At 43.6% G+C, this 121,896-nt stretch overlaps 1 protein-coding gene and 1 long non-coding RNA gene across 4 annotated transcripts; one reads left to right on the top strand and one right to left on the bottom strand.

The window, feature by feature from the left end:
- Positions 1–4,934: 4,934 nt before the first annotated feature.
- SMARCAD1 (SNF2 related chromatin remodeling ATPase with DExD box 1) lies at positions 4,935–49,562 on the bottom strand. The gene is made up of 24 exons (XM_028743524.2): positions 49,350–49,562; positions 40,680–41,018; positions 37,506–37,674; positions 33,866–34,022; positions 32,886–32,949; positions 31,072–31,163; positions 30,069–30,152; positions 29,050–29,134; positions 23,767–24,161; positions 16,750–16,952; positions 16,135–16,225; positions 14,434–14,533; positions 13,944–14,003; positions 13,694–13,769; positions 11,886–12,021; positions 11,445–11,582; positions 11,047–11,142; positions 10,747–10,864; positions 10,486–10,607; positions 8,929–9,117; positions 7,777–7,895; positions 6,954–7,136; positions 6,474–6,583; positions 4,935–5,481 (listed from the first exon to the last, which is right to left on the bottom strand). Exons 2-24 carry the CDS (start codon positions 40,930–40,932, stop codon positions 5,420–5,422), a joined length of 3,102 nt encoding a protein of 1,033 aa, XP_028599357.2. The 5' UTR covers positions 40,933–41,018; positions 49,350–49,562; the 3' UTR covers positions 4,935–5,419.
- Positions 49,563–49,648: 86 nt separating this feature from the next.
- Positions 49,649–75,514, top strand: LOC114603956 (uncharacterized). 3 transcript variants are annotated; one of them, XR_013394140.1, is made up of 5 exons: positions 49,649–50,069; positions 59,915–59,956; positions 63,447–65,022; positions 67,686–67,790; positions 74,851–75,514. It is a non-coding gene; the product is annotated as an uncharacterized LOC114603956 (long non-coding RNA). The 3 variants fall into 3 exon arrangements; XR_013394139.1 differs by lacking the exon at positions 74,851–75,514 and adding an exon at positions 71,380–74,844 and having other exon boundaries at positions 67,691–67,790; XR_013394138.1 differs by lacking the exon at positions 74,851–75,514 and adding an exon at positions 71,380–74,844.
- Positions 75,515–121,896: the final 46,382 nt, after the last annotated feature.

Here is a 121,896-nt window from a genome sequence, read left to right as displayed (position 1 = left end):
CAGGTGTTCCCGCCCCCCGCCCGGCTTCGCAGTAGCGCTACGAAGCCCGGTGGCTGGGGCAAGTGTTCCCGCCCCCCCCACCCCGCTTCGGAGCAGCGTTCTGAAGCGGGGTGGCTGGGGCAGGTGTTCCCGCCCCCCGCCCGGCTTCGCAGCAGCGCTAAAAAGCCCGGCGGCTGGGGCAGGTGTTCCCGCCCCCCCACCCCGCTTCGGAGCAGCGTTCCGAAGCGGGGTGGCTGGGGCAGGTGTTCCCGCCCCCCGCCCGGCTTCGCAGCAGCGCTAAAAAGCCCGGCGGCTGGGGCAGGTGTTCCCGCCCCCCACCCCGCTTCGGAGCAGCGTTCCGAAGCGGGGTGGCTGGGGCAGGTGTTCCCGCCCCCCGCCCGGCTTCGCAGTAGCGCTACGAAGCCCGGTGGCTGGGGCAAGTGTTCCCGCCCCCCCACCCCGCTTCGGAGCAGCGTTCCGAAGCGGGGTGGCTGGGGCAGGTGTTCCCGCCCCCCGCCCGGCTTCGCAGCAGCGCTACGAAGCCCGGTGGCTGGGGCAAGTGTTCCCGCCCCCCCCCACCCCGCTTCGGAGCAGCGTTCTGAAGCGGGGTGGCTGGGGCAGGTGTTCCCGCCCCCCGCCCGGCTTCGCAGCAGCGCTAAAAAGCCCGGCGGCTGGGGCAGGTGTTCCCGCCCCCCCACCCCGCTTCGGAGCAGCGTTCCGAAGCGGGGTGGCTGGGGCAGGTGTTCCCACCCCCCGCCCGGCTTCGCAGCAGCGCTACGAAGCCCGGTGGCTGGGGCAAGTGTTCCCGCCCCCCCACCCCGCTTCGGAGCAGCGTTCCGAAGCGGGGTGGCTGGGGCAGGTGTTCCCGCCCCCCGCCCGGCTTCGCAGCAGCGCTACGAAGCCCGGTGGCTGGGGCAAGTGTTCCCGCCCCCCACCCCGCTTCGGAGCAGCGTTCCGAAGCGGGGTGGCTGGGGCAGGTGTTCCCGCCCCCCGCCCGGCTTTGCAGTAGCGCTACGAAGCCCGGTGGCTGGGGCAAGTGTTCCCGCCCCCCCACCCCGCTTCGCAGCAGCGCTAAAAAGCCCGGCGGCTGGGGCAGGTGTTCCCGCCCCCCCACCCCGCTTCGGAGCAGCGTTCCGAAGCGGGGTGGCTGGGGCAGGTGTTCCCGCCCCCCGCCCGGCTTCGCAGCAGCGCTACGAAGCCCGGCGGCTGGGGCAGGTGTTCCCGCCCCCCCACCCCGCTTCGGAGCACCGGGAGAAGCGATCTCCCCGCAGCCCCTTGCTTCAAAAGAGGTCCGGGGGCAGACCTCTTTTGAAGCAAGGGGCGGTGGGGAGAAGCGATCTCCCCGCCGCCCCTTGCTTCAAAAGAGAAGACCCGCTGTCCCCGGGGCAAGCTTCGTTTTGCGAAGCAAGCCCATAGGGAAATTCGTCTTGCAAGGCAACTCGAAAACGAAAAAACCTTTCGTTTTGCGAGTTTTTCGTCTCGCGAGGCGTTCGTCTTGCGGGGTACCACTGTAACCTAAAAAGGTAAAGGGACCCCTGGCCATTAGGTCCAGTCGTGACCGACTCTGGGGTTGCGGCTTTATTGGCCGAGGGAGCCGGCGTACAGCTTTTGGGTCATGTGGCCAGCATGACTAAGCCGCTTCTGGCGAACAAGCGCGGCGCACGGAAACGCTGTTTACCTTCCCGCCAGAGCTGTACCTATTTATCTACTTGCAGTTCGTGCTTTTGAACTGCTAGGTTGGCAGGAGCAGGGAATGAGCAACGGGAGCTCACCCCATCGTGGGGATTCGAACCACCAACCTTCTGATCGGCAAGCCCTAGGCTCTGTGGTTTAACCCACAGCGCCACCTGCGACCCTATACATAATCTAGTTGCAAACAAAAATAATACCACCTCCCAACAGTGTCAAAGGCCATAGATTGTTGAATCAGCCCAATGCCTAGTGTCTAAAGTTATGTAATAAAGGCACCAGGTGAGCCTCTGTAGGGAGAGCATTCCACAAACAGGGAGCCACCGCAGAAAAGGCCTGTTCTGGTGTTGTTCCCCCCTCCCCTGGGACTTCCCATGGGGGAGGCACACGAAGAAGGGCCACAGATGATGATCACAGGATCTATGGGAAGGTTCATAAGGGAGATGGGGGTGGAGATGCGCCTCCAGGGCTGAAGACAAACAGCTGCCTTAGCAGCAGTGAAGTGACCTCCTCAAGACAAGCATGGGCCGTGTGTGTGGAGGGCCTGTGCTGCCCAGTTGACAAAACTCCCCCTCTCAGCCTCACCAAGGTGGTCTAAAGGAAAGTAGAGCAATTTGGTTGGCACCAGCTTGGAGTTGCCGGAAGGAGGCATACCAGGCGCCATCGAACCATCTTAGGGACTCCACTCTGAATTTGTGTAGTGTTTACTCCTTTGCCTTTTCTTCTCCTGAAGCGGTCCTGCAAGGCAGCAGAGCGTTAGGATGAGTTTTCCATCCCTTAGTTGGGCTACTTTCCCAGGCTGACGAGCCCCATCTGCCCCTCACTTCCCTCTGCAGCAGATGCAGAAACTGCCTTCTTGACATCTGGACCCACTTTTGGTCTCGCCCGTTCAATCTGCCGTAGCCAGTCTTTGCAAGCAGGGGAAGGTAAAGAGGAGGGCAATGCAGCATTATTTCTGCACACTAGGGAGGTGGAAAACACACACTTAACCTAACAGTCCCCCCCCCTCTATTTTCTACTCTGCTGGGATTGCACCATTAGTGAATGAGGCTTTGGGGCCCACGTGAGTGCTTTAACATGGACGTGACTTCTGCTGGCTTAACCTCTGCCCACCTTATTAAAACGGCTTTAACGCGGACAAAAGGGGAGTGGGGGGCACAGCAACTCACGTCAGGAGGATCAGAACGATGAGCATGCTGAAAGGGAGGGGAAAGCCGGGAAAGTGGGACACTGAAGGGGAAAGATTGCAGCGGTGCTAAAGGAATGGAGGCGGGAAGGTAAAGATTGGGGTGGGGGAGGATATACTAGTAATTGAGTTCTAATATAGGTCAGGCTGGAAGAAGCATTCACAGTGAGAGGTGATCAGAGACAAAAGAATATGTAACGCATATGAGTAGTTCTGGAAAGACTCTACTTCTGGCAGGGCGGCGGCAAATGTGGCCCTCCAGTCTTCTCTGCCTGAGCTACACCTCTTCAGCCACACACCCCTTCCCCAGGCCACACCTCTCAGCAGGTCTGCTTTGTACCCACATGGAGCGTTTTTGCCAATTGATGTTTCGTTGAGCTCTAGCCATCCCTATTGCTTGCCTGGATGGAGAAAGGAGAAGTGTGTGTAAGACTAGCCTAATGTTCAAAGGCAAAACCTGCAGTTGTTGCTCCGCCCCCCGAGGATCAACGTCAGGAGACTAAAGGAAGCTGGTGTCTTCCAGATGGACTACTACAGCATCAATCAGCACCAGCCAGCATGGCCATGGTAGTCAGAGTCCCAAATATCTGGAAGGCACCAGGCTGGTGAAGGTCGGTATAAGTGGTGGCTGCCCTCAGTCATCTTCCTATGATCATGGTCCACACACTGGTACCTCCTAGATGTTTTTGATTACACTCCTGACCATCTCCCTTTCTTTTTGCAAATTAATTCCACTTTTTCCCCATTGACCTCCTTCACTTTACTTCCAATGCTGCCACCTTCTGGGAGAAATCAAGCCAGCCACGTTTTGTAGCATTTTGCAACAAGCATCTTGTAGAATTTTTGAAGTCAGGCCTCTCCTCCCCTGCCCCAGGGTCATTTTACCAATCATTTGTTTGGCAGGGGAATATGTGGAGATATTCCTGCGTGTGTATGGCCATGTGAATCAAGGGCAAGGGTTACACTGCACTGGAGAATTAAGGAGGATCTTCCTTCCTAATCTAGAGCCTGGTTCCTCTCATTCAGTGAGACCAGCATTGGTCAGCCATATACAAGCAAATTCCAGGAAGAAAAAAAAAAAAATTCTGGGCTCAGTTTGTGACCTGAAAGACAATAATTGAACAGCTCAGACATTCATCTATATATTGTGTTTTGGACATTACAGAATTTGCCTCCTCCCACTCCTCCAATATGTTGTTGGATTACAACAAGGGCAGAAAACTTATTGCCTTATTGTACTACAACTCCCATAATTTCTGATCACTGCCATGTTGGCTGGAGCCACAGTCCAATAACATCTGAAGGGCAGCATATTTGCTATCCAAGTTTTGACATGCTGACAAGTTTTGTGAGTTGATTGTGCAACTTATTTTTCTCCTGTTGATGGGTATGTGTCATGGGGAGTTCAGTTAGTTATTGTTCATATTCCTGACACTGTTTTATGTGTAAGCTGCCTTGTGGACTTATGCAGGTCTCATATGGTTCTGAAGGTGCGATAATACATATAATAAATAAATAAAATAAATAAATAGTTACTGAGATATTGGGGCTGTGGAAGGAGGAAGAGACATATCCATGCAATGAAAAGATAGGAGCCTGGTAACAACATATATTTAGATTAGCTTGCAAACCCACTGGGTATAACCTGCCCTTTTTATGTATTTTGTAAAGCAACCTAACATTTTAAGCACTTCACAATTATCATAATCTTGTTTATTCCCAACAAAATTCAAGGAAGTTTTTATCCACAATATAACTATGTATAAACAATAAAATCTGTAAGAAAGTCAGTAAATGTTATATAATCTATAGACAAACTAATCTGTACAAGACATCAAAACAAAATGTGATTCACTAGTTTAAAAGTTTCTGGAGAACAGATCTGTTGACCACTACTTTCTAAAACCAACTGCAATTGGAATTCTTTGCCCAATTCCTTGCCCAGAAAACCTCAGCACAACTCTCCCATAGTTAATAAAAAGTATATTTGAAGAACTTAAACTTATGATGACATTATGTTCCCAGCTGAAATGAAACTCCTTCTGGGTTTCAAAAAATCGTTTACCAAAACACCATCAGCCAAGGTTCAATTTTTATTTTGTGAACAATTTGATACAAAACATTACAGTACTTCAAATAAAAACAAGCAGAGAGACAAACAATATGGGCATTTCAAATAAGGCACATGTAAAAAAACCCCCACACATCCAGTGAAATAGACAGGTTCTATATATATATTTGGAGGTAGAAATAATTACAAAAATATGGAACAATTTTAAGCATTAGCAGTTCAGTTCAAACTAGGATCCCATTTTAAAATTGCCTTGGTAAGATAGCTTATGTGGCATTTTATGCACTACATTTTTGTGGCAACTCTACTTTTTGCTTCGGAGTAGCAGAGTGGGGAGGAAAAGAAACCATACCATGAGTAATACAAGGAAATTACAAAAAGTTATAAATGTCCATACAAATGTTTTTAATAACAAGAAATTCTTGAAGCACCACATTTTAAATTTCCCCCCTCAAATTAAAAAGATATCTACAACACTTTTCTTTATATTATTATTAGAGACCTAATGATGCTTTTAATAGCGTTGCTATATCTGCTGGAATGGCCCCTTCTTCTCCTGCAGAATAAAAAGAATGAATCAGAGGTGTATTTGTGAAGAAGCATTTCATGCAAATAATCAGCGTTCTACACAGCTAAAAAACCTGCAAGCAATAATAATCCATCCCCTTCTGCAACTTTGCTGACGTCTTAAGGTCCAAGTGACCTCAAATCAATTTGGGTGTTACATTATGACTAAGGACTAATGATGTAAAGAGTAGCTTGGATATGTACTTGCAAAACTAGAGACACAAACCATGCAAGTCTCTAGGTTTTGTACTGTTGTGCTGAGCCTGATACTATGCTTGCACAAGCTGTGATCCAAGTATGGTAAGTGGCACAATAAAATATCTGGCTTGCAAGCATCTAGCATCCAGCTAGATGTGAAAAAGTGGTATAATGCTTAAGAAAGACATCAAAGCAGTGGGCTAGTATTCAAAATGCTACACTGAGCACACTACCCAGGCTCCTGCCTTTGCAAAAGCTTCAGATATCCATTAATCAACACGAGATTTCTAATCTGGAAAGAAGGTGCAAGGAATGTGTTGCGTTGGAACTAAATTCACAAGTTTGTCCAAACAGCAATACGCTACTTGTTTTCCCATTAAATTCCTTCCCCATTAAATTCTTGTCCTTTAGCATTCTAATTCCAAAACAGTGTTTTAGAAGTATGTCTGAACAGGAGAAATATAAGAGATCTTTTCCAACATCCATTACATTTAAAGTACTGTGATGAATCTGCCATTGCACCAGCTGTTAGCGCTGCAATGTGTTGACAAATTGGTGAAATTAAATATTGCTTTAACTGCACATTCTGCTTTCTTGCATTACTTTTTAACATCTTAACCCAAAAAGTCACAACTTCAACTGCCCATAAATTATTCATTTCTCTTCCCCATTGGACTCCTGGCACAATGAACCTAAATATTGTATCTCTTTGATCTCTCTCTCAGTTTGGGGCCCAAAGCTGCTTCTACTCAGCATATTCAAAATGGTGCTGCAAGAGCTTACCTGCATCTGCTGCTGTCATGTCTTGTTCTAGCTTTAATTTCTGCTGACTAATTCTCAGCATGGATTCCTCTATAGTCCCTTTACTTATGAGCCGTATCACTTTCACTTCTCTTAAAATAAAATAAAAAGAACATGTTTGTTCATACAATTCTGTAAATCCCGATTTTGTCATGAGTGTTTCATTTCCATTTAAATTTCCAGCAGTTCTACAGAAAACAATGGTGCTTGCACATTAATTATTTTTAATGAAGACTGTAAGTGTCTCATCACATACACCTCTCTGAAAAATAATATTCCAATATAAAATTAATGGGAAATGAATTCAAGTTTTATCCAACACTTTACCAGTTATACCAGCTTGCTTACACCTCTAGACACACAAAAAATCTCTTCTAAAGATTTAGAATACTTGATGCAGTTTATCGTGGATAATTTATTTTGTTTACAACTAAAGCTTCTCCTCATAAACTAAAAACTTACCTAGTTTGTCCTACTCTATGGCATCGGTCTTCCGCCTGCTTGTCATTGTAAGGATTACAGTCAATGTCATGGAGGATGACCACATTGGCTGAGGTCAGATTAATCCCTAGACCACCGGCTTTTGTGGAGAGCAAAAAGATAAATATACCCATATCTGAATTGAACTCGTCTATCAGATGTATCCTACCAAAAAGAGAGAGAAAGCAAAGCAGTCTTCAGTATACAAGCCTATTGTTGTTTTGCCTTCAACTATTTGAGCTGACACACATAGGTATGCTCAAGTCAAGCATGTTCACAAGCAAACCATTTTAGATCATACCCTATGGATATTTCTTTCACGCAATAAGTTTCGATGGAATCAGTTCAGACATTCAGACTGCAATTCCATGTACACTAACCCGAGTGTGAACTCTGCTGGAACACAGTGGGACTTCATTCTGAATAAACATTGCTCTGTCAATTGCTAGTCGGGGTACAGAGAATTCAGCCACGTATAGGCTCCAAGCTTCGGCGCTCATTAGTCATTTATATTATGATTTCCAGACAGCATGTCTACAGTTAGCTCAATCAACTGTGCACTGTGTAATTATTATCTTTGTTTTAGGCTTTATAGCAATTATTTCCAGTTCCTTTCATTCTATGCATTATATGAAGGGAAGAAATTTTAACCATCTTGCTTCAAGAGTTTTTCATTAACTTGAGCTGCTTTATAGATCTCCTCTAATTCCCAGTACCTCCCAGAGTCAAGCTCAAATAGAGGCAGAAATGACTATTAGTTGGACCTGATAATGCTTCCTTGTGTTCTTGTGGAAGTTTCCCCTACCTGTCTGAAATTTGTGTCTTTCCATCCAGCCTCAGGTATCGGTGCTGCTTATGTTTCAGAAGAACCTCTAGGATGTCTAGCATCATAGTAAATTGGCTGAACAGGACAACTCTGTCACCCTAAAGGAAGGAAGAGCAGTATTTAAGAGAAAACCCATGCATGCACCTGAAAGTTTGTTTTATACGTATCCGCAGAGTTCTGGCACTTGAACAAAAGCCACCTTGTGTAAGATTCAAATTCTCTTCAACACTATAGAACAATCATGGCTAAACCGGTGTTCCCAACAAGTCTGGAGAATCTGCAAACTTACAAGTGCTGAGTAATGATTTGAAGCCATAGGCAAGACTATCCTTGGAGCAACCAGTATATTCGCAATGAAACACGGGAATAGAGAGAAAATGCCCCAGGATTCAATTACTTTACCTTGGGCTTACATAGCACAACAATGTGTTGTGATCTGAAGTACCAAGTTTCAGCCGTTCAATGTGTATTTTAGATCTCAAGACGGGAAAGTTCAGGTGTTTTAAAAATAAGCCTTTATGTTTCTTGTTTGACTGAGTACTCAACAGCCAACAAATTCAACAAATATTTGAACAATATCTGAGTCCATTTTTGTTACATAGGTATGCTTCCTACTCTTCAAGGACAATGAGGCGCCAATTTAGGGTGAAGGATGAAAACCTGAGTCCCCGCTGGCTTCCCCCACCTGGGGTCCTCCAGACTTTTTGGCCTACAACCCCCAACAGCTGCAGTCAGCATGGCCAATCATCAGGAAGGATGGGAGTTAAAAATTCCATGACATTTAGTTGGCACCAGGTTGGAGAAGGCCACCCTATGCAGATACTAGCAAGGGGTAAATTGGGGAGCAGGCAAGAACTTTAACCAGGGTTAGTTACAAGCCAAGGTGTTGGTGGGGAGGTGGAGGGGAAGGAATCTGTTGACTTCTGAACTCTGACTAGGGTTATTTCTGGCTCACATCCATCCTCATATTGCTGGGAATTTGAGGTAAGTCTTCTGACATCCAAGCCTAACACTCAAACGGCTTTCTGCAAGATTTAGTGACATTAAAACACAGCCCAACTGATATTAGCACATTTATGTGTAAGATATGTGTATATTCTAGGATGTCCAAAATATACTTTTAGAACAAACCTTTTCTTTGAATTCAGACAAAATGCGCTCTAGTGTTCTAAATTTTCCCGAATCCAAAATTAGATCCATTTCAAGCTTGAAGTCATTAATATTTGCATACTGTTTACAAAGCAAATGCAATTCATAATCTGTCATCACAGACATATCTTCAAATATAAGGTCAGGGTTTGCTTCACAGTGTGTAGGCTCCTAAAACAAATAATCATAAATCAAAATGAAGCAAGCTATTTAGGAACTACCAATATTTCTTCAGGCTTTCTTTTCTAAGTTTACAAATGGATTTTTGAGTGTAAGTGCTGTTAGAAAATTTTAGATACATTCAATAGTCATAACATGTTAGAACAAAAAGAATAAGCCTGACAATAGGCAACAATCACCTCCCTGTCCCACTCATCTCTCAGATAATATAGGGTTTTTTGGGGGGAGGGAACATGTGTGCTGTGCCTATACAGAAGGTAAAAATGTTTATGATTGTCTTTTCAGTAGAAAATCGGGACTAATCCTAGAGCTGGAGAAAATATTGTGACATTTGTATACACAGAATTATATAACTACCTACAGTGTGGTTCATATGAGTACAACTAGCTGTTGAAGAATTATTTCTCAGACCTGGCAGAATAGGGATTGGATTGGAATGTCAACTTCTGTACAAATGTGATGCAACCAAGAAATGGCAAGGCCAAATCCTGCCTTGTTAGCTATGTATACCACAGATGCCTTGAAAACCATGCTTCCCAAGAGCAATCACAATCCAAACAGCAGGATGTGAGTTTACAACAAAGGTCAGAAACAACTGTATTCTACGATGAAGTGGTGGCACAGGAGAAAAAGGGGGACAGTGCACTGCCCCACTCCTCCCTTATCCACCTGCTCAAGTGAAGAATGGTCCTTATGAGATATTTGCTGGGGTGTGAGTGGGAAGAGAAAGGGAGAGAAAATGAACACATACAAAGTGTTATTGTTCTTTGGACTGTTTAGTGTTATACTTACTTCCTTAGTTACACACACACACACACACACACACACACACACACACACACACAGTTTAGAACTTCTTGTATCTGGGGAAGGAGGCTATTGTCCATCGAAGTTTATGCTCAATAAATTTGTCAGTTTTTAAGGTGCTACAAAATTATTTAGTCTTGTAACTTGGGGGAGGGGGAGAGAAAGGGTTTGGCCTTACTGGTTTTTATTTGGTTGCATTTTGCTGAATGACATCTAAATATTACTTGTGCTTTTCATGTTTTTGGTACATATTCAATTTCATTTACAGAGATAAATTATTTTTAAAGTTTCCCATCTGTTTCCTCTAGTGTGGCCAGATCACAGAAAACTGGACCCTTTGTCTTGTTTCATCCCTCAATCTGTGACACGTTTAGAATTCCAGCAATGCTTTCCTAAGGAAGCTTTCTCTATTCTCTATTGATAGTTTGAGACATTAAATGAAATGCAGGACACATAGTTGAACAATAACTATTTGGTGCAAATACCAATTTGTTAATAACCAAATTAAAATGCACCAAGAGCCTACTGGATTATTCAAATCCAACACTTTACCTTGAGCATAAGTTTTGACATCACTTTAAGTTTCTCTGCTGTATAATACTGACGGTGAAGAAGAGGATGATTGGCCATTTTTCTTAGCTGCATCATGACATTGCCCATTTCTGAATTCTTTTCTAGGGTTAGAAAACAAATGATATATATGTATATGTCCAGTGGATATTTCTATTAATATACCCACAACAATAGAATAGTTCATTATTTCTGCTCCATATATGATAAAAGTAACAGAGGAAGATGTAAACACCAACGCACCATGACTGTCAATTGATTTCTTTAAGTAGCTGAACAGATCTTGGTATAGCTTTTCCTGTTTCTCAGACATTTCACACTGTTCAATAATATCTTTTTTGGGAGGCAGCTGTTTGAGGACCTGGTGGGATAAAACAACGTTTTGAATTATTTGGCTACCAAGCATTTGAACTTAGACTTAGAACCAGCACATACTGTGCTGGAGGCTGTTCCTGTTCAAAGAAACCTGTGTTCAGGTGATTTAAGTTAGTCTAAAGCAACCAGTATAGGCTAAAAATAACAAAAACAAACCACCAAACATACCTCATCTTTTACTCTTCTCAGGATGAATGGTTTTATTATCTGCTTGGCATGTGCAATTCTCTCTTTTTCATATATACTGTGTTCCTCGGTTGCTTTCTAGAGAGGAAAAACATATGCTGAATTGCATACAGTGGATGCAATCAAGTTTTATGCTGAGAAAGAGTTTTACCATTTAATAAAAAGGAATGTTCTGAATGTAAATGTTTTGTAGTGAATGGTTGTGATTTATAAAGCATTTATTATAGCTCCACTAGCACAAAACAGGGGTATTATGTGGTGGTATGCATGAAGACTATATAATGACTTTTTAGGTGGTCTGCAAGGATAAGTTATAAAGACAGCGCTCATTGTGAAAAATGTACATGAAAATCAAAAATTTTTTTTTCAAATATACTTACTGCTTTAGAAGAGAACATCCTCCGAATTTCACTAGTGCTACTACTGAACATCCGTGGCATGACAAAATTCAAGAGCGACATGAGTTCTAAAAGGTTATTTTGCACTGGCGTCCCTGTTAACAGCAAACGGTTTTTTGCCTATTTTCATAAATAAATGAAAGCCATTAGCAGATATAAAATGAGATCATCTATTCAAAATGACATTTCAACAGGAGAATGATTTTACTGTTGAGCAATCAAATAGTCTCAAACTAACTGCAGTTTATCATTACCCTTATAAACCCAGGATAGGTGTGCCTAGAGTTACAGCTTAATTTTGTAAATCAAAAAATCAGGATGCTACTCATTTTTACGCAATTTTACTGACACAACACCACTTGAAAACCTAAGGCAACATTTACTAGAAAGTACCAAGAGTAGTAAAGGGCATCAAAATCTTACATTAATTGTCATCAGGTGTTGATAGCGAACAGAACCCATGTTTTTTAACATGTGACCTTCATCAAAGATTGCATAATTAATTTTCATCCGACGAAACAGACTGCGGTCTTCTGGACTGCTAATTGCACAGTTATACCTATCAAGAGAATGAACTATGAGCATATATCTCTAGATATTCTCTCTCTCTCTCTCTCTCTCTCTCACACACACACACACACACACACACCTCATTCAGGTGTTCTACTTCTGTGTAAAAACAACACATGAGGAGAGGGGAAGCAAAGACTAGTGTGTCAAATCTGCCCCCACTGCCCTCCACAAATTTGGGGGGGGGGGGGGACTTCTTCAGCAGGGGACCTTTCCTACTTGTGTATGTGTCCGACAATATGGTAGGCTTCTAAATAATGGAAGAGGCCTTCATTAGTAGTGCAGGAGTCTTGCTTCAGAAATTATTCTACCAATTCATGGAGGGTGGATGGGAACAGAGCTAGCATGATTGTTCCCACCCCTCCCCCAATGCATGTTGATTTAACACAGAAGGGAAAAATTGAACTACAAATACAGTATATTCTGACATCCAGAAAGGCCAGGAGACACTGCTGTGATAACATAGGGTTGCGTTTTTTCACCGTAATGCCCTCCACCGAATCTAGAGGCAACAGCAACTTAACCCTGTGTTAGATGCAAGGAAACGTGAGCAGAAGGAAAGTAACTGCTGGTACTATTCAGCAAACATTTGGGCAAGTGAGTTTGCACAGTGCTACAGCTCTTCTTGTGCTTTCAAGAATATCCTCGGTTTTCGTTTCACTTCTCATGCAATGTGGAGCACAAAACGTAGAACAGTATTTCCATGACATGAACAGAGCTCATTTCCTACACATAGAAGGATACTCCCAAGTGGTAAATTGTGTATTGAGTGCCAGGACTGTTTTATAGTAACACTCAATAGTCTGCACATGACTCTGAAATTAGGATCAAATGAGGAAAGTCTAAACCCAGCAATTAATTGTTGTATATGAATTGTCAACTATTACAGACAACACCTCTGCATGCACTTACTATATACAATGTGGTTAAAAAGACTGATGTTGCCAAAATACCGTTTTCCTGATTTCCCCCAATGCCAAATCCTATAATGACTTTTTTACTCAGTCTTAGAAAATACCCAACATTATGAGCAACAATTTATTGTGTATGGAGAAATATATTTTATATAGCACATACTCCTGGAGGGAAATACGATCTCTGCATGCTCTGTACATAGCCAAGTAACACACAATGTAAGCCCCTTTGGGACCCCTGTGAGTGGGGAGGGGTTGGAGCACAGAGTGCCATGAGAACAGAGGTCTTTTCGCTGTAACAATTTTCCCCAATGTAACGTTTCTTTTTCTTTTCCCCAAAGGAGCGAACAATAAACATTTTGTTATACAGGCACCAACCCACTTGCATGCAATCAGCACCCACCCTTTTTTCGGTGCTGCAAAGGGGCGGAACAGGGTGGACTTACATGTGTCCTGCTGATCTGTGTGGCAGCCAGGAGCACAATCCCTGTGCAAGTGGAAAGCTGCCTGTACAGAAGAAGGGGAAGGGGTGCCTGTGGGGATACCACTGGAGTAAAAAAGCATGTTCCATGTGATCCCAGGCAATGAGAATCCAGCTTACTCCCATCTGTACAGCCCCAGCCTGGTTTCTGCATAGGTATGTTTGGGACTGACTTAGCAGATTTAAATTGAACAGCATGTAGTATAGTCTGAAAGAAGTGCCAGGAAACAGCAAGTGGCTAAATTTCACACAGTCCTTGTACTTACGTTGTCACAATGACATTGAAATCTGCAACTTTATTATGGATATCCATTCTGAGATGCCTCCTGTCTTCTTGCGAGCCTAGACAGAAATAGACTTCATTTTTCCCCAATTCTAGAGAATGGCTTTATAAAGCCTCAAACTTCTCTGCAATTCACAATGTTGTTTAGGGAGTTTTGATACCCACATGTAAAAAGTCGTACTGTCTGCATTTTAGCTACAAATGTTTTATTTTAAAACAATATAATTTCTTACCGTAATAAAATAAAACTTGGAGTTCAGGACACCACAGGTTCACTTCTCTTATCCAGTTATCTGTTTGTTTAAGAAATGAATTAAATAATTACAGACGTATTCTATGTGTACATACAGATTAATTTTAGTCCCACTTTTGTTTTTACTAAACTACAAGTCAAGAAAACTGTGTGGATTACAATCGCTGTTGTACAGCCAAAAGAGTGGACTTCATTGAAGAACACCTCAGTTCAAAACCCCACTAAGCTCTGAAACTCATCCAGTGTCGTTATCTCTCATCCCAACATATCTAATTGAGAGTTTAGTTGGGGAAGCACTATTGTGTGCTGCCCTGAGCTTCCTTGAAGAAAAAGTAATATATACACATAGATATAGTAATGCAATATATAGTATACATGTTTACTTGAAGTAAGCTGCTATTGATTTTTAATTCCGCAAAGCCTGTTTATAATTGGAGCCTTAAAAAAAAGAAAGTAAATTCCTCACTTACCTATTGTTGACGCAGGCACTACAATCAAATGTGGACCTACATCACCCACTTCGTAAAGATATGCCAGAAATGCAATTGCTTGAATGGTTTTTCCTAAACCCTGTGTAAAAGTTGAGATAATTTAAAATAAAATACTATTGCCTTTACAGTACTGATAAAGTTAAACAATGAAATGTTAGCCCATAATATTTATCAAGCTAGTTTTGGGTTTTAAAACTGGAAAACGGAGGTTTGTATTCAAAAAATATTATGTTGTTAAACCCTACTCTTTAAGAACCACGTAACCAGGTTTGGCTGACTGAGGCAGGTCAAAACCTCTGGTCCCCACATTATCCATCACATAGGAGCCAGCAAGTGGTTTGAGTACACAAGGAGGTACAATTAGAGTACACCCCTTGACTTTAGAATAATAGAATTGTAGAGCTGGAAGAGTCCACAAGGGTCATCTAGTCCAAACCCCAGCAACCAACCTTGTCCCTTCACAGGCCTTCCCCTTGGGAATGGAATATCACTAGCCAATGAGGCAGATTGCCCAGTATTCTCCTGGGATCTAACTTGAGGAGTCCTATGGAGACCCCTGTTCCTCCTGGTGAAGCACAAAGTACCATTTGAGCCGTTCCCCCAACGTCTATCTCTGCCACCCAAGGTTCTCTGGCTCAGACCTGGGACTATGCTTCATAGAATCACAGAACTGTAGAGTTGCAAGGGACCCCAAGGGTCATCTAGTCCAACCTCCTGCAATGCAGGAATCTCAGCTAAAGCACCCATGACTTCAAGCTCAAGGGAAGTAGTTGATCATTGGAGGAAGGCTCCACCTGTCACAAGGACTCAAGGAGGGAGGGGAATGGACATAGCCTGTAACCCCTGGCAAGTCTCAGAAACGTTAAAATCACTCACTCCCTTCTTGCTAGCAGCACATAACAGTATTACCACCCACTGAACATCCCCCTGCCCAAGAGACAATGAAAACTTAAAAATTATTTTGGGGCAGCACAGAATTTCTTTCCTCACTTTCCTTCTAGAACAGCACGAGGATCTCTCCCCAATGCCCAACCATGTGCATGTATGATTGCTACTATCAAGGGACGCGGGTGGCGCTGTGGGTAAAAGCCTCAGCGCCTAGAGCTTGCTGATCGAAAGGTCGGCGGTTCGAATCCCCGCGGCGGGGTGCGCTCCCGTTGTTCGGTCCCAGCGCCTGCCAACCTAGCAGTTCGAAAGCACCCCCGGGTGCAAGTAGATAAATAGGGACCGCTTACTGGCGGGAAGGTAAACGGCGTTTCCGTGTGCTGCGCTGGCTCGCCAGATGCAGCTTTGCCACGCTGGCCACGTGACCCGCAAAGTGTCTCCGGACAGCGCTGGCCCCCGGCCTCTTAAGTGAGATGGGCACACAACCCTAGAGTCTGTCAAGACTGGCCCGTACGGGCAGGGGTACCTTTACCTTTACCTTTATCAACACATCCTGATTCATTTGTAATGGCTCAGCTATTAAAACTATTGGAAAACTGTATAACAGGCCACAAGCTAGTCTCTCCTACTAAACACTTCGCTACTGAGCAGCAGAAGCAAACCTTACCATTTCCTATTCTATTAGATCAAAGTCTTCCTAGTTAGCTAAGGCCAGCCTCAGATAATTTGCTAACACTGGCCATGCAGTTGTAAATGTAATGACTAGTTGAAGTGATAATAATGATGTCAACTTACCATTTCGTCAGCTAATATGCCATTTAGCGAATGCTTGTGCAAAAGTGCTAGCCAATTTAAACCAATCTTCTGATAAGGCTTAAGCTCCATGCTGATAATAAAGAAGAAAATGCACCATTAACACTCATGGAAACTCAAACCTAATGACCTGATGTTTACCAGAAATGTAGTACAGTACTTTTTAATATAAGGTATTTGGAGCTTTTATGTTATTTGGGTGGCTTGCCTTTTTTTGTGTGTGTGTCTGTCTTTCATTTGGGATGTGAATGTGTGTTCTGCCCGTTAGGGAGGGGGTTCTAAGCATCACTAGTTTTCTTCTTCTGTGAAATAGCTATTTTGCGGTGCTCATGACAGTTTTGATTTCAAAAGGTACTTGCCAAAAGGTTGGGGACCTCTGGACTAGCTATTCCAAAACATGCAATTTTCACAAGGAGAGAGAATGAGGGTAGTGGTTTTGCTTCATATGGATAGGGCACCATGGATGCTGGCCATTTTTCAAAACCAGTCTCCTCATCTAGATTTCGAGGATTTGGAACCCAAGCTTCTAGCAACTATTACATACACCTTTCTTTTATGGTACTTATGTAACATTCACTTAAGAGCAATCCTACCAACCTTGAATTCAGAATGGAAGGCTGATCAATGTTCCATCCGCTTCCACTATCTCCAGTGATCCTCGTCACTTGTTTGGTCAGTTTATTTGAGATCTCTTCACATTTGTTCATTAGCTGTAACACGACGGCTCTCTCTCTTAGTAATATTTTGCAGTTCCATATAATATCTTCTGACAACCCATTGGTCTTGCACATTTTTGTGAACTGTGAGAGATCATTGGGGTGGGGGAGCGGGGAGTGCAGAGAGCAAGGCATTACTCAATCATAAAGACAGCAAAATCAAACTGAGCCTGTTTGGTGTTGTTGTTTGGTGCCCCAGATTACTCAATTATTCTTCCAAAATACTATGATATTCATTAATTAAAATTGCAATGGTAGGCATACATCTAAAAGCTTATGAAGATTTACTTATCGGTAAACACATTTTTATTACTTCGATATTTTGTTCCAGCAACCCTCCCTACATAGAATGAGTTCCTTCTGAGCAGGCAAAGGCAATGTGAAGATGGAAAACTCAGCTGCCAGCTTAAAAATGCTTGAGATTGAGACAAAGGAAAAACAGGTAACGTTGAGGTTAGAAGGGTGGTGGTTGGGTGATTGTCAGATCGCCTTTGCCTTCATTAAAAAAACCAAAACTGGAATAGCATGTTATCTCCATTTTCTTGCCCACACAAAATATGAATGGGTGGTATTCAACTAAGTTTTACTCAGAGTAGAACCACTTGAATTAGGGGACCTCGTAACTTAATTTCAATGGGTATACTCCAAGTAAAACTTAGTTGAATACCACTCATTGTGTATATAATCAGAAATTTGATCATGCATTTTTAGGGTGAGCTATCTCACATCAAGAAGCACAAGGCCTTCCATATCAGAGTTCCACCCACAGGCCACTTCTATCAGAGGAAGGACTAGGAGTCCTTCTCTTTCTCCATTTCTGCAGCTCCTCAAAAAGCTGTTCTAGGACAGTGTAGCTGTTGAGGGGCTGCAAGAGAAAAAGTTGCCTCCTCCCCCTCTTTCTCTTGCAGGTGTATCCATTGTTTCGGAGTTATCTTCTGTTCATGGAATGGCATATCGGACTCCAACCCACTCAATTTTCCGACACCAATATCATTTTTAGTGATCACGTTTAGAACATTGTAAGAAAACTGAAAATCCATGTTTCAACAGCAGAGGGCAACACAGAGCTAAAGATAAGCTGGACAACATTGAAATTGCTTTACTATACTTTTTTTAAAAAGTGTGTATGGTTTTATTTATTGTGCCTGGCTGAACTCCAAATGAGAGATGAAGGATCTTTATCCACACACAAAAAAGCCTTCAAAACAATTTCTCTTAATTACAAGAAACAGAATGAATGTGCTACTGAAAGTATAACGGGGTATGATTTTTGCACCCACTCATATATTTTTGAAATATAGCATTAGATACTTTAAACAAATCAGCTTCTGTTCTTTCTAGTGTATCTTGATTTCAGTGAGGCTTTTGACAAAATCCTGCTTTTGTGGAGAAGCTGGTAAAATGTGGGCTGGGTGAGGTAACTGTTAGGTGGATTTGTAGCTAGTTGACTGATTGAACCCAAAGAATTCACTTATGGTTCCTCATGATCCTGGAAAAAAGTGACAAGTGGAGTACTACAGAGTTCTGTTGTTCTTCAACGTCCATATAAATGATTTGGCTGAAGGAACTGAGGGGATGATAATTTAATTTGTAGCCGATACCAAACTGGGAGGGGTAGCTAAAGCCACAGAAGACAGAATAAGGATTCAAGATTACTTTAACAGATTGGAAGACTGTGCCCAAACTATCAGAATGAATTTCAATAGGGGGAAAATGTATGGTTCTATACTTAGTCAGGAAGAAGCAGCTGCACAAATATAATATGGGGAACTGGGTTTGCCAGTAGTACATGTGAAAAGGATCTAAGGGTCTTAGTAGATCACAAACTTGATATGAGTCAACAGTGTGATGCAGAAGCAACAAAATGTTAATGCTATTCAAGGCTGCATCCAAGAAGTCTAGTCTTTGAATCAAGTCTTCCAAGTATCTGTAGATGGCCTCTCTGATCTGCTGAAGGCTGTGCCACCAGTTTGCAATGTGGGTTGTTGTGGCATAAGACAGACATGAGTAGTTACGGCCTTCATGTTCCTGCATCTCCCTTGCATGAGGGAGGCCCTTTCAGTGTCAAGATAATCAACATGGACAATACTTGTCACAGATCTGGCTACAGTTCTAAGACTGCCTCTAGCAGCAGAGAACCACCCTCCATACTTGTTTAAACAGGGAAGTAATTTAAGGATATGAGGAACAGAATGAAAAACAAGCTAATATTTTCCTAATCCCAAAGCTATAATAGCCTTTTGTCGGGCTCACTATTGCAAATGAGTACAATACAGCATCTTAATCTCATGCATAATGTGTAAAATGAAAAGGTATTTTTGTTTTATTTTGCTTTGCTAGGATTGCTTCACAACCATGCCTTGCTTATAAAGCCCATTCAAAGCATTCTGAAAAATCACCATGAGCTAAAAAGGAACTCCTCTAATGTTTCCTTTGTACTAAAAAAGCATGGCGTAGTCTATACTTGTGACAGAATGAGGTGGTAGAACACCCAAATCCTTGAATGACCAGCTCTCTCTGCATTAGCCTACAGCAGGCTTCCTCAAACTCGGCCTTCCAGATATTTTTGGCCTACAACTCCCATCATCCCCAGCTAGAAGGACCAGTGGCAAGGGATGATGGGAACTGTAGTCTCAAAAAACATCTGGAGGGCCGAGTTTGAGGAAGCCTGGCCTACAGGTACTCTTCATGCAAGATGCAAGAAGTATGCAAGATGGTGGCACATGCAGACACTGCGGCTGAGAGCTCCATGGAGAGGAGTCAGGGTTTGTTAGGACGAATTATTTATAGCCGACACAAAATGCTGTATTTAATTATGGGGTATCAGAGCTTATAGGGGGTTAACCAGGCTGGGATAGCAGACTTGTTGGTTTTTTAATGTCTGAGGTAGATTTTTTCAATTTCGTTGTTCTGTATGGGACAATGACAATAAAGATTATCGTATTGTATTGTATTGTATCGTATCGTATCATGGGAAGCCCTTCTCATTGCTCCACCATTAGGACAAATACATTTTCTATGTTGGCACCCTGACAGTGGAATATCCTCCTGAAGATGCATAATGGCTGATTCGTTGGGTTGCATCCAAAGAAGTTGCCTCATTTGTACTTCTTCTCTCTCCCTCACTCCCCCTCTCATTTGTTCTGTGGTTTTCTTCAACCACAAGTAGATTTGCAAGGGGAGGTATGGGGACATGTGGGGAGAAACCCCTGTACTAGGAGGATGGCTTTGTTATATAAAACCCAGTATTTTGGTGTTTTTGGAAGCTGTGTTAAATTTGCTTTACTTGTACAGTTGTTATACTGTTTTACTGTACTGTAACCGACCCTAGCATGCATGATGAAGGGTGGCTAAAAGTTTTCTTATAAAAATAAATAAAATGAGATAGATTGAGCCAGATGGGAGAAGAATATTTAAAAAATGATACATATCAAGAACTCCCAGCAAGCAAGCAAATAAACAGTGCAACAGTCTTAAATTTCTGACTAATCTATTTGCCACTAATTTCTATTAGAAAGGAACACCCCGTTTGAAAAGCGCATTTCTGTACATTCAGGGTAGCTTGATTTGGCTGTTGTGGTGAAGTCTTTTTGAAAGTAAGTTTAAACATCAACAGAATACTTTGGAATTTAAACAACACTGAACCACCAGGAGTAGAAAAGCTTGTTTGTTTGTTTGTTAAAAAACAACAACCCACAAAGTTATTTTAAACAGGAGATTAAAAATTCTATTAATTATTCTAGATGCCTAAAGCTCAGGTTGGCATAAAGATAAAACTTATAATCTTTAAATAATGCACCTCAAGTGAAACCATCTGCTATAAAAACCACCCATTTTGTTTCATGTCAGATTGTTAACATCTGTTTCCAAGTTACAACAAGAAGAACCTTCAGCTGTTTTCCAACTTGAGCCTCATGAACAATATGATAAGCAGTTTATGCAAAAGCTGCTCAGGTTTGTCCATTTGATAAGTACAACTGCAATCTGGATACAATTCAGCATTTTAAAGTCCCACTACCAAAGGACCTAGAAAACCTCTGCAGGGGCCTATGGGGCAGTACTGGACAAGATGATCCGACTTGGTTTAGGTCAGTTTCATATGTCTATAGTTAAGTGCAGCGGTTGTCTGAGGCCCAGGACAGCAGTTTAGAGTAATGTTATAAACAAAACAAAAAAGGCAGCCAGTCCCTGGCAGGTCCCCCTGCCAGCTTAGGCCTCTGAGGTCTGGGGCAAATGTACATGGCTGCTTCCCACCCACCCCCTGCACAGATCTGTTGCCCTTTCTGAATGCCACTGGTTCTTCCAAGGTTTCTCTATTATTATTATTCAACTGAAGATGTAAGATAATTCAGCTTGGGGACCTTCTGCATGCAATGCATCTACTGCCAAGCTGCCGCGCCCCAACCTATAGGTAGCTTGAGCTCAATACTTCTCAAAGCTTGTATATGTCTCTGAAGTCTTTGAATCAAGCCCTCAATTTAGCCAAGTTCTATTCTTTCCAATGAGATCTGCAGAACTAAGGTCTCTGTATACACATTTCATTTTAACCTGTGATTGCCGGATTGTTACGGAGAACTGGCTCTTTCATGCATATTGTCTAACAGAAAAAGTTTCACATTTTCCATTAGGTGTTTTTTTTTTTGGGGGGGGAGAGAGAGTTACAATATACACACTAGTTTCACAGACTTCATGCTTTCTCTCCCCCCCCCCCCGGAAGAGTAAAATAAGTTACACATAATTATAAATAGTTCAGATGAGGTCCCCACTACTCTGTAATAAGCACTAATACCCTTTCACAAATTTTAGACACGTCTTCCTTATATAAGAGTATAAGCAGGCAAAATGACCTGCACACAAAGGTGTTCTTCCTCAGGAGACAACCCCTTCTGTTGGAGGAAAGGAAATTTGGATGTAACCCAACATATTTACCGTATTTTTCCATGTATAAGACACCCCCATGTATAAGACACCCTATTTTGAGGGACTAAATTAAGAAAACACCCCTCAGAACTACCCGTGTATAAGACGAGCCCTAATTTTAAACCTAATTTTTTTGGTTAAAAAAACCCCTAGTCTTATACATGGAAAAATACAGTAAATAATGACTTTGCCACTAATTAGGCACATTTCCCACTAATTAAATTCATGATTTTACACACAGATTAAAGAAGCCTAATCTAAATTTACAGTTTCCGTGAATTAAGGTATTTCAGACTATGAAGGAAGCATGCAAATTTCAATGGACTAAATATGGAAACTCTAAAATAAAATTAAATACTTCTAATATGTGCCTTTTGGATGTAGACTAAAACTGTTTGGTTACCTTTTGCATTCAGCAAAATAAAGCTAGAATTAAACATGTTTCAAGATAGCATTACTACTTAGTAGCAAAAACGTTTGGCCTGCTCTGCATAGTTGGCCTTAAGCACATTTAAAAGCTACTCCTTCCAACTTTCAAGATCTCCAATTTGCTGCATTTTATTAAAACTGTGGGCATGTAGTTACAGCAACTATGCAGCTCTCCGGGTGCTGACAAAGAGCTCTTATGAAAGGGATTGTTTAATACAAACAGGCCCACACAGCTTAATTGTATGGAACTATTTCAGAGGATGGCAGCCCTTTAGCAATTACTTTTGCAAAGAATCTGTCTCGGCGAAGCTCGACATGTTTCAGAACAGACAGATGTTCTGTTCAAAGTCAAAGGCTTCAGGCAAAACAGTCTCCGAAGCAGCATTTCAGTAAAGCTGCACTTCTGTGAATTTGCGTACTCTTTAAAATATAAAAAGTTTGAAAACTTGACCAAGTCATCCTAGGAACTAATGATGAAATGCACCATTATTTTAAAAGACCACTATTATATATATTGTGCACAGCATATATAATAGTGGTCTTTTAAAATCAAAACAAAAAAAACTGAACATATACATAAAAATGCAATTCCCATCAACTCCCCCCCTTCACCTGAGAATACTACTTTAAAAAATACAGTCGGTACAACACCTAACTGTCAAAAGGGCCCATTTACTACTATTTCTCTAAAACCACATCAAACAGAAATCACAAAGTTAAAAATACTGCAATTCCACAACTTTTCTTCTGAATTATTAGCATTTTCAAACACAAAATCAGACTGCTCTGGCTAGAGGCTATTCACTTTCTTGGAACATACATAGCTCGAAGCACACAATTATAGCAAACATTTGAAAAATAAACAGTCCAATGACTGGGAAACCGTACCAAGTACTCACCATTAGCTAGGTTTTATTCTTTCCTTTCCTATGTTAAGGTTTTCTGACATTGCTTTTGAAAACTGTAAGCTATAGCACTCCATAAAATGGCCACATTGCTCAGCTAATAAAACCAGTGTTAAAAAGACAGAGCATAAAGATTTAAAAGGAGGAACAACCACCAGAAAAATCATCAAAGGAACCGTTTCTTCAGTGAAGCTTAAAATATCCATCCTGGCATCTTCAACCATGGAGCAACCCTGGAAGTTGGTTGCTGATTCTCTGAAGTAGTTGCAGCAGAAATTCTGCCACATTCTTGCCTTCTGCATGGTTTCTCGGCTGCAGCAGATCAGAACAGGCTAGCAAACAACAGCTTCCCAAATGAAAGCTCTAAATTCTTCTTCTACAGTGAAATGAACCAAGTTTCGGTGCTCAAGAGTGAGTGACAGTGTTGCCAGCCAATCAGCTTGGGTTTTTCAGGAAAATCACCCCTTAATTCATTCAAAATTAGGTCATCTGACACTATTTGAAATGCTATTGGCTTAGAATGAGCATAGTGTTTTAGCCTAATCAGGAAAAGGCCACCCATCTATGTTTTTTTGGATTTAAGGCATCCTTGACTATATTACCTGCTGTATATATATATTTTTAAAGAATGAATGCAGACTTACCAGAGCTTCCCAACTATTAAAGGGACGGAGCTCTATTATCTTCTGAGCCTTTTTCTGAGAGCACTGGGGGATCAAAGTGAGTTCACCCAGTGAAGCATCTTGCAGGAAACTAAGAATTTTAGTTTTGTAACCATCCTCCATCACATCATCACTACCACCATAGTCTTCATCAAGGGAGCTGCCAGCTTCCGAAGCAGACTCGTACTCCAAATCTTGAGAGTCCCTTTTAGTACTCCAGATTTTTTTCTTTTTATCTTTCTTTCTGAAGCCGTTCTCAGTTCGTGTGGAGGATTTCTCTTTCAGCTTCACATTAGTGTCATTCTGGCGATAATGGCTGTTATTAACGGAGACCCCCTTTCCATTTGAAACTTCACTTTTGGAGGGGTATTGGGTATCTGTATATGCATTAAAAAAACAACACAGAGAGAACTTACAAGAAGACAGTAATGATGGGGGGGGGGAGCTGTACAGAACCAGTGCCTACTTTATGGAATAAGCTTCCATTTCCTTACTCAAAAACATTTTATCCAATATTTGGCACTATTCCCATGACTGCATTGTGCTGCTCTGATATCTGACAATCATAACAGAACATTGCACAATCCTATTTAAAAGCTTAAATATTATTGTTAGTATCACATACAGGTGGAGTAACAGACATTTTCTTCTCAAGCTCTAAATAAATATTAACTGGTTAAATCAGGACATTAAACAGCCATTGCTTTTCACTAATGTCTTGCAGAACACCTGTTGATAGTTTTAAGCAAGAAGTGTTATTTTGTAGCCAAATCTGTTTTAATGTAAAGATGACACATTCAGCAACAGTAAAACATGCCTGTATTGCTTATTTAAAACACCTTTTGCAATTCTGTACTTTTAAAGACATCTTAGTCATGAAACGGGACGCGGGTGGCGCTGTGGGTAAAAGCCTCAGCGCCTAGGGCTTGCCGATCGAAAGGTCGGCGGTTCGAATCCCCGTGGCAGGGTGCGCTCCCGTTGTTCGGTCCCAGCGCCTGCCAACCTAGCAGTTCGAAAGCACTCCCGGGTGCAAGTAGATAAATAGGGACCGCTTACTAGCGGGAAGGTAAACGGCGTTTCCGTGTGCGGCTCTGGCTCGCCAGAGCAGCGATGTCACGCTGGCCACGTGACCCGGAAGTGTCTCCGGACAGCGCTGGCCCCCGGCCTCTTGAGTGAGATGGGCGCACAACCCTAGAGTCTGTCAAGACTGGCCCGTACGGGCAGGGGTACCTTTACCTTTTACCTTTAGTCATGAAACATTTTCAGTATCTTAAATTCAGTTCTTCTGGAAATAAGGTAACTTAGGCTGAAATCCTAGCCCCACTGAATTAAATAGGACTTACTTCTGAGCAGACATGGCTTGAGCTGTCATGTAACTAAATATCTTGCTACTTTCTAATATTTCATAGTTGTAAGAAATATTGTTTAAAGGAGAGTTAAATAATTCAATTATATTAGAAGAATTCACTGTAAAACAGTAAATAGCTCCATAATAAAAGGGATTTGTATTTTAGCCTTGTTAGGGAAGTCAGTTTAGCTATTTCACCTATTACAGTATGAGTGTACATTAAAGAAGTAAATGGAATGCAAGTAGCAGTACATTGTTATATTTGACAACAACAGAAGTTGAAAAGGGTATTTTTCCGACAGATCACCACCTCTTACGCTGTCCCTAGAGAGGCTTATCTTTTCATTCTTCTAGACTTTTTAATTACAAAGGCTACTTTTATCTGGTTCTTTTAGACTCTTGAACCAAAGTATCTTTTTGACAGTTTTAAATAGTTTTAGCTGCTATGTCTAAGCTGGTTCTCTAGGTTTCCCCGCTCTAATTTGTATTAAATATGATTGTTTTTACTGTTTAAACTGTGGGCTGCTTTTTTTATTTCCAATAGGTCTATAAACCACCCTAGGGAACTATGTTATATGGATGGCTTACAAATATAACAAGCACATACATTCCTAAATAAAAGTTGGTAATGTGTATTTGTGGAACACCCACTATGGAGTCACAGCAATTAATTCAGTTCACACAAAACTAAAAATAAAAGTTAAAGGAGTCTGCTTGCAGATGCCATAATAGGTAATGAAGTGTGTTCTAATGTAGCAAGGTCAGCATACCAAAAATGATGAGCTATAGGAAGCTTTTCAACTTGTACTTCTCAAAGTGTAGCTCCTCACACATATGGTAAATTGCTTTAAAAAATGACAGGACTTTGTGACATTGTGTGTTTGTGGGGATGATGGAGAGTTAGGTGTGTAAGTATGCTGCTCAAATGAAAAATTCTACTAGGCTGCTACAAGTTCCTGTGTTCACACAAGCAAGTATTTGGATCCTGGCCTCAGGTTTTAAATGTGCTCATCATTTTATAAGGTACCTTAAATATTACGCCTCTATTTAATGAATGTTAGTAATGCAATTTTTAAAAAGAGAAGCAAGCAGAACACCAGCAGTAACATGTGAGAACTTGAGGGGGCATTATACATCACTGTTCAACACAGGACATTCCTAAGTCACCTGCTGCTGGGATAAGCCAGCAGTTTCAAATTGTTCAAGTGCTTAGGAGAAGGGACACCCCACGCCCATAGTACAAAAAATATCTGGTACTACCCATTTCTGGTTGTTATATAGCACACTTCCCATGGTTACTGCAGAAATGCAGCAGCTGAAGCAGCCACAGCAGCTGCGGTAACAATTAGGGTCCAGGATACTGACATTTCACATAATTCAACCAGTGACAAGCAGAAAGGCAGGAAATATTTTAAAATAAACAAATTTGTTCCAGTATTTCTCTTGTTATTTGCAATTATCTTCCAGACACTTATAATCAAGATGCTCAAGCCTAGTCTCTTTCCCAGTTTCTCAGTTGGTACATAAATTTACTATTTTAAGCAAATTACTATAAACCAAAACACTTTACTTATATAAAACGTGATCCGATTTACAAAGGTACTGAGCCATGAGAAAATCACTCTGTTTCCCAAAAGTGTCCTAGGGGAACTTCGGGAACTACCTCTAACACAGAGCAGGGAGGAGAGACATGCATGAAAGCACTTGCGCATGTATATAAGGTCCTTCTGGATATCGGCCTAGGCTTGGAATGCAAACACATTTATTTGGAAGCATCACTTGGGCTTGGATCCCAAGGTCCTCTAGCTAAAGCAGAAGGTACCCTTGGCCACACAAGCCTTCCTGCACAGCTTCCTATGCCCAAAACACATAACACCGGTCCTGAAAGACCTACATTGGCTCCCAGTATGTTTCTGAGCACAATTCAAAGTGTTGGCACCGACCTTTAATGCCCTAAACGGCCTCAGCCCAGTATACCCGAAGGAGTGTCTTCACCCCCATCGTTCAGCCCGGACACTAAGGTCCAGCTCCAAGGGCCTTCTGGCGGTTTCCTCACAACGAGAAGTGATGTTACAGGGAACCAGGCCCTCTCAGTAGTGGCGCCCGCCCTGTGGAATGCCCTCCCATCATATGTCAAGGAAATAAACAACTATCTGACTTGAAGACATCTGAAGGCAGCCCTGTTTTAATGTTTGATGGTTTATTGTATTTTAAATATTTTGTTGGAAGTCACCCAGAGTGGCTGGGGAAACCCAACCAGATGAGCGGGGTATAAATCTATTATTATTATTATTATTATTATTATTATTATTATTATTATTATTATTATTATTATTAGGACTGGAGTCTGACTGGGAGGGAAGGAAAACACCATTGTGTAAATGGAGTAGAAGTCAATAAGCAGAGGTCATCATGAAATCACTGTACTATTTTTGAAGATGCCCCCAAAACTAAAATAATCAGCTTTGAACACAAAATCAGACCAAAAAAACCCCTCTCATTCAACTGGTAACTGCAAAGTATATTCTAGAAAAAACAACGAATTGCAGTCGTTTTTATTGTTGTTGCTTTTCTAGCAATTTGATCTGCTGATGGTGTTGTTTTTTAAAAAAATCAAGCAGAGAATATGTTGGTAGAACCAAAAGGCTGGGAAGAAGCTGGTGGCGGCAGCAGTATATGGCAGCTCTCTAGCAGGGATATGAAAGTCTACTTAAATGGCATCAGCGATTACCAACAAGACTGACTTGAAAGCTCAGGAAACAGTACATTTGAATGTCAGAAGTAGTGCTTAGTAACAATCAAGAAAGGGAGGATGTGGAAAATGTTGCATCCTTCTTGGCAGTGCGGTATGGCAGTCTCTATTAAGTATTCTACAAAGAATTAGACAGGTTCCTTACATCAGTTTACAATCTAAAATATTTTAATTGTAATAGCAGCAGTACAATGACATTAAAGCAGGATTAAGGTGGCTGGTTGAAATATGCAGAATGCTTACACTGCAGCTCCACTCTTAGGGACAAAGGTTGCTGCCTGATAGTAAGTCAGACCACTGGTCCATCTAGCTCAGTACAGTCTACACTGGCTGGCAGCAACCCTCCAGAGTTTCAGACAGGAATCATTTTTTATTCCCTACCTGAAGATGACAGGAATTGAACCTCGGACCTTCTATATGAAAAGCATGTGAGCTGTGACCCTTCCCAATCTTAGATCCCTAGTTGGGGAGGAAAACACGAAGAAAAGGAAAGAAACAGAAAGAATGGCAGGGACAGAGAGCAATGCTGCTAAGTTGCTTCTGCTCATATCATTTTGGGCTCTTCGTTGCATAGAAGAACCTCTGTAACTAAAGCCTCTCTTGAAGTCATTTGTGGGAAGTCAGAGAACATTTCAGAGTGTTGCTTGACATGAGAGACTACAAGCAGGAACAGCAATTTCTGAAGTCTGTCTAGGACAGGCATCCCCAAACTCGGTCCTCCAGATGTTTTGGGACTACAACTCCCATCATCCCTAGCTAACAGGACCAGTGGTCAGGGATGATGGGAATTGTAGTCCCAAAACATCTGGAGGGCCGAGTGTAGGGGTGCCTGGTCTAGGAAGACCTTAGGCATGCATCGACAAGGCTCTCACCAAATGATAAGAGATTGCAGGATTTAAAATACATTGCAATACTTCTGCCCACAATGGCTCCACAGTTGTCACTCAAGCCTTTCATCACTTACGAGTTTCTCAACTTTTAGTCCATCACAGAATCATTGATAGTAAAAGCTATATTCTTATATCAGCATCTGACATGGTCATTTTTTCTATTTAAAAATATTTCACATATTACTTACAACAGGACATGTAACTCCTTGGGATAGATAAAGCCTATATGGTATATGTGTGTGTGTGTGTGTGTATGAAAATGAAATATTCTTTACCCTCATGATCTTCCATGAATACTTTTAAAGATTCGAAAGCTTCCTGAAATATCCAGTTGTGTTCCCGAAGTACATCTCTCAGCTCCTATTTAAGAAAAAGTCAACAGAAATCCTATGTAGTCACAGAATTAACAGCCTATGACTAGACAAACATCTATGCAGATTAAAACAAAGAAGACAATCAAGGAACCTTCTCATTTACAGCAACTATGAGAACATAAAATATACACTGCAGCTACTACTGCCCAGTACAAAACTGCTCCTCACCTTTACATTTTATCCAATAATTACAGCTGAAAGTAGTCCAGATCAAAAATTAGCAAAAGTACACTAGCTTCAAATTCAAGAATGCCTCACGTTATTTCTTTACAACACTATCTTCTACGGTAATATTAACTGTCTATTCTAGCTCATAATGTGGATTGACTACTGAATCTATTCCTAGATTGCTCAATTATTAGACATACTATTATATATATTATATATACTAACAATAAATCCATTCTCCAAGTGTCTACCCTTATGTAGCCAATATGACACCATTCATGTAGAAGAAGAAGGTTTCAGCAGGCTTGGGGTAATCCCAATTTTGGCAGAGGTACGAAAGACTTTAGAAAAGCTTAAAGCAGTGATGGCCAAACTTGGGCCACCAGCTGTTTTGGGACTACAACTCCCATCATCCCTAGCTAAGAGGACCAGTGGTCAGGGATGATGGGAATTGTAGACCCAAAACAGCTGGAGGGCCAAGTTTGGCCATCACGGGCTTAAAGGGAGGTTGATGAGCAGGGAGGGAGGATAATGGAAAACTGGGGATGGGGGAGAATGGAATGGAGTATCCTAAAAAAAAGTACACGGCTGGCTGACTGGCAGGCACTTTGACATGATCAAGTCACTTAATCTCTTTTACGCAATTCCAAATTCCTATGCAAAGGGAAGAGAGCTAATAACAGTAACTAGAACGTGGACTGATTTTTGTATGAGGGTTATATGCAACACATTTTTGGCTGAATGTAACATACCTCTTTATCCAAGCTGGGAAATTCTTTGTGCAGTTTGCTTACTAGATTTTCACGCTTTTCCCATTGATTCTCAGGACTCTGCAACTACAGTTCGGAAAAGATTCATTTATTTTAGACTTATCCTATGCCACTAACTAGACAACACACTTGCCCACTGAATGAAAAAGGCAACTTGAAGGAATCGCAATTGTGTGTGGTCCATGGGTGAGGAACCTCAGGCCTGGGGGCCAAAGGCAGCCCCCTGCAAGCCTTCCTAACTGTCCTTCACAACTCTGCCCCAACCTCACCCCCACACCCCTGACTAGTCCTGCTTCACACCTTCCTTCAAGTGTTTGTGTGGTTGGAAATGTCCTTCAAATCTCATAATGCCTTTTACTTGCCTGGGTAGAGAATAGAGAAGTGTGTGTGTGTGTGTGTGTGTGTGTGTGTGTGTGTGTGTTTGTAGGACATTGCCTACTGTACAAATGTTAAAAATTTACACTTGTTGCACTGCTCACTTTTCCTCAATTACCAGAATGTGGCCCCTGGCAGGCTGCCCATAAAGTAACATGGTCCTCAGACTGAAAAAAGGTTCCTTATCCCTGGCGTAGCAGATACAGCTAAACCTCCAGATTCATCAGCTGCACTTATTGTAGCCAGATATGGATTAATGTCTTCACAAAGATTTTTTTCAGAACACTTAAGGTTTGAAAACTTCATCTGTGTATTTAGAAAGAAAGCGGTCAGAGGCCACACAAAATGGCTTAGAGGAGTTGGAGCTGCCCAAACATCTGTGATTTCCCCCCTGTGAACTAACTCGGACATGTGGCTACCAAGTCATGCATTAAATACAGAAAATTCAGTGTATGAAAGGGATATGATTAGGAGAACATTTAATTTCCAATGCACTCATCTCATAAATAATTAGCTCAGGAACACACATGGAAAATCTTGACAAGGTGTTTACTCAACGAGTGCTAATTTGGGGTTCTATATGTAAAGGAAATTACAACCAGCTACTTACAGGATCAAGCTTTTTCTTTTTCGTATTTTGGTCATCCTCATCTTCAGTATCATCGTTGGCACTTTCCTCAAGTTTCCTTTTGCGAGAGCTGCCTTTTGAAATTAAAAAGGTGATTTTTAAAAAATTGGCAACTTCTTGCAGTCCAGTATCAAAGCACTTTGTTGCTTAGCAATTAATCTAAATGCCCTTTAATCAAAACCAAAACCTGATTTTTACTTCAAATTAACCAAACAGTAAAAAATGTAGAAATTTTATTGTATACTAACATTTTTGTTATGAGTTGGCAGTTCATAAGAAATAAAATAAAATTTTGCCAGTTTCTTTTCTCCCACCCATCCACCAAACGCGCACACACACAATCCCACTGAGACAAAAAAAAGAAGCAGATGTTCAGAAATTCCTCCTTCTTTTAAAACTTGCTCAGAATCAAAGGAACCATGCCCTTATGTTCAGGCATGTTTCTTCATGTCTATTATTTTATACACAGGACGACTAGCCGAAATGTTTTTCACAAAAGTTTGCTGTTAAAAAAGATATACATTTGAGAGGCTATAAAAAGATGTAAAATTTCAGTTTTTTAAAAAAATGAAAATTGGATGGAAGGGGAAGCCAAGGGGCAAAAACAAACAAGGAAAGAAATGCCATTTTGAGACATGCAAGAGATGTACAGTTGAAATAACTTGTAGCCAAAATCCAAGACCATACTATGTAGTTAATTCTTACTTCTGAGTTAATATGTGCAAGAGTATGTTGCAAGTCCCCTTAACTTCAGTAGAACTGACTTCCACAGATGATACCAACTTATCTGTATGATGTCACAAGTGAGATCACCACTGCATTTGCCAATACCTAGCCTTCAAACTGATCCTGATAATTTGAAGCAAATGGAGTACACAAAATGGAACTTAACCAATATTCATGTGAACGTATGCAAAATTAGGCATAGAAATGCTTTGTAGATGGAATTATATCTGAATTTAGGAATCAGCAATGAAGGGCCTTAGACAGTTAGGTCTCCAAAGATGGGTATGGGCAAAGATGGTATGGGCACCAGTGCTTTGCAACTTGATCATAAATAATCTAGGGTTAAGGGTAACTAGTTGGGCGTCCATATTTGTAGATGACATCAAATTATTTAGAGTGGTTAAAACAAAAAGGAATTGCATAGCATTTTCTGTGCCAGCCAATGCTAAAGTGCTAGGTAAAAAACTGCTTGGAAACTATTAACAGGAAGTACCGTATTTTTCGCTCTATAGGACGCACTTTCCCCCCTCAAAAATTAAGGGGAAATGTGAGTGCGTCCTATGGAGTGAATGCAGGCTCCTTGGCTTCAGTGATAGCAACGCAAAGCCTCCGAAGTGCAGAGGCTTCCCGCTGCGCTCTGAAGGCTTGCGGATAGCTGCCTGAAGCCCGAAGCCCCCGGAGCGCAGCGTGAACTCCCGCTGTGCTCCAGGGGCTTCGGGCAGCTATCCGCAAGTCTTCGGAGCGCAGCAGGACTTCCCGCTTCGCTCCGAAGGCTTGCAGATAGCCGTCTGAAGCCTGGAGAGCGAGAGGGGTCAGTGCACACCGATCCCTCTTGCTCTCCAGGCTTCACTTCACTGGAGAGGCGCTGCACAGTTTTCCCTCTCTGCGCAGCGCCCCTTCAGTGAAACTGGAGGAGAAATGGAAGGGGCTCCGTTTCTCCTGCCGCTTCGCTGAAGGGGCGCTGAGCAGAGAGGGGGAGAATATTTTCCCCCCTGTTCTCCCCCTCCTATGGTCCGCTGTGTCCTATGGTCTGGGGCGTCCTATAGAGCGAAAAATACGGTGCTTCTTACCTTCCTCATTCAACTTCAAGCCTTCAGCTATAGCTTCATCCATTGTAGCAGTTGATGATATCAGCTAGAGAGAGAGAGAGAGAGAGAGAGAAAGGACAAAAAAGTCAACAAACATTTCTTTATTAAAATTAGAGGAATTTCAATTATATTCTAAAGAATTTACAGTGAAATCCTATGCATGGTTTTTGAAAGTTCTTCTGTATTCAAATTGTCCACCCCAAAAAATATGAATTCTGAAATCTATACAATTTATGCAAATTGGGAAAACTTGCTACTGATAAAGGGAGAGGAGTTATGCAATACACTGTAGTCCACTGGAAATCTTAATTCATCTGCCTTCTGAGCTGTTAGGAGACATTGCCCACATTATTTCAACTGTATCATCACAGTCACAATGGCTCAAAAACTTGTTTAAGAGGGAAAGCAGAGATTCTCAGGAAGCTGCTACATTCCGCATGCCCACTCTACAATTCTTTCACTGGCACTATTTAGTGATTATATGCTGCTATGAGTTTCAAAGAGCTTTCCATGGACCACCTCAGCAAGCCTTTAAGCTTCTACTTAAATAACATTTACTTAAGCTATTATTTTATGGATTGCATTTCTAATCATTTTTATGTGCCCTTGGGGGGGGGGGGGAATCACACTTTATAGGACAAAATGGCAAGAGTATACATACTAATACGAATGAACTCATGAAAGGTAGATAGTATAAGAGACTAAGTTCTCAGGCTACTATATATAGAAGAGTTGCCTATCGAAGATCACCTACTCTGTTCACAGCAAATGCAAGATTTGAAAACAGAACTCCCTGAGTCACAGTGTGAGAGAGAATGAGTGAGAAGGTGAGAGTAAGTAGCTCACTTCCAAGTGTACACTAACACTGCTTTAAGACTAAATATTGTAATTCATTCTTCACAATATTTTATGACTGGTGCTCCTTTCAAATTAGCTAACAATTCAAAAGTATATTACTGTACTTGTAATAACTCTTCGTCACTTTTTTGTGGAAAGAGTTCCTTTAGTGTTTGGAGTTTGCAATAGTTCAGATCCTCCTCCTCTTCCTCCTCTTCTTCATCTTCCTTAACAGATTTTGATGGCTTGCCTTCATCCTCTTCACTATCTGAAGGCTCTGAGCTGTCGTGTATGGTAAAAATATTTACATCATTTTAGTCAAGCACTTTTTTTAGTATTGCATTTTCTATAAATATATAAACACAGTAGCACTCGTAGGAATAACAGCAAATTTATTATGTCATAGGATTTCATGGACACATCTGATTGAGTGAACTGTAATCTCTGAATGGTTATACCACCTTAAAACTGGTCTTTAAGGTGCACAACACTCTTCAAGACTGATAGGGCTACTCCTTTGGAATGTAGCTTTTAAAACCAACTGCCCTGCCAAGAGCCTTGGGAAAGCAAGCAATTAGCTCTAGCCTTATCATAAAAACTTACCCAACACAGGAGCTGTTTATAGGCTACGTTTCTGTCTAGGGAATTTATCTGCATTCCTCTGTGGAGTATTCTGCTGCAGCAGATGCAACATTTTCTCTGTAAGAAGGTGAAATCTAATTTTCTAAGATTATGCCTTTCTGATGTCAAAGTAGCTTTCAAGAAAATTGCCAGAGTTGCCCCATGCAACATTACCCATCCCTAAACATTCTGAGTTGCATCTAAGAAATCTCAAAAATATTGTCAAAACTAATTTACCTATATTCTACATTGTTCTGTGCCAATGTTTCTGTATTCCAACCCTACTGGCTTTTAAGGTTACATCTATTCAAGAGAGTGTGTGGATAGCTTATAAGATTTCATAGGTACACAGTGAAGCTCTTAAAAATCACCTAAGTTGTACAGCACAGTTGCTACAAGAATTCCTAGACAATATGTATATGCATCTGTCACACACACAAAAGTGGTTGTACAGGAATATCCAACGTGGTATTGACCAGATGTTGTTACAGACTATAATTCCCATCATCCCTGACCAAGTTTGGCCAGGGCTAATGGAAACTGGGAGATCAACAGCATCACACTGGCATCACCTGCATAGACTGAGCAGACTCTGATCAACAAAAGAGATGCTTCTGTGGGCTGACAATAATTATGTGGACTGGAAGCACCTAAGGCTTCCGTAAGTGGCTCCACTTAATGGCCATAAGTGACTGGCTATTTACAAAGATTAGGTTAGTTCCTTTGTTCAACAAAAACAAGTTTCTGAACACGCTAGGAAGGCCTAGGTATTGACTGAGAAGTTCATTTTCTCTATCTCATGAGCACAGCAAATACTTTACAGGAGTCACTAAAGTACACTTGAGCAATAACAGAATTATTAACACAGAGAAATAAGGCCTTATCGAATACCATCTAGCTTACACACTCAGCTAGGAAGTTGATTCTGAACTGCAACACCTGACCACAGTGAAATGAAGAAGCCCTTTTCAAGAGGTGTTAAACACTTGTTAATTTGCCTTAGAGTTGCCTTGGGGAAAGGAATTAAATGCATTAATTACAAGAGATAAAAAGTAGTTTCAAAACTCCGTTCATTTATTTGAAAACTTAACTCATAATACATTATCTTCCAAATCTTTTTATAAAACTGAATGCCTGAGGGCATGCTAAAATGCTCATCTAATTATTAAGTTGTTGTCATTTATAATATCTTTTTCTTGAAGATGCTGTGCAATTAAAGATCATAAAAAATAAGTACATAATTAAACAAAGCTCTATGGAAACATTAAAAAATGCTCCAAGTATCATATAAAAAAGTATTTTTTGAGAATTTATTTAATGATACCAAGAACTATTTCTCATAGTTAAAAACAACGGGTGCATTTAAAATTCAGATTGAAGGAGGCATGCATCTATAATCAGGAGAGATTTTAAAATGAACAATGCTTGTTTCAATAACTGAGATTCACTTCTTTTTAACTCTATGGACTTTACTGAATATATGTTAAATAGTAATGTTGCAGTACTTAAGATCATTATATTACAATCCAACCAACCCTTTTGAGTGGGCAGTTTGTCATTATGCTGGTGTGCGAGGGGGTGATTGTTTTATTTATGTTTTTATTATGTGTTTCGTTTTCTTGTATTTTTATGCTGTGAACTGCCCTGAGATCAATGCTGGCATACCAATTTAATAAGTAAATAATATATGTTCTTGGGCCTACAGTCTTTGGCTAACGAAATGGTAAACTTGGTGAAAATGGAATGAATTTTGGACTTACTATGAACATTCATTTTCTTCAGTGGATAGTTCTAACCTAGGAGTGAGTTACAGGGCAAAAACCTTGATGGATTGATTGATTTACTTATCAATCCATCCTGCCCACTACTGCCTTCCCTCAGGCCTTCAGTTCCAAGGCACCAGAATTCTCAATGTCATAGTAGCCTGCAAGGCCAGCTTATACGTGGTTGCTCCCAAGAGAGGCATGGAGATGTGAGTAGTCATAACACCTGCTACTCCATCTCGTTTAAACAGCTACCTCAGTGCCCTGCCAGCTCCTTTGGCTAGAAGTGTGAAGAATGGCAAAAGACCCTCCCCTCCTCCATCCTCAATCAAGTTCAGCTGTCCAACAGCTTCCCTGCCCCCAGGTCATGGCTTGAAGATCAGCAAAGCAATTAGAAAGAGAGGAGCTGGTGGGGTGGGGAGGGATTAATCATTTTACAAGTTATGTAACCTTGTTACTTAATTCTTTTAAACTCTATTATGGTATTTTTAAGTATTGTAATTTTTATTGATCATAATTTAGTAAGGATTTATTGTTCTTGTTGAGAGTGAATTTCTGTTTAATTATTTGCGGGTATTTTGAGAGTCAATTTTATTGTGCACTATTAGATTCTAATGGATTACTGAATATTGCTTTATTATAGAATAGAATGGAATCACAGAGTCAGAAGGGACCACAAAAAGAAGAGGAGCTTGGATTTGATATCTCACTTTATCACTACCCTAAGGAGTCTCAAAGCGGCTAACATTCTCCTTTCCCTTCCTCCCCCACAACAAACACTCTGTGAGGTGAGTGAGGCTGAGAGACTTCAGAGAAGTGTGGCTAGGTCACCCAGCAGCTGCATGTGGAGGAGCGGGGACGCGAACCCGGTTCACCAGATTACGAGTCCACCACTCTTAACCACTACACCACACTGGGTCTCCAGTGTCATCTGGCTCTCAACGGTCATCTAGTCCAACCCTGTGCAACACAGGACTCTTTGGCCCAATGTGGGGCTCAAACCCATGACCATTGGATTAACAGTTTTATGCTGTTTGATAAAGCTGTTTATTTTAAGCCATATTTCTTATTATGACATATGTATTGGATCAGACAGTCGTAAGATAGATTTTGTATATTTTGTTGCTTCTTTGGCTTGTAAACTGCCTTGTGTATAGCAATATAGAAAGGCAGTATACAAATTAAACATGCAGTGAAATGAAACCTATTCAGGAGCTCTCATGGAGTTAATGATAACAAGCTTTATTGTTTTTTATACCAACCCCCCCCCCATATTTACTTGTAAGAAAGTAGTAATCAGAAATATGGACTTAATATCAATTTATGAGTATCAATAAGGGAATTTTATATGTATAAATAAACAGGCATTACTAAGACTTACATAATAATCACATCCTTCCTGGGAGCAGCAAATTGCTTTATACGGGAGTATTTTGGTGCCACTTCTTCTTCACTTTCTGATGACAATTCAATAACATCTTTCTGACACTTAAAGAAAGATGATTGTGTTGTCCTTTTTGCTTCAGGGGTTTCTGGAACACTGGAATCATCTGTCAAGGCATTTTAAAGGATAAAAAAGACACATGTTACAGAAAAACAAGAGTACAAGTCTTACTATGACTGAGGTATCGTCAGAAGTGGCCATGTTGATTGCACCAAATTAATTAGAAATGTGCTTTGGGGGCACGTTTAGTCTAAGAATTATGTAACTTAAGGTAATGAGTTTTTAAATTACTCTACTGCCTTGAAAATGTGCGTGTTAAAGGTGGTATAGTTGGGTGGTTAATTGAAGATCTGTTTCAAGTTGTGGCATCCTTAAAACTCAGCATGTCTCCAAACTCAATGGCTGCTGAGAAAAGTGTGAACACACATGGGCTAAAATCACAGCCTTATGTAGGCTCAGAACTACAGTGTGGCCTGCGCAGGTCTTCTGGCATCAAATGGGAAGAAGGGGCTTCTGTGTTCTGCTATGCTCTTGCTTGAAACAGCTAACAGCCCTAAAAGCAGGTAGGGGCAAAAGTGAAAAGATTATGGTTCCATCCAGGGCTAAAGCATTCTGACCCTGGAGGCATGAAGGCAAAATGAGAAAGACAGCAGCACACACAGGAGAACAGCAGCTGCAAAATGGGATTGCTGCCTGACAGAAGTTTACTGGAAATAAATTTTAAATAATCTGAAAGTGCTTGAGAGGTGTTTGATGGAAACTTCAATAAATCTTGAGCTTTTATAACCCCGAGCAAGTGACTGACACTGGAAACTACTACACACGGTAAACTTTGAAACTGGGTGCTGTGGCAGCCCCCCACCGCCGTAGTAAAATTGTACTGCCATATGGTAACAGGATCTTAGAACTAGATATATTTATTGGAGTAGGGGGATGACACCCCCCCCCCCGAAAAAATATCAAGAAATAACTTGCAACTTAGCAGTAGATTTTGAATTAGAAAAATGCAGCTCACACACCTGCTCTGTTTAAAAGTAAAACCAGGATACCACAGGAATCAGACGACACCACCACATGCTCCCCCCACACCAATATTTAATGTTTCATATGACCATCACCAAGCCTAATTAGAGACATATTAAAGTCATCAGGGTCAAGCAACAGTCAGATATTGTACTGATTCAGGATAGGGAATAGGGAATAGAGCTGCACAAGACAGCCCAAGGGGTGAAGCAAACATTCTCGCAGCTTGCTCTTAATTCCAAAGCCATAGCTATTTTTGCATGTCCATATATTGTTATTTAGGGATGCGGGTGGTGCTGTGGGTTAAACCACAGAGCCTAGGACTTGCCGATCCCCATTCGAATCCCCGTGACAGGGTGAGCTCCTGTTGCTTGGTCCCTGCTCCTGCCAACCTAGCAGTTCGAAAGCACATCAAAGTGCAAATAGGTACCGCTCCGGCGGGAAGGTAAACGGCATTTCTGTGTTCTGTGTTCTGGTTCACCAGAAGCGGCTTAGTCATGCTGGCCACATGACCCAGAAGCTGTACGCCGGCTCCCTTGGCCAATAAAGCGAGATGAGCGCCGCAACCCCAGAGTCGGTCACGACTGGACCTAATGGTCAGGGGTCCCTTTACCTTTATATTGTTATTTGCTTCACCTTTCTACAGTACAGAGACAAACTTTCCATTGCTCTTATCACCATAGCACAAACTGACATTCTGATTTCTACTTAGCTTGTTTGCTTTAAATTCAGGGATATTATGGCACTTAGACTATAAATGAAATGCCATGGAAGTATTGGTCCATCTAGCCTAAAATAATTGGTTGAGAGTATGGCGTACTCTGTCTGGCAGCAGCTTTCCAAGGACTGAGACAGAAGTATTTCCAGCCCCAAGACCTGCAATCTGAGGTGAAGATGTGGCAACTGGAGCTCAAGACCTTCTACATTCAGAAGAGTTTGCTTTATCACTGAGCTATACTGCTGTATCACTGAGATACAGTCCACAGACTAAATTTAGTGTGAACATTCCAAATTAAGCTGCCCTATTAGATACAGTCAATGATCATTTCGCACTGAGGTTCCATTTCCAGCCCCCATGTTTGTCCTCTGGGTCCCATTCTGGGGGCTGGGGGAGGGGGAAGCTCGGGCTTCCCCCTCCTCCAGCCCCTCAAGCTCCCAGAGCGATGCCTAAGCTGCACGCAGCTTCGGCATCGCTCTCGGTCCTGTTCTGGGGGCTGGCGTCGGGGGAAGCCCTAGCTTCCCCTGGCCCAGCTTCGCGACTGGGGGGGGGATCCCCCCCCTATATTCCCTCCCTCCAAATCTAGGTGCGTCCTATGGGCCGGTGCGTCCTATAGGGTGAAAAATACGGTACTTTACCTATAAACGTGAAAATTGTCTGTTATATGCAACAGCTTATTATTCCATGTTAATATTAACCTCTAGCTAAAGTTTTCTCTCATATTTTGGGGTGGGGTAGAAAAGCTTTTCATCTTGATTAGATTTCTTTCCTTAGCACAGGACTAAGCAAGTATCTATACAACCATACATTGCTCTTAATGTGGTACCCTCTGCTCAGGGAATGGGAGATGGGAGAGACGACATTATCACTGACCAATAAAAATGGTTTTCAAAAGTTATTGTACAGTAGTAATAGCAACAGTGAATGCTTATGTTCACATGTAGAAAATATCAAAGGACTGTCTGCTTTGTTTTCCTACCAAAACAACTTCAATTGATCAGGATGTTGGCAAAGCAGTTTGAATGTTAAGTTATGAGGGTCAAGCCCTATGGGATTTTCTTGCAAGTTCTTAATTAACCCAGATTTCCTAAATGCTTTTGAGAACATGATATTTGATACCAGAGAAATTGAATGTCTAGTCAACCACAGGTATACTCTGCACATAACCAGAGGAATTCAAAGAATGCTCTAGAAATTAGAGCTGTAAAAGATATAACAAGATACAGCCGCCACATTGCTATCAAAACTTCATTCAGCTGTATGAGTGAAGATCAAACACTAAGCTATCAGCACGAGTACTGTAGACTAAATCAAAGCTGGTTCTATATAGACTTTCCCTTCATTTATAAATCACATATATGAGAACTCACCAGTTTTCTCAGACACATCAGATGCTGGGGTGGCTGGTTTACTAATGTGATCAGGAACATTGTCATTTTCTTCACCAACAGATGCAGCACCATCTTTTGAAGGAGGAGAACATGTGGTATCCTTATCTACTGCATCCAAAGAAGTAGAAGAAGCCTCCTCCTGATCTGCAGAAAGGCCAGGGGAAGGGGCACTCTCTTCCTCCACACATGACTTCCTTTCAAAGCGAAAGCGGTTCAGGTTAAGCAGACTCATGATTGGCCTTCCACTTCTGTCACAGATTATGGAGTTCAATTTAAAATCCCTCGGTCTTACGATAGCACCATATAAATCAAGAGTAGCTAGAAATATAAAAACAAAACAAAACCCAAAGGGTTAGGTGGGAAATACATGATAGAGCAAGAAAATACAATGGAAGATCCTTATTTGTAGGTATTCATTCATTCAATAAATTTCTATACTGTCTTGCGTCATGAATAACCTCAGGGTAGTTTACACCTATAAAACTTAAGATTTATTGAAACTATAAAACACACAGTAAAAAGTTAGGCCATGTACAAAAGAGGAGAAAGCAGTCTCCAGTTATAAATGGGCAACATTGATTAACTACTCCCAAATGCCTTAGTGAACAAATGTATCTCCAACTATTGCCAATGTAGACATCAACCACATTTCTGACCAGGTGGAGTTCCATAAGCAGAATGCCAGCACAGAAAAGGAACAACCACAATTACCTCTACTCCCCCTCTCTCTTTAAAGATCAAAGAAAGATTGGGCATAAAAGAAAATGGGAGGGAGATCCAGCTGAAATTGAGGGGAAAGGGATTTTGGCAGACAGGCACTCTGTCCAAAAGGTTTCCCATTGCCGATATAGATGTTAACAAGCATGAGGACAAGATGGAACCTTGCAATACACCATGGTGCAGGTGCCAGGTAGTCAGGCAGTAGTCACCCAATGTCACTTTCTAGAAACAGTCCTGCAGGTAGGAGGGGAACCACAATAACGCCATACCTCTAAGTTCCAACTCACAGAGCCACACCAGGAGGATACCAGTCAATGATACTGAAAGCTGTCAAGAACTAAAGAAGAATAAGCAAGTACATTGTCATTGATCTGGCGTATAAGACAGCTTTTTAAACCCGGAAGAGGTTAAAAAGTCAGGGGTTGTCTTATACGCCGGATACTACCTCCGAGGCAGCAGTGGACGCCGGGCGGCTTCCTCCTGGCACGGAAACCGCCGCCCGCTTGCTGCTTCGGAGGCTGCCGAAGCTGCCGACGACGCAGCAGCAGGCGGCGGGCTCTGCACCGGGTGGCTTCCTCTCACCCAGCGTATAAGACTGGGCTTATAAGACGAAACCCCAAATTGGCACTGCCAATTTGGGGGGTCGTCTTATAGGCCCAGTCGCCTAATACGCCATAATCTACAGTAATACTAGGACTGAAACCAGATTCAAATGGGTTCAGGTGATCAGGATACTCCAAGCATGCCTGAAGACCCACCAGTGATCTACAGCACTTTCATTTTGCAGCAGCGATCTCATTTTGGGGTGGGCAGGGGAAGCAAGGCAAAGTGCACTTGGAATTGGAAGGCAACAGCCAGGGATTTTACTTTGGAGTTGGGCAGGGAGGCATTTCTTCTCCCATGCCCTCAGCACCTGCAGTTTTAACCTTGAATCTCAGTCGCATACATGGCCACAAGACTTCTCAAATTGCTCACAGACAATTCCTGGTCACAAAACAGACCTGGTACATGGCTAATTTTGAACACTATCTCCAGTACCTTGCCTATGATCTCTCATGCACCTTGGTGGATCTCTCACACACCTTCAGAAGGGAAGATTTAACATCTTCTTGGACATCCCCCACTCCACCCCCAAGTCAATCTCTCTGTTTAGCTTTCATAAGTCATAATGGGCAAGGATCAAGAGCACACGAAGCTGGCCAAACACGTTCAAGTGCCTTGTCCACAAGAACTTGAAAGGATCCCATACAACTTGATTAGCTGGTGATCTGGAACCTCCCCCAGAGTTATATTAATTGCCCTATTTCCGTTAAAGTGCCTTACAAATTTATCACAACAAGCCTCTGAGGGTTTTTGATATTTTCACCTTGGAAAAGCTCTGCAGGATGGTTACTGATGATGCAATGGAAGAGGGCATATATATTTTATTTGTCACAATTGCTGCCATATGGCAGGCATTATTATGTGCTCTCACCTGTGCCTTTTTACTATACAATGTGTGCCACATATGCTTCAGTCACCACCCTGGTCAGCTGTGACCAAGGTACGTGAATGGGTTGGCAAGAATGGATGGATTTCGCTTTCTCCACCAGCCTGTTTGGCAGAAGGCAATCCACACCTGTTAAGCAATTAATACCCTGCATTTCCATGCAGGCTGCAGAAGACGATTTCCCTATTCCAGTGTTTCCCAACCTTTTTTGGGCAAAGGCACACTTGTTTCATGAAAAAAATCTCGAGGCACACCACAGCCCCGTGACGTCAGCGCGCAGTGTCACGCCGGGAGGGACGCACGAAAGTGTAAGTTTCAATCCCCCCCCCTTGCCTTCCTTCTGTGCCAACTGCCAAAAAGCCAAGAATCGCGGGACCGCCGGCGGAGGGGGGGAGGGCGAGCAGAGGCAGCGGCGAGCCCCGTTCCTCCCCATCCGCCCCATTCCGTGCAAGGAGCGCGAACAGGTGTGAGAAGGGGGTCAAACCTGCGGGCCGGCGCCGGGGAACCTCCAAGCTTTGGGGGTGGGGGGGGGAGGAGGCAGCAAAGCGAGGCAGGAAGGAGAGCGCGGCTTGGCTGGGTGAGCTTTGGCAGGGGCAGGGAATGAGAGCCGCGAGGCGGGCGCTGCGGACGGAGGCGCTGCCCGCCGAGCTCGCAGGCAGCCAGGCAGGCAGACGGCAAGAGCCCCGCGCTGGGCGGCCTCTCCTGGGAAGTTTCAAAGCTGTAGTTAACTTTTTTAGATTATTATAAAAAAAATTGAATGCTGGAGCACGATTTCTGTTCTCATCCTGAAGCAAAGTTCTTAACCCAAGGTAATATTTCTGGGTTAGTGGAGTCTATAACCTGAAGCCTCAGTTACCCGAGGTACCACTGTCCCATGTAATGTAGTTTTGTGTTTTTGTGTTGTGAGCCTTGGATGTTAAACAGCCACCACCACCGCAGGCCCTTAAAAACAAGGTACTTTCATATTCATCTTTACTTGGAGGCAAGCCTCCCTCTTCCCAAGGGGGCCACTTCCCAATTCACAGTGCTTGGCATCCTAAGGAGGGGAGCAGCGCTGGATTTGGGACGCTGCTGGCGGCAGAGGGGCGCAAATAACAACACTGAACAGATCCGTTGGAAAAAGCAGCTGTACCAAAATGAATTATTGCGAAAATGAGGGATATTTGAGGGAGGGGCCGTCAAATGTTGTCCTCGCCCAGGACGCCACTTGAAGGAAGCAGCGGGGGCGGACGCGGGTTGGAATCCTCTCAGCCCGGCCTCCCTCACAGGGTTGTTGTGGGGGGTAAATGGCGGGGAGCCCCGCCCCCCCCCCACCGGAGCTCCTGGGAGGGAGAAAAAAGAATGCGAAAGCGCTAATAATAAAAGCCAATTTATATATGTGGAGAGAGGGAGGGAACCCTGAGGCCGCGTCAGGCCCACAAAGGCGGGAAGGGGCCCCTCAGCCGCGCAGGAGGCGCCTGTCCCGCAAGAGGCCGGCAAAGGTCACCTCTGACGCCCTTGCGCCTCCCTCCCTCCCTCCATTGCGCGCGCAGCGGGGGGGGGTGTCGCTCACCATCCTCCGTGGCTGCGCGTGGCGGCTGCAGGTCGACGGGCCCCTCTGGCGCGCGTGGACGGCGGCGCCCCTGGCGCAACTCAGGCGCTGGAGGGAGCGGAGCGAGCGGTACATGGCGGAGGCTGAGGAGCGAGGCGCCGCGGGCGGGCGAGGGGGAGGAGGACGGAGTGGGCGGAGTCGCAGCCAATGGGGTGGAAGAAACCCATGTTTCCTTTTTGAAAGAGAAACTTTTAAACGAGCGCGTGGTTGAAGAAGGCGCTTGCCCAGCTCCCCTCTGCGCCTCAGAGGGCGGGTTTGAGCACGCGCAATGCGCCGCCCTCCCGCCCTGCGCCGCCGCCGTTTCGCGCTCCTCCCTTTTGTGCGCGCTGCCCCGCCGCCGCCCCATTGGCCGGGTCCTGTCAGCTGATCCTGTGTTATTTCCTGTGTGTGTGTGTGTGTGTGAGGGGAGAATGGAGAGAGAAACCTCGGCACCATCACCGCGGAGCCGCCCCCGGCTCGACGCGGATCCTCGCCGCCGCCGCCCCGCCTCTCGCCGCCCGACTCGCCCGCCTCCCTCCCACGGCACACCAGGCAACGTCTCACGGCACACTAGTGTGCCGTGGAACACCGGTTGGGAAACACTGCCCTATTCTATGACAAGCATGGAAACACAGGATACTATGATTACCTACCTTTCTAAAATATTTGTAGGCTACCTTTTAAGGTCAACCCCCCCAAGATTATTTCCAACATGTAGATTCACAAGATATAATCAGTAGTAACTTTAAAAACATAAAACACCTGCTGTATACAGCAGATTTTAAAGGTTAATATTCAATTGAAGCCATAACTTTTTCTTTTAGGGTTAATTAATAGGATGCACAACTGAAAAGGGACTATAGAAAACTATTCTAATATATGATTACAGAAGTAAGATTGTTATATGCACAAAGATGGAAAGATACAGACCTACCTACTATAGAGAAATGGTTGGTAAAATTATTGGACATAGCTGAGATAGCAAAGTTAACATGTTTAATTGGAGAAAAATCATTATTGACATTTATTAAGGATTGGAAATTTCTTATGGCCATTTTGCATGAATGAGAAAATGAACTTGTAATATCTGGATTTGAAGATTGACAAAATATTGGCTTACAGAAAATAGCATAGTTGGATGTTAATGAATGAATACTATATTTAGATGAAGGACAGAGCACTGGAAGTATTTTAATCTTTTCTTCGGACACACACCCCACTCTCTCCTTTCCCCCTACTTTCTTCTCCTTTTTGATTCTGTTTCCTTTTAGATTAGATTTTTAAAGTATTTCTTTTATTCTGGTATATTATAAAAAATATACTTTGTACTGGGTATGAACATTCATATATCTTTGGATAAGTATCAATAAAAATAGATACTTAAAAAACCCCACCATAACACACAGTAAAAATAACTTTACTAAACATAGAGAACTAGCATTATCACTAACTGCGAACAACATTCGCCCCAGTATGAATGAAATCAGATAACTAAAACTAATGCAGTTGGGATATTGTTTATGGGTTTTTGCTGGGGAATTTTGTTGCTGTTATTGATTATTATTTTTTGTATCCTTATTTTTAGATCTTATTATCATTCATGATTTATGTAGCAATTGTTCAGTTTGGCTGTCTATATTTGATGTGTTTTATTTATTGTTTATTACTACTTTTGTAAGGTTTGTAATTATGTAAATCCTTTAAAGTTGTAAGCCACCTTGAGCATGGTTTTAACTATGGAAAGGTGGCATACAAATAAAATGATGATTTTCTGCAAACTGACGCTTCTGAACCATCTTTAAAGACAGGCCCATACAGCATGCTTTACAATAGTCCAGCTTGGTTATCACTTGTGAATGGTTGACTAAGACAAGGTCTCTCCTGTCTAAATAGGGTCGAAGTTGGCACACTAGACTAAATTGGTAAAAAGCAGTTGGCCACTCCTGCCACCTGAACTTCCCCATTTAGTGCTGAGTCCAAAACTCCCCCACTCTATACTTCGTCATTCAGGGGAGTGCAAGCCTATCTAACAAAGGCAAACTTCCATCCAGAGAACTCTGTTTACCACCCCACAGTATTTCCTTGTCTGCATTAAGCCCCAGCCTGTTCACTCTTATCCAGCTCTAAACCACTTCCAGACAGTGAGGCAAGAGTTCCATAACCTCCATGGAATGAATAGATGGAAATGATATGGAGGTAGAGTGTCTACAGCATAGTGATGACACTTTAGCCCAGTGTTTCCCAACCTTGGGCCTCCAGCTGTTTTTGAACTACAATTCCCATCATCCCTGACCACTAGTCTTGCTAGCTAGGGAAGATGGAAGTTGTAGTCCAAAAACAGCTGGAGGCCCAATGTTGGGAAACACTGCTTTAGCCCAAACCTCCAGGAAACTTCCCCCGGTGGTTTCATGCAGATGTTAAATGTGTGAGAGTCAAGATGCTCCACTAGACATATTCATTATAAGGTGCCACATAAGTTAACAGATACAGTGGTACCTTGGTTTACTAACTTAATCCGTTCCGGATGTCCGTTCTTAAACCAAAGCATTCTTAAACCAAGGCATGCTTTCCCATAGCAGCGGGGGACTCAAATTTACAAATGGAACACACTCAATGGGCAGCGAAACATGTTCTTATTCCAAGGCAAAATTCACAAATCAAAACACCTACTTCCGGGTTTGCAGCGTTCTTAATCCAAGTTGTTCATACACTAAGCTGTTCTTAAACCAAGGTTCAACTGTATAAAGCAGAGTGGAAGCTCCCCTAGCATCAGTTTCCAAGACTTATCCTCCAAAAAGGACTGAAGCCACAGTAACACTGCGCCTCCTCAGCCCAACCCATACTGATAGTTCAGAAAATACCAAGGCCAATAGCACTAAAAGACACTGAGAGGTCAATAACACATAGGACTGGACTCTCCACCCCATAAATCCCTTCTCCAATGCAAGTAATCCACCAGGTCAATCAAGGCTGTTTCGAAATCAGCCTGAAACAGATAATCAGCATCATCTAATATTACCTGGAGTTGAAAAACCATCACACACTCCAGCATCTTGTTCATTAATGGCAGGTAACTGGACAGTAACTATCCCACATTTAGGTCTAAATTTGGTTTCTAAAGGTGACCACATCTGAGATCCATAGTTCTAGCCCAGCCCAGACAAATTTTAGTAACTAGGAAGGGCAATGATCACTAGAACATATGGTAGGCCTCAATCCTGCAAAGAGTGGTAATGTCTTCAAGTTGTTCTAGTCCCATCTATTTCAAACTACGTCAAATCTATGGTATCAAAGTCAGCACATATACAAACAACTTTATAACTGAAATGTGCAAGCAAACTGATCACAGTGGGCCTTCAAGGGTTCCAGTTTTTGCAACCCAGTGTCTACACTCCCCCCCCAAAAAAAAATCACTACTGGATGGCATTGAGAAAACACAATGGTGATGGAAAAGTCAGTATTTTTCACTTTCATCACCACAATGAAGAATGACTGAAAATGAACTCTTACTTGTATTCAGTCATATTATTTATGAATCTTCCACTATTCATTCTAATCATCAACCCTGCTGTCGAATCATCCTCAGCTTCTTGGAATACCAATAAACTGGCTTTACTCTACAACATCTGATGGGAGGGTGTTCCACAGGGCGGGTGCCACTACCGAGAAGGCCCTCTGCCTGGTTCCCTGTAACTTTGCTTCTCACAGCGAGGGAACCGCCAGATGGTCCTCGGAGCTGGACCTCAGTGTTCAGGTTGAACGACAGGGGTGGAGACGCTCCTTCGGGTATACTGGACAGAGGCAGTTTAGGGCTTTAAAGGTCAGCACCAACACTGAATTATGCCCGGAAATGTACTGGGAGCCAATGTAGGTCTTTCAGGACCGGTGTTATGTGATCTCGGCGGCCGCTCCCAGTCACCAGTCTAGCTGCCACATTCTGGATTAGTTGCAGTTTCTGGGTCACCTTCAAAGGTAGCCCCACATAGAGCGCATTGCAGTAGTCGAAGCAGGAGATGCACCACTCTGGTGAGACAGTCCGCAGGCAGGTAGGGTCTCAGCCTGCGTACCAGATGGAGCTGGTAAACAGCTGTCCTGGACACAGAATTGACCTGCACCTCCATGGACAGCTGTGAGTCCAAAATGACTCCCAGGCTGCACACCTTCAGGGGCACAGTTACCCCATTCAGGACCAGGGAGTCCTCCACACCTGCCCACCCCCTGTCCCCCCAAAACAGTACTTCTGTCTTGTCAGGATTCAACCTCAACCTGTTAGCCGCCATCCATCCTCCAACCGCCTCCAGACACCCACACTGGATCTTCACCACCTTCACTGGTTCTGATTTAAAAGAGAGGCAGAGCTTTTAAAAGAGAGGTACAACCTCCATTCTAAGTAAACACTCGCTCGGCAGCGCTTCCTTCTGCCCCCATAATCCGGCCGGCCTTAATCCCTCCACACACACCCCAGCCCCCAATGCCTCGGGGGTTTAGGCTCCGAGAGTCGGCAGACACACATCCCAACGCACCCCTATCGCTCGGCCCTCCAAATCCCGGCCTCTCCTTCTCCTTCTCTCCCCCCCCCCATCTGCTCCCCACACAATAGTCGCCTTGCCTTCCACCATCTTCCCTCGCGAGAAGGGGGGGGGGCGGCACTTTTGTCGCCTGGGAAGGATGAGGAAGACATTCCGCCTCACAAACCACCGCGCTCTCTCCCTCCCCCCCTCCTGTGGAGCAAATAGCCTGTGAGGCAAACAAAAGATGGGAATGGGGGGAGGGGGGAGGAAAAGGGGGCCGCCGCCGCCCCCCCCCCTCTTTCTCTTTCCTTCCCTCCCTCCCTCCCCCCTCACAACAACACCGGGTGCTTCTTCCTTACCCCGCCCCCGCTCCGAGGAGGCGCGCGAGCCTTTCCAGAGCGCCGACACCGGCCCGCGGCGACGGCAAAAAGGGAGGGGAAGGGCTGTGCCGAAGGGATGACGGCGGCGGCGGCGGCGGCGACAATGACGGCGAAGGCCGGCCTCAGCCCGCGAGCTCGGCAAGGCGAACGATAGAGACGGAGGGGAGAGAAAGGCGAGAGAAAGAGAGGCGAGGGGGGGAGGGGGCGTTGAGAAAAGAGAGAAAGAAAGGGAGGATTGTACCCCCAAAGCGGCGCCTAGTGATGACCTCACTGAGTTCCCTTCGTTTTTCCCAGCATTCCTCTCTTTCTCTCTATCCGGCTTTTTTATTGTTTATTTATTTAGATATTTATCCACCGTGGCTCTCTTCGTGTCCTACATGTGACGGGATATATACATATACAGAGATATACATATATACGTATACAAATACACACACACACAAAATACATACACGCATACACGCGCGCGCGGTTTGCCCCAAGAGCACGCAATAAATTCAGCGGGCGAATCCCGCCCGCTCAGAGGCCTCCTCAGCCCCTCACGGAGCACCCGCGTGACGGCAGTTGGCTGCCCGAGATCCTCGACTTGAAGGTTTCTTCTGGGTTGCCAAGTCCTAGGCAAGAGTTTAAAGGAGCCCTTAAATCCACATAAATCAGCCTTTAAATCTTCAAGATGGAGACAGCAGAAATGAAGGGAAAGTGAGCTTGATTATTTATATATAGATATATAGATGTGAGATTGTGGGTGCTTTCTTGAGAGAGAAGATTATGTATGTAATAGGTATATAGTGTGCATATGTATGTGTGTATAATTACGGTATGTAACAAAAATGAATCGGATTATAAAAAAAGCAGTTTGCAATATAAAATAAAACTTTAAAATTCCTGATAAAAGCAATTTAAAGCAAGTATTAAAAACATCAAAAGGATTATCAAAATCAACACTAGCCAAAAAAGAAATAAAACACCTTCAACTTCTACATGTCTGGGTAAGGTAAAGGGACCCCTTACCATTAGGTCCAGTCGTGGCTGACTCTGGGGTTGTGGCACTCGTCTCGCTTTATTGGCCGAGGGAGCCGGCGTACAGCTTCCGGGTCATGTGGCAAGCATGACTAAGCCGCTTTCTGGTGAACCAGAGCAGCGCACGGAAACACCGTTTACCTTCCCACCAAAGCGGTACCTATTTATCTACTTGCACTTTGATGTGCTTTTGAACTGCTAGGTTGGCAGGGTAGGCATGCCTAAAAAATGTTTTACGTAGGTGCTGAAAACAGAGCTAGTGTGGTGTAGTGGTTAGTGCTGGACTAGGACATGGGAGACCAGGGTTCAAATCTCCACTATGCCATAAAGCTCAGTGGGTGACCTTGGGCTAGTCACTGCCTCTCAGCCAAACCTAACTCATAGGGCTGTTGTGGGATTAAATGAAGGGGAACGACGACCATATATATTGCTTTAAACTCTTTGGAGAAAAAGGCAGTATTAAGTCGTGGGTTGACATAGCAGCCGGCACAGCAATTTCTTCAAGTAGCTCTTTATTCTGGTAAACTGGAATAGAACTGACAGTGAACAGCTCAGCCGGCCTGTATTTATAGGCAGCCGGCTGTCACATTGTAACCACAACAGCTCAGAGTTCCCGCCTAAAATAACTGCCGCGGACCTGAGTGAAAACTATCTACAGACCTGAGTGAAAACTATATACAGTATCCCCCTGTTGGCCCAGGGTGAAACTACACTACATAACACCCCTCCCCACCGAGATAAGGCGTTAGTTACAATCGTAATGGTTTCCTTATATACAGCACTACGCGTAATGGTTCAATTAGGCACAAAAGCATATCGGTTACATTTCCCATACTTAGACCAACAGTGATACCTGTCCAACAACATAGTCCTTTAAATGAGTTGGGCGCTTGGAAACTCTGCCAGACCGCCGGGGACTGGTAGCCAAGTCCGGAGGGCCACACAGTTCTCGCTGAGGCTGTGGTGCGACCCTAGGTGGCGTTGGAACCAACTCCCCTGGATCCGCTGCTGTGAGTGGAGCCTCCGCAAGTGGAGTGGTCTGAGTCTGTTCTGAGACGGCTTGGTTCGGCTCCACGCTGGCAGTTTGCGAGGGAGGTGTAGGTGGGGCCTCGCCATCTGTACGTGTCTCTTCTGGAGCCGCAAGCGCAGTTGGGGGCACCTCGGTAGTGTCCAAGTCCCCAACCCTGCGCCTAAGTTGGTCTATGTGCCGTCGCCACAAGCGCCCGTCTTCGAGTGCCACCTGGTACGAGCGAGGTCCAGTGACTCCCACTACTGTGGCTGGCACCCAAGGGATGTCCCCCACATAGTTCCGGGCAAAGACCTGGTTTCCTGGGACAAATGACCGTGGTGCGTTGGCACAGCCTGGGGGTTCAGCCACGGCAAAGTCTGGGTGTAGCCGGTCGAGCGGTGACCTGAGGCGGCGGCCCATAAGCAGTTCCGCAGGACTCCTCCCTGTGGCCGCATGAGGGGTGATGTGTTGCGCGAACAAGTATTCGGCGACCCGCTCATGCCAGTCTCCCCGGTCCAGGCGCGCCAGTGCCTCTTTTGTCGAGCGCACCATTCTTTCCGCTTGCCCGTTGCTGGATGGATGAAAGGGTGCCGTTAGGGCATGGCGGATGCCCAGTCCCAAAAGATACCGCTCAAACGTGCCTGATGTGAACTGCGGTCCGTTGTCAGAGACAAGGACATCAGGACACCCATGCGTTGCAAACAGGCCTCGCAGCACCCGGATGACAGCTTCGGTAGTGGTGGAGGGCATCAGGGCGACCTCCAGCCATTTGGAATAGGCGTCCACCACTACCATAAAGGTCCGGCCGTGAAAGGGGCCAGCCAGATCGATGTGCACCCTCGACCAGGGTGTCTTTGGCGTCTCCCACGTGTATCCCTTAGCTGCCGGTGGTGCAGGCCTCGACTCCTGGCACGCTTGACAGGCGGACACCCAGGCAGTGATGGCATCGTCCATATTAGGCCACCAGACGTAACACCGAGCCAACGCCTTCATTTTGACAATTCCCGGGTGGCCAACGTGCAGAGCCTCCAGGACGCGCTGACGGAGTCCCTGGGGAATCACGACGCGGTCTCCCCACAGCAGACAGCCGCGATGAGCTGAGAGTTCATGTTGTCTGGTTGCGAAGGGCTGGAACTCCGATGCAAAGGGCCCTTGTGGCCACCCCCTCCACACCCAGTTGAGCACCCGGCTGATGGTGCGATCCTGGGCAGATGCGGAGGCCACAGTGGCAGCCGACACAGGCGCTGCCGGAAGATCCTCAATCAGAAGGAGCGATGAAGCTGGAGCCGGGTCTTCCACAAATGCTGGAAGAGGGCAACGGCTGAGGGCGTCGGCATGGCCCATCGATTTCCCCGGGCGGTGGATGAGCCGGTAGTGGTAGGCAGCCAGGAAAACAGTCCATCGCAGCATGCGTGGTGAGAGGACCGGTGGAGTTGGACGATCACCGGCGAGGAGGCCCAGGAGTGGCTTGTGGTCCCTTCTGGAACACCTCCTACAGATGGCGTCTCTGAATCGACACTTGGCACGGGAATGGTTGCCTCCGCAGCCAGCACATTCCGGTTGGCCCTTGGACTTCTGTTGGAACTTCCTGCGCTCCCGCTTTGTCTGGTGCACATCATCGTCTTCACTGGAGGATGCCTCCTCACTGCTGGCCTCTTCATGATGCACCGGAACGGGCTCCCTAGCAAGACGCAGGCTGCTGGACTTGCGGATCTCCTGAGCGGAGCGTTCAGCAGCTTCTGAGGCCACAGCCTCCTCAATGGCTTTCTGTAGCGTGAGGTCTGGCTTGGCTAGGAGACGCCGTTGCAGATGGATGTCCCGGACCCCGCAGACGATTCGATCCATCAGGGCATCGTCTAAGTCTCGGAACTCACAGTGCATTGCAGCCTGTCGCAGGGCGGTGGTGTAGTTGTTGATTGACTCCCCCTCTGCCTGGTTCCTGTGGTAGAACGCATGGCGGGCAGCAATCTTGGACGGCTTTGGTGCGTAGTGGTTGCGGAGCTTCTCTTGGATCGTGTCCCATGGTGATGCCTGGACTGCTTCAGGCGCAACCAACGCTCGGGCCGTCTCAAACACCTCAGGCCCACAGAGGCTGAGGAATAGGCCCCGCTTCCGATCCTGTGATACTGCTGTCAGTTCGTTGGCTTGGAGGTAGCAGTCGAACCGAGCGAGGTAGGAGTCCCATGATTCAGAGGCTGGCGCAAACGGCGGTAGAGGCACAAGTGAAGCCATGATTCCGATGCCGGCGTGAAGGGCGATGGATGGAACACAGTGCTCTAGCCAGAACAGTCAGCTCTGAACTGGTTCTGCCCAGTGATTTCGCTCAGTGATTTCGCTCTGTGATTCAGCTCAGTGATTCAGCTCAGTTCAGAGGCTGGCCGCATCTGGCTGTGCTCTGATGTCCATCTATCCCATCCTCGTCGCCAGTATTAAGTCGTGGGTTGACATAGCAGCCGGCACAGCAATTTCTTCAAGTAGCTCTTTATTCTGGTAAACTGGAATAGAACTGACAGTGAACAGCTCAGCCGGCCTGTATTTATAGGCAGCCGGCTGTCACATTGTAACCACAACAGCTCAGAGTTCCCGCCTAAAATAACTGCCGCGGACCTGAGTGAAAACTATCTACAGACCTGAGTGAAAACTATATACAGTATCCCCCTGTTGGCCCAGGGTGAAACTACACTACATAACAGGCAGTATATAAATGCAATGAATAAATATAGTGAAGGTGCCTGCCTGATGCTTATAGGCAGGGAGTTCAGAAGTGTAGGTGCTGCCATGCTAAAATACATTTGCAGATTGAGTATTATATGGCAGCTGTAACACAGCCAGTTCCACAGGTAGAAGTGGGCATAAGCAATCCCACAAGTAAACTGATCCCAGCTGTTAAGGGTTTAATATTCTAATTGTAACACATTAAACATTGCCTGGTTTCAAATAGACAACCAGTGCAGATCTGTGAGCAGAGGTATTATATGCTGACAGGGTCTTACTCCTGTCAACAAATGGTGGCAGAAGGACATCATGAAGTTTGTCTGGCAGGGCAAAAAGCCCCGGATAAAATTTAAAATACTAACAGACGCAAAAGAAAGAGGGGGATTTGCCCTGCCGGACTTAAGGTTATACTATGAAGCTGCGTCCTTCTGCTGGATGAGAGATTGGTTTTTATTGGAAAACACTGATGTCCTAGATCTGGAAGGGTTTAACAATGCGTTTGGGTGGCATGCATATTTGTGGTATGACAAGGCAAAGGCTCATAAATTGTTTAAAAACCATATTGTCAGGAAAGCTTTGTTTAATGTCTGGATTAAATATAAAGACTTACTTGAAAATAAGACTCCGAGGTGGCTATCACCAATGGAGGCTAAGGCTCCAAAAAGGCTTAACATGGAGGGTGGCTGGGCAAAATATTGTGAGATAATAGAAAGAGTCGGAGACAATTGGAAGTTGAAGAGTCTAGAAAAATTAAAAGACAAGGTGCGAGACTGGCTACATTATGCCCAAATACAAGAAACTTTTAAAAAGGACAAAAAAATTGGATTCCAGGTGGAGAAATCGAAATTAGAGACAGAATTACTTGAACCTAAGACAAAAGTGCTTTCAAGAATGTATAATTTGTTGCTTAAATGGAACACACAGGATGAGACGGTTAAATCAGCCATGATAAAATGGGCACAAGACATTGGGTACAACATTATGTTTGAAGACTGGGAAAGGTTATGGACCACCGGTATGAAATTCACGGCATGTACTGCCCTGAAAGAAAACATTATGAAAATGACATACAGGTGGTACATGACCCCAGTCAAACTTGCAAAGATATATCATCTGTCTGACAATAAATGTTGGAAATGTAAGGAGGCTGAAGGAACATTCTTTCACCTCTGGTGGACATGCCCGAGGGTGAAGGCTTTTTGGGAAATGATTTATAATGAGTTGAAAAAGGTATTTAAGTATACCTTTTACAAGAAACCAGAGGCCTTTCTCCTGGGCATTGTGGGCCAGAGAGTGTTAAAGAAGGACAGAACCTTCTTTCTATATGCAACTACAGCAGCAAGAATCCTTATAGCAAAATATTGGAAGGCACAGGAGTTACCCACGCTGGAAGAGTGGCATACGCAACTGATGGACTATATGGAACTGGCTGAAATGACCGGCAGAATCCGGGACCTGGGAGAAGAGGCAGTGGAAGAGGACTGGAAAAAATTTAAGGACTATTTGCAAAAATATCATAAGTTATATGAATGTTGAGAATTTGCTAAGCTTGGTGAAAACAAACTTCGGCAATTAAGTTTGACTATGGTGGAAATTAAGTTATGAGAGTGAAAGGACTAAATTTTAGAGTGATGTTTATATTTTCAGGATTGATGGAAAAGTGAATACACAACAAGTACCCTAAATTTAAAATACAAATAGATGAAAGTACAAAAACGCATGAAACAAGGTATTAATTTGCTGTTATTTTTTTATTTATGGCAAAGAATGCAGGGGGTGGAGGATGTGAGGAAGTCCAGTGGATTATGAAAAATTGTCTGCAAAATGTGAATCTTTTCTTCTTTATGATTATTCTTTTTTCTTTTCTTTTTTTTGTAAAGTCGCTTTTGTTGAATTATGGAAGATGTATCTGACCTTGGAAAGAAGCAATAAAAAATATTATTTAAAAAAAAACAAATGTGCCACTGCATTCTGCATTAACTGCAGCTTCCAGATGAAGTCCAAGGGAGGCTCCACATAGAGTGCACTGCAGTAATCCAACCTTGAAGTCACTAGTGACTGAATTACTGTGGTCAAGCTCTCCAGCTGTAGTTGGTTGCCCCTGAGGCTACTTGGGACTTCAGTAGCAGAGCAAGATCCAGAAACATCCTCAAAACTGTGTACCTGATGCTTAAGCGGGAGTACAACCCCACCCAGGGCAATAAATTGGCCAATTTATCAGACACTGGAACAACCAAACCACAGTATCTCTGTCTTGCCAGGGTCCAAGATCAACGAGTCAGATGTTATGGAGAAACAGAATCCAGCATCATCAGCATAGTGTTATAAGAAAAAACTGCTCCTTTATCCCTTATGGGGTAATCCAAGAGCCCGTATAGAGTCCTTATGTAGGTTTTCTATCGGTAGGAGAAAATAACAGAGGCCAAACAGAGAATATTGAGAAGCAAAGCAGCTAGTAAACACGATCTTTATTAAACTGTTGCAACAGGGTCCCCTGCTCACCCCACGCAGGAAGGGAGGAGAGGAACCCAGAACAAGGGTGTCCAAGCTCTTATATAGACATTTGAAATTGCCTCCCCTGTAGCTCAAGACCACCCCCCAAAACATCATACATACAACACAGAAAGAGGTGGTCCCCAGCAGAAATTTGAGTGTGTTGCTTCTCTCTTGTCTGCCAGGATACCTGAAAATGCCTTATCTGATTGCCTTTTCTGGGTAGCCTGCCCATTCCTTTGAGATGGTAAATACTTAGTTCCTGAATCTCTTACGCATATTGATAGTGTGTTCAGCTTAACAGATACCGCATTTTTCGCCCCGTAGGACGCACCTAGTTTTTTTGGGGGGGGAAATAAAGAAAAAGAAATTTATTTTTCCCCCCAGGTGCGGGGCTGGGGCGGGGGAAGCCCAAGCTTCCCCATCCCCCAGAACAGGCTGCTATCCGCAAGCCGTGGGAGAGCTGCGCAACTTCTTCGCGCAGCTCTCCCACGGCTAGCGGAGAGCTGCGCGAAGCCGGAAGCCTGGGGCGTGCTGAGCTCAGCGCGCCCCAAGTTTCTGGGTGCAGGCAAGCTCTCCACTAGCCGTGGGAGAGCTGAGCAACTTCGCGCAGCTCTCCCACGGCTATCGGAGAGCTGCACGAAGCCTGGGGCGTGCTGAGCTCAGCGCGCCCCAAGCTTCTGGGTCTCCGCTAGCGGAGAGCTTCCTGAAGCCTGGAGAGCGAGAGGGGTCGGTACGCACCGACCCCTCTCGCTCTCCAGGCTTCAGCGAAAGCCTGCATTCGCCCCATAGGACGCACACACATTTCCCCTTCATTTTTGGAGGGGGGAAAGTGCGTCCTATAGGGCGAAAAATACGGTACTTGCCAGACTGTATTTACAGGGAGGTGTAAGCCCCTACTGTCCAAAGACAATTGGAAAGCTTTACCCATTTTCTTCCTCCTTGCAGAGAAATATTTGAAGTCAATTTGGGAGAGTCAAAATGGCTTCAGAATTGTTCTCCTGTACTATTTCAGACACGTGGTTTATATACTTACGTATGTGTTTGCGTTGTACATTTATTATATATATATAGGATCTTAGAATTCCTATAACAATAGTAATCACACCCAACTTCCAACAGCAGGACCAGCCCACCCATGAGGCAAGGTGAGTTAACTGCCTCAGGTGGCAGGATCCATAGATCTGGCCTCCAAGGAATGTATTGCTTGCTGTAGATATTTATTCCCCACTCATTCCCATTGTAAATCCTTATTCCCCACTTGTTCCTGATGTAGATCTTCACTCACCCCCTTTTCCCTGGTGTGGGAGGGAATACCATTTTGTGGTTAGCCTCAGTTGCCAAAATGTATTGGGCCTAGCAGCTTCATGTAGATACCTTTTGTCTTGCCCAGTATAGCTGGAAAATCTGAAGTATGACCAATGAATAATAGAATCTTAGAGTTGGAAGGGACCCCAGGGTCATCTAGTCCAACCCCCTGCAATGCAGGAATCTCAACTAAAGCATCCATGACAGATGGCCATCCAACCTCTGCTTAAAAACCTCCAAGGAAGGATGGCAGGATGCTGGGAAGAGCATTGGTGTGGAGAAGGGTAAAGGCACAATGAATGTGCAGATTAAATATTAAGAAAACACATAAATAGAATGTGAACAAGGCAAAACTTGTTAGATAATAAAACAACACTTAGTGGAAGTTTGAAAAACCCAGCGGTAGAGAGATTAATTCTTTTATACTGTTGTAATTGCTCACTGTTATTATGATTATAAATATTACTATCTGAGATGACTTCCTGGCAAAGAAAGTGAACAGAGGTCCAATTGAAGGATCAGGTGCACCAGTCAAAGGTTTGTTTTGTGGGAAACCAACGATTTCTAGTGTAAAATTTTGTGGGAAACCAATGATTTGCTAGTGTAAAATTGAAATGCAACAGGTTAGAACTGAAGACTTGTCTTTTGGAGAAGATGTCCTAAAAATATAAAGAAGGAACATTGTTACAAACTGAGGAGAAAATGCATGGAGATCAGCAGAACTATTTGGAAATATTATCTTGGAAATATATTTTTCAGTCCCATTAACAAATCACCCAAACCAGTGAAGTAACTTACTTTTCACTTCTTTAGGGTGCAAATGAACTCATCCTATATAAAATGAGCATTGTTGAAATTAACAGGAGTTAAATGCTGAATTGTGCACAACTGCAGCCATGGTGTTTTTAATATGTAAATCTTTATCAGATGTTACCTAATAACAACAACAGCTCACCATTACTCCTGTTTTTCATACAAGGGTCTTTGGTCAAGTAGTAACAACTATCCAGATAAGTCTGTGGCAGGGGTAGGAAGTGTATCCACCTGTTCCTGATTCAAGTGCTGCTCTTAGATTCTGGTTAATGATTGCAATGGCCAATAACTTTATGCTTTAAAAAATGCTCTCAGGGTGGCTTACAGTTTACAGACTCATGCAAACTACTTCAGTTAAGAAGAATATAAGACAGATTTAAAATAAAATAAAAGCATTTACAGCAGAAATTTGAAATACTGTTGTAAATCCAAGCCAGATGGACTTGGTCTGGCATCAAAAATCTAGTAACGATAGTGCCAGCCACCACAGAAAAGTAATCAAAATGAGCCATCAGGACATTCAGTGCCAGACAGCAAGTGGGGTGGAACCTCTCCTCCAAATGTGTGTTAGTGGGCAGAGACAAAAAGGGTTTAGGATTTTAGGTTTTTGTAGGCTGGGGAGAAATACGTTTTCAGTCGGTTAGTGGTGACAAGGAAGAAAAAGCATCATGTGGACTAGCTGTGACAGGCTGTAACAAAGAGACAGAATGGCTGATTTCTCTGTCCCAAGATCCAAACCTACTGCCACTATGGGAGAAGCAAGAAACCTTATTGGAATGTGAATGCTCTAAACTCTCTCCACCTAGATTTAGGTTGTATATGTGTGTAAATAAACCATATACCATAAAGACACCACAGTCTCTGCTGTGCCTCATTGTCCAAAGGGAAACATAGACCCTGGGCAAGTACCTGGGCCCTTGGAATCTTGCACTACTCAAAGATTAGGGTGGTGTGCAACAGTACCACAATTTGGTGTGACAGTGCTCCTCATGTAAGCACATACACATTTTTTTGTTGTTGTTGCATACAATTTATTGAGCTAGAAAAAAATATTTTCTTTTTTGTTCCACGTTCACAAAACCTCTGAATCCCATCCGTGGAGCCCCTAGAGGTCCATGGATCACAGATTAGGAATCAACTTCTTTGCTTGAATTTTAAAAAATTGCTCTGAATCCAATTATTGCAGAAGACTGAACCGCAACACAGGGTCTTCTGTGGAATCTGAAAGGTACGTGTCAGGGCCTGCTTCCAAATCTTGTATAGAATTGGTGGGAGGTACATCTAGTGTTATAAATTGTCAGCAACAAGACAGGCTGTCAACGGCAGATGGGCTTGTACTTGATTGCCAATTAAAACACACACACACAAAGATGTTTAAACTAGCTCACACATCTGTAGTTGGCAAAGTGGTGAGCAACTCCATGTGCCGTACATGAGGTTGCTGTGGCAACCACACCATACCTTAATCATAAGTGTTTTGAAGTGAGCGATTGGTGAGTACAGACAGAAGAGGGCCTCAGGTTGAAACTGTCCCATACTGTCTCCTCTCTTTTGTTTCAAGAGTGCTCTTTTTACTTTGCTCTTGAAAATTTCCAAGCTGACAACTAACCTTCTTCATGCTTCTAGGATTAAAATCAGCAGACAGGCCATACAAAGTGGGCCTTCGCTACAGTCTTCTGTGGGGTGATGGGAAACCATTTAATTCCACCACCACCCTTTCCCAACAAATGCCAGTACAGCTTGCTGATAAACCATTCTTGTCAAGCACTCTTTGAAGAAACACCCCCCCCCACCCAGTGCTGTGTGTGGTCACTTCCAGATTACCTGCTTATGGAGCATTCATCCTGGTTTTCTATGCAAGGAGGTTATGCAGCAATGCATCAAATATTATGCCACACTTCCCAGTGCTCATAAAGAGAGCCTGCTGAATCAGACCAGTGGCCTATGTCAGGGTGGTCCAACATGTGGCCCAAGGACTACATGTGGCCCTTGAGGCCTTTGTTGGTGCCCTTTGGCAAAATGTGGTTCTCCCCCCCCCCCCCTTCAGCCGTCATGCTACCTTCTCAAAATCAGGTAAGCGAGGTGCTGGGCTTTGGAAAAGAGGTGTGAGAGTTCTGCCAGGGTCCTTGAACCCTCCTTTTGCCTTCCCAAAACCTAGTCGGCACTCCTTCTGCCCAGTCCAGCTTTGGCTGGAGAGGTGTCAAATTTTGGCCTTGTGCCCTGCTGCCTCCACAGCAAGGCAGTGTGCGGTCTATGGGTTCTGTCTAAAAGTACTCTTGTGGTTTACTTGGTATGAAAAGTTGGACTGCCCTGGTCTATATAGTCCAGCATCCTGTTCTCACAGTGACCAGCCAGAAGAAGCCTGTGGGAAGCCTGCAAACAGGACATGAGCACAACAGCACTCTACCCACCTGCGGTTCCCAACAACTGGTATTCAGACGCATACCACCACTGACAGTGGAGGTAGAATATAGCCACTGAATTTGCCTGATCTTTTAAAGCCATCCAAGTCGGTGGCCGTCACTATTTTTCGGAGAATTGCATAGTTTTACTATGCACTGCATGAAGAAGTACTTTCTTTTATCCGTCCTGAAGGATCCAACATTCAGCTTCATTGATGTCCACAAGATTTAGTGTTATAAGAGAGGGAGAAAAAATATTTCTCCATCTATTTGCTCCATGCGAAGCATAATTTTATAAACCTGTCATGTCATCTTACCTTTTCTCCAAACTAAAAAAAGCCCCAAATTTTGTAACCTTCCCTCATAGCGGAGTTGAGGTGAGGGGACTGGAGAACTGTACACAGTACTCCAAATGTAGTCGCACCATAGATTTGTATAATCGCAGTTTTATTATCAATTCCTTGCCACAGCTGGACTAGGCAGACCTTTGGTCTTAAGCCAGTAGGGCTCCTTTTATGTTTTTATCCTCTGAAAATTGCTGGAAACATCAGCCAACGTATTTCACTTTATAACTGCAAAAACTTTTCGTTGATTTTTTTTTTTTTTACCAACTTGGTCTCCAGCATGACGGCTGGAGCTGATAGGAGTTGTAGCCCAAAACATCTGGAGAGCACTAGGTTGGCAAAGGCTGTCATATCTGATCTCTGCAGGGTGCTTCTGAGAGAGTTGAAATCTGTGGGTTGCAAACGGCCATGTGAAAATCCATTCCAACTGTGCAGTCCTCTTGATAGTCTCCCCAGGGATGCTGTGCGGACAGAAGTGTACCGGCCCTTGCCAGGACCAGTTCTCTGATACAAGTTTAGGCATTATCATGCTCAACCTTCTAAGAACAGGAAATTGACATAAGGAAACCGCATTAAACTGATTTCTAGCAAAAATAATAAATATTTAAATGTTGGAATCACTCCAGTAAAATTAGTAAGAGTTTGCTGTTTCCCATAATGTCAGAGTAGTTGCATTCATGGTTTGCATTACCAACAAAGATCAGTGCCACACTCTTTTCATCCACCCAGAGAACCACACCTAGTGGTAATAACATCCCTTTTATTTCTTAATGTTCTATTAAGTGAATGTTTACTAGCCCGAACTAGTCCAAAGTGATTGATGAAATGCTTATCTTCTTATAATGCACCTTAAGTCAGGGAGGTAAGTGCCAGAGGACTTATAATAATACTTACAATAATATATCCAGGTCTCTTCCTTAACAGCACACTTTTAGTAGGCAAAACATCTGCTGGAGTTTCAACTAATCAACTAATTATACTGAGAAGATGGGCCACGAGAGTTAGACAAATTCACGCAGCAGAAGGCTATCAATGGCTATTAGACAGGATGGCTATGCTCTGCCTCTACAGTTGGAGCAAGTAATGTATCTGAGCATCAGTTGCTGAAAACCACAGTAGCTGAGAGTGCTCTTATGCTTGAATCCTGCTTGTGGGTGTCCCATAGGCATCTGGTTGGCTACTGTGAGAACAAGATCCTGGACTAGATGGGCCATTGGTCTGATCCAGCAGGCTCTTCTTACGTTCATGATCCACTAGGATCTTCTCCTGCTTAAGGTTCTAAAAAGCAGCTATGCAAAGATACTCAGGTAGGTACATGGTGCAACGTGCTTGCTGCAATCGAGCAAATATTGATCTGGTCAGTGTCTTGAGGGAAGCCCATCTCAGAGCTCTATGCATGTTTCCTTGAGTTCTGTGATGTTAGAAAGGTGGGATAGAAATACAATAAATGCTGTGATCTACAATTCACAGCAGTCAAGAGTGTGCATATTATCAGTAGTATTGCTAAATAGGGGCACTTCTAGACTGTCACTATTTTCAGGTGGGGATTCAATCACACACTTGCAAATCCAGGTTCTACAATTACAATTGACTGGGAGGTCTTGGGAACAAATTCACTTTCCCAGAAATATTGGATTTTGGGAGGGGAGGGAGTAAAGAATATGGCAGGGAAATGCACTGGAAAGTGTTGGTAACAGTTGCTCTGATGCAACGTCATCTATCCACCCCACAAACAAATCAAAATAAGCTGTACCCAACATTAGTCACACTTGGAGCAAACCCATTGGCATTAATAAGTCACAACTAACAGGTCCATTAATTTCAATGGGTTTGCTCTGACTAAGGCACCATTATTTGGAGCCAACATTGTCTAGTATTCCTGCAAAAACCCAGATGAATGCTTAGTCAACAGGTAGTATGGAAGGTGCCCATCAATATGTGTATTGATTGAAGGCCTTTTTTTTCATTGCAGGGACTTTCTGGAATATCCTGCCTTCTGTCCCCATGTTTTGCATCACTGTAACAGGATCCCCAAGTACAACTATTTACTTCCCTCACTGACAGCTGTTCACTTCTATTGCAGGAATGGTGGTGGGAGAGAGTGGTGCAGTTAAAACTGTTGAGGATAGATTATTAACTTCATTGACTTCATTTATTGAGACTAAAGCCTGCCCCTTATTTGCATAGCCCTTCTTTTTAATCCGTATCACCTCAACTTGGATTTTGAAAACAAGGCATGGGGAACCTTCTGCTGCCAGGGCCAGCCCTACCATGAGGTAATATGAGGCAACTGCCTAAGGCAGCATATTTCTTTTGGGGTGAGGGGGGTAGCAGCAGCACCTTGGACGTTCTTCCTAAACCCCCTTACCATCCCATCTGTTGGAGAACAGAGCTGTGCATGCTCCATTACCTGTTCTGCCCACTCTAAATTAGCCTGCTGGTTTGGGTGCAGTGAAGGAGACCATCATTTTATTGGTGTTGTAAGTTTTAGTTTTCAGTCCAATCAGTTTCTGTTTGTGGAATGTGGGGAGGGAAACATCTTGTCCTTTGCTCCAGGCAGCAAGTTTCTGGGCATGCAGTTCCCATCATCCCCAACCATTGGCAATGCTGGTTGGGCCACTTAGAAGTTGGGGACCAGCAACATCTGGAGGGCTATAGATTCCCCACCCTTGCTTTACAAGGTTGGCATGTCTGTGTGTGTTTAGTTAGAAAATGCACATCTGTAGAGTGTATGTTTAGGAAAAGCCACATTTTTAAAAAACATACTCTTTAATGTCCACTAGGGGGAGAAAGGTTTGTGATTCAAATTCATATCCTAGAATCATACATTATAATTCCCATTTAGCAATGTCACCTTTAATTTGCAAAAAACAAACAAACCCATCTCTCTGTGTGTGTGTCTGTGTGTACACACAAACCAGTCGAATTGTTCAGATGCAAGCTTAAGACTCTTAAAAAAAATACCTAACCCTTTTCTAACTGAAATATTTAAATTTTCTCCTTTGATCACCTTCTTGTGCTATGATGTTATTTTAACTGTTAATTCTGGACTGTATTTTATACCTATTGTTTGTTTTCTGTACCCCACTGGTATTTTATGTGACTGCTTTATGAAATATTTCAAAATGGCAGATAGATAGCCTAACTTCACATTCTAGCTTTGCATTTGCAGGAAAGTCTACCCACCCACCCACCTATGTGTAGAAGCCTTCACACCTGCACTTGGAAGTGGTATCCATTAGGAGCAGGTGCGTCATGTGACCGTGTATCTTAATTCTCAGAGTGCACATATATGACCACAACAGAAATATCTTATGCCGTGTGTGGTCTTGTAATCACTTGGATAAGTGCAGAATGTTTGGGTGGACACATATTAGCGATAGGACAAAAAAGAAACAGTTACTGAGAGGTGTGCAATCCTTTAACACTTGTTGTTTGGTCATGCCGGTGGATGTGATGTGCTGGAAATGAAACGTATGAAGAAATGAACAGGAGGATAACCATGGAAGAAAAGTCTTGCCCGTGGCCCCATCATATGTATCGCTGAGGTGAAGCACTTTAAACCACAAGCATAAAAATGGAAAACAGTATTTCTGTTGAACCTTGACTACTAATTCAGCCTTAATGCAGGTTTTTGGAACAAGTTTATTAACAGTGTTATGTCGTTTCCTTGTTTGTTGAATTTACATCCTGCTCTTCCTCTGAAGGAGCCAAGGATGGGAAAGAAATATGCTATTTAAAAGCAAAGCAGAATTTTTTTCCAGAACAGTTAAAACACCCTAAAAACAATTACAATTAAAAACATTTGAAAAGCAGTTACAATTACAAACTTCTTCCGTCCAATGATCTTGAGGTTGCTAGGAAGAGTATTTTTCAGCCAACAAATGCCAGGGTAAAGGGGGATTTTCCAAATTCATCCTGAAGGTTAATAATATTGCAGCAGGGTTCCTTTTAAGCCAGGAACTTGTGGCCTTCCCAATGTTTTTGGACTACAACTCCTATGTCATTGGTCGTGCTGGTGGGAGTTGGAGATAGACGAAATCTGAAAGGCCACCAACTAGTAATCCATGTACTAGACCCTCTCCTTGAATTTTCAGCTTTGATTTTTCAAAAAAAGTATTTTAAGTCTTGCAGAGCTTATCCACACTACTTCTTCTCCTGCTGATTTTCCCCAGGGGAAAATTGCTCTGTAGCGCTCAATCAGTAAAGGTAAAGGTACCCCTGCCCGTACGGGCCAGTCTTGACAGACTCTAGGGTTGTGCGCCCATCTCACTCAAGAGGCCGGGGGCCAGCGCTGTCCGGAGACACTTCTGGGTCACGTGGCCAGCGTGACAAAGCTGCATCTGGCGAGCCAGCGCAGCACACAGAACGCCGTTTACCTTCCCGCTAGAAAGCGGTCCCTATTTATCTACTTGCACCCGGGGGTGCTTTCGAACTGCTAGGTTGGCAGGCGCTGGGACCGAACAACGGGAGCGCACCCCGCTGCGGGGATTCGAACCGCCGACCTTTCAATCGGCAAGCCCTAGGCGCTGAGGCTTTTACCCACAGCGCCACCCACGTCCCTTAGCGCTCAATCAGAGCAAATGGCAATTCAGGTTTTCTGCAGATTGCTGTTTAAGAGTGGGTTTTTCCTGGGAAAGGAACAGGGCAAAAGGAAAACCACTCATACCCATGCTTTCTAGGCATGTGGAAGTGAGAGCGAGCCCTAACAGCACAATCCTATACATGTCCAGACAGGAGTGAGTCCCACTGAGTTTCAGTGGGACTTTATTCCTGGAAGGTGTGTATGGAAATGCAGCTTAAACCTTTTACTTGTTCCTATACCCTGTATAGAATGTTGATGTGTGTTTTAGTGTGGTTTTGGTTTATTGCTAAAATTAATTGGGCAAGTTTTAAATAGTTGTTTTTAACTGTTTTAAAGGGACACGGGTGGCGCTGTGGGTAAAACCTCAGTGCCTAGGACTTGCTGATCGTATGGTCGGTGGTTCGAATCCCCGCGGCAGGGTGAGCTCCCATCTTTCGGTCCCAGCTCCTGCTCACCTAGCAGTTCGAAAGCACCCCTAAGTGCAAGTAGATAAATAGGTACCGCTTTCTAGCGGGAAGGTAAACGGCGTTTCCGTGTGCTGCGCTGGTGCTGGCTCGCCAGAGCAGCTTCGTCACACTGGCCACGTGACCCGGAAGTGTCTGTGGACAGCGCTGGCTCCCGGCCTCTTAAGTGAGATGAGTGCACAACCCTAGAGTCGGACACGACTGGCCCGTACTGGCAGGGGTACCTTTTAACTGTTTACTGATATTTTTATTGTTATACAGTAGTACCTCGGGTTAAGAACTTAATTCGTTCTGGACGTCCGTTCTTAACCTGAAACTGTTCTTAACCTGAGGTACCACTTTAGCTAATGGGGCCTCCTGCTGCCACCGCGCAATTTCTGTTCGCATCCTGAAGCAAAGTTCTTAACCTGAGGTACTATTTCTGGGTTAGTGGAGTCTGTAACCTGAAGCGTCTGTAACCTGAAGCGTCTGTAACCTGAGGTACCACTGTATTCTTTTTGTAAACCACTTTGAGTTTTTTGGGGGGTTTCTTTTTTTACAATCAAGCTGTGTATAAATTTTATGAAAGAAGGAAAGAAAGAATTTTTTAAAAAGCGCATAAGGCACATTGTATTTGATCAATTGCTCTCTAGGAAGAAACACAGTTAAATCAAATAGGCTATTTGTCCTTATGTTGAGGCTCTTCTACAGTGATTCTCCCCCCACCCCCCACCCCCCGAAAAACAAACCACACACCACCAGCCTGGCCACAGGTCTCCTTTTGCTCCAGGCAACTTTCTAAGTACCTTGTTCAAGTGTGTTGGGTTTGTGACACAGCAGCTAAATGTCCACTAGATGCCAGGCTTCCTTTGCACAGAACAGCAGTGCTATGGGCTTCAGGGAACACAGCTATTTGGCAGAAAGAAACCAACCTTTTCCACTGAGGTTACTAGGTTTTTGGAGCTGGCCTTTGTAGACAGGGCTGTGTCCATACTCCATGCTTTATTTCATTTCTTTTAACCTGGTAGAATTCTACACCCTGGAAATGAAGCGCTTATAAATATGATAAACCTTTGATTTTTATTAAAAACAAAAAACAGAATATGTGTTGCAATTAAAACATACCTTTGACTATATTAGATTCTTAATTTATGGATTGATACTCAGGGTTTTTTCTTTTAAGCACAGGGATTTTAGGACTTAATTTGGATGTTTCGTATATTTATTGGATGGTTGATTGAGAAGATGGTTTGATCATTGGTTGCAAGATACACTGCTTCTGCCACATGTAAGTCAAACCAATCAATTTCTCTCACATTGTTTCAAGTTTTGCAAATACGAAAAGAAACTGAGTTCTTGTGTTTTGCTTCTGTTGAGTGTCTCAGATGTAATACTTGCATGCACCCCCCCCCCATTTTTTTTTAAAAAATATTCTGCTCCCAAGAATCCTGTTTCTGTGAAACTGAATAGTTCCTAAGTTATGCAAATTGAGAAGATGTGTAAAAATATTTAGCATTTTGAAATTGCTAAGACACAGGAGCAGCAAGGACTCTGAAGCCCTGTCCACAACCACTGAAAGTATTACTGTTGTCAGTAGCATCCAAGCTGACTGCTAGTATTTTAGTGGAATTGTTCACACTTTCAGGCATTATTCCTTCCAGTGGTGAATTCAGGTCATGAGTGCCAAAGAGAGAGGTATCTGCATGCTTAGGGGAACCCCAAGTTTTGCAAAAGGCAAAAAACCCAAAAATAAAATCATAAGGAAAAATACCCTAAAGATGACTATGGAATGCTGACTATCTGTTGAGGAGGAGAGATGGAATGGAGCATGCTGATGGGAGCATGGCTGGCTGGCTGGAACACTAAGCAGGCGCACTGCATATTGCAACATTTTATCACGGGTCCCATGGAAAGGAAGGAAAAGAGAGAAAGAGAAGAAAGCAGACATGCCCAGGAGACAGAGATTCTGTATCCACTTCCCTATTCTGTGCTTTTCTTGCAGAATCAAGGCATATTCACAGCCTTGTTTATAACTGCCACCATAATGGCGGAGAGGAATTAATTTTTATGAATTAGGCAGGCACAGATAACTTCAGAAAATTCATATTACACATACGATGTAAAAAAGAAGGCTTTTCTGATTGATCACTAGGTTCAGAGTAGGTCAGTAAGGGCTTTGACTTGCACTTGTTTAACATTGGCAAATATGCAAAGGATTGCTGTTTCCCTCTAAATGAGGCCACAAGAATTTCATACTGAGAATAGGCAGTACATTTGCCAGGAGACTTTTCTGTCCTAAGCTTAGTTTTCTTTCATCAGTGCTGGATTGGGGTCGAGGGCCACATTGCCTCTTGGCCAACCCTCCAGGGGCCCCATGCAAAAGTGGATGTGGCTAAAGTGAGCATGCCACCCACACACTCTTGTGTGCAGACACGCACAACACACATACATGCATCACAGAATCATAGAATTGTAGCATTGGAAGGGACCGCAAGGATCATGTGGTCCATCTTCCTGCAATGCTGGAATCCTGCCCAAAGCCCAACAGATACACATACAGCACACAATCCCACAGTACATATGTGGGATTAAATAAATGCACACACACAAACTTCTCTGTGGTGCATTGGATTGAGTCCAAATTCATAAATCACTAAAACTTGAGCCATTTTTACAGCCTATTATGGATTCAGCAAGACCCACTTGGTTAAATAGGACTTACACTCAAGTAAGACTGCCTAGACTCTAAAGTCACCCTCCCACAAGTCCTTTAAACCCAGAATCAAATATTCTTAACTGGTTTGCTGGTGATGGAAAAGCAATGCCTTAGCAGTGGTCAACATGTGGGTGATACTTTGTCTTCTACTCACAGCTGGTTTTAACAAAACAGCTTGCTACTAGAGGATGAATATTCTGTGTTAGGATAGATAAATAAGGGATGCAGTAGGGACTATAGCTCAGTGTCAGGGCTGTAGATGATTCCAGGTTCCATCTCTGGAATGTCCTGGGTCTAAATCCCTGCCTGTCAGTGTGGACAATGCCCAGCTAAGTGGACCAATGACTTGACTTTGTACAAGGCACCTTTCCATGTTCCCGTGGCAGCAGAGGGATGGGTAAAGTGAGGTGCTGCATACTGAAAAGAAGGTGCAGAGGCAGGAGTGGGAGAAGGAAATTCAGGAAAGTAACTATAGATGAGCTTGTGCCGAATGGAGTGAGCGAGAAGGATGTAAGCTGAGACAGGGGAAGAGATACTACAATCCTATACGCCCTTACCCAAGAGTAAGCACCATCCAACTCTATGGGACTGACCTCTGAGTAGATATGTATAGGATTGCACTGATAGACAGGGGCAGAGAGGGGGAGAATTTAAAAGGGTGGGTAATCAGCTTAATGGCGTATTTGAATACCTAGTAGACTCAAAAGTGCCCATTTAAGAGAAGCAGAGGAATTCACAGGTTTAGTCATTGAAGGTTTTGTTTTGATTGCACATTTACTTTACTGTCAGACTGTTTTGTTTAGAATTAGGTCATTTTGGTTTTTAAACTGTTGTGTGCCACTTTTGGCACTGATAATAACGCAAAGACAATTTATAAGATTAAAAACCAAGAAAAACGCTGTTTAAAAGGGGCCATTCTGTAGCCACCAGTTTCCTCCTTGCCTTCTGTCGTGTGTGTGTCTGCAGGGTAGGAGTCACCGATCCCTATGAGCCAGAACTATTGTGAGCAGCACGAAATACCTGTTTCACAGGAGAAAAACTGGCAATGCTCAGAACCTCCCCCTCCTCCAACAACACCTAGAAAATACCTACAACCCCGCTGCCCAAATAAAACCACAGATAGAACGCAGGCTAGTCCTCTCCAGCCCCCCCAAAAGGGATCCAACAAAATCCTTGGGGTTTTTTTTTAAAAAGAAAATAAATAGGATGGTCACATGACCTTGGCTGGCAACAAGGGTGCCATATTGGTCACAAATGCCAGATTAGAAACCCCATAAGGATATAAGAAGAGCCTTCTAGATCAGGCCAATAGCCCATCTCATCCACTGGCCAACTAGAGGCCTGTGGGAAACCCACAAGCAGGACCTGTGCTCCCTCCTGTGGTTTCCAACATACTGCCTCTGACCATGAAAGAAGAGCATAGTCTCTCCCAAGTGTAAGGTAAAGGTAAAGGGACCCCTGACCATTAGGTCCAGTCGTGGCCGACTCTGGGGTTGCGGCGCTCATCTTGCTTTATTGGCCGAGGGAGCTGGCATACAGGGAGCTGGTCATGTGGCCAGCAGGACTAAGCCGCTTCTGGTGAACCAGAGCAGCACATGGAAACGCCATTTAGCTTCCCGCCGGAGCGGTACCTATTTATCTACTTGCACTTTTGTGCTTTCGAACTGTTAGGTTGGCAGGAGCAGGGACCGAGCAATGGGAGCTCACCCCGTCGCGGGGATTTGAACCGCTGACCTTCTGATCGGCAAGTCCTAGGCTCTGTGGTTTAACCCACAGCGTCACCCGCGTCCCTTTCCCCAAGTGTAGAACCCTATATTTACCTCAGGCAGTATCTATGCACATAGATTTACCTGAAATTAAATCCTCATTAAACACAGACTGGCTGACTTCTGGTTGATCTTGGGAGGTTGCTAGTGTGCCCGGTGTCCTCAAGGGGACAAAGCTAGCCTTGTGCATTCCCACAAGACCCTGCCACAGGTCTGCCAGTGAATGCCAGAAGAGAGCTTATAGCCACGTCCTTCCTAAAGCTTGCTTTGAGCCAGGACTTGAGACCTTGATCTGCTTTGAATGCCACCGTGTAGCTTTGGAAGATATGAAGTAATAACAGAAAAAGTTAAAACAAAACAATACAAAACGCCATTCTGATTATCTTTTCCTCCAGGCTGAGGCACCAGAAGCAGTCTTTACAAGCCTAGAATTCAAGGGGAAGGTTTTTCTGTCAGTAGATTTGGCTTCTAGGCAAGTATAAGCCCTGGCACATCTCTCTCTCTCTCTCTGCTTAGCACCTGTTCCATCATCTTTTGGTTTGGCATGATTTGTTCTTGAAAAAGCCCATGCTGGGTGCTTCTTAACCCCTTCCTTGAAACGCTTGCCAACTCACTGCTCAAAGATCTCACTGGGCATGGCAGCCTCTGATTATAGAGTGCCACCACACTCATCAAGTGGGAATGAGGTTGGCAGCAGCATTGGCAACAAATACGCTGCTTTTTTTTAATAGAACATATTCATTTACTGCTTAATATATAAAAAGAAACCCCTAAGTGGTATAATCAAAGGGCAGAGATTAGAAATCAGTGTCAATTTGTATGAAGAATACAACAGTGAAATTCAAATAAGACCTAAATGCTAGGCGAAAAACAAATAACTAAGAGGGTGTATAGCTTTTATACGTACTCCATATAATGAGGGAAATTTTGTTTGTTTGTTTATCTATTACCTACCCTTCAACTTCGGGTGATTTGGGACATGAGCACCATTAACAAGGCATCTCGAAGTGGGGCAGGGATGGCTTTATTCTCTCCCAGTCCCCCTTTTATTTTCTGAGAAGTGAAAGCATGCTGAGTTGGGAAACACTCTGACCTTGAGAGGGAGAGAGGGGGGAATCTTTCCTTTGGACAGACAGACCTAGCTTTTAATTATTTTCTGAGTCCACTCCAATCACGGTGATTAGGAGCGAGGGGGATTTTGAATTATTTAATTCAAGCTTGAGTTGTTCTTCATGCAGGTCATTAGTCTCCATGTCTTGGCTGTGAAAGCAAGGTTTAAGAGGGTAGAGTTAGGCTACAGTGGTACCTCGAGTTACAAACGCCTCAGGTTACAAACACTTCAGGTTACAAACTCCGCTAACCTGGAGAGTTACCTCAAGTTGAGAACTTTGCCTCAGGATGAGAACGGAAATTGTGTGCTGGCGGCGCAGCAGCAGCAAGAGGCCCCATTAGCAAAAGGACGCCTCCAGTTAAGAACAGTTTCAGGTTAAGAATGGACCTCCAGAACAAATTAAGTTCATAACTAGAGGTACCACTGTATTAGAGTGGCCTGCTCCATTTCCAATTGTTATTTTGTCTAACAAACGATAAAAAGCCCTCTCTCTCTTTTCTTCATGGGGGGGTATTGCCAGGAAGGAAGGGTGGTGGGAGAGAAAAAAGCTTTGACTTCTCCTGTTTATTTATAGCAAAGATAAAATTACCTAGCATGATAGTCCCTGGGCATGTTTTTCTGAGGTTTGGTAGATTTATTACCCAGGGACTCCTCCCTCATGTTCCCCGTTTTCAAACTATTGTCCATAGCAAGTAAGGGAAAGGAATGTTACCCAAAATAGTAAATCTTGCCTAGGAAGAGGGATTGATTGTTCTACCAATCTTGGAATTGCACCTCTCTGAAATAGGCTGCAGATGGGCATTGTTGAAAAACTATACAGTCATACCTTGGTTGTCAAACTTAATCCGTTCCGGGAGTCCATTTGATTCCCGGAACCATTCGAAAACCAAGGCGCAGCTTCCGATTGGCTGCAAGAGCTTCCTGCACTCAATCGGAAGCCGTGGAAGCTGCGTCGGATGTTCGGCTTCCAAAGAACGTTTGAAAACCAGAACACTTCTGGGTTTTTGGCATTTGGGATCCAAAATGTACGTGTACCAAGGTGTTCGAGAACCAAGGTACGACTGAAATTGGCTGCATGTCCTTGAAACTTGTCCACTCTGTGTTTGCAAACACAGAGTCTCTCTTTTGATTGTAAGGGGTTTTGCTGTCGGATATGTAATGGGTGACAACATGAGGAGTGCTCACACATTACATTCAACAAGTGTACAATCTGTGTCCCTGTGTATGCAGACAGTTGAGCTGTTCACTCATATAGTTATTCACATGTATCATTTGATGAGTCTACAGTCTGTGTGCATAAATAGCTCAGCTGTACAAATCAACACCCTGTACACTCTTTCACACAAACACTTGTACATATGTAGAGATTCCCTGTATTTCTGTATGTGTGAACAAACCTAGAGTTGCTGCAATAGAACGTTACCCATCATAGCTATTGGAGACAAAAGCAAAGATGTTTTATTCTCAACCCGGTTATTTGTTTTCTTTTTTACAATGGTGCCATCTTCGGAAGATAGAGACATTTCTTTATTCATGCATCTCAGTGAGTGGTAAATGAGGCATGCTTGCTCAACTTGTTTCGGATGGAAATTAGTCTAATTAATCCATGCAGCTAAAGAATAATTGTTCTATTCCAGTACAGAGCAAGGCTGATGTAGCTGATATTTTATGGCCATTGTTGTGTACTTCGCAGGACCAGGATATCCCTCTGTTCTGTAGCAAATTTTCATGCAGTATAGCAACTTGTCAACAATATAGCCTGTTTGTAAGATTTCTAATATGTGAAATTGAATTTCTTTTGTAGGTGTTTCCTTGTCAAGTAATGTTTTAGAATGGACATTTGCTTTTCTGTTTAGGATAGGCTTATGTACATTTCATGTACTGAAGGAATGGAGAAGTTATTTACTGCTCCATATTTTATGTGTAGTTTTCTCCTAATCTATTACTTTCATTTTAGTTTGATCTTTTATAAGTTGTTGTAGAGCTGTAATTTTTTTAAAAAAATAATTGTATGTTTTGTGTTGCTTCACAGTAGGCAGGATGAACAGCCAAAATAAGAGCAAACTTCACTTGAGGTGGTTGTGTTGAAGTGCATGACTTGAAGGATTTATTATTATTTCTAATTACACAGAGCAACTTGTACATTTTGCAAAAGGCACTTCCAATGAACTGCTCTGCTAAAGAAACAAATTGCTTTCCTGGTTTAAGCACAGTGATTTCTGCACGCACACACATGCACACCCAAAATAAACATATATCAGATACTGACAAATCTTTTTAATTGATAAGAATCACATCCCATAATGAATTTACATTCTTTGACTGAACAATTCGGCCCTTGACGCCAACCTCTGAGGGAGAATATTGTGGTCATGGTGTCTGAACAGTGCGGTAGCTATGGCTACGTATATAATTCTTAGCAATGGAAAAAAAAGTGACAATGACATTAAATTTAATCAGGTTCCCCTTTTCGGTAGTTCCCACTGGGATGAGCCACTAGTGTCCTGCCTTAAATATTCAGAGCTTTCAAAGTTTGCATGCGTTTTTATGCTAGGACAATATCCTGCTAATAGAGGACAATGGAACTGTCATGTATATCTGCCCTGAGTAGCCGTAAGTCTGGATTTCACTAGTATAGGGATATTATGATTGCTTCTTTAGCCTTCACTTAGGAAGAAGAAGAAGAAAGAAGGGCCGTGATGAAATGTAGGGACTAAAATATAATGCCCCTGTCTATTTTCCTTTTGGAATATAGATCAGAGACGACTGTCCTTTTTAAAAAAGAAGAAGACAGAGCTTTATTTCCAGTCACACTTCATCTGATATAAATGAACCAGCACTGAAGATCACATGGCTGAATGCATTTGGAAACACAACCCAACATACATTAAGGAAAAGGAGACTGGAAAGCCTGACTCTACAAATGAAAAGCATCTCGTCCTTCAGCTCTACCATAAGATTTGTGAAGTGGAACTACTAAGAAGATGTTTAATTTTAACTTCATGTGTTCTCAAGCTGAACCCACCTCACGATTAAACACACAGAGTGTGTGTTTACTAGTTGCACTATGCATTTTGACCTCCTTAGTTTTACGAGAATGTGGTGTGGCATTTATTACTCTAGTAAAGGGAAGCTGTGTTAATCATAAAGGTACAAGAAAATTAGCCTCCTAAGTCTAGAATTCCTAATTAAGGCTGAAATCCGAAGCATAGTTTTCCTGGAAGTAAGCCCCCTTAAACACAGTGATTACGTCTGTGCAAATAGGCGTTAAGAGTTTATAGGGAGTAAAATACAGAATGAGTTCAAAGACGCTGTTGTGAAAGTATTGTAAGATTGGTTTGGATCATTTTTCAGACAGGGTTGGGAGTTCTGGTTGACTAATCAGACAGAATAATCAATTAAAAGTATTTTGATGAACATTTTGGATCTAATTTATTAGTACATTGGAAAAAAACCACTTATGACTAAAAATCCATGGGTTTTTTAGTTAAGCTGTACTCAGAGTTTCGAGAGACAATGGAGTGCACCTCCAGGGTGAAGCCAAATTGCTGTGTTAGCATCCCTGAAGTGACCTCCCTGGGGCACAAGCCTGGGCAGTGTGTATGGATGTCCTGGGCAGAAATTAATGGACTTAACTTGGTCATGTTCATTCACTGCAGTGGGTCTACTCTGAGTAAAGCTGTGTGGACCACTTTACACTTACACTGAAACGCATTTTCCATATTATGGCCAATTCACCCAAGTTTCTCAGTGCAAAATTTTGAGCTAGATCTCCTTTAATTTGCAATGTGTTGCAGGAGAGAGAGGGAGAGGAGTAGTTTTGCCCATGGGGGGGGGGGTTAATAGCCCCTCCGCATTCCAAACAGTAGCTTCACCACATTCCTCTTCTGAACATGTGGATGGTCTCCAAGTGAAATACATGGGAAAGCACAGCTGTGCTTGCTGACAACAACCAATCCTGTGTCTCTTATCTCAGCGACTGAAGGCTTGTGATACAATGCTGATTGCAAGCACTGCGGATTCTATTAGTTTTCCCTCCACCTGATCACTTATCACACCAAGCGTTAGATTAGGCAGTTGCGAAGAGCCACAACTGAGTGATAGAGCACCTATGCTGCAGGCACAAAGTCAATTGAATTTCCAGGTAGGGTCAGCTGGTTTTCTTATGTCTTGGAGCAAGAGGGGATCAACCAGTGGGTTCGTGATCATTTCCATGGGTGGGATTGCTGTAGCAACTGCCTCCCAGCAGCGAAACTTTGGCTGCTTACTGGGAGTGGGAGAGGTTGAGCTTTTGCAGACATCCTGGCAGAGCCAACCCAGAGCTCCCATGAGTGCACCTGCACAGCCCCACCCACCCTGCGGTCTTGTCCCTCCCCCTCCTGGTAAGTGGCAGAGACTTTGCTGCTGGGAGACTATTGCTAATGCCCTTCCTCCCCTGGTGACCTGCTCCTGGTCTGGAAAACTGCTGTCAATTAAGCACAGAGATAGATGGACCAATCGCTTGGCCTGCTATAAGGCAGCTTTATGTGTCCCATAGTCATGTAATTTTATTTAGGAGACTTCGCTCGGTTGGTGCGTTTGCTTTTTGTTATGTCTTCTAACAGTCCAAAATACCTTGTTACCTTGAGAGCTAATTCAGATTTGATTTTTCCTTCCTTCCATCATGAAAACATGTGAGACAGAAGCAGGCGAGAAGGAAATGGCTGAAGCTACAAATGAGCAAGCAGTCCTGTTCTTTAGGCCAGTATCTCTATTTAATTCTACAAACCAGACAAAAACTCATTTTGTTTTATTGCTGCTGCTGTGAAAGGCCGCTTGAATGACTTGTCGCCATGTAGGCGGTACTTTCTGCATTTCATTACCACTTGACCCCACTGCCTACAAGCTTGTCTCTCTACACCCACTTGCTTTAGCTGCCAACTGAAGATAACACTTCAGGCATCTGCCATAATAAAGTCTTTAAGGTGCCACAAGATTCTTTGCTGTTCTTTTTATTAGTCACCAAGGGCTCAGTCCAAATGCCCCCAGGGTTTGCTCTGTTCTGTTTGTTTTACTTGAGCGTAGGATTTCCTAGCTGGCTGCAGGAAGGATCATGTGATTTCAGCCCAAAGCACAGCCCTTGCAGAATGTTAGCAGAGTGAAATGTGAACTGGGAAACGCTGTCTTTGGCATTCATGCCTTTGTTTTAATCAGAAATAAGCAGAAAACGAGAGGGCTGGGCGGGGTGGTGGTCAGAAGAGAACAAGCAGAGAGGAGGGGAAAGGAGCACCTTTAAGATCTGGGCCACAAAACACCTCCATCCTGGACCTCAGACAGCGTATTGGACCCGGCAGCCACCCACCTGTTCTTGATGCGATTAGATTATACGTGCTTAGATGCATGTTTCAAATTGATCTCTGGGGAAATGGAGGCATTTGCGCTTGCAGCTTAAGTGACAACAGCCGCATTCACAGTTGTGCTACAGATGCCTCTAGCCCACAAGGGAAGCAGCAAGGCGGCTCACAGGGGTTGGAGCCAGACTTGGTCTTGCTTTGAATGGAGCCACTGAAATGACTGACACATGTGTTACTCATAGGGATGGGTGAATCTGTCAATTTCAACCTCTCTCTGCTTCTCATTTTTACATTCTTAAGTTCAGTTCTCCACATTTCCTCATCAGTTTTGTGATTTTTTTTAAAAAGTCATCTTGAGAATTCATCCGCATTTCAATATGAATTTCTCTTTTGATATTTTTTTGGGGGTGCTTTTGCCCAATACATTTTTTTGCAAAGCAATTTCACCTGATATAATGCATTTCTTCTTCTTCGTTAGTTCCACTAAAACATGCATCTCCACAAACACTTTTACCCTGTTCTGTGTATTTTTGTACACCTTGCTTGGCTGGAGAACTGCACTGCAAATTTCAGAGAAGGGAAAATTTGAAAGGGTGCCTGCATTTCAGGCTGTGTATTGTTCTGGAAAGTGTGACTTAAGAAGGTTTGCCTTTAAATGTGAGCTGAATCAAATATCTTCCCTGTCCCTAGTTATTCATCACAAACTTTAAGCCCCACTGATTTCAGTGGGTCTACTCTAAGAATAGGGACACGGGTGGCGCTGTGGGTTAAAACACGGAGCCTAGGACTTGCCAATCAGAAGCTCGGCAGTTTGAATCCCCGTGACGGGGTGAGTTCCCATTGCTTGGTCCCTGCTCCTGCCAACCTAGCAGTTTGAAAGCATGTCAAGTGCAAGTAGATAAATAGGTACCACTCTGGCGGGAAGGTAAACGGCATTTCTGTGTGCTCCTCTGGTTCGCCAGAAGCGGCTTAGTCATGCTGGCCACATGACCCGGAAGCTGTACGCCGGCTCCCTCGGCCAGTAAAGCAAGATGAGCTTTACTCAACCCCAGAGTCGGCCACGACTGGACCAAATGGTCAGGGGTCCCTTTAAGGCTTCTCACAGGCATCTGGTTGGCCACTGTGAGAATGGGATGCTGGACTAGATGGGCTGTTGGCCTAAACCAGCAGGCTCATTTTACATTCTTATGTTTTTAGCTCCATTTTACTCCTTAATAAAGTTTTCTTTAAAAAAATACAGGCAACAGAAAAGAACCTCCACGTAACAATACAACAAGGTCATGAAATAAGTAAAGAGAGTCATGGATTGCAATCCTTAAGCCATGCATAGGATTTGAAGTGGGGTGAGGGACCAAGATGAGATTCTCTAACATCAAGGCTGCAGTCATAATGCCCACACCCGGGTGGCTGGGTGAAAGAGAGGGCAGGACTTCAGCACCATTAAAAGGAGAAGGACTTTCAGCAGGTATAGCTTGCCTTCCTTTGCAAAGACCTCGGCAGGTGCATGTGTGCCTCTAAGTGCCACATTGTGACTGTTGACCTTATGATGAAGTGCGTGATCTGGGGGATCTTACTTTGACCACAAACTAACCAGGCACCCTAAGGGCAGGGATGGGGAAGCTTTGACCGTCAAAGAGGTGGTTCCACCACAATTCCCATCAGACCCAGCTGGAACAGACAATGGGATTCTTGGGAGATGAAGTCCAGCAACATCTGGAGGACCACAGCTTCTTCATCCCTGGCCTAGGGCTAACCTAGCATACTTCATCCCCAAACCACTTCTGAATTGTAATGGCTTATTTTGGACACTGGCCCACCTTACAACACTTGTGTAAGGTTTACTGAGTTCAAATGCGGTGACGCACACTGAACAACTGAAATGAGCCACATAAGGGAGCTTTCCCTGTCACTTCAGTGAGAGAGAGCTACAGTGTTTTGCAGATCCACATCGGAACCCTTGGCTGTACACGGAAGCTGATGGATCAGGGACCTGGATTTTTAAAGTTTTTAAAGATTCAGATTAACAACTAACATTGGCACCACCATCTTGTTGCAGGCAGGCAGCTGAGACTCTTCGCTCCTTCCTCTCATACGGAAACTTAACTCACAGGATGGTCCTTTCTGCTCATGACAATAAAAACACATTTATGGCTCTCATCTGCATTTGCATGCAGGTGTGTATGTTATTGACACAGGTGAGAAACTGCGCAATGCACACAATGTACGGATAGTTATTTCAGTGTGAAATGCAGAGAGAGAGAGAGAGAGAGAGAGAGAGAGAGAGAGGTGTACGATTCATGTGTCAAACCAGATGAAAATAAAGACAGCAAAGTTGTTGGTGTGAATGCAGATTATAAATGCTGATATCCAAGGAGTTCAAGCATTTAAAGAAGAGTTTGATGCAGGCTGCATTGTTAGACACATACGAGGTAGCAAGTCTTGTTGAATTTAATGGGACTCGCTCCATAGCATTCCACTTCTGGTTTCTATATAATTTCCCCACTACCATCACTGCCGTAGAACAGCGAGGGGGAGAGAGGTGCATATATGTTCATAGCTAGCTTCTGGTTAGACAAGCAAGACCAAAGATAATTTTGCAAAGTGAAGTTAGAAACTGTATACTTCTTTATTGTCTCATCACAAAAATGTCCAGTCTAAATGCACCTTAGATCTCTGGGTACTTTGTCATGGTAATGGTAACCTAATGCATTTGATTTTCTTAAACCTTTTCTCCATCCCTTTCAGCAAGGTTGCACTGAAAGCACCTCCTATGCTGTGCTGATAAATGCAATCTATTCTGCTGTGTGAGTATGTGTGTGTGTCTGTTTAACAGAGGCAGCAGATTTCTTTCTTTTGAAGACATTGGCAAGCTGCCTTTTGCAGTTCAGGGTTCAAATGTTTGGATTTTGGTTATACTTTATGAAACTGCCTCACATGTTACCTTGGACTTGTGTTTGCTGCTCATTTATTCATATAAGAAATGTAACGTGTGATATGATCACAATTCAAGATTCTCTGTTTTTCCAGTTGCAGCTGAGGTTTGTGAATTAGGTTACATCAGGGATGGTGACCCTGTCAGCATCCAGCTGTTGCTTGTGGTCCCACCAATAGCAGTGGCTCATGGGAAGATTACACAAGTCATATCCTTCTTGGTGGTGGCACCTCAGGATGAATTAAATTAGGGTGTGGTGGCGGTAGAAAGTTTCCTATCGGTATCTCCACTTACGTAACATTTTGTGAGTGGACTGTATTTTAACGATACTGAACACCATCCTGGGATCTCATTCATTCCTTCATTTTATTTGTATGTCACTTTTCCACACACAAAAATCATACTAAAAGTGACTTACAACAAGAAAAACAGGGATACGTTTCAAACAAACACTACAAGAACAATTTCATAATAACATAGAAAAACTATATAATGAATATAATAACATACCAAAAAAACCACATTTCAAAACTATAAATATAACAAGATTACTTAAACAACATGCAGCATCCAATAACAAAAATAACAAGGGAACTTCACAGTTTAATCTTAGTCCTAGAAACAACCCTCCTATGATGTTGCTCATGAATTGGAAAGTAAGCTGGTATAGATAGAAATAATTATCTATCATAGATAGATCTGTCTATCTATCATCTATCTATCTATCTATCTATCTATCTATCTATCTATCTATCTATCATCTATCTATCTATCATCTATCTATCTATCATCACAATTGACTAAAACAACAGCATTAAAAAGCATTTCAGATAAAAAGAAAAAAATAGTAATAGTTATATCATTAATAAAATACTAACTATAAAACCAGCATCAATTAAAACCATTTTGTTTCTTACATGCTGCAGGTATGAGTAGAAATTGTCAAGTGGAAATGCAGTTTACCTTTCCGCCACAGCAGTGCCTATTTATCTACTTGCACTGGCTTGCTTTCGAATTGCTAAGTTGGCAGGAGCAGGGAAAGAGCAACAGGAGCTCACCCCGTTGCAGGGATTCGAGCTGCCAACCTTCTGAGCACGTACAGTCAGCTCCAGGGGTTGGCTTGAGAGAGAGTGTAATACCTTTCCTTATTCTGTGAGGTTGGTTTTTTGTGTATTATTAGGGGTGCTTCATGCCACTTTTATATCTCAGAAAGAAAGACAGCATGGACTTCAGCTCAGTGGTAAAGTACATAATGCCTTGCAAGGAAAAGTCCCTTGGTTCTGTTATCAGCAGTTCCAGGTACGATTCCTGTCTGTAAGTTGCTAGTGACTGTCCATTTCCCACCCAGTGTGTCCACGCAAAGGATACCAACTTTATTAATAAGAAGAGTGATGAAGGCTAGATAGGAGAGAGGAGAGAGTTATAAATCAAATAATAAAGCAGACTTTCCACTCAAAGCTAAGGTACTTGGGCCTTTGTAGTAGGGTTTGACTAACCACAATAGCCCTCTTTGTTGTGGTCGCAGCTGAGAGAGACCTTGACTCTCACCTTTGGCTCAGGGAACATAACTCACAATACAACCAATTATCCCACAGTCAGGTTCACAATGGCAATAACTGGGTTATTGAAAGTGAAAGTACTCTTGCCACCAGAAAATTGACGATAAAAAAGAGTAGCAGCGGGGGTTCCCTTCATCTACCAGCTTAAAAACAAATAGAACATAGAAATCCATGCCTGCTTACTTGCAAACCAGAATATAGTATGCACTTTCTTTGAAAAGGCTAGTGTTTATTTATTTATTATAAAACTTATATGTCACTTTTCACTTCTCTTAAGAACTCTCAGAGTCGTTCACAAAATAAAACCAAGCAATACCCCTTACAGTAAAATCCAATTAATTAATCAAATCAAATCAAAACCGGGGGGGGGGGGTCATAGGATCAACCCCAGAAACCAGATAAATGTTCAAGAACATGCTTGTGTAAACATATAAACACACACACACACACACACACACACACACCTGGTGGAACCTGTTCAAGACTGGTGCCCATCTGACCTTCCCCAGAGCATTCCCCAGATGAAAATACAGTGGTACCTTGGTTCTCGAACTTAATCCGTTCCGAGAGTCTGTTCGACTTCCGAAATCATTCAAAAGCCAAAGCGCGGCTTCCGATTGGCTGCAGGAGCTTCCTGCACTCAAGCGGAAGCTGCGTCAGATATTCGGCTTCCAAAAAACATTCACAAACTAGAACACTTACTTCCGGGTTTGTGGCGTTTGGGAGCCAATTTGTTCAGCAACTAAACCTTTTGGGAACCAAGGTTTGACTGTAGGGACATTTCTTACTCCCCTCCCAACTGACCCTCCTTGACTTCCCATTTTGGTCCCTCACCCTCCCACAGAACATTTCCTATCAGATAAAGGGCAAGTGCCCCACCTCTAAACCAATGGGACACAGTATACATGCCCTCCACCATCCTGAGAAAAACCCCTTGATTCCAGTTTTATTTTATAACGATAGATTTACAAAAGAAAAACACAAGTCCATAAAACATTTTTCTTTTTTTAGAAATGGGCAATATTAGATGTGGATGCACAGAGCTTTTCTTTTTCCTTTTTCTTTTTTCCGCTTTTTAAAAAAATCAAGACTCCTTGTGCTCCCCCCTGCTCCCCCTTTCTTCTTGCCTGGGGTAGCCCTGCCCCACAGAGCCAGTGCATCACACAGAGCTGGGCCTTGGTGGTGGCTGCCTTCCCTGCTCTCCAGCAGCCACTACGAATAGTCCAAAGGAGGAGGCTGTCAGCAGCGGCCTTAGAGATGCCATGGAGCAGCAACAGCTCAGGACAAGCGTCAGCTCATCCTCCTCCCCGAGTTCAGCAATGATAGCATTGATGGAGGAAATAGGGACTTTCTGGGATCAAATCAGAAGCTGGGGTGGCTTTTGTGATTCTGGGACTGTCCCTGGAAAACCAGGACACTTGGAGGGTATGCACAGGATAGGAATCAATACTAGTGGTCCCAAACTAGTTTTTTTTCTGGAGTCAATCCTGCTACTTGGGCAAAGATCCCACCGGTGGGTTGGGGATTATGTGTGTAGGAATTGCAGTTTAGTGAACTTCTTTACCAGTGAAGCTCACCTAGCGTGGGCTTACAGCATTCAAGCACAGCAGAACTCATGTACCCTCACTTGCCACTTACACCATCTCCATAGTGTGGCCTATCCAGTTTGTGAAAAATGTATGTTGCACTTGTAGTGCAGTAGACTGGGGCTTCAACTAATATAGCTAGCGCACGTGCGTGCACACACACGCAATCATCATTGGCAGCAGCCTGGACTTTGTGACCATGGACCAACCTAAAACTCAAGGATGCAAATCTAGCATGCAGTTATGCATGGTAGGCCCCAGTGAATCCATGGGCTTCCCTATGAATAACTGGGGGGAGGAGGGATTGTAGGCTTGCCACCTTTGTTCTGGCCAAATACAGGACAGGATGGGGCAGGGCGGTTGGGGGGCGATTCTTTTTTTTTTCATCTGGCACTGAAATGACTTCAAAGCAATCCATTACATCCTAACAGGATGGCTTCTCTGGAATCTCTCTCTCTCTCTCTCTCTCTCTCTCTCTCTCTCACACACACACACACACACACACACACACACACACACACATTTGTAAATCTGTCTGTGCTTGGCTACCCAGAGCTTTTACACACCCTTTCAAATTTTACATTGAACTACGGTACAATCTTGTATTATACAGAACAGGTGGCAACCCTAGATTGCTACCTAATATAGTGCTTTTGATTGTATCGGTTTATGTCACTGGCATCACAGTGGGTCTATTTCTAAACATAAATATGTTGCTATGGACATTTTGCATTGCTCCACAAATAGTCGTTCTTCCTCACATATGTTGCCCGATTCAAGCAGTTTTTCCTTTCCTTCCCTTTCCCCCCCTCCTTCTGAAGTTGAGAGAACCATTGTACCTGTGATCAGTAGCTATGGTTGCTGATACTTGATCTGTTTATTCCACCTGAAAATGTCTGACCTCTGCATTACCTGTGTAAGCAGAAGAATAGAGCAGTGGAAATACATTGACACAAGATTCTCCCTTTACTTGCAAGACAGCTATAGACATGGGGAATTAGAATTAGAATAGGTGAGTGGGCCCTTTGGGATCCAACTACAGGTCCTTTTTAGTCTTCTGATTTCAAAGGCAATTGCTCTCTCTCTCTCCATCCCCACTCTATCTTTAGCTGCAGGAGTCACCGACTACATTAACCTGCCCACTGACTGGCAAATCCATTGCATCTTCTCTCCTTTGAGAGAAGGGGGAAAGGGGTTTGCTTGGTTGCTTGTTGACAATGCTCTTTGCTTAGTCTGGGGCACAGGGAGGGGGGACAGCAGGGTCTCACACTAAGCCACCTGAGTCCTGTCTCCATAGGATAGTGACAAATGGTCAGCTGAAGTGCAAAGATCAAGTGCTAGGAGAGCAAGGTCACATGCTTTACACGACACCTAATGGGACTGTCATTTCTCAGGCTCGTTGGCCAATGGGGAGGTGGCGACAGGACCTTCCAGTCACTAAGGTATCATGTCTGGCATCTCAATTGAGTGGGTTAAATCCAGCAGGGCCAAATGAGTTCACATCTAATTGCCATTGTCTCATTAATTCTTTTATGTTACTCTCTCTCTTTCTCTGTGTGTGTGTGTGTGCGCGCACATGTGTGAGAGAGAGAGTCTGTGTGTGAGAGAGAGCGGAGAGAGAGAGAGTCATGTTCAAACAGTAAGAATACTATCGGGCACCAGCTAGTTGACTGCAGTGCAATTGCTTCCCAATAGCTTCATTTGATAATGCTGCAAATTCTCATGTATTAATCAAAGGCATCTGATAGATATATCTATGAATAATGGAAGGCACAATATTCTTTTATTGGAGAATATTTGGTAGGGGTAGAATGCTAAGGCCCTGCTCTAGGGAACAGTAAGTGTATTGACTGTTTAAAAATCTGTCCTCATACATATAGCTCATGCAAACATTTCTTAAAGCATCTGTCAGTCATCCTGTGCCCCGCTTTGCTTAAGGAACATTTCAAAACTGCATGTGAGGGTACAAGTTTGCGCTTTGGTCAAATTATGTTGCTGTAAAAAAAAAAAAAAATGAAGCCTTGAGGTGACTTCAGTTACAAAAAAAAAAAAAAAAAGATTCTTAAACTGAGCTCCTGTTTAGGGAAGGGACATGGAGGAAAGATTTTCTCCCTCTCTCATAGCACTAGAACTCTGGGGCATTCAGTGAAGCAGAATGGTGGGAGATTTAGGACAGGCAAAAGGAAGTACTTTTTCACACAGTGCATAGTTAAACAATGGCATTCACTTTCATAGGAGACAGTGATGGCCATCAACTCGGCTGGGTTTTTAAAGAGAATTAGTCAAATTCATGGAAGATAAGAGAGCCAGTGTGGTGTAGTGGTTAAGAGCTGTAGACTTGTAATCTGGGGAACCGGGTTCGCGTCTCCGCTCCTCCACATGCAGCTACTGGGTGACCTTGGGCCAGTCACACTTCTCTGAGGTCTCTCAGCCTCACTCACCTCACAGAGTGTTTGTTGTGGGGGAGGAAGGGAAAGGAGAATGTTAGCCGCTTTGAGACTCCTTCAGGTAGTGATAAAGCGGGATAACAAATCCAAACTCCTATCAGTTCCTACTAGCCACAATGGCTATGTTCTGCCTCCACTGACAGAGGCGGTATTGTTGGGAATCACAAATGGGTAGAATGTTATTCCACTCAAGTCACGCTTTGGGGCTTCTCATGGGCATCTAGCTGAGAACAAGATGCTGGATGAGATCCTGATCAAGCAGGGCTCCTCTTACATACTGATACAGTGGTACCTTGGGTTAAGTACTTAATTCGTTCCGGAGGTCTGTTCTTAACCTGAAACTGTTCTTAACCTGAAGCACCACTTTAGCTAATGGGGCCTCCTCCTGCTGCTGCCGCGCCGCCGGAGCACGATTTCTGTTCTCATCCTGAAGCAAAGTTCTTAACCCGAGGTACTATTTCTGGGTTAGCGGAGTCGGTAACCTGAAGCGTATGTAACCCGAGGTATCACTGTATATGAAATTACCAATGAATATGGGTTTATCTCCCTCTGTACGTCTGCTCCACAGACTCCTGAGACTAAGGCCACAATCTTGTACACCCCATTGTGAATGATTTGAATAAATAAATAAGGGCCTGTGGGACTCAGCGGGACTTTGGAGCAAACACAGCTGAGGGCACTTTAAGTTTATTCGGAAGTAAAGTAAGTCCCCGTTGCAATCTGTGCGAGTTGCAGAGGGATGCTATGGCTATTTGCTCTGAAATAAGTCTCACAAAGTTCAGTGGGATTTACTTGCAGGTAATAGTCACTCCTCTTCAGTTCCCATGGTTTATGAAGAGAAAATGACTGTAGACAGTTTTATGTCTTTGGTGTAAATCTGTATTTTGCCTGTTTTTATTCCGTTTTTATATTTATGTTTAAGTTTCATTTTGAAGTTCCAGATTTTTTTTTACCACAGCTCTGATCAGCCCTAGCTAGCATGAGCAATTGTCAGGTATGGTGGGAGCTGTAGTCCAACAACATCTGAAGGGCACCAGGTTGGGGAAGGCTGGTCTAATTAGATAAGCTGCCATTCCAAAATGCTTGCAAGATAGCAAATGCCATTGCATGCAGTAGGGACCTGTTTATGGATTTAGCTGATGGCGTCTACAGACAAACCACATGATTACTGGATGAGGGGGTCAAAGTCTTGTAGGACTAAACTGGTCAAACTCCCAGTCATTCCGGTTTTGTACCAGTTATGTTCAAACCAATTTCCTTGTACTAAACCAGGCAGTTGGAAACATGAACACATTGAGAGGTTTTATAGTCTTCATTGGCAGGCCATTAAAAAAACCACCTCACCTCTTCTCACCCTAAGGCATTCACGTGTATAAATGCAGCTTGAAGAAGTCTACTGGAAACCAGGTTGGGAGTGTTCTTCAGCTTTGTGATTGACAGCTCTAGACTTCCCTGGTGACAATGTCATCTGAGAGATCTTTCATTCCCAACCCCAAGTCTTCTGCAGTCTGTGGTGTCACAGAAGGACAGCCCCCTGCGGTATTGCCAAGCTCCTAGCTGTCACAGGGCTAGGACCTGGACTAATTCATTGCAGTAGAGTTTAATTAAACTGCACCAGAGTTGTTTCCCTGGTAAAATAAGTGTGGGAAGAGAATGTGTGTCAAAAGAGACATACCCCTCACTGTGTGCCGTTTATTGTTGCACCACAACTAATATATTGTGGGAATTCCCATGGAGTCCATGATAAACTGTATTATCATCTTCCCTAAAACAGGCTCTCTACCAGTGCATGTTACCACTGTAGCCCACAATTCCATTAATCCTCCTAATTTATTGTATTACAGCTGTATGTGAGGTCTCCTAAAGTCATTGCACCCCTTTCATCTTGATAAAAATGCTTGTTTTTTCCTTTTCAGATAAAGCCAGTTATTATTTGTTGTGTCTGTCTCTTCGAAGCCACTTGCACGAAAATATAATTACTGGCTGAGAAATGTAAACTGCATTTGGCATGTTGTCTGCCATAAAACGTAACGATTTTACGAGATCTACTTATTGCAGTAGTATATGAAGACACACACAGCCTGCACAGCATTTTTATTTAGTTCTAGGCTTAAAAGTTATTTTTATAAATATTGTTAGGTTTTTTTTAAGTGTATGGGTATGTAGCTATATCTCTCTACCCGTACACAACACCCACATAAACAAATAAACTACAAAAGCTGTGTTGGTAGGATCATTCCATTTTATAAGACGACCGAATAATCAAATATATTCTTATTATCATCATTATTCAATTTATATACCACCCATTAACCAAAGATCCCAGGGCAGCGTACAACATTAAAAACATAATTTGCATAGAATAATAATACAAGACAATAAAGCAATCAGGGGAGGAATCATAATAACATGATAAAACCCAATCACTATCAAAGTCTACTAATGATTTTGTCACTGGGTTTCATTGGGGTCTTCCACCTAACATTCAGCTTTTTTTTTCTATGAAAGGAAGATGAAAGCCCTCTACAAAACTTCATGCAATGCTGTGCACACTTACTACACCTCTCTTTGAACTAAGTAGAATTTACTTCTGAGTAGTCTGTGAAAGGGGCCCAGGACCTGTTCACTCCTACATATTTGTCATCTGATGACCCAGAGGTAACCTCACAAATTGAACTTTCACAATTCGAGCAGTGTGATTCAGTGGTGTATCGCCTCCTGAACCTGGAGGTTGCAACTAGCCAACATGACTAGTAGCTATCTTTCCTTTCTAAGCTGGTGGCCATCACCTATTGTGGTGACCTATTTTAGTCATTACCAGTACCATCCAGAGCATCACCAGTTTCCCTGTCCCTAAAGGAGATGCAGGTGGTTTAAGGTGCAGCTGAACACAAGCAAATCTACCAGCAATTCTACACTTCCTTGGAAGCTGGTTCCAGTGCTAACTGCAAACAGGCTAAAAATATAATTTCTGCACCAGCCCTTTGGACTGCTCTTGGTGTGGGGGCCGTGAATGCTTAAAGCTGAAATATGAAACTGGGCCAGGTCAGACTCCTTTTATTGAAACTTCCCCCCTGTCTTGTCAAACCACTGAGGCGCATATTGTACTGCAACAGCCTATCACAAAGCCCTTTCTGTCTGGAACTTGTCCCTGAAACTTCTACTGGCCAGCAGAGCATAAACACCAAGGTGGAACTACTGTCCAAAAAGCTGCATGGCACAATAGCTGCTGCTTTCACAGTAAGACAATCAAGTGGATTTTGTGCTGGTGTGTTTTTCTCATCATATGCATGACAGAAAATCTAATGGGGCCTGTTAGGGTTCCCCCCCCCAGTAGCTTTTAAGATTCTCTAAGTAGCCCCTTATCAGCCCCAATCTCAAGATTTTTATTAGAGACCATTGGTAAGGTAGTGGCTATATCTTTGTTCATCCTCTTCACCCCCATCAAGGTAGCAATAAATTAACTTAGGAAGTGAACCTACTATATCAGATTTAAGCCTTTAAGAGTAATTGAGCATCTGCCTTCTAATATGCAATGCACAGAGTTCATACCTACCTTTCTAATTTGTAGCCAAGGCAGTTTACAACATGAAAACCATCAAAACAGTAAAGAAGTAAAACTAATGTTTATAAGAACAATAAAACAGAAGCATAATGCTAAAATAATGAACAGTGACAAACCTATATCATTTAAAAGACAGAAAAACTGGTAGGTAAACAAATGCCTTTCCCTGCTTCCAAAAACAGAACAAGGATGAACACTGGTGGATCTCCCTCATATGAAATCTGCACTGTCGGTGCCCAGAGTGGGGAGGATTCTGCTGTGCGCAGGTCAAGTGCTTGTGTACTTCCTGGGGGCATCTGACTGGCCACTGTGAGAACAGAGGTCTGGACTAGATGGTCCCTTGGCCTAATTCAGCAGGCTCTCTTTATGTTTTTAAGCAGAACGCCTTTTGAATACCAGTAGCTGGAGAATGCAAGGTCTATTGGACTCATGCTTTACCATTATCCTCCATGAATTTATATAATCCTCTTTTAAAGCTATCCAAGTTGGTGGCCATCACTACCACTATGGTAGCATCAAGTTGGTGCCTTTGAGATTGGAAATAATAGAAAGCCATCATGAGTAGTAGTCCTTGATTGGTAGTCAAGATTAAGACCTTTCTTTTCCAGTGGACAGGAGTTGCTTTCATTCTGATTCTATCTAATCCTCCCAGGCATTGTGTGTGTGTGAAGCTGCTCTGCATGAAATGTTCAAATTTGTCACTGACTTTTTTTTATATGTACCTGTAGGGTGTTTGGGATGTTAGGGAAGGGGTAGTACCTCTGGTGGGGGACACATCCCCACCCTGCACTCAGCTCTCACCTGTGGCTTATAGAAGCTGTCAGCATGCAACAGCGGCCACACCCCAGGAATGACTTCAACTGGAGAGGCTAAACCAGGTGAGGGTAACCAATGGGTCTCAAAGTCTTGGTAAGTTAGGGGCTTCCCTTGCATACAAAGACAGGCTATGGCAGACCAGAGTGGCAAGACCAATAGTGGGTCCAATGGTCAAGAAGGCAGTTTCTGCATGTGCTATAGAGGGACGTGAGGGGCAGGTGGGACTTGTGAACCTGAGAAGGTAGCCTATCTAGGAGAAGAAAAACTCTGATTCTAAACCTCCACTGCCTTGTGGGATATGTTTGGGAGAAGAAGAGGTTAAGGAGTCAACCTGCACAAATCCAGGGTGGTGCTCCTAAGACAGTTGGATAGCGCCTTGTACACCTCCTTCCAGCAACTCCTGCAGCCAAGCTGATGCCAAACGTCTTGCTCTGCTTTCCTTTGGATCACATCAGCAAGGCTGAGAGGGGCATTTTGCCATCTGGGCAGCCCAGAACCTCTGTACACAAAGCCTAGGCTTGAATCCCAATGAGGTAACTTTGGTGCTGCCAACACAGTGGTTTGGCTTCACCCCTGGAGGCACACTCCATTGTCTCTCAAGACAGACAGATGCCAACAATATACAGTATATGTGTGTCCTGGGCTAGGGAATCTGTAGTCCTCCAGATATTGCTAGACCACACCTCCCACCATCCCTGATCATTCACTGAGGCTGATGGGATTTGGAGAACCACAAGTCCTACATTGCTCTTTTCAGTGTTCTTTCCTGTCTTGTCCATCTCTTGTGAGACTGTTGCTGTGATCTTATTGTTTTGAATTCTCTGTAAGCCTTTTGGGGCATTTTATTAGAAAAGCAGATGTGTGCACATGTGTTCAGATCAACCCCTTCCAGGGCTCCTACAGAAATGCTGTGAGGCAAAGAGAGTTCCATAGACTTATAAGAAAATGGCATGGAAAAATAAGTGGAAAATTGAAATATATGTACCTCCCTCAGTGATGCTTTCAAATACAAGTGAAAGTTTGGGATCAAATCTGAAAAAGGAGGAGGTTTCAGCTACTGGACACTTGCACCAAAAATGTAGATATTTTCCCCAAACATTTTGTATATTTATGCTTGATCTTGAGACCCGACACGCAGGTCAGCAAATGTCAATAACATTTTAATTGCTAAAGGGTTTTTGGTTTTTTTTTACAAAGTCAGCTGGGAATGGGTAAAACAGTATCCTGTCTATTATTCCTGGTTTCTCTTCATGAAGCCTATTCTTGGCTGTACACATGATAGTTGCTATGCATACAGATAGAGTCTTAACAATACTGATCTGACATTCAAGCATTTCACCTGCTGCGCAGGACAGCCTGCTTGTGCTTTTAAACTTACTGCTCTGGCCAAATGCAAAGGGACCACTGTACAACTCTTTGCTTATCTGCTGTATTAAGTCAGCAAAGTTAGTGCTTGGATGTGTCAGGTATCACCCAGGGATTTAAGCAAGAGCCATTTTGTAGTTAACCCAATCCCATGGCCTGCACTGCATTGCCTTTGATTTTAAGACAGTTAACAACTAAAGGCAGCCTATGCCATTAATTGGCATCAAATTCACCTGAAATGTGGCTATACAATAATTCCCATTTTGCCTCATAATGGCTTAAGACATACTCTGTTATACCCTCCTACAATGGTGCCTGTGAGCAGTAGGTGAAAAAGGTCTTGGATTTTTATTTTTAATTTCCTTTGGGGGTTTTTCTTCCTAAATATCATTTGCTGGACTGAGTATTTTTATTCTATTGGCATTGCTGCAAGCATACTGTTGCATACACGTTGCAGAAATGCTTCAGTTTACTGAGAGAACATAGCATTTTACCCATGTTCTGCTGCAATTCCTCCTTTGTTATGTCTGAAGCTGTGCAAGATTTCTTTGGAAATGAGGCACAGCGGAGACTGTGGTGTCTTTATGATATACAGTTTATTTATGTGGGATGTAATCCATTGGAGCATTCCTTGTTTCCCTAGAGTGGACACAGGCAGGAGAATCTGCAAGCTAGCTTCCTGATGTATTGAGGGCAATCTGCTCTGCTACATGACCCACTAGCATGAGTGAAGGAAGGATAATATTTAATCAATATATCCTCTCCTACTGTCCTTAACATTCCCACAATTTACACATATATACAACCTCAGCCTATGATGGAGGGGCTCCCAGGATTACACTCCAAGTGGGTCCCGCTTCTCCCATGGCTGCCACGTTGGATTCAAACTGTCAGCCCACATCATGCTATGACCCCCTGCTTTCTTCCAGCTTGCAAACTGTTTGCAAAACAAACTATTTTTTCTTCAGTTTGCCTCATCGCCAACTGCAATGAAACTGTGTTTTTGTCTCTGCTAACTATCTCTCAGCTCAGGGTGGGGCTCTAACCATTTGGTGGCTGGTATAGTCTTTGCCTGTTAATGTTCTGGTTTAATGGTTCACCTCCCAGGTCATTACTTTGTTCTCCTATCTCTACTCTGCTGTCACCAGGCAGGCCTGGTTTGTATTTTTAACACAAGCTGAATCCATGGATTCAATATTTGGCACAGTTTAACTCCCCAAACGTTGATTAATTCTAACTTAGAATTAACTTAGAATTTAGAGTGTCTTGCACCCCACAAACTCATAGCATTATATTACACCCATTCAAGGGCTATCCTAGAATTCCACTCCATTGGTAGTCCCTATTGAAATCTGTGGAGTAATAGAAATGTCTTCTAACCTGTCCCATTTCTTGCAATGTAGCTTAAGTTGGACAGACTTAGTTTGGATGCAGCCCATGGAGTTCTCCTGTGTAAACCTCTGTTGTCCCCATTTATTTCAGTAGGGCTGTTGGGGTATACATTAAAGCACATTTTAAATATAACTTTTCGTGAGGTTAGTGTCACTCTGGGAAAAAGAAACCAGGAGTTGTCCCATGAGTGCTTTCTTTGGGGGAGGCTAACTCAATTGCTTTGATGTAAAGGTTCTGTCTCATTCTTTTAAATATTCCTTTGACGTTGTATTGCTCCACTTGTAATAGGCTGTTATTGCCCAAGATTGAATTTGCAGAGTGAAGGTAAATCTTTTGTGATGTGATTGTGCTGCCCTAAACTCAATATTGTTCAGGGGTCCTTTATAACTCTCTGGTTTCACTGCAGCAAACAGGACAAATTTTCATTTTTACCCTTTTATTTCTTTTTATTTTTTTCATTCCTTGTTCTGAAACTGAGATGGAGGGTGTTTGCATGCACATTCCATGAGCCCAGAGCTCTTGTGGCATAGGTAGAGGCTTTGGAAATCATCCTCTGAACACTGTTGGCGTTTTATAAATTAATATCGCATGAGGTTTATTACATTCCAGAAGGCACTGAACAATATTATTACTCACATTGGGCTATGGAAAGAGAGCAAACTCATTCAGGTCAAGCACGGTTGAGCAATCACTGGGTGAAAAAGTTATAGAAGTCTTGAGTGTTAGACTTCAATGTAACAAAGCCAGGTTCAAATCTCTAGAAGGGTGGTCATGTGTCCAACTTTACAGTGTCCTACTTCTGAAGGAGTCCTAAAAGGTAAAGGACCCCTGACAGTTAAGTCCAGTCGCGAATGACTCTGGGGTTGCGGTGCTCATCTCGCTTTACTGGCCAAGGGAGCCAAGGTTTGTCCGCAGACAGTTTTTCCGGGTCATGTAGCCAGCATGACTAAGCCGCTTCTGGTGAAACCAGAACAGTGCACGGAAACACCATTTACCTTCCCGCTGGAGCGGTACCTATTTATCTACTTGCACTTTGACATGCTTTCAAACTGCTAGGTTGGCAGGAGCAGGGACCGATCAACGGGAGCTCACCCCTTCGCGGGGATTTGAACCACTGACCTTCTGATTGGCAAGTCCTGGGCTCTGTGGTTTAGACCGCAGCACCAGCCTCATAGGGATGTGCTAATCTGTCAATTTTGCTTTCTCACAGTTAAATTCTCTAGGTTTTTGCATCAGCTTGTGTTTGTGGCTTTCTTTTTTAAAAATCAAATACCAATCACATAAATTCATTGGCATCTTAGTGTGAATTTTGCAATGTTACAAAGCAGCTTCCTCTAAAATAATGTATCTTTGTCTGATATTTTCACCAAGAGATGCATCTTTACGCAAACTTTACTCTAGCACTTGCATTTTTGTACACGTTACTCAGCTGGAGAATGGCATTCTGGAGAATTGCAAGTTTTGAAGGCTATGTTTAATTAGGTTCGCCCTTAAATGCAAACCAAATCACTCTCCTCCTTGCAGGCATGGTTGAGGGAGGCAACAGGGTGCCCAGATGGGCAGGGGGTGTGGGGGACTATTTGATCTGCTCATAATGGCTCTGGACATTTTCTGGATTTTTCCCATTTGGGAGGAGGGACTCAACAAAATCCAGGACAGCTTTGGCATATTCCCCCATCCACACTGCAGACACTCACCCATTTCTAGATATTTTTCTGCTCCTTTCACACCTTTGCTATCGAAGGTTCGTCTTCTTCTTTTTTAAAGTGATGCCTGGCAATTGACAGGACTCACACGCATTGGCATAAAAAATTGGATCCATACAAAAAGGGATGATTCCCAAGGCCGCCACTATTATTTTCTTGAGGTTTCAAGTGGCCCCAGGGTAAGAGAGAGGTAAAGCTGGCCACTAGCCATGTCCCTCCCCTTCACCTCCTTTTGACTCATTGTGCCAAGTTCAAGGATGAATTTAGCCAAAGTGCCTTGTTAAAAGGTCAAGGGATGGAAAGGGGATCATGTTCTCGTAGACAAAGTTACATCTCACAAAAAGACCTTTAACTTACACAGAGTCAAAATGCACACTCAGCGGGGAGTGGGGGAGATTGAGCCAAACCTTTTGGAATAAGAGCGCAGGCTGGGAACAATTGGAATGAGAGCACCAGCATGCAGAGTGTACCTGGAACAATTGGGACAGTAGTAGGCAGAAAGCTTGCAAATCAGCCATCCTATCCAGAAGTGGAGCGACTTTGAGTTCTGATCAAGACCACTCTGTCTTGTTGACTTCTTATACTTTTGAAAGGTAGACCCAGGGGACTCGACTAAAGCCTGGCTTTACAATGACTTTCTGAGTCCATTGGCTTCTCACACTACATGACTCTAGGCCAGAAAACCTGTGTTTACTGATGTGTTTCAGGCTAATTAGTATTGGTTTCCTTGAGCAGTTTGGCTGAAATTCTAACCTGGAATAAAGTATGCGTTCATGAGAAGCAAATTCAAATAAGACCCTCAGCTTGTAAATTCTCAAGATTAATGCAGTTTGTGCTTTCCTCCTGTTCCATTAAACGGAAAACATTACTAGGGACCTGATAAACCGTCTTCAAGTGTGCATAATTCATAATGAGAATAGTTGGTATATTCTTTCCACCTGTTGCATTAACCCGAAAACATTTCTCAGGTCATGTTAACACATCTTCTGTGCATAATTAATAAACATGTGTCTTGGGATGCCATGTGAGATTGTGGCTCTGAAAAAACCCTTTTTTGAGGGGGGGGGGATCATGGGACGAAATTGTGCGAGAGCACAGTGTCCAAAATGGCTACTGTTCATCAATTTGCATAAAATCTGCATATGGTACAAGATATATATAAATGCAATTTTAGAAATGCCTCCTCTAATTGAAATTGAAACATAAAACATCTCATCATAGTGGGGAAGACTGTGTTGAGGTGACCTTTGTGTCTGTACAGCCTGCTAAATGTTGATAGGCAGCTTAAGGCCCCTCCCTGCTCTCCCTTCTTATGGCCCTTTGATCTTTAAACCCAACTAGGACTCCTTCAAAGGGACGCGGGTGGCGCTGTGGTCTAAACCACTGAGCCTCTTGGGCTTGCCAATCAGAAGGTCGGCAGTTGGAATCCCTGTGACAGGGTGAGCTTGGTCCCAGCTCGTGCCAACCTAGCAGTTCAAAAGTGCAAGTATATAAATAGGTACTTCTCCAGTGGGAAGGTAAACGGTGTTTCCATGCGCTGCTCTGGTTTGCCAGAAGCGGCTTAGTCATGCTGGCCACATGACCCGGAAGCTGTCATGTGACAAGATTTACATTCCTTTCCCCAATATGTTTTTGCTTCTGGCCCTGACCACCTGCATGTGCTCCCCCTGGAAAGATTGCACAGAAGGGAATGGGACCCTCAGGCTGAAGGTTACCCAACTCTGCTGCATTTGAGGACCTTCCTGCTCAATCTGCTGAGAGGGGCTCTGGACTTCTCCTCCGAAATCCTGTCTGATGGCTCCACAGTTTGGAGGCTACATTTTATGAATCATAGAAGCTCATTTGCAAGCTAGGCTAAAACAGACTTCCACAACACCGCTGATTTTTGGTGTTGGGTTCAGGAACCCAAGGAAGAACATATACACCATTGTAGTCGCTCTCTCTCTTTCCCTTGCTTGTCTTCCTCCTTTCACCTCACCCACATCCCTCCTGTGTGGAAAATTGTGTCTGAACCAAAGAAAGGAAGCCAGAAACCACACTACAATTTCCAAGGGGCAATGTACATGTGCAGAAGCATCCAGTGCACGTATGCTAGATTCACTTTGCATCTGTAGCCATGGAGTTTAGAAGCAGCCTGGTTTGATTTGGATTCACTCTGTGTCTTTCAGATTCAATTTGTTATTCAGGTCCTAATCAACCTGTTAAGTCTGAAGCTCTGTTTCATTCCCAGTGTGTATAAAGGCTATACTTTTTCTTCTTCTTTACATAAGTGGATGAAATTTGCAGGCAAAGGGGCCCCTCTAGAGTTTATTAAGTCAAAATTTTGAAAGATGGGTGTGACACTTCTACAAGGCCTGACTTCACCATTTTGGGGTGGGAAAATAGAAATCATGCTCCCCTCCCCAGTTTTTTGTGGACAATCAGTCTTAAAACTAGGAGCGTGTGGGAAGTATAAGAAACTTACCAAAGTTCAGGCAAATAGGTCCAGGGGTGGTTGTGCTAGGTGATTTTTGCCTTCATAATTTAAAGAAACCTGGAATAGTCCATGATTTTCCAGGGTATCAAAGAGGACACCTTTCCCAGCCTTACCTGAAGATGCCAGGGAGTGAACCTGAGACCTTCTGCATGCAAATCAGATACTCTGCCACCGAGCTATTGGCCTTCCCCCTCCAAATTATCTGAGAAACCTTTGAAAGACCAAATTACAAATTGAGAATGGGGAGATCTCGCCCATCTCTAAAGGAGACATATGCAGCTTATGTTTAAGCTTCTTTGTCACAATTTTATCACTGCTGCATAACACACTTTCAGGCATCAACAAAAGAATAAAGATGCTCGCACAACCCAACTGATAGTGATAATGAAGCTTTGATATGCTGATCCCCCCATCGTCTGCTTTCAATGGGTGAACTCATTCAAAGAAAGCTTGAATCAAAGGCAAATAGTGGGTAGCCGTACAGAGGCAGCATCTGATTAGAAAGATCACCTAACACATTTTGCTTTCCTTTTTGTGTGTATGCTAACTGTGTCAGATGCTGCCGTGTAGGTGCTGGTTTGAAAATGTTCCAACGACACCCCTGTTTTGCAGTATATTTTACCATTCAAAGCAAAAAAAGACTCTTTCCCCCCCTTTTGAAGGTCTGTAAAATAAAGAACATTTAAAAAATGGTTAAGGACTTACTGCAAACCTCAAGTAGCAGTTTTCTACTCTTGTTTTCTGCTCATCTTTTAAGGTGGAAGTCTATTTACAGCACAATTTAATGTTTGGTTTTAATAGACAAAGCATTTATAGACAAAAGGCTGCATTAGTCCAACAATGCTTTTTTAAAAGAGCTTTCCAATCAAAAGAGGAACTTGGAGCTGGGGTGGGAAGCCTATGACCCTCCAGAAGTCGTTGGACTACTTCTCCCATCATTCCTGAACATTGGCCATGTTAGCTGGGACAGTTGGGAGTTGGAGTCCAACTGCACTTGGAGGGAAACACGTTCCCCATCCCTGATCTGCTTCTTGAAACTGCTCTACCTGAAATATTGCCTGCCTACATGTGTCCTAATGTCTTCTCCAAGGGCCCTTCTCTAAGGGCCTCTCCCATTTGAGTTGAATTGAGTTGAGAAGGGAGGCCTTCTCTGTGGTGGCACCTCCGCTACAAAATGCTCTCCCCAGAGAAATTTACCTGGGACCTACTTTGTTACCTTTTTGGCAGCAGGCAAATACCATTTTATTTCCCTCAAATCCTCGATGAAATTGGTTTTTTGCTGCTTTCGTATGTTGTTTACCACACTGTTTATCATTGCATGCTGCTTATTAATAATTTTGATATTGTTTATGTTTTGCTTTTATGTGTTGTAAAAGAAACTGTCCTGGATAAGTCTTTCTGAAGGGCATAATAGAAATTGTTTAAATATAATAAGCAACCCTATGCGCAAGACTATACTCAGAAGTAAGTCCCATTGTAAGTACAATTTGAACATTGTATTTAGTTGCTTTTTATGGCTGCTACTGTATCTCCACTTTTATTATTGTTTCATGTTGCTTTTATATTGTAAGTTGGGGCTGCAGGTTGAGGCTGTGATGTTATCTTGCTTTTCTATTTGCTAGTATAATTGCTAAAGAGTGACAACAATCGGGTGCCTAGAAAATACAGAAAACAAATAAATTACATGGAACTGTTACTGGTAACTTTGTCTTTTTCACTGGTTTCATATTTGTGATCTGGGGATTATGAGTAAGATCTCATGAAGTCATATTCAAGTAGACCCACTGAAATTAATGAATGTATGTTTCTTGAGTCTATTCCTTTCAGCAAGTGTACTCTGGGTATGATGAACATTGGATATCACCCATATTTTGGATTGTTTTGGTTTGATTCCTTTGGAAGGTTTACTTTTTAAATTGATAATTGTTTGTTTTGCTAGACTTAACACACTACTTGAATACCCACCGTACCACCCCTTGCAAATTGTCCTGTAACTGAAAAATTCCAAGGAGATGGCTAATTTCAACATCTCAAACTCAGTCGAAGCTTATTACGAGTTAAGAAACTGGTCAGAACTCTCTTGCTAACCCAGGTGATGTTATGTTTTATTCTCAGCTTCAACCTGTCCCTCCCAAAGGGTTAAAACTGGGTGGCACTCAGGGGCTTATAACAAAAGTAACTATTAGTGTAAAACAATCTGATACATTCAACATAGCAGGGCCCTTCTCCTTCTCTCTAATCTTTCAGCAAGGCTCGAGGGAGGCTAAAGTTTAGATCAGCCTATTCTCTCTAGAACTTTGATTCACTATTAAATTCCGTCTAATGAAGATGACTTTGCCATCTCACGTTCATCAGCAGGCTATGCATGGAACAATGGCAGGATCTGCCTTGCATAGAGGGATATTGTTCCTTTCCTTAGCTTGCCGCAGCTGAGAGGAATCATGTGAAAATTGACATGCACAGGAGACTTGTGAAACCAGTTAGTGGTAACTGTTATTCTCAGGGGTAGGTAGTACCATTGCCTCTTAGGTCATGTTTACACAATAACAATGTGAAGAGACTGATGAATGCATTGTCCCGAATTTACTTCTGGTAAGACTCTCCCTACCCCCCTTTAGACTTTGTTTAGTTATTATATTAATGTATGAGGGCCTTTGTCTTGTGCCCCCTCCACAGGAGGTCTGGATGGTGGCAATATGAGAGTGGGCCTTTTCAGTGGTAGCTCCCTACTTGTGGAATGCTCTCCCTGAGGAGACCCAACTGGTACCATCATTACAAATCTTCAGGTGCCAGGCAAAAGCATGCTTTTTTTAGCCAAGCCTTTGGCTTTTAACTATATACAGTATGGCCTTTTTTGCATGGGTAGAATGTTTTAATGTGGGTTTCCCACTCTGGTTTTAATGTATGTATTATGTGTTCTGTTTTTTGCTTAAAATACTGTAAGTCATTTTGAGTTGCTGGGGTAAAAGAAGTGACTAATACATTTAATTAATTGTATTTATACAATTTCCACCAAGAAGTTCACAATGTGGTTCTTCATTTTATCCTGTAAGGCAGGTTAGGCTGAGGGGCAGTGACTGGGCCAAGGTCACCCAGTGAGCTTGTGGCTGAGTCGGGACTTAAACCCTCATCTTGCATGTCCTAGTCCAGCACTCTAATTACCACACCACAATGACCCCACGTATGAGGTCTATTTATGGCAAGGATGGGGAACTTGTGATCTTCCAGATGTTGTTTCATTACAGCCCCATGTCCATTGGCCATGTTGGTTGGGGCTGATGGGAGTTAGAGTCATTGCTATAACATGGTCACATGGCTTTCGTGCAGAGGACAGCCCTTCATTTGAAAGTGTCTCTTATTTGAAGGGCTGCCTAGCCCAAGCGTGGTTTTAAGACAAAGAATCCTTACAATGGAGAACAGGAAGACCCTATAAGTTGCAGCATCTGAACAGCAGATGGAAGAGGCACACAGCTCACCTGGGCACAGTCTTGTTTGCTCCCTATGGCGGGATGTAATTATTTCAAAAGTTGCACCTGTGCAAATAAACAAATATTTGAAAATTTGTGTCTTTATGGTTGGAGGCAGTCATGCTTCTGAATAAGGTAAAAGAAAGGAAAAGGTAAAGAACCCCAAGACGGTTAAGTCCAGCTGAATTCAACTATGGCGTGCGGCTCTCATCTCCGCTTTCAGGCGCTTTCAGGCTGAGGGAGCCAGCATTTGTCTGCAGACAGCTTTCCGGGTCATGTGGCTAGCATGACTGAACTGCTTCTTGCGCAACAGACACCGTGATGGAAGCCAGAGCACACAGAAATGCTGTTTATATTCCTGCCACAGCGGTACCTATTTATCTACTTGCTCTGGTATGCTTTCAAACTGCTAGCTTGGCAGGAGCTGGGACAAAGTGGCAGGAGTTCACCCCATTGCTCAGATTCAAACTGCTAACCTTACAATTAGCAAGCTCAAGAGGCTCGGTGGTTTAGACCACAACGCCACCCACGTCCTGCGTCCGTCCAGTTGCTGGAAGTCACAGGAGGGGAAAGTGCTCTTGTGCTTTTGGTTTTGCTTGCTGGTCTCCCACAGATATCTTGACTGGCCACTGTGAGAACACAGGATGCTGGCCGAGATGAACCATTGGCCTGATCCAGCAAGCTCTTCTTATGGTCTTATGGGTGATGCATGTTCTTTGACCTGGCAGTGCATAACTGGCTAACCCACAATGTCAGCCTATATTTCCCCCTATTTAATCCAATTTTATGTTTTCCGAGTGGGGTGGGGGGACCCATTTGCAAGATCTCAATGACCCATTTACAGCATAAATCCCCGCAACTGGAAGCACCCCCAGTTAAAGCAGCTCCAAAACTATTCTGCCTCATGTTGCCTGTTTCTGGAAACAGCCCTTTCATAAGCAGATTTCCCTCTACACTACAGCAAGAGGAACAAAGGGTTTACAGTATCTAGATGTCCCCTTGTGGGTTTTTTTGGTGCTCTTTTATTCTATCGGTGGCCACCACTGTTGCTCATAATGCATAATCAATCAAATTTTCTTTGTTTTCATGGTTAATATACATTTAAAATACAGAAATAGCCAGTCTCTAATTTAATGCCCTCAACAAAGAGGACGGTAGGATCTGATTGTGGCAAAGAATGTCTTTGCCGATATTCGAGTGAAAGGAAACAAATTGCTCCATGCTTATCTTTGAAAGAAGATCCTATGGCAGACCAACTTGCCCCGCATGTTAATGATCAAACAGGAAAACACTGAACAGAAAAGCAAGCAATGTGGCTCTCCACATCTTTTCTTTGATAGCTATGAAAAATGTAACTTCAGGGACATTGTGTGGACAGAGGGGGTTGAACACACCAATTTAATAGGATTAAACTTATTTTATTTGTTAAGATAATACACACACAGGAAGATGAGAACCACTCCGGTTGAACATAGCCATTTGGGTGTAACCAGTAGGAATTGCCCAACAGACTGAAGAGAGCAGAGCAGTCTTCCCTAACCTGGCGCTCTCCAGATGTCATACCCTCCAAGTGTCCCGATTCTCCAGGGGACGGACCTAGAAGTAAAAAAAGCCATCTCAGCTTCTTATTGTTAGGATATTCCGTTCCACCTTAAGAGGAACAGGCACGATTTTTGTATGTCACATATCTGTTTACACTCCAGCACAGCTTGCTGGGAACTTCTGTTTTGTGTATAGCTATTGCTTATGCTGCTTGCTTGGACGTGAAAGGGAGAAGACATGTTTTTCCTTCTGTCCTGATGTTCGCTGAATAAACTGCTTGTAAATATGCTGACACAACCTCTTCTGCCACTTCTGTTGTGTAGCATTTACTCTACTGATTAGAGCGTGCTCCAGCTTCTGAAGCTGGGGTCGCTGATGCTGCTCCAAGGACTGGAGATTGCCTGACTTACTGACTGGTGGGCTGGGGCCAGCTGGGGGCTTGCAAATTGCCCCCGTCTCCTTGGATGCATCCCAACATTATTTGATCCTGGAATGTCCCTATTTCCCCCACCAGAGTCGCTGCTGCTAAGCTCGGGGAGGAGGATGAGCCAGCACTTGTTACGACAAGTGGCAGCTGCAATGGCTGCAAGGGAGCATCCCTTTGCCTCTCTATGGCTCTCACTGCCAGCTTCCTCCCTTGGGCAGCTTGTAGTGGGTGAGGAGCAGAAGAGGCTGCCACCACCAAGGCCCAGCCTCCTGCAATGCGCCGGCTCTGAGGTGCAGGCTGAGGGCAGGGCCGCCTGTCAGTATTTTTCACTGCTACTATCGCAGAGGTCACATGACTGGATGATTTCATTTGTTATGAATGTCTGTGTGAACGGAAGTCAGGCTGATAAACTTCCGCTCTTTGTTCTTTCTCTCCAACAGAGGGGATGTGTGAGGAAGCAGTTCACACAACAGTTGCTTTTATTTCATTGCTGTAAATAAAAATACTTGATGCTATAATTCCAACACAACTCTGCTTCTGCTGATTCTGCGTGCACATATCTTTCTAGATGTGTGTTGATGTTTATACGGGACTCCGCCATCAAGGGGAGCATCCAGAAACTGCCGTGAATGGGAAGAAATGGGGAGCAGAGCACAAGGAGTCTGGATTAATAAAAAATAAAAAAATACTTTGTTTGTCCCCGTCTAATTTTGCCCCTCTCTAAAATTTATTTATTGGTGTGTGTGATTTTCTTTTTGTAAAGCTACCAAACAATAAAATAAAATGGGGAACAAGGGGTTTTCTTGGGAGGGTGGAGGGTGTGTGTGCTGTATCCTGTCGGTGTAATGGTGGTGGAACCCTCCCTTATTCTGATAGGAATTGCTCTGTGCAGGGGGGACAACACAAAAATTGGGTGCTCAAGGAGGGTCATGGGGGGGGGCGAGAAATGTCTGATGAAAATTCATCTGATGAAAGTTGGAGGGCATGAGAAGTTTTGGATTAAAGATCCCATCAGCTCCAACCATGCTACCTGGGTCTGGTAGGAGTTGTAATGCAAAACATCTAGAGCAGGGGTCAGCAAACTTTTTCAGCAGGGGACTGGTCCACTGTCCCTCAGACCTTGTGGGGGACAGACTATATTTTTTGGGGGAAATGAATGAATTCCTATGCCCCACAAATAACCCAGAGATGCATTTTAAATAAAAGCACACATTCTACTCATGTAAAAAAACCAGGCAGGCCCCACAAATAACTCAGAGATGCATTTTAAATAAAAGGACACATTCCACTCATGTAAAAACATGCTGATTCCTAGACCATCTGCAGGCCAGATTTAGAAGGCGATTGGGCCAGATCCGGTACCCCGGGCCTTAGTTTGTCTGCCCATGATCTAGAGCAGTGTTTCCCAACCTTTTTTGGGCAAAGGCACACTTGTTTGATGAAAAAAATCTCGAGGCACATCACCATTACAGCCCCGTGACGTCAGCGCGCAGCGTCACGCCGGGAGGGAAGGGCGCCAGGGCGCTGCTGCTGCTGCTGCCGCCGCCGCTCCCGGCAGGCATGGGCCCAGCTGAGGCGGCGGCTGTTGTGGTGGTGGCGGCGATAGCGGGCGGAGGAGGGGGCGGCGGCGGGGGAGGCGGCGGCGGGTGGAGCAGGAGGGCGGCCGAGGCCGGTGAGGGAGTAGGGTTGCCCGGGGCTTGAGGAGCCGTCGCCGGGAGTTCCTGCTGCTGTTGTTGCTGCTGCTGCCCGGACATGCCGGCCTCCTCCTCGTTCGCTGTCTCGCGCTCCTCCCTTTTGCGCGCGCTGCCCCGCCGCCGCCCCATTGGCCGGGTCCTGTCAGCTGATCCTGTGTTATTTCCTGTGTGTGTGTGTGAGCGGAGAATGGAGAGAGAAACCTCGGCACCACCACCGCGGAGCCGCCCCCGGCTCGACGCGGATCCTCGCCGCCGCCGCCCCGCCTCTCGCCGCCCGACTCGCCCGCCTCCCTCCCACGGCACACCAGGCAACGTCTCGTGGCACACTAGTGTGCCGCGGAACACCGGTTGGGAAACACTGATCTAGAGGGCACTAGGTTCAGGAAGGCTGGGGTAGAGGAATTGCCCCTGTTCAAAGTGTCGTTTTCACATGGGCACAAGTACTGAGGGCTATGCATTACTTTTGTCTTTTCCTTTCTCTGTAGTCAGGCATGTTGAACAGGCCTGCGCTAGTCAAAATGGCACCCTTAGCACCACAATACAGCCCCACAGTACATGCTGTTGCTACTGACCATAGTGGTCTGCAAGCCAGAAAACAGCCCATTAGATTTGTCCTTCTGTGACTTCAATGTTATTTGCAGGGCATTAAAAGCCAAACCAGTCCCCCTCCTTATGCTCTCCTGCATGCACTTCTCAATATATGCTGGTTTCCTACTCCTGACCCTTAGCGCACCTGCCCCCCTCCAGCCCAATCAGCCCATAAATGACTTCATCTGTGAGAGAATGTCTTGCTTTATCTGCCATGATGGCAGACCACTCTAGCCTCATCCATTGAACAGCATTCTCTCTCCTTTTTTCCAAACAAAAAATAAGGGACATATTTCAGTTCGCCAATCACTGCTACTAATCTAAATCTCAAAATTCTAATCTTTGGCTCGATTGTTCGTGATGCTGGGGTGGGGGGAATTTAGAAGGTTGCTGAAATATCATGTTTTCTTCCCTCTTTCACTCATCTTTCAAAACTCAACGGTGAATAGGACGGTTTCCCCCTCCCGAAGCTTCTCTCATTTTAAATGCTTGTTGTCTCTAACGCTGATCATGTTTCTGAGAAATTACTTTATGTAAAAGATTGAGCAAGATAAAGTTGCCACATTCCGTTTTATCTTTTTGGGTTGAATTATTAGGGCTTAAAGTTGTGGTGACAAGATTGCTGCTCCCTAATAGGCTTCAGTTGCCATGGAGCCAGCCTCTTTGAAAAGAACAAGGCCCACGGCCACCAAGGCCCCCTGTTTAATATTATCTCCCTGCTTGGCCAATGCACAAATCCTTAGTCAGAGATAGCAAAACTTAGTGCAGTATACGGGGGTAACACTTGCTGACAGTGCAGCCCTTTGAAAAAACAAAAGGCAAGGAAACTAATACCGCTGAACACCAAAGTGCAATGCACAAATGACAAGCAAAGAATCTTCAATACAAGAAGTGCTTTGTGACTCTTCTCCCACTCTTGTCTCTTCTGAGGTTTGTGGACTGGACAGGGGGAAGGGAGGGAAAGAAAGTGAGGCTATTTTCATGTAAAAGTACAGGCACTGCAACTGAGAGGCTTGATACTGCCCAAGATGAAGGGAAATCCAGCTACAACTGTCTTAACCGGCAATAGGGTTGCCAGACCTTCAAGTCTGACCTGAAGTCTCCAGGTTTGCCCAGTGCCCTCCAAGTGGCAGGTGAAGGGCTTAAATCTCCAATTGGGAGGAGGAGGAGGAGGAGGAGGAGGAGGAGGAGGAGGAGGAGGAGGAAGAAGAAGAAGAAGAAGAAGAAGAAGAAGAAGAAGAAGAAGAAGAAGAAGAAGAAGAAGAAGTGGCAGAGGCTGCTGCCAATTACAGTGGTACCTTGGGTTATAGACACTTCAGGTTACAGACGCTTCAGGTTACAGACTCCGCTAACCCAGAAATAGTACCTCGGGTTAAGAACATTGCTTCAGGATGAGAACAGAAATCGTGCGGTGGCGGCATGGCAGCAGCAGGAGGCCCCATTAGCTAAAGTGGTACCTCAGGTTAAGAACAGTTTCAGGTCAAGAACAGACCTCCAGAACGAATTAAGTTCTTAACCCGAAGTACCACTGTATAGCATAAACACCCCGGGGGGGGGGGTCCACCCTACTCCTCTTCCCTCTCTCAATTCATCTCCATCTTCAGGGCCCTCCCTGTGACATCACTGGGGGGCCACTTCTAAGTCTCAGGTTTTGACCCTGAAATCTCACGGTCTGGGATGCTCCTAACCTCACAACTAGGTTTGCTGAAATTTTAAAGGGACTATTAAGCTCTTATTGACAAATCTTTCATTTGCTGCCAAAATCATGCTAGCTCATGGTTGAAAAGCATTTTATGGAATTGTCACGAAAATGAGATCACCGAGATAAAGAAGTTGACAGGTAAAGATAATTGAAAGAGTGGGTTAAATGTTTGTGTAGAGTGAGTTGCAAAGAGCACCGTGGGTAGCTTTATTGTTCTAGTCTTTAAAAACAAGATGATTTTTTTAAAAATTCATTGTTGATGAGATGTCAATCAGCTAGATAGTTATTCATGGAACTATGTCATATCTATGTCTAATGAGAATTTGATTGACAGTAGAGTTTGTGACAGAGGGGACAGAGGTCAGAGGCTCACTGGCAAGCTAACAATGGAACTTTTTTTTTTTTTTTAGGCACACACGCAGCAATATAAATGGACAACTTTGATGTTTGGTGCCACAGCCCAACATGTCAAGAGACATGTTTACATAAAACATGCAACTAAAACCCCTCTTAAGTTTTGTTTGTCCTTTCATCGAATATATACACTATGATGTGAGGAACATTAAGTGCTACATCAAATAACTACATAAAGATCAGCACAATTTTAGATTTTGCTATGTATGCATGGTATGCTTCAAACATACAAAAGTGTGCATGCACACACATGGACTACAATGTTACAGTTCAATCCTATGCATCTTTACTCAGAAGTAAGTTACTGGGGACTAACCTTCTAGTAAGTGTGCTTAAGATTTCAACCGCAATAAAATCAAAGTTTAATTGATAAACTAACATATGCCGGCTTTAATCGGCAGCTTTGTGAGGTAATGGAATATGTAATATAGAAAGCAACAAACAAAAGCCATCATACTCTTATCTTTCCGCTGTTCCTCGGCCATTGCAATGCTCTGCTGAATTGGGAGACATGAGAGGGCGTGTGAGGTCATGATGCTCTTACATGGGCTGAGCTAGACAAGTGAATAGATAAATGGGTTCTGAAGGTTATAATTGCACATGGCTGTATAAGGGCTAGGCTTGAGGAACTCCCACAGGGCAAAAATGTTCGGCTCCCAGTTTGCCCAGATTCGAGTAAGTGCTCTGTTTGTTATGAGTTTCAGTGGGTCTCACCCACCCTCTCTCCCTCCCTTTGAGATTCTTCCTTGCCTATTTTAAACATCCCTTAAGGTTCCAGAGATGAGACTAATTGTGTGACTGAGGTCTTCTTGGTCCCTTCAACACCCACCAACACCCACTGCTGATCTGCATACTTCAAACCTATATTCAGCAACCAGCATTTGCTAGAACTCAGGTGTCTGTGGTGGAATTTGCCAGTTCAGTAGCAAAGCCACATTTGTAGCTGGCATGCTATGGTCAGAGCCAGCAGATGATACTTGGGCTGTGTAAGGGTCTGAGGAACAGGCAAAGGCAGATGGAGGCAGGTAGTCCCACCTATCCCTCTTGATACTGCTTGTGTACTCAGAGAAGGCTGGCAGGGCCAGTCCTCCCATAGAGCAGACTTAGAGAATTCTCCAAACTGTGGAGGCCATTGCACCCAACTGTTCCTCCTGAGCCTACCTGGCTATTGTTCTCTGTTGGAGGTGTGTGTTCCATGTGGACTGCCTTGCATCCCCTAAGCTATCTTGATGTCCTCAGGTGCAAAGAAGGATGCTGCTATGTCACCAGTGATGAAGTCGGATTCATGGAATGGGGAAGAGAGGAACTTCGTCCTTTGCCTCAGGAAGCAAAATGCCTTAGACCAACCCTTGGGACATTTGAATTGGCAGTAGGCTTGCTGCCCCCATCTGAAGTGCAGGCCTGACCAGATGCCTGAGGATGATGACTCCTGAATCTAACCTTTTTCAGCCCAAAGACCACATTCCCTTCTGGGCAACCTTTGTGAAGGAGGCTAGTTTCCACACAAAGACTCACACACTACTTTCTATCCTAAAAACATCAGAAGAACCTGCTGGATCAGATCCGTGTCCCATCTAGTCCAGCATCCTGGTTTCACAATGGCCACCCAGAAGCCCTCAAGCAGAACCCAAGCACAAGAGTCCTCTTCCCTCCTGTGGTTTCCAGCAACTGGTATTCAGAAGCATTAGTGCCTCTGATCACAGAGGCAGAGCATAGCCAGCATAGCTAGTAGCCATCAATAGCCCTCTTCTCTGTGAATTTGTCTAATCCTCTTTTAAAGCCATCAACGTTGTTGACCACCACTGCCTCTCATGGGAGCAAATTTCACACTTAAACTATCCTGCATTTGGGCAAGCAAGAGGCATTATCAGAGTTCAAGCATACATTCCAGCCCAACAAAAACGCTTTAGAAGACTACAAAGCAAGGTCAGTGAGGGGTGTGGCTTAAGGAGAGGGGTGTGGCCTGGGAAGAGTTCCATAGGGTAGCTAGAGAAACCACATTTGGCCTCCAGGCCTGAGGTTCCCCACCCCTGCAGTGCCCCCTGGCCGTACCCAACCCATGTTGGTTTCAAAGGTCAACCCCAGCACTTGGAAAAATCCCAACCATACCATATGACAGGCAGCTACATATGGGGCCCAGGAATATAGAATGAGGCCCAGTATCTTTTCATCTGACCTTGCATAGCAATGTATACAGTTATATAAATTATTGATTTCTTTTTCCAGTAAAGACCATCATTTTCCAGCAGAGCTTTTAAACTGACCCACCTGAATTTCTGTTGTGAAAGAAAATGCCCCAAAGGCTTATCTTAAAAGTAAATTCAGGAACTGAAATTTGGAGGGGGAAGGAAAACTACCATCCAACAGGAGCTAAAGGAGTTTGTTGTTTTTGTGGGTGTTGCTTTTCAGATTTCAGGGAAATAAACGGGCAGGGCAATAAATATTTCAGGCAGTTGATGACAATGAAGAGTAATTAACCTGGCTCCAGCAACAGGTGTTGTACGGAGAAATGCTGGCTTTTATCATGAAGTTGTGTTGATGTGTGCTATGTTTGTTCATAATTTTCTCCTCTTATTCACAGAATACCCTGGGGAGATGATTCTAATGCCAACATTTATAGGAAATAATGAAACCACATTAAATATGTATCTGGCACCTAGTAACAGCTCCGTAGGAAAACATCCATCCGTTCTCTGTCCGTGGTTACATAAAATCTGACTTAGAAGAGTTTGGGGACCTGAACTTAGCAGGTTCAGATGGGAAGCAACTGGTTTCTTTAAAACTATCATTTTAATACAAATACCTATATGAGGTGTGCATTTCCAATGATTTCTAAGAATGTTTAATAGCAAACTTAGGTTGTGAGAGCCAGCAAAAGTGGATCCAAAACAAGGCCACTGAGAAAGAAAAAAGAGATATTAGTATTTCATGGGAACCCCAAAGTTTTCAGAAATGCAAATATTTATTTAAAAGAAAAACTGTAAAGGGTGTTGCCCGCTCTCCAAAAAGTCTAATGCGGACTGAAGAAATTCAGTAGCCATGGAAGGGGTATGGAGCTGGAAAAGAAAAAGAGGAAACTGTGTGTGTTTGTGTGTGTAGAATGGCCATCTGTCTGGGACCTTGAACAAGAACAGTATTATTAAGAGATGAGGATATACCTCAACATTTTGCTGAAGGTCCAGCTTAGTACATAAAAGGAGCCCATAACTCCTTTCTCAGAGGAATTCTATATTTGTCCCTCCAGCTACTATTTTGCACCTGGATCTGGTTGGTAGATCTTGGGTAGGATGGAGATCTAGTAAACAATAAACTACCTAGATCCTGCAAGCCTGAAGTCTGCCTTCCTCTGCTTTAGAGGACACTGTTAAGTAGTGTTGGGGTTAGATTGACCAAGAGGCTGAATAAGCAGTGGCGTAGCGTGGGGGGTGCAGGGGGGGCCGGCCGCACCGGGCGCAACATCTGGGGTTAGGGCAAATCCACAGGTTAGGGGGCGCAAATCCACGGGTTAGGGGGCGCAAATTACTTGCCTTGCCCCGGGTGCTGACAACCCACGCTACGCCACTGTGAATAAGGCCTGACTGTACTCTGTGTGAACTGATGATCCATCCCAGAATGTGCTCCTGGGTGCTCCAATGAGCAGGGATGCTATGGCATGTGCAAGAGTTCTAAGTCAGTATGGAAAAGGTTCTCTGAAATTAGAATGCTTGAAAACAGCGTTCTGGAGATTGATGTGTGATGCCTGCAAGACTGGTGTGTGTGTGTCAGAGTGGGCTCTTTGGAGCGAGATCCAGGAGTCAGCCCAGGAGGTCGACAAGCCCACGAGTTGAGAAAAGTGCAAAACTAGGAATGAATATGGTTCCGTAGATCAAATCCCAGTCTTTCCTCTTTAACAGGTGGTATTATTAAGGGCAGGAGTGACCTTCCTGACTTTAGAGCAATGGCATTGTACCACCCAAATCCATGGCTGCTTTTTAACTAGGGGGGAAATGTCAGCAGATCCAGTCACATTAAGGGGCTCATCCACACTTAGCTTTGCTCTGAGTTTTCCAGGTCCATGTCTGAGAGCTTTTCTTTTTGACCTGGCACTATTCCCTGCGAAAGCCCACTATTGACCTCTGAATCAGAGCAAACAGGAATATGAAAATCTGTTTGTTTCAATTCAGCATTAAAAAGTGAGTTTTCCTGGGGGAAGTGGCAGGGCAAAAACAACAACACTAGAAATAAAATTGCTCAGACATGGAGGAGGCAAGCGTAGACCTGTATCTAGAAAGCATGGGGCAAAAGGTAAGTGTGGATGAGCCCTCAGTTTGACTCCTTTACAGTCCTAAGTGTGTACTTATGCGAACAAGTCACACCTGCTGGAAGCAAAAGAGCCACGTACTGTTTTATGCTCTGTGCCTCCCCTTGACACAGGCCAAAGCTTGCTCTATGAACAGTTCCTCCCATCTAAGGTTGCCAAAGTTCAACAGCAGCTATCCCATGTATGTCTGTAGGCAGATCAACTGCTGCCCCATAAAAACCGAATTTATGGCACATAGTTGGTGTCTGCTGACCTTAGGAGACAAAGCCCAAACTTGGCCTTGATTGTTTAAACTTAGCACCTTAACTGCAAAGAAATGACACAATGGGGTCACAGGAGTGAATGGCTTGAAGTAATAGAGTGGGTGTCTTACATTTCACCTTTGTACTCTTTTTAAAAAAAAATTAATTGGCTTTTCTAAATGAAATTATGTCCCATGCTATAGTTTACTTAAAGGGAAGGTACTTATTAGGATACAGGTTTATCTACTTCTTGAAAAATCTATTTTGAGTCATAATGAGAATAGTAGAAAATGAATCAGCATCTTTGCTCTATGTACAGAACGAGATTGCAACCTGCTTCTATGCAGGCCTTTCTTTCTTTCTTTCTTTCTTTCTTTCTTTCTTTCTTTCTTTCTTTCTCCCACTATTTTCATTTAGGCTTACTTTTGGGCTGCATAGGATTATAGCCTTACAACTAAACTGGACAAGGCATTGGAGATCCATGACGGAATTTCCAGGTATCTCCTCCTTCCCATTCTTAAAAGCAATCACTGGAGCAGCGGGAGTTGGGGACACAGAATTGGAAGGAGAGGGTTTTGATCCTTTCCCCCTCCACCTTTTACCCGTCAACCACTCTGAGATTTAAAAAAAACCAAAAACCAACCAAGCAGCATATAATTTTTAATAAGTAAATCAAAATTGCCTCCTGAAAACTGCTATTAGCTGCACTGGAGGGAAAACACAGGTACAATACAGTTACAATGCAGTTTCTCAACAACTTTGTATCTTCATGCAGCCTAGTACAGTATTGCACTTTCAGCCACTGAATATGGCCAGTGGAGGAGCCAGGATAGAAAAGCCTTATGTATCAGGCCAGTAGCCCATCTAGTGGTCCTGCATCTGTCCTCACCATGGTCAACCAAATGACTGTGGGAAACCAGGCATTCATTCGAAGCAGCCATGTGACAGTGGACATGAATAGCCAGGAGCCTTTTGTGCAACAGCATCTGAGCAAATGTCCCATCTTTCATCCAGTGGATTCAAAGTGGCGTGCAGAGAGGCTGCACAACTGGTTTGGCTGCTATTTGTATTGGGAGAAAAGCTCCATGCTGGTGCTTTAGACTACAGGTTTTAATCGAGAGCTAGCAGTGGATGAAAGGGTTAAATGACTCTCCCTACCTGCTGAGATCATGCTAAGTACCAGCCTCCCTGAGCAGCTATTTGTATTTTTAAAACTGCAATTAAATGCAGAGGCACCGCTTAACATCAAGCCTTGTTTGTCTCTCAATTTATCGCTTATTGGAAAAGCACTTATGAGCATGAACTACTAGAAATACATTTGTTTTGTAGAGAGCATTATGATTGGCTAATAAAATAAGCATTGCATGGCTAGGAAACCCGCAGGCAAGAGGGGATCATTTTTCACTGGTTGCAAGTTACACTAATATGCGTTTATATCAAATGATTAAAATTTAAACATCATTGCATAATATCATGGTAGTTAGATCTTGGTCCTTTCTGTTACTTCTTCCCTCCTCAATCCAACTGTGAGCATGCAATGCTCTGGTGCCAGTTGCAAAAGCAACTCAGTAAATGTTGCTTGAAACAGCAAAGGGGTGAAGAATTTCAAGTGCTAACTTCAAAGAGAATCCCGAGTCTTCAGGCTTGGCAAAAGAGGGTGTCGGTGCCTATATGCTGTATTATCTGCAGAAGAGACAGCTGTTCTGATGACTCTAGTGAATTGAGTAAAAACCATAAACAAGTGTCTCAAAATCCATGCCCATACAAGAAGCACATGTTTAGCTTTTCATGCATCACAATGGATGCCCCACATCAATTCCCCCCTCCCTTGTTCTTCAGGTTTCTTGCAGCCTCTTGACTGTCCCTGTCACCCAGTGCCAGATGGGAAGTGAGAGCTAAGCTGATCCACCTCTTTGTGGTGGAAACCCCCAGCGCTTCGGCTACAGGTTACTGAAGCACTCATGAAAAATTCAGAGCTGCTATAACAAGCTTGCTGAAAGTAAAATGCGTGTCACATTATCCAGCCGACCTTTCTGATAGCGGAGGGCACTGAGAGAGCTCGCGCAGCAAAACATTTATACAAACACCACACGGAGGACGATTCATGGGGCAAAATTGATGTTAGCTTGCGATAATAACAGGAGGACGCAGCACTCCCCACCCCCACCAACACACACGCAGGGAAACAGAAAGAATGGATTCATGTGGACACACATTGTAAAGGGAGAGACTTTTCTTTGAACAAGCTCTATTCAATGGTGCAGTGAAGAATGCGAGTCAAAGATCTGCAAGCAGAATCCATACTGCTTCTAGAAAACAAAACCATTGCCACAGAAAGTTTCAAAGAGAAGCTTTGCAACTCTTCATCGCATGAACATGAAGGTGCACCAAGACTATCATCTTTACTTCACTGTAGCACAGTTGCTAATTTTATTTGTTTGGTACATTTCTTATAGCCCACCTTTCTTCCCATGATGGAACTCAAGGTGGCATAAATGGGCTTTCCTGAAGGTCTCCCATCCAGGCACTGACCTGATCCACAGCTGCTTAGGAAAGTGACCACATCAAGTGCCCTTACAGCATAGCCTAGCTGAGCAGTGAGCACAGAAATCTCCAGTTCAATACTTGCATCTGCGCACAAAACGACCTTCCATCAAGGTTCTGCATCTCAACCTGAGTCCCCCCCCCCCCGAATCTGCAGTATAGCAGTAATACTAGCTTACTATACATGGTAAGACTTACATATGCTTGCAACATTCCTTCCCTTGGGCAGGGATCATAACTCCGATTAACCCCGGGCATCTTCAGCTAAAAAGATTAGGCAGGGTGTATGTGATGGGAAAGACTTCTGCTTGAAACTTCTGAGAATTGCCGCCATGCCAAGTAGATAACATTTGGTTTGATGGATAAGAAGTCTAATATCTTCTTTTGGTCCTGTACACTGAGATTATGTTATGAGAAGTATTTTGAACTGCATAGTTAATAATAAAAAATGCTATATCTTATTACAAATTACCCTATGTTATAGCTCACCTTATATGCTTTCATGTTGCTAGTACTGCTCTAAGTGGATTCTGGCATTTTCTGTGGAATAGATCTGGGAAATTACAATCCTATTAGCTTAACAACTGTTCTGGGGGAAATGTGGATGGCATTATTAAAGACAGAATTACAAAGCATGGAGAATTGCAAAGCATATATAAGAACAAGAACAAGTAAAACCAGCATGGCTTCTGCAACCGTTAGAACTATGGAATTCACTCTCAAAAAATGTAACAATGGCCACCAACTTGGATAGCATTAAATGAGGACTGGACTCATTTTTGGAGGTTAAGACTATCAGTGGCTACTAACCATGATGGCTATGTTCTGCTTCCACTGTCAGAGTTAGCCTGCTTCTGAATGCCAAGTGGGGACAGAGAAGTATTGCACTCATGAGAGTGCACTCAGCATGGCAGTTATTCTCAGAAGTTTCAAGCAGAAGTCTTTCCCATCACATACTCCCTGCCAAATCTTTTTAGTTGAAGATGTCTAGGGTTGAACTGCACTCAGAGAGCCAGTGTGGTGTAGTGGTTAAGAGCAGTGGACTCATAATCTGGTGAACCGGGTTCGCTTCCCCGCTTCTCCACATGCAGCTGCTGGGTGACCTTGGGCTAGTCACATTTCTCTGAAGTCTCTCAGCCTCACTCACCTCACAGATACAGATGGGTAGCCGTGTTGGTCTGCCATAGTCAAAACAAAAAAAATTCCTTGCAGTAGCACCTTAAAGACCAACTAAGTTAGTTCTTGGTATGAGCTTTCGTGTGCATGCACACTTCTTCAGATACACTGAAACAGAAGTTGCCAGATCCTTCTATATAGTGAGAAGGTGGGGAGGGGTATTACTCAGAGGGGGGTGGGAATGGGTGATTGGCAGATAGCTGTGATGAGCCTGTTGACGACTATTAACGACTGCAGTAGGTCTTACAGGAAAAAGCAAGGGGTGAGAAGGTGAAAAATGGCTTTGTCATGTATAGTGAGATAAGAATCCAATGCCTTTATTCAGTCCAGGTGTCTCCATGGTTTTAAGTTTGGTAATGATTTGCAATTCAGCAGCTTCTCTTTCCAGTCTATTTCTGAAATTCCTTTGTAGTAAAACAGCTACTTTGAGATCTTGTATAGAATGTGACATTCTATACAAGATCTCAAAGTAGCTGTTTTACTACAAAGGAATTTCAGAAATAGACTGGAAAGAGAAGCTGCTGAATTGCAAATCATTACCAAACTTAAAACCATGGAGACACCTGGACTGAATAAAGACATTGGATTCTTATCTCACTATACATGACAAAGCCATTTTTCACCTTCTCACCCCTTGCTTTTTCCTGTAAGACCTACTGCAGTCGTTAATAGTCGTCAACAGGCTCATCACAGCTATCTGCCAATCACCCATTCCCACCCCCCTCTGAGTAATACCCCTCCCCACCTTCTCACTATATAGAAGGATCTGGCAACTTCTGTTTCAGTGTATCTGAAGAAGTGTGCATGCACACGAAAGCTCATACCAAGAACTAACTTAGTTGGTCTTTAAGGTGCTACTGCAAGGAATTTTTTTTGGTTTCACCTCACAGAGTGTTTGTTGTGGGGGAGGAAGAAAAATGAGAATGTTAGCCGCTTTGAGACTCCTTCAGGTAGTGATAAAGCAGGATATCAAATCCAAACTCTTCTTCTTCTTCTCATGTCCTGCTAGGGTGCTTCCCATAGGTTGACCACTATGAAAACAGGTTGTTGGACTACAAGGGCCTCCATCAGGGCTTTTCTTCTGTTCTAAATGTATGATATGGACTTGCGGTCTGGAATCTAAATAAGGCCTGTAGCCCGAGTCAGACACTACACACCACAATGCATATTACAATGCATCACCTTGCAAGCAAATGGAAAGACCATCTTAATGGTCTGTAAGTGATGCAGATACAAATGTATACTAGAAAGCAAAGGACAGAACCAAGCTGCGGGTTGTCTGTGGATTCATCTCTCACTGCAACATGATGGTTTGGAAACATTCCAAGTTTAGCTGCAGTACTCAGCAGTTCTGAAAGCAGAAGGAGGAACTGGTTCGGTATTTGACAGGTACAGTCAGACCACTGAGAAGCAACTTTAGGTTGGGGCCACTCTGTGTTGCACCAATTCAGTTTAAACAGGGCACTCTATTTCATTAGTTCCCAACTGGTGGTCTGCAGACACCAGGGGGTCTGCGTAACCCACCCAGTGGGTCGGTGGCACCATTCACATAACAAAAACTACCATAGAGATATCAAATTCTCCAAAAGTAGGATGGTTGTGGCCAGGGAGTTTGCAGTGCATAGCTAATTGTGAACCACTGCTCTATTGCATTCCTGTTCCTCTCATGCCAATGCTTCAGCCACCTAACATATTGGATGATGGGAGTTGTAGTCCAACAACATCTGGAGGGCCACACATTTCCCACCGCTGGTTCTACACTGACTGGCAACAGCTCTCCAGGTTACCAAGCAGAAGTATTTCCCAGCCCCACGTGGGGATACTGAGGAATGAACCTGTTGCATGAAAACCACTAAGCTATGGATGTCTCCTCATTACATGTTGAGCAGTTATGCTAGTTCTGAATCTGTTACCAGTTGGCTTAATTGGGAGACCCCAAGTTCTTGTTTTATGTAAGAAGGAGAATATTTTTTCCATCAGATGTTGTACAGGAATCAAACATTATTTCAACCCATCCGGGAACTAATATCTTGTGTTTTCCCCTACCTTATCTTGACCATAAATTGCTGCCCATTTCATTTATTACTTTTTATTTTACAGGCGCATAAAACTCTGCCTTTGTTAAACAATGGCAAGATTAGGGCTTATTAGCTTGTGCCTGCTGTCCTCAGAGTGTTTCAGAGTAGACTGATTGTTTTCCATGGGACTACCTGCTTTGGAAGCTGCTGTAGATAGGAATGGCTTATTTGCAAAAGAAACATAGATAAGAAACTTCTGATGGAAGAACATTCTTGCCTCATAAAAAATTAACCTACTTCTGACATTTCTACATGGAGCTTATTGCTCTTGAAATTGTGCCCAGCTGCAAATGAGACTGATAATGGCAATATCACAAACAGTATGATTAATACTTGTTAACAGGAAATAGCTATAAACAATACATTGAGGTAGGCTAACCAAATTTATTTCCATACACAACTGGAAAGCAGAACTTTAGATGATCAGTCCATTATTAGATAGATGGTATCTACTACATGGTATGATTGAAAATGAATTGGATTGCCCCATTTCAGTTAGGATCCTTTACCGGTTTAACAATCAAATGACTGAACTTCTTACTGGAAGAGATATGTATGTATGTCACATATACATTACCTTGATTTGATTACTTTGCTGCTGAAATAAGAGGAAAGATCTAACACGAGCTTAAGAAACTGCCTTTTAGTGAATAAGACGATTAGCCCATCAGCTAAGTATTATCTGTACCAGGGTTGGCCAATGTTATGGACTATAACTCCCATCACCCATGATCAAAGGCCATGCTCACTGTGGCTGATGGAAGTTGTAGTCCACAACATCTGAAGGGCACCCTGGTATATTCCCATGAGCAGAGATTCCCCTAGGTTTCAAACATGAGTCTTTCTCAACCCTGCCTCCTAGAGAAGCTGGGACCTTCTACATGCAAAGTATGTTCTCTACCACTGAACTATGGCTCGGCCCCCTGTATTTGGAAGAAGGCTGCACAGTGTTTAGAAGGAGCACATGTCATTCTGGAGGCTACGGAGTGATAGACACTGTCTAGTACAACTATGGCGCTGTGGATTAAACCACAGAGCCTAGGACTTGCTGAAGGTCGGCAGTTCAAATCCCCGCGACGGGGTGAGCTCCCATTGCTCGGTCCCTGCTCCTGCCAACCTAGCAGTTCGAAAGCACGTCAAAGTGCAAGTAGATAAATAGGTACCACTCCGGCGGGAGGGTAAACGGCATTTCCGTGCGCTGCTCTGGTTCGCCAGAAGCGGCTTAGTCATGCCGGCCACATGACCCAGAAGCTGTACGCTGGCTCCCTCGGCCAATAAAGTGAGATGAGCGCCGCAACCCCAGAGTCGGCCACAACTGGACCTAATGGTCAGGGGTCCCTTCACCTAGTACAACTCCCACAGATCAAAGCAACCAGCATTGCCACTTACTGATTATAACAATGAATCACACAGATTGTTTCAGGCGATCTAGGGAGCTGTCATTGTCCGGATGGATGCAGAAGAGTGGTGGGAGGCACCAGTTGGGGAACACCAAAGGGAACCCCCAAGGGAAGACAGCTCAGAGCCTGGGGATTGGTGGTGGGACAACACTGTGTGGTCAGAGAGAAAAGAAGGAGCAGGTTCGGAAGGCAAGGTGTTGGAAGCTGAAGAAGCAACAGGGTTTAGTGAGCAGGAAGTGGCTCTGATATGTATCTTACTGGGACAAGAAAACTCAACCCACTCTCACCTCCACTGATGGCCATGCTTAGACATACTTCTGGTCAGCAGAACTGAAGTTCAGGGCTTGCAGTTATTTCAAAAAATGAGTTCATTTTAAAGCTTTTGCTGCGTGCAGGTTTGGAAGGAGAACATTTCAGGGTTTGGTGGGTCAGTAAACAAGGGGAATTAAGACTAAGAGAGCTGAGTGGGGGGTGCTTGTGTAACCTCACTGTATACAAGTTGTACAAGTGACAATAAAGTATTTCAATTTCAGAAAAAACTTGCACCATGCAAGCCATGTGAAAGTCTACCCAAGCCCAGTGCTCCAATTAACTTAATGAAAGTGATGAATAATTCACTGCCTTTTTATTCATTTTAGCAGAGCCTCTGTCGGAATAATGTCCGATTTTGTTTTATTTCATTTTCCGCGTCTTTCTTATCCAACAACCTAATCCTTTCCTAACGAAAGTTTGGCTGCTTCCACACTCCTTCATTGTTTACAGAATGAATAATGGATGACTGATAACTTGCAGTTGTAGCTCTGCCCATCCCACTTTCACCTGCCTGTCTCACTTGCAATCCCATTTTAGAGGCTTCTCTCCTCATCCACCCACCCCCCACCCACTCCAGCAGATTTGATCCATGCCCTGGTATCACTTACACAGATGGAAGGAATTAGTGGCACAAGTGCAGGCCAATGTCTAAATTCCTACTTCTCTATATCTGGCAAGTTTTAGGGCCAGAACTGACCAGCTGGTCTTGGAGAATCTTGAACATTTCGCACACTTCGAGTCATGTTTGCAGCATTATGATTTTATGAAGCAAACCATCAAGAACACTCACAATTGGTTTTGTTGATGTTTTAGAAAAGTCAACAGGACATGCCCTTAAAGTCCATCTAGTTTTATGTGACTTATAAATGCGACTGCAGCTCCTGCTCCACTTGTAAAATGCCAAGCGTATGCAGAGATATAGCTTAAAGTGAAAAGTACCTTCGCCTTATAGATCATTGACAAGCCAATCCTCACAATAAAATGGTACACAGCAAAAAAATGCAAAAGTGCATGTGATGGCTTTTGATCTTGAGGTGCTCAGAGAGGGTGGAACAGCTGGTTGGCTGGGGTCAACCCAGGGGACACTCTGACATAAAGTAAAGTGAAGAAGGCAAAGAAAAGAAATGGATTTGAGGTATGGCTGTCATGCACTCTGTATCTGAAAAGTACTATTTAAATCATGCATTCAGACAATAAAGTGTCTGTTGCCTTCCTTGAAAAGCATTTTAAATTATAATTTGCAGCTAAATTGGCATGTCATTTTAGCTTTGATTCTTTGTTAGTATTATATTGTCAGAATCTTATAGGAAGCAAGACCTTAATGTGAACAAGAAATCATATTACTTGCCAAACTTTGATTAACAGCGAGTAAACTATTTGGCATTTTAAAACCAAGCTTGCAAAGGACGGTGTACACATTTTACAACGGCCATAAAAAGTTGTTTTATAGTACTAGTGACTTGCTACAGGATGTGTTTTATAACACTTTAATAGGACTTGGCTTTAGGCTTCATGGTGAAGAACCGAGGCATGATGTTAAAGCAGTAAAAGCACACGCCCTGTCGTGTGTTTCCCATTTATTATTTTCCAGAGTTGCAACTGTAATTTGAAAGTGAACCTGGTGAAGGTCCCAACAATGGATTTGGTGAAATACAAACTTAGTGAATTTTAGATAAAAAACCAACGCTACACCAAATGTATATGTATAATAGAAGCTGGAATCAGCTTGTGCTTGACTGCATAGGGGCTAAAAGTGAGGAAGGGGGAAAGAAAAGCATGTGCTAATCTTGCCTTCAGTCTCCACCAGCGCATCAGCTCCACTTCAGACCTGATCACACTAGAACAGAGGTCAGCAAACTTTTTCAGCAGGGGGCTGGTCCACTGTCCCTCAGACCTTGTAGGGGGGGGGCGGACTATATTTTGAAGAAGAATTCCTATGCCCCACAAATAACCCAGAGATGCATTTTAAATAAAAGCACACATTCTACTCATGTAAAAACATGCTGAATCCCAGACTGTCCGCGGGCCGGATTTAGAAGGCAATGGGGCCAGATCCAGCCGCCGGGCCTTAGTTTGCCTACTCATGCACCAGAAGATTCTTAGCATGCTGTCATTAACACAGTTAGACTCTGTCCCATGGTTGGTAACAGGCTTCTCAGAGTTCCCATCTGCTAGGATGTGCATGCACCCAAACATACTAAAAACAAAACTTCTGGTCTTTTCTCTTCAGGCCAGCAAGGTCTGAAGTGGAGCTGGCACATGTGAGCATGTTGGGGGCATGGCTTGTTTGTGTGCCCCCCCTCCCCTCTTTAAGCCCACAGGTGCTTCCCAGAAGTGTCCGAAGAGTGTGTAACCAAACATTTCAGCAAATAATTTCAGTAAGAGTTCTTGGATTTAAACTGACATGCAGCCCAATCCCATGTTTACAAAGAAGCTGTGCATCTCACTGGTCCAGTTCAGACATGATGGCTTGTTGTTACATGCATGAGCCTTGGGTTTATGTGTTCCTCTCTCCCCTCTTGAGGTGTACCTGTGAAGAGGTCAGCAGTCTTTGCTTCCATTTCCAATTAACTACAGTTCAGCATCTGAACATTTCACTGTGGTCAGTCTTAGCTATGGTGTATTATGCATGGACCTTCTTTATTCATTCCAATGGCAATTCCAAAGACAATAAAAACCACAGGCACCTTGAATCCCACATGTCCCACCTATTGATCCACTGATAGCAACTTTAGGAA

The sequence above is a fragment of the Podarcis muralis genome, chromosome 9 (assembly GCF_964188315.1).
Source record: "Podarcis muralis chromosome 9, rPodMur119.hap1.1, whole genome shotgun sequence".
NCBI classification, from domain to species: Eukaryota; Metazoa; Chordata; class Lepidosauria; order Squamata; family Lacertidae; genus Podarcis; species Podarcis muralis.
This window is presented reverse-complemented; position numbering and strand designations above follow the sequence as displayed.

What these genes read in the sequence shown, in the direction of transcription:
- SMARCAD1 (XM_028743524.2), bottom strand. Translation starts at nt 40,932, where the DNA reads ATGAGTCTGCTTAACCTGAACCGCTTTCGCTTTGAAAGGAAGTCATGT. An exon ending in GGATGTTCTCTTCTAAAGCA is followed by an intron (nt 11,143 to 11,444) that starts GTAAGTATATTT and finishes TTTCCTCTCTAG; the next exon opens with AAAGCAACCGAGGAACACAG. An exon ending in CATGACAGCAGCAGATGCAG is followed by an intron (nt 5,482 to 6,473) that starts GTAAGCTCTTGC and finishes TTTATTCTGCAG; the next exon opens with GAGAAGAAGGGGCCATTCCA.